Source organism: Pelmatolapia mariae, linkage group LG2 (genome assembly GCF_036321145.2).
Source record: "Pelmatolapia mariae isolate MD_Pm_ZW linkage group LG2, Pm_UMD_F_2, whole genome shotgun sequence".
Taxonomy (NCBI): domain Eukaryota; kingdom Metazoa; phylum Chordata; class Actinopteri; order Cichliformes; family Cichlidae; genus Pelmatolapia; species Pelmatolapia mariae.
In genome coordinates, this window is record NC_086228.1 from 3,219,908 (window position 1) to 3,364,086 (window position 144,179).

At 40.8% G+C, this 144,179-nt stretch overlaps 1 protein-coding gene across 2 annotated transcripts; it reads right to left on the reverse strand.

Moving 5' to 3' along the window:
• Nucleotides 1–31,950: 31,950 nt before the first annotated feature.
• Nucleotides 31,951–105,115, reverse strand: gria1a (glutamate receptor, ionotropic, AMPA 1a). 2 transcript variants are annotated; one of them, XM_063490357.1, is made up of 16 exons: nt 104,819–105,115; nt 104,551–104,685; nt 87,970–88,209; nt 82,649–82,833; nt 78,182–78,235; nt 74,724–74,882; nt 74,259–74,426; nt 73,235–73,339; nt 72,366–72,473; nt 66,843–67,049; nt 65,705–66,150; nt 49,452–49,650; nt 48,412–48,659; nt 45,406–45,520; nt 38,237–38,371; nt 31,951–36,364 (listed from the first exon to the last, which is right to left on the reverse strand). In XM_063490357.1, exons 1-16 carry the CDS (start codon nt 104,904–104,906, stop codon nt 36,197–36,199), a joined length of 2,760 nt encoding a protein of 919 aa, XP_063346427.1. In that variant the 5' UTR covers nt 104,907–105,115; the 3' UTR covers nt 31,951–36,196. The 2 variants fall into 2 exon arrangements, with proteins under 2 accessions (XP_063346427.1, XP_063346434.1); XM_063490364.1 differs by having other exon boundaries at nt 36,254–36,364; nt 38,082–38,371.
• Between the last annotated feature and the right edge of the window lie 39,064 nt (nt 105,116–144,179).

Consider the following 144,179-nt stretch of genomic DNA (forward strand, 5'->3'; position numbering starts at 1 on the left):
TACACCAGGTGCTGATAATCAGGTGCCCAATTGGTATCTGATTAGCTGCACCTGTGAGCATGGACCCTGCTGCAGCGGTCAGCCGGTGTCTGCTCCAAGCATGACACGTTTGATTGATCTGGATAGTGCCCATGCCATAGGGCAACTTCAAGCTGGTGTTCCACAAAACCAAGTTGCAGACTTATTTGGGGTGAGGCCTAGTACAGTCTCCAAGTTGGAGTGCCAAGTTCCATATAACGGTGCAAATCAGAAACAGGCTACGAAGTGGGCATCTCAAGAAGATGACACCACCAAAAGACTGTTTCCTTACCCTACCAGCACTCGTAAAGCGTAGGTAGTCTTCTACAGATTTCTAAGTCAAAGTTTGCAGCATGATATGGTCGACGGCTCTCTACACAGACAATCCAGATTGACTGCTCACAGCGAATCTCTGGTTTCATATGACTGCCAAGAGGCCTGCCATGACTTCCTTTATCATCAGGCCTGATTGTGCTACATGCACACTGGAATCTGAATGTGTGGGGTAACTTTATGTTCATAAAGTAGTCCTGATTTTGCCTACAGCAATACGAGTGTAGGGTCAAAGTGTGGAGAAGACGCGGAGAACACTATGCTGATTGCTGTACTGATAGGGTAATAGCCTTTGTTGGAGGCAGTATGATGGTGTGGGATGGCATAGCTCTCACTGGAAAAACAAGACTTGTCATCACTGGAGGCAATCTCAGTGCTGGCAGATATTGAGCTGAGATTCTGCAACCAATCCCATATCTTCACAGTGAGGGGAAAAAACACTCAGAGACTACTTCCAGAATTTGGGACTTGAGAGGAAGGAATGGCCTACCTGCAGTCCTGAACTAAACCCCACTGAACACTTGTGAGATCAGCCTGGCCGTGCTGTTCATTCCAGAGTGACCAACATAACCACACTTGCTGTCTTGCGACAAACGCTGGTTCAAGAATGGGATGCCATCGCCCAGCAGTGTGTGACCAATGTGGTGACCAGCATGAGGAGGAGATGCCAGGCTGTTGTGAATGTGTATGGTTCTTCCACATGTTACTGAGATCCCAGTTTGTTACATTAATAAATTGTTAAATTGCCAGTATATCTGTATATTGTTTCTTCAGACTTCAATGATTCAATCCAATACATGACAACAAACAAGAGTCAATAGCAAAATAAGCTGTTTGGCATTGGGAGAGAAGATTTGGCAAGTTTTTCTTGGGTACAACTCACATACTAAACTCTGCTGCCCAACTGATAAATGTATTTCCCTTTAAATGTGACATCATTTAAGGGGAAATAAACAGACTTTCCAACAGTATAAGATTTACTGAACCAAGAACAACAAAGACAGAATCAACCAAACACAAATTTCTTTAATTTCTGTTCTAAATTTATTTGTGAAATTTCATTTCATTCTGTTTATATTTTATTCTATTCTATTTAACATTTGTGTGAGGTTTTTTTTTCATAATTATGATATGAGCTCAGGTGACAGCTAAATATTAGTACTGGGTTTTAAGCTATTGGAAACTTAAGCTAAATTATCCAGTTTTCCAGCTTAGTTAAAGCAGTCCAGTTGGCTACACCGCTGCCTTTTATTCATATATCGGCTCTCATATTACATTACACTATAATTAACATTCAGCTGTCCTTCTTTGCTGCTAACCTAGTGCTAACAACTGACCTAAAAGCTTTATGTAACATCTCACATTCTGGTAAATGAGGGAGTTATTATTCATCTTTGATGGATTCAGCTTTATGTGGAGCGTTCACCGTTTGAATCCATATCCTCCATCTCATCTGTTTGGATTTTGACTTCAGAGAAGTGAAATATGACACCTACTATGAGGATATCTGCTGTCAGACTTGCATGTTCCAGACAGCAATATTTTCTCCTGTCCTGAAAGCTCGACGGGTGTTCTGGTTGTTCTGGTTGCTAATGTAGGATTAGGAGAAGCTTAGGTTCATTGCTCTCCAGCCCTTCCTTAAACAGTTAGGTCTGAATATATTTCTTTTTGTCCATGTACACCACTGTGGTGGATTTTAAATCAAACAGACTTTAATTTCAACTTTAATTTAAGAGTTTTGTCAAAACTATGTTGTTAACATTAGGCCTTTTGTACTACATTTTCAAAGGCGCAACAGGTGATATCTGTTCTTATTGTTTCATGACAAATTAAGCGAATAAAAGGTAAGAAGTCGATTCCCAGTGTTGAGCTTGTATTTCACATCTGTTTATGGAAACTCTCAATATGAGGTCCATGCAAGTGAGGCAGGTTGTGGCAAAAACGTAAATACTGACCAAATTACCAATTTATTATATTCTTAAAATGAGTCACCTGATCTCAAACCAATAGATCTTCTCAGTTAATGAAGACAAAGCTGAATGCAGACAGACCCACAAACAACAAACTGTTCAAGGAGATAATGTGGCATTTGGGGTCCATGGATTCTAGACTTCAAGCGACCTTTGATCGCAAAGAATTTTCCATGTATCTGTATGTTAAAAATAATGTTTATATTTAAAATGATATTAGTTAATCCAATTACTTTTGAGCCTCAGAAAATGGATAACTCTATCTAAAACTGTCCTAAACTGTTAATGCCATACTTTTGTGAAACCCATGGAATAAAATCCGAAAGTCTGCACTTCAATGACTTGTTGACTTTAAAATGCACTGTGGTGGTGTACAGAGGTAAGATCACAGAAGTATAATACCTAAAGTTAAAGGAATGGGATGATATCAACTAAAACCTGCATGCCCAGGAGCAAATGGCAAATAGTTGATTAAGAAAAATACACTCGGCAGCTAATAAGCAATAAGCTTTTTCTTAGGATTTAGTGAAAATGAAAACAGAAGAGAAAGCAGAGTGAATATCATATATCCAACAGGTCACTGGAAACCAACCACAAATCAGTACATATTTGCCTACATATAGCAAGTTAGAAAAATTGTTAATACCTTAACTATATAAACATTAGACGCTTATAAACTGATAACTGATGATTGTTGACCAAAATGGGCAACATGTGGACTAATGGGAAAATGGTGTTTAAAGAAACAAATATCTGCCAACAGTAAGAACCTGCCCATGTCACGGTCCGGGTGAGTGGCTGTGTTTCTCCGCCTACGGGTGGAGCCTCAGCAACCCCTCGACACACCTGTCGCTAATTCCGTGGTTGTAAATACGGAATTGTCCAGCGTTGTAAATAAATCGTCGCCAGATTATCTGCTAACACTCGTTAGTACCAGGCCACCAAATTCAGGTTCTTGTAAAGTTATAAGATTCTAGTGAATTAACTGTTATTTAACTTATTGAACTGTTAATTAACTGTCCTGTGCTTTAGCTTTCCTCGGATCATCCTTCCACGTCTGACCGTTGGTAACGCTCACCTGGACGCTGGACTTGCAATCCACCACAGCCACTGTCCTTGCTAATCTGGCTCGCTGTTTCACCTGCCTGCCTCCCTGCCTCCATCTCTCAGATCCACCGGACTCTCAGGATTAACAAACACTCACCCGGACCTTGCCATCAGCTTCTCCCCCATGCCATGACTGGACTGTGGACAAATAAGGCAAAAGTCTTACTCATATATCGGATCTCTCACCAGCGAACTGCCTGACTCCTCTTTCCCTCTGTTTCAGTGACTCTGTTCCACGGCCCGGAACCACGACCTGTTTATCTGTTCTTAGTTACAAGCACCGGATTCCAATCACGGCTTTCTCGTCATATTTAGTATCACTGAGTATTGAGTTTTGTGTAATAAAGTTTTCATGTCCAAGCCACGTTAACTCTGCAATTTGGGTCTACCCTCTCCCTCCAGCGTCTCCGCCACAACAGCCCATGCATTAACAGCACTTAAACCGTATTTAAAAAACAATCCTTGGAGAAACAAGTTCCAAAGGCACTATGAAGCAGAACAAAAGTCAGACTGGGATCACAAGGCTTAGCTTTCAGTGAAGGCAAAAGACAGATATTTCTGCTTAAAGAAGTGTCAGGATGGTAAGAGACTTATGGGAGAGATAACGTTTGACTAACGACCATCTGAATAATGAAAAACAGTGTGACAGATCATATCTACAACAAGGTCCAAGACAGTGGAGGGGATAATGATCACCATAAAGATGAGGAAAGGAAGAAAGAAGTTGCTATACTTCTGACTTAGAAAAGACAGACGTGGGGGAAAAAAGTGATTTGGCGACCACTTTGATATGACAGATACAGACATTGGTTTATATTATCAAAAAATACACTCATGATCAATTTGATTATTCTATTTGATCCCATCACCTCGTGGTCATAATTTAACCAGCTACAAGATGCCATGACGTGATCACAGGAAAGCATTCCCAACCCCCGCAGAATTTGGAAGTTAAGCTTGTTGTAAAGGAGAGATGTCTCTGGGAGATAAAGGAACGTCTAAACAGGAATGGCAAAAGGCAAAGCCCTCAGTCGATGTGAACGTATTTACTGTTGAGCCTTCAGGTCTTATCTTATCATTGCAGTAAGTCCCGTAATAAGTCCTGTGATAATATGCAACAGCACAATGAGGTGAAACGTCAGATGTGATGAAATGGAAATGAAGGGGAAAAACAGTAGTGTTTTAGTAAAGAGTTGGCACCTACAGGTTACCATGAAACAATGGCTAACTGCTCAGAGAGTTAGGCAGGGAGTTTCTGAGAATTTTATGTTTAGTTGCCATGGAGGTAAAGCTGTCAACCATGGTTTGTGTTACACTGATAATATTCTCAGTGAGTATTTCTTAATTAGAAATCACTGCTGGAAGCAGACATCCTGTGTATTCAGGCACAATATTTAAAGTGTGTTCATACAAATATATTAGTGTCTCTAACTCTGCATAGATCCTTCTATTAGTCTGTTTATTCAGCTGCTTATATCATCTCTGAGGCTTCTGCCAAAACACGGTGTAAGAACACAGAAGCAGTTTCTTTAATAGAATATGAAAGAAAAAGGTCCACTGTGACACCAAGACTGCTTTAAAAACCAAAGTGTCAACAGTCTAAGTAGTAATGCCTTAAAGATGAGACATGATCCATCTTAATGCTGAGTGACAGTAGCCTGGACCACTACGATCTACAGCCGCGTCTGTCTTGGTTTTAACAGTGTGGGCCACACTGTTAAAACCAAGACAGATTAAAAAAACTGGCAAAACGTTAAAGCTGTATTTCATTTGCTCACAAGATCATACAATTTAAAGAGAAAACTGCAGTGCAGTGTGAAAAATCATTCAAGGCTCATCATTGGTGCATCCTGCACCCTTTGTTTTTGATATTAAGACTTTTACCATGTTGGGGATGCTTGTGTTTCCACAATATACTCTTTGCAAGATCTGAGGGATGTTTGTCTTTTTTTTCCTTAGTCTCCCACAAAGAGATGTAAAAGTGCTGCAGAGCTACTTCTCACCAAGATGGGAAAGAACAAAGGAGCTCCTTCTTCATATGTGTTTGTGACGCTTGCATGTGCACATTTGTGCCCGGATTCATATTCCACAGTGCGTTTTGCATCTAATATGCATAATGCATCATTACAGAGACATAAGGCAACATTCACAAAGAGTGCAAAGATGAAAAATGATTCTAAAGTTACTGAAATTCTCAAGAGGAGACACCCAAGCACACATGTAGCCATATTTATCAGTACCAAGTGGGAGCACACTAATATCTACGTGTGCACATGCACCCTCATCAAAACTCGCAGACGCGCATACACACGAAAGCATGTGCTGAAGTTTTGCGAGTGTGGATGTCTACGGTGAGGGATTTGCAGAAGATAGCAGTGAACATAGCGCAGAATTTCTGTCATCATTGAACACATGGGGAGAGGAGTCTGCCTAGACAGCAGCATTGACAGATTGCATGAATAATTTAGGAGCAAAGTGAGAGGCCTCATAGACCTCTGAATCACTACCAATGACAGCTGCCTGCTCTGACTTTAGCTCCTCTCTCATCTTTTTTAATGCATATTATTTCCATAAATTCTTCCCCTTACATCTCTAAGCTGTGTCCAGATGCAAAGGACATAATGCCGAATCTGACATGCAAGCAGGGGCTATGGCCTGAGGGACAAGTCAGCAAAGCACTTGGAATTCGACCGAAGCAGTGGCCTTAAGATTTCTTGAAGCACTTAAACTCCATAGCGGTTTACCTTTTGTCAAAATGTATCAGGAAGACGTGGGAGGGAGGTGGACTGGAAATAAATATCATAGCAGTGTTCGTGTAGATGAAAGTGGAACATTACAGAAGAATCTGACTTAGATCACTAATATTCTGTTGAGAGTGGCAGACAGTCTTTTTCTGTTTTCCACTCAGATATAGCTAGTGGTGATCAGAATGTTTCAGAGGGAAGGTTTAGCGGAAAGGGTTGGAGGGGAGAAGGAAGGAAACAGAAACAAAAAGGTGGTGCATTGCAGAGGTCCAGGACGAGTCAGATAGGAGCAGCTGTGCATATAACCTTTAATAGAGAAGATATTATCCCAGCTACTGTGGCGTCTTCCTTTTCACAGTCATTGAGAAAAAAATATCTTTTTTTCTGTTCTCATGCTGGATCATTATTTCCATTTGCATAATCATCACTAGTGGGAAACAATGCCTATTCTTTTCTTCATCCTGTCATCATTAAGCCAGCAGCAGTCCTTTACAAGGAGATGCTAAGCTAAGCAAAAGTTTTTCTATCCTTTCATGTACCTCATTTTTTCCAGGGTTTACATTGTTGCAATTACAACAGTGCACAGTAAAGATAAAATGAGACCACTTCTCAATATAATGCCAAGAACTAGCCTTTGTTTGCCAGGTAATGCCTCCCTCTCTGACGGCAATAGAGCCAAATATCTAAAGTTCCTGAAAGCTTTGCACAGTTTATAGAGTTACACAAATGAAATATGGCTTACTTTTGTTTATCTGAATGTGTTTGCTATATTGCCAGTTAAAAGCCTTTAGTTTTACTGAAAACTGTAAACGTACATTTAGATTGGTTATTATCCAGTCCTACACACACATATTTATATATATACTTAAATACTGAAGCCGTTAAGCAGCTGACAAAACTGGCCCACTTCACTGCATCATGTCTGAATTAAAGCCAAGCTGCAGAGGTTGATATATTCACTTGAGCTGATGATTAAAGAGGGTTTAAAACCCTGTCTGGAGTGTGTGTTTGTGTATGTGTGTTTGTCACAGAGAGAGAAAAAGAGAGAGAGAGTGAAAGGGGGGTATATGGTAGTCAAAATGGATTGTGGGCTGCAGCATCAATGCCTGGAAGTGTTTGGCTTGATTTAAACTTTGGACAACTCCAAGAACAGTGACTTGAAAAGTGTGCACCAAGTCACTTCTCTAAGGCAATCAAAAACAATCGAGGTACATGCCAGCCAAATCCCACTTGGCACTCCATAATCCTTATAGTCTTTATTAAAGAGTGACCTTTCTCATTGTGAATATTAAAAAAAAAATCACCAAATCCAATTATTTAAAAATTTTTTTTAAATAGCCTTTTTTGCACAAGAAGTGATTGGAAGCAGGATTCCTGTTCCACGTGTCACGTACAGAGGCGCTGGCAGACAGACCTACTGTAATCTGCACCCCCACCCCAGCCTTCCCTCTTTCAAAGAGGAAGTTGAAGGTTTATTAGAGTTGGTGGCCTGTGATTGTGTTTTAATGAGAGAATGACTGTGGAGGGCAGATAAGGCACCCAGTTCTGGCTGAGAGGTCCTCGGTGGGATTAGAATAATCATTAAAAAACCGCCATGTCTTTAAAAAACGCACAATAGAATGGGGCTGCTCCTGTCATCCTCCACTCCTCCGCCCATTCATCCAGCCGTCCCCCCACCACCGCTACCACCCCTTCCCCTCACCTCCAACACTACTTGGCCAATTGACATTCCAGTGTGATGGTCCACTGCTTTGCGCTGGAATGTGACATTTCCTCTCATCGCTCTCTGTACCGAGCCAAATGTGCGGTTTTACAGATTAGAGAGGGGCAGTGAGAAAATGTGACGATGGGGTCGGGGTGGGGGGGACTGTGTGGAGAGACGATGTGATAGATGCCAGAGAGAGAGTGAGAGGGCACAGGGAAGAGATGGATGGAGAGAGGCAGAGGGAGCAATGGAGAGAGATAAAGAGGCATTCAAGTACTGAATTCATGCTAATGAATGATAATGAGGCATTCAGATACAAGCAACATCATTAGCTATCATGATTTCACAATCCCTTTCTTCCCGTGTACACTTTATTTGCATGCTCCCTATTTAACATCGACAATCAGCTACTGGCCTTGAGTTTCATTATAGAAAACAGCAGTGTGGGTGGGGTAAATATCATAAAACCTTTGATTTAGGTTTCCTAAAAATTGCTGTATGTTAATGCGACATTTAGGTTTGTACATCCACTTGCTGAACAAGGCGACACAATCGCATTAAGTGGTTTGTTTTTCCAGCCACTTGGGCTAGAAGTGGCTGGATCGATCCAAGTATCCAGTATCGATACTAACGCTGGTATTAGTATTGGATCAATACTAGCCCGATAGAATCGATACTTTGTTTCTATTAACTTGAATATGTAGCCCACTGAATTGTGTTAAATATTGATTTAATTTTTTTGGAAATGAAAAAATAGACCGCAGACATGCACTATAAATGTGTTGACTGTCATGTCTATTTTTTTTTTTAAGCACATTTAACAAAATAAATTTGTCCTTTAAAGACAGGCACATTTACATTCCAGGTCGCCAAAACCCCCCAAACAAAAAGTTTCAAAATACATGAAAAGTTGAAAGGTGTGCTTTTATGTATTAACTAATTATTGCGCAATGTAAAAAAAATGACACTGATTTAGTGGTCATTAAAATTTGCTCAGAATTTCTTTTTTTTTTTTTTTTTGCCTGTCCCGTTTGGCTCTTTTGCCATCAGAATTATTGTCTAAAGGTGAAGAAAGATGCCCAACGGATTTACTTTACCAAATGGACCATCCCAGCCTTGCCGTAATGGTCTATTTGATTCACCTTTTATTGTTTATTTTATTTTATTTTATTTTCACTTGTTAAATACGGGACAGACTTGACTGGGGAAAAGAAAGGGGAGAAAGAAAGAGGGAAAGAAAAACAGCGGGGAAGAGCGACGAGGATAAAGGGCAAACAACAAAAACCAACAAAATAAGCAGACAAAAAATACATATATCAATCACCTGGATCACCTGTTGAGAAAGAAAAAAGAGAAAACAAGCAGAAGAAAAAAAAAAGAGCAACATAATAAACAACATCACGATGATCTATGGGAATATAACAGTAAATACTAAATATTAAACATTATTGTGCAGCACGTAAGATCGACAGCGCACAGTGTGCTTTGAGGTAGGAGCCAAAAAGGGTGTAGTTTGTGTGTGTGAGCACCCGTGTGTACACCTGTGAGCATGAATGCGCTTGTATTTAAAAGGCTCCTTCATGTAATGATCTGCTAGAGGGTGTGGGGAGCCACAGCCCCGTCCTCCAGGGCATGAAGCAGGTATGGAGGAGATCAAAACTCCAGACATCCAGAGGCCCTCAGAACACAAGAGACCAAGGAAGACCAACAACAGAGGGGCAGCTGCGCCACTATCCCAGAAAGAGCTGAGGAGAGCCCCAGATGAGGGGTCACTCAGCAGCTGTGGAGCAGAAGCCAAGGGGGGTTGCAGTGACGTGCCCGTGAGTTCCGCCGGCAGCCAGCTGTGCCAGAGTGACCGAGCCCCAGGCCGAGAGGCTGAGGGCACCCCACCCCCGAAGTGGCCCGAGCGAGCCCCAGGCTCCAGGCCCCGACAAGCAGCCACCAAGGAGTGAGCCGGTGGGTACCTGGACGCCCATCCCCGGACACAAAGAACCACCAACGCACCGATGTCTGAGGGCGTCCGCCACCGGCAGGGGAAGTGGTGGGGGGAGATAGGCCTCCAAACCTTGGAGGGCCTGAGATGTCCCCAGAGAGGTGGCGTCTGATACCCAACCTGACATATAGACACAAACAAACAGGCACACACAGATACAAACATCCATTCCCACCCTCATGCTCTCATATGCAATTACTCAACACTCACCCAACGTGGAGACGGACATAAATAGACACTGTACACACAATCACACTCCCCAAGCGTACTCTAAGCCCCAGGTCTAGGTACCCTTGCCCCTGGAGGGGGAAACTGCACCCAGACCCAGGTAGTGTTACCCCTTTCCCTGGGGTGGAGAGAAGCAGACTGCCCCGACTCGGCAGCAGCAGGGAGGCCCCACATTCCAGACCCCAATCGGATGGCCAACTCCTCCTCCTAGCCCCCCCGCTCCAACAGGCTGCAGAGAACAGGGGGGTGTGAATACTCCAAACCTCCCTCCGCCCGCTCATATGTAGTGTTGATGTATGTGTGTTCTAAGGTGCATTTAAAACCCAGGAGGGCATGGAGCTACCTGCCAGAGAGTAGCAGGTAAGCGCATAGCCCCTCCTGATAGCCCTCAATGTCTACGTGTATTTAAAATTGAGAGGTGGGCAACGATGCCAGGGGTGAGGTTGTACACCCTGATGGTCTTTTGGATTCCGTGTAGCGTGCCCACCCCCAAGATCCTATATGTGTCAGGCTCTGGAGAGACTCGGAGGCAGACCGTCACTTGAGTTCACAATTTATTTCCACAATACAGACACCAGGTGCGAATATATACAGGTGAGGAGGAGGGGGCACAGGAAGAGGGTCTCTGGAGAACACAGGCACGGAAGGGAAAGGGGCTATGTACAAGATCCTTGCAGCGGCTCAGGTTGGCTTAGACTCCGGCTAGCTCACCCAGTGGTGGTCCCAGGCCGGCGAGAATCTGGCACAGAGAGAAGAACAGGTAAGTCGCAGCACAAAAGAAACTCGAGACGAAGGCTTGATTTGCAGTGACACTGACGAGTGTTACTCAATAATCCAGCGAAGAAGCTTTCTCAGCCGCCGCCTTAAGTGAGCGTGGTGATGAGCTGATGAGTCGCAGGTGTTTGAGCCAGGGGCTGGAGTCGTCATGACTCCGCCCCGTAGAGCGCAGTGCACAGGAGGGGAGAGAGAGAGACGCAACATACTTGTAGCCATACAGGGACCGCCGAGGAGGCACAGGGTCATGACAGTACCCCCCCCTCAACGGGAGCCTCTCGGCGACCCACCAGGCTTACCCGGATGCCGCCGGTGAAACTCGCGGAGCAGACCAGGAGCCAGAACCGCCGACCGGGGCACCCAGGAACGTTCCTCTGGCCCGTAGCCCTCCCAGTCCACCAGGTACTGAACGCCCCTCCCCCGCCGCCGAGAGTCCATGACGCGGGTGATGTCAAACACTTCCTGCCCATCCACGAGCCGGGCGGGCGGAGGGGGCCCGGAAGGAGGGCACAATGGGCTGGAGAGCACGGGTTTGACCTGGGAGACATGAAAAACATTGTGGATACGCATGTTGCGAGGCAGCTTTAGACGAACTGACACAGGGTTGACCAGGGCCTCGATCTCGAATGGACCGATGAATGCTGGGGAAAGTTTCTTTGACTCAGCACGAATGGGAACAAAGCGCGAGGAGAGCCATACCTTCTGCCCAACCGTATAGGCCGGTGCAGGGATCCGGCGGCGGTCGGCGAGCACCTTGTTGCGTTCCGCCGTCCGTAGTAGAGCGGCTTGGGTGGACCGCCAGGCCCGGCGGCACCTGCGGAAATGATGTTGTACTGAAGGTACGGTATGCTCACCTTCCACGGCTGGGAACAGGGGTGGTTGGTAGCCTAGTGAAGCTTCGAACGGCGATAGTCCCGTGGCAGAAGAGGTCAGGCAGTTGTGGGCGTACTCGATCCAGGGCAGTTGCTCGCTCCAAGTGGTCTGGTTGTGAGAGACTACACAGCGGAGTGCTGCTTCGAGCTCTTGGTTGGTACGCTCAGTCTGTCCATTGCTCTGAGGGTGGAAGCCCGAAGAGAGACTGACCTTGGCGCCGATCTGTGTGCAGAAGTCCTTCCAAGCCCGAGAGGTGAATTGGGGCCCGCGGTCAGAGACGATGTCCATAGGGATGCCGTGAAGCCGGAAGACGTGGGTGGTGAGCAGCCGGGCGGTCTCCAGGGCCGTAGGAAGCTTCGGGAGGGCGATGAAATGAGCTGCCTTAGAAAAACGATCAACGATAGTTAGGATGGTGGTGTTACCTGATGACGGTGGAAGCCCCGTAATGAAGTCCAGGGCTATGTGGGACCAAGGCCGCCCTGGCGAGGGGAGCGGTTGGAGAAGCCCGGCGGGTGGTTGGCTGGAACGTTTGTTCCGGGCGCATGTGGCACATGCTCCAACGTACTCCCTGGCGTCCTTGTCCAAGGAGGGCCACCAGAAGAATCGCCGGAGGAAGGTGATGGTGCGGCGGGCTCCGGGATGACAAGTGAACCGGGCAGTGTGGCCCCAGTGCAGCACTTGGGCGCGGACGGCCGCAGGGACGAACAACCGACCAGGGGGCCCCGTGCCCGGGTCGGGATCAGTTTCCTGGGCCTCTCGCACGAGAGCTTCGATCTCCCACGTGACTGCTCCAATAACACAGGTAGCTGGTAGAATCGGTTCAGGATCAGGGTCCCCCTCCGTACTGGAGAACTGACGGGAGAGTGCATCGGGCTTCACGTTGCGGGACCCAGGCCTGTAGGTGATGGAAAAATTGAATCTTGTGAAGAAGAGGGCCCACCTGGCTTGCCGGGAGTTTAAGCGTTTGGCGGACCGGATGTACTCAAGGTTCTTGTGGTCGGTCCACACGATGAACGGGTGTTCTGCACCTTCGAGCCAGTGCCTCCACTCCTCCAGAGCCAGTTTGACCGCCAGCAACTCCCGATCACCGATGCCGTAGTTCTGTTCTGCAGGTGAGAGACGATGAGAGAAGAACGCACAGGGATGGAGTGTACCTTGGAATCGTTGTGACAGAACAGCTCCCACTCCAGTGTCTGAAGCATCTACCTCCACCACGAACGGTTGCCTGAGGTCGGGTTGACGGAGGATGGGGGCGGTAGCGAACCTCTCCTTTAGCAGGGAAAAGGCCTCCTGGGCCGAGGGATCCCACTGAAAAGGAACTTTGGGAGAGGTAAGTTTTGTGAGAGGTGAAGCGATCTTACTGTAGTCCTTTATGAAGCGTCGGTAGAAGTTGGCGAATCCTAGGAACCGTTGGAGTTGCTGGCGGTTCGGTGGTTGGGGCCAGTCCACCACAGCCCGGACCTTTTCAGGGTCAGGTTCGAGATCCCCACGAGAGATGATATAGCCAAGGAAGGCCACCGTGTCCACATGAAATTCACATTTCTCTGCCTTAACAAACAGTCGGTTCTCCAGGAGGCGCTGCAGGACCCTCCTCACGTGACTCTCGTGCTCAGCCTGAGACTTAGAAAAAATGAGAATATCATCAAGGTAAACAAAAGCACATCGATTAATAAAATCCCTCAAAACATCGTTAACTAGAGCCTGGAAGACCGCGGGCGCGTTGGTTAAGCCAAAGGGCATGACGAGATACTCGAAGTGTCCGATATGTGTGTTGAAGGCGGTCTTCCACTCATCTCCTTCACGGATTCTCACCAGGTGGTATGCGTTTCGCAGGTCTAGTTTGCTGAACACTGTGGCCCCCTGGAGCAGTTCGAACGCAGAGTTCAGGAGGGGAAGAGGGTATTTGTTTTTCACTGTGATCTTGTTGAGGCCGCGGTAATCAATACACGGCCGGAGTGTTTTGTCTTTCTTGTCAACAAAGAAGAAACCCGCCCCCACTGGAGAAGACGACGGGCGGATTATCCCAGCTGCCAGAGAGTCATTGATGTATCTTTCCATGGTTTCCCTTTCGGGCTGTGTGAGGCTGTAGAGACGGCCAGAGGGCAGGGGAGCCCCAGGGAGAAGATCGATGGCGCAGTCATAGGGCCGGTGTGGTGGAAGCGAGCCCGCCTGATCCTTACTAAAAACGGCTGCGAGGTCATGATAGACGGAAGGAACTGCAGATAACTCTGGCGCCTTTGAAGATCTCACGGGGATGGAAGAAGGGACAGACGGCGAGGCGGCCCGCAGGCAGGTCATGTGGCAGTCTGTACTCCACCCCATGATTTGCTCCTTCTTCCAGTCAATGTGGGGGTTGTGTAGTGAAAGCCAAGGATAACCTAGTATGAGCGGGGTCACAGGTGCTCTAAACACACAGAAGCAAATGTTCTCAACGTGGTTACCGGACAGAGTGAGTGTGACAGGTAAGGTGATGTGTGTGATGTCTGGCAGCCGGTGGCCGGACAGGGCGGACACGCGTAGAGGATGAGGCAGTGGCCGTGTGTCAATGCAGAACTTGGAGACCAGCGACGCATCAATGAAATTCTGTTCGGCACCGGAGTCAATTAACACAGAGAGGGAATGGGACATCGACCGGAGGGTGAGTTTCGCAGACAGCAAGAGACGGGGAAGAGGTTTGTTGCCGGACAGGTCGCCCACCAGTACCCCCTCCATTACTGGCGGGCGCCTCCTTTTGCCAGCGCCGGGCAGGCAGAGATGTAATGCCCCTTGCGGCCGCAATACAAACACTCACCCGCGGAGAACCGGCGTTGACGTTCCGCAGGAGTGAGTCGAGAGCGTCCCAGCTGCATGGGCACCTCCTCCTCGGTTCCGGAGGCTCTAGCCTCCCGTGCGTCGGGCTGGGGGTCCCGAGAAGCCAGCGGCTCGCGAAACGGCTGTCTTCGTGAGCTCTGGCGCGCCCGCAGGCGATCATCCACCTGAATACACAGGGACATTAAAGCGTTGAGAGAAGCAGGTAGCTCACGCAACATTATCTCATCCTTGAGTTCTTCGCGGATATTATTTAACAGAGTGGTCTTCAGAGCCTCAGGTCCCCACTTGGTCTGTGCCGCCAGGGTCCAGAAATCAACAGAAAAGTCAGCCATGCTTCGCTTACCTTGCTTCAGATTAATTAAACGATAGCCGGCAGCCTCCGTACTCGAGCCTTTGTCAAACACCGACTTGAAACGAGACAGGAAGTCATCGTAAGACATTCCGGGGCAAGCCTGCAGCTGGGCCTGGGCCCAGGCCAGGGCCCGATCTCGTAGTAGCTGGGTGATGTAAGCAATCTTAACTCCGTCAGTAACAAACACATGCGGTAATAGTTGGAACTGCATGGAACACTGCAACAGAAATCCCGCACATTTTCCCATCTCCCCAGAAAAGGCCTCAGGTGAAGGCAAAAGCTTATCCAGCGACACCGCGGAAGCTACTGGAGCTAACGCGCTAGCAGCCGGAGTAGCAGTGGCTGCAGTAGTGACGGCAGGAGCGTGTGTTACCTGGGGAGGGGCTGCAGGAAGCGGGTTGTCGGCCAGAGGAATCCGCTGGGCGAAAGCCTGAGTCAGCGACGCCACTTCTCCACTAAGCCTTACTAGCATTTGTTCGTGTCGGTGCAGAAGCTCCTCCAGGGACATGGGGGCTGTCGCGGCCGAGGCTGGGTCTGCCGAGTCCATAACGATGGCTGGATTATTCTGTCAGGCTCTGGAGAGACTCGGAGGCAGACCGTCACTTGAGTTCACAATTTATTTCCACAATACAGACACCAGGTGCGAATATATACAGGTGAGGAGGAGGGGGCACAGGAAGAGGGTCTCTGGAGAACACAGGCACGGAAGGGAAAGGGGCTATGTACAAGATCCTTGCAGCGGCTCAGGTTGGCTTAGACTCCGGCTAGCTCACCCAGTGGTGGTCCCAGGCCGGCGAGAATCTGGCACAGAGAGAAGAACAGGTAAGTCGCAGCACAAAAGAAACTCGAGACGAAGGCTTGATTTGCAGTGACACTGACGAGTGTTACTCAATAATCCAGCGAAGAAGCTTTCTCAGCCGCCGCCTTAAGTGAGCGTGGTGATGAGCTGATGAGTCGCAGGTGTTTGAGCCAGGGGCTGGAGTCGTCATGACTCCGCCCCGTAGAGCGCAGTGCACAGGAGGGGAGAGAGAGAGACGCAACATACTTGTAGCCATACAGGGACCGCCGAGGAGGCACAGGGTCATGACAATATGTATGTGTTATGAGAGTGTGAGTAATGTGAATGTCTAAGTTTTGGGATAAAATTGAGGCACAGGCAGCCAGAAGGGGACAGAGGAGGGGGATGCCTCCCCTGCACCCTGGTGACACACCTTTACCCCAAGGCCCTGCATGTGTGGGTGATTGTGGTGGAGCGGGAAGAGGGAGGCAGCTGGAGATGGGGAGGGAAGGAAGGGAGGGGCAAGTGACCCCTCCCTGGGGCCAGCTCCCCCGCTGACCCCAGTAGGCACCCCCACACTCTGCAACCTGCCAGGGAAAGGGGGCCCAGGCCCATCCGGACCGGGGCCCAGTTCAGCAGCGCCGCCTGGCCCCACAGAGCCCGGGACAGCCCACCCGACCCCACCACAGAGAAAACTGCACCCACCCCATCATCCATTCATCTTCCAGACTACACAAGACAATAGACGCCCAGGCTGAGATCTTCCTCCACCTCTCCTATATCTCCCCCTCCTGCAGAGTGAGTTCCTGAAGAGAGGAGACCTCCTGCAAGATGTAACAGCCTCCCCCACCAGTTGAAGAGCCCCCCAGGTGGCTCGATGCACTGGCGGAACCCTGCGCCAGGGCTGAGCCCCCAGACACCCACCCGCCCACAACCCCGGCAACACACCAACCAGGACCCAAGCCCCCAAGGCCCTGCCAGGGCCCCAGCCCAGAGACGGAGCACCCCCCAGAACCCCACGCCCTTCCCGGACCCACCCAGGGGCAGCCAGGCTACCAGGTCAGTAACCCACATCCGTCAGCACAGACCCTCCCCTAGCCCCGCTGCACACAGCCACGAGGAAACTGTCACCTAAGAGCCAACAGAGCCCTTAATAGGCCATGACCGCAACCCCGGGTTGAGCCCTCCAAGGAAGACGCTCCTGGGGAATCCCCCAACGCCCCAAGCCTGTCCCTACCCCCACACCAATCACAACAGCGAAGGTGGGACCAAACTATGACCCCCCACCCCCACTAGGTGATGGAGCTGATCAAAGGAGCCCAGAGTTGATCTGATGTGGTGGCAGAGGCTGTATCAAGACTAATGTAATCTAATAGATAATTTCTATATTGGTTAGAATTAAGGTTATTTTTATTTTTCCAGTTCATGAGGACTGTTTTCTTGGCTATGCATAGGGCAGTGAAAACCATATGGGCTATATTCTTTTCTGTAGTGACATAATCTAAGCTGCCCAACGAACACACTAAAGGGGAAGTTGGAATGTTACATTTCAGACACTTCGATAAGTCTTCACATATCTCGCGCCAAAACTTCTGAACTGGTGGACAGAACCAAAGAGCGTGGATATAAGTGTCTGGTGAATTGGTTTGGCAGTGTGAGCAGTTGTTAGTAGATGTAAAGCCCATCTTGAACATCCAATGACGTGTATAGTGCACTCTATGTAGTATTTTGTATTGAATTAATTGAAGACTGGGATTTCTAATTAAATGAAAGGTTTTTAAGCATATCTGAGACCAGAAGTTTTGGTCTAAGTTAACTGATAAATCCGCTTCCCATTTTGCAATAGGAAGTGATATTGATTCATCTGTTTTAGAAAGCATTCTGTATATTTTGGAAAGTAATTTTGGGGTTTTAAGAGTAAGAAATTGTACCACACTTGGTGGTGTTTGTAGTTCAACTTGACCCGGTTTAAATTTCTTTTTTACTATGGATTTAATTTGTTGATATTCTAAAAATCTTTTCTTGTTGATCCCATATTGTGTAACTAGTTTGTCAAATGGAATAAATTCTGTTCCTTCTAATATATGTTCTAAATATTTGATTCCTTTACCACTCCAATCTGGAAAGTTTATCATATTATTGTTTTGTAATATGTCAGGGTTGTTCCAGATAGGTGTACGTTTGCATGGGATTAATGAAGACTCTGTCAACTTCAGAAACTCCCACCATGCTGTCAGAGAAGAGCTAATGTTGACGCTTTTGAAGCATTCATGTCGTTGGATGTTTGAGCTGATAAATGGTAGGTCTGAAATCTCTAGATTATTGCAAAGTGCTTGTTCTACATCTAGCCAAGGTTCATCTAAGAGGGTATGTTTTAGCCATCCTGAGATAAACTGAAGCCTGTTGGCTAAGAAGTAGTGCTGAAAGTTAGGTAGTTCTAATCCTCCTTTATCCTTGGTCTTTTGTAGTGTTTTTAAGCTTATACGTGGGGGTTTATTTTTCCAAAGGAATTTGGACATATATGAATCTAGAGATCTGAACCAATCTTGTGGCGGTTTAGTTGGGATCATTGAGAATAAATAATTTATTTTTGGTAAGACCATCATTTTTATAGCGGCAACCCTTCCCATGATTGATATGGGTAAACATTTCCATCTAGCCAGATCACCTTCTACTTTCTTTAGAAGTGGGATATGGTTTAATTTAGTTAGATCTGCAAGCTTGGGAGAAACATTAATACCTAAATATTTTATATTTCCCGATTGCAGTGGTGTAGAAGAAGAATTATGGAAGGAGCAATTAATCGGAAGGACTGTAGATTTTGACCAGTTAATTGAGTAATCTGATATTCTTGCAAAAGAGTTTATCAATTCAATCACCCCAGAGATATTGGTTTGTGAGTTTTGGAGAAAAAGTAACACATCATCTGCATAAAGGCTGATTTTATGTTCCACGTTCTTGCATTTTATGCCCTTAATTACTGAATTCTGTCTAATTGCTGCTGCTAGTGGTTCGATAAAAATTGCAAACAGTGAAGGGGAGAGTGGGCATCCCTGCCTGGTGCCCCTCAGGAGACAGAAGCTGGAGGATGTTTGGTCATTTGTTCTGACACAAGCTGTTGGGGAATTGTATAATATTTTTAACCAGTTAATGAAAGAGGTTCCAAAACCAAATTTGTGTAAAGTTGCAAATAGAAATTTCCAGTTAACTCTGTCAAATGCTTTTTCTGCATCTAAAGAAAATATTGTAGTTTCAAGGTTTTTACTGTATGAGTAGTCTATCAAATTAAGTAATCTACGTGTATTTGTTGATGAGTGCCTACCTTTTATGAAACCAGTTTGGTCAGGATGAATTAAGAGGGGGGTTATTTTCTCTAATCTCTTTGAGAGAGCTTTGCAGACTATTTTAAGGTCTACATTTATAAGGGATATTGGACGATAGATTGAGGGATATACAGGGTCTTTGCCTGGTTTTAGCAGGAGATTAATGTTTGCAGAATTCATATTTGATGGAAGTCTGCCCTTTTCTTTGATTTCCAACAACGTTCTGTAAAAAACTGGTGCTAGAATCGTCCAGAATTCTTTGTAGAATTCTGCAGGAAAGCCGTCTGGACCTGGAGCCTTATTATTAGGCATGCTTATCAGGGCTTCCTGGAGTTCACCTGGCGTCAGTGGTGAATCCAGTGCCATTGCTTGAGTGTCTAATAATTTTGGAAGAGTTATGTTGTCCAAAAACTGATCAATTTCCTTTTTAGATGGGTTTATTTGTGGTGAATACAACGTTTTATAGAAATCCCTGAAAATGTTGTTTACTTGTTTCGGGTCATATATTGTGCTCCCAGATGAATCTTGAACAGCACATATAGTTGTTTTTTCTTTATTTATTTTTAGCTGGTTTGCTAGAAATTGACCGGATTTATTACTATGTTCATAATTTTGTAAGCGTAGTCTTTGTACTAAGAATTTTGTTTTTTTTTTATCAATTATCTAATTTAATTCTAGTTTTGTTTTGCGTATTTTGTTCAGTGTTTCCTGATCTTGGTGGGACACGTAGGCTTCTTCTAGGGATTTGATGGTTTTTTCTAATTCCTGAATATTTTTGTTTTCTTCTTTCTTTTTATGTGATGAGAAAGAAATTATTTTACCTCTCATCACAGCTTTCCCTGCTTCCCATAGAACAGATGCTGAAGCTCCGGGGGCGTCATTATAGTCTAAATATAGAGTCCATTCTTTTTTAAAATATTTAATAAAGTCTTCATCTTTAAGCAGTGATGTATTAAATCTCCAGTTTTTACTTGGCGTAGTATTATTCTTGTGCATTAGTGTTGTGCAGAATTTGTTCAGAATTTCAAAATTGATGATGCTTCAACTCATAAAACATGACACACCGCTGTCCTCTACATAACCTGACTTTATAGGTTAAAAGTATCGGCATTGGATTGATACCAAAATTTACAGTATCGCACAGCACTAACTTGGGCCAGTGGAAATGGAACTGGAAGCACATCATTATCCTATAGACTTCAAGTCAAGCACACTTAAGGAAATAGATGCTTATTTACACATCCAGCAGACAGAGCAGCATTATCATTCATTAGGTATTGTGTTTCTGGCCAGCTGATAAGCCTAAAGCCCTTTTCTTTTCGCTTAACTTGAGATCTTAATGAAAATCTGAGAAGCATTTCAAAGTGTCACCCACTGTATCAACAAGTGGTGATTTCACAGCAGAAAAGCCCCGCAAACAGAATGGGTCACATGAGCTGGAAACAGAAAAGAAGCCACGCGGGGCACTGTGTAACTTTAATTCTAATGATCAAACAGAGAGAACCTGAGTGTGATAAGGTGACAGAACCCTGCGGGGATGAGGATATGTGAACTCTGGTGAACTGGAACTCTCCCCTTATTTACTTCTCTTTAAATGCTGTTTAAATCACACCAGCTAATCTGAAAAGGCTTTACCAACGTTGGTGTGTGTGCGGTGTGTGACAGAAAGAGAGAGAGAGAGAGAGAGAGAGTAGGGAAGGGGATAGAAAGAGAGAGAGAGAGGTAGAGTTCGTTTGGGCCTCTCTCTACAGGGAGAGGGGATTATGTTTCTCTCCTGTCATGTGTTCTGACATTCAGAATGTTATTAAACTTCAATAGGCTGAGCTCAGGGTTCACTGATTACTCTTACCGTGGCTGAATCCATTATTCAGGCTTTACTTCACACCATGTGTTTACCAAAATTACAATCCCACCTGCTTCACACGCCAATGTGCGCTAACCTGCGCACGCAGTCGCATGTGTGGGCTATACGTGCATACACGCATGCTCTCTGCAGTTGTTTCATATAAGCAGTTATTTAAATAAGTGCATGAGAAGAAATTTGCCATTACCACAGTAATGCTTTTTAGATAATGTGACTGTTATGGTAAAATTTCATTTGTGCGCCTGCTAAATATGCATTGGGCTTGGAGGACGGGGGTGGGGGAGACTGTAATTTAGAGTTAGCAATGTTTATAAGAGTGTCTTTAGAGTGAACTTTAACACTGAGAATGAAAAGAGAAAGAGATTGCCCACTTGCAACTCGAAGCAAGCAGCTACACCATGCACTGACTGGGAGAATGAAAAATACCTGGTATTTCAGGAGAGCAGTTCTTTTGCAAATAATGGAAACAGCAATCGAAGTATTGCTTTGCAGTGCAGGGACTTAAGCAGGGAATTTTGCACTATGGAGTGAAATATTACATTGAAATGGGAGGGTTATTTCCTGCTTCTCTGTTTTTTGACCCTATCCACCAAAGCGATTGGCTCGGACTATACCTGGTTGTAAAGGGAGGCCACCTAACTTTGATCACTGTGGAAAGTAGCCATGCTCCATAATCCTATCATCTGTCATTCTGTCTGAGGCGATGTGGGCTACCATACATCTCTCCCTCAGTCCCTCCCCTTTGCACTCCTGTTCCTTCCATCTCCAGTGCCTGTTTACTACCGCCATCCATCTTCCCCACAAGGCCAGCGTCTACTTTTGTCCGTTAAAGATGGACAGTTGGGAAAGGCAGTACAAGAAACAAGGTCCAGGGTGTCAGTTTCCTCCTAACTTCAGTGGGTCTGGCAGCAGAGCAACTTTCCTGTTCCCACAACAATGAGAGACGACTCGAACAGGGACAGTTAATCTTAAGAGCATCAGACTAACAGGCTCTGTTGTGATTGACTGTCCCTTGCAGCCAGTCCCTGAGTGACCCTCAACACCACAGAGATGTGAGAGGACCAATAAAACTCCAACTGGATAATAACTCATCATAACCTCATACGTTTTCATTTGCAGAGCAATATAACCACATTACCAGTAATAAATCAAAGGCTAATGGGATAAGTGGAGCTTCAGACTGTGAGCCTTGATGTGCGTACTGACCACTGAAGTGCTTAAGTAATATTTAACGGTATCCTCCCTCAGGCCAGCATATTTGTTTGCTCATATGTTGCCATAAAAAAAAAAAAACACTCCTTTTGTTGTTGCTGTTTTCCTGGCTCTAAAGTTTTGGCCTTATTCTTTTACTTGGAGTCCTTTCTTTCTTTATTGTAGTTTTCTTATAAAGTAAGTGTGCACATCTTAAGTTAACACATCTTAAATATGTAAGACTCATATCTACATCATTGCCTTAAATCAGGTCATTACAACCCCTCTACATTCTTTTTGGAGATAAGTGCTAAATTTGGTCTGAATGTTTTTCCAATAAAACTGATGTGGAAAACCTTAATAACCAATAATTTGATTACTGAGCAAAACGCTGGTAGGAAATTAGGGCATCCAATCATAGCTGCAGAACTTAAAGCAGCAGCTTGATCTCAACAGAGTGTAAAAGGTTTGGCACCTTTAAGAAAAACGGTTTGTCTGTTATTGGCAGATGGATTTGTTCAAGCCTATGATTTTGGCCAAGATGTCCAATTCTTTGCTTTTGAAGAAAGGCAAAGATCCCCTGCTGTGTGGTTCATATCGTCCTATAATCCTCTCAAATGTTGATTTTAAATTATTGTTGAAGCTACTGGCCAAGAGTCCTGAAATCATCCTTCTATCTGTTATGTCCCTGGATCAAATGGGGTTTATTCATAGCAGGCACTTTTTTTAATCTCAGGCGAGTATTTAACATCATTTACAGCTCCCATCAACATTTCCTGAGGCTTTGATATCTTTAGACACTGAGGAAGCATTTGATAGAGTGGAAAATCTTTTCTTCACTCTAGAGAAATTTGGCTTTGGGGGAAAAATATTTCTTGGAATAAACGACTTTATTCCAAGAAATAATTAGCCTTTGTTAGGGCCAACAGCACACTTGTAGATCGTTTCCACTTTTATCATTCGGCTAGACAAGGATGTCCCGTGAGTCCAGGGTTATTTTATTCTGGCACAGTTGGTGTGGAGCACCTACATTTTCTTTGTATAATGACAATAAAGGGCTATTCTATTTGCCACTCTGATGGAACACCCATCTTTTTCTTTTGACTTTTTTTTGCAGTCCTTTTGTATGTGACCCTTCTTATCTCCAGCTCATCTCTTTCATGGAGTCTGTTGAATATTTCTGCAAGATTTCTGGATATGACTTGAATCTTAATAAGAGTGAAATTATTGCTATCAGTAAGTCTGCCAAAGAATACCCACTGTATGATTTATCATCGTAAACTGCTGGTTCAGACTTTCTTCATCATATAGTAGTGTGTGTGAGAGTTTGTGTGTATAAGGTATGCTAGATAATTAAAAAAAGACCTCTCTCTATATAAAATTATATGTATATATATATATATATATATATATATATATATATATATATATATATATATATATATATATGTACATATATGTACATATATGTACATATATATGTATAGGCTTCTGCTAGAGGACCTGAGCTTGAAGGATAGACCACCCGCAGGGGTGAGAGGGAAATTTTTATACACATATACAGAGCTATCTATCTGTATCTATTTTTTCTTTTTTTTCCTGCTTCCTTAAATTGAGATTGCTGAAACTGTATCTAATGAATGCAGCAAGAATCTTACTGCGGACCTAAATCAACTATTTCCTTACTTAATGTTCCATGCTTTTTGATTAATCTGTCTTCCTCCACAAAAGATATAAAAACATTCACCACTTTGGTGGCTGCAGAAATTGTAACGATCAATCAATCAATTACTGGCATAGTCTTTGATTTTGAGACATTATCTCAGGTAGGCATGCAGATAATGGTCTTCCAAATCTGTGCACTAGCTGAAATCCTTTAAATTTTGCAGCTTCTTCTGATGCAAGTGAAAAATAAAGTGTACCTAACCACTGAAGGATTTAATCAGAAAAAGGATCCAAAATGGCTAAAATATTGCATGTGTGATTGCAACGATAAAAAGAAAGCATGCACGTTTTTATGCGTTATACGTTCGTGTTAATCAAGGGAGAACTAAGTCCGCCCAAGGGCTGTTTCGTTGTATTGTCAACGTGTCATTAGATGTTTTCTTCAGATTTCCTTCAGTTTCCGTCGTGGTGTAAGTGTCAGTCACTCAAATGAAAGAAAGGGCCGGAGGGCTAGATGGATGAAAGACGAGAGGTGCTACATGCTATAACAGGGCTTCAGTCTTGCAGCATCTTTGTGGGTGTAGCGTGTGTGCATGTGCGCTTGCTCGGGTTTATATGCACCCGTGTCCATGTCTGTGTGTCTTTGCTCATGGATAAAAGCAGAGAGAGAGAACTCCCACACAGAAATGTGTGCAGTCACTGCCTGCAGCTGCTTGTGGGTGTAAAAACAGCACACATGAAGAAACAATGGACAGGTCCAAGAGGGGCAAAAAGAGAAACAGGTGAATTACAAGTGACATGAAAGGTAAAGATAATGAGGAAGAGGCAACAGGCGTGAAGCTGTGTGTGACGGTGCCCTTTTATTAGAGACAGAGTCAGTTTATTCAAGCTGCGCCAATGAGGAACAAGCGTTGCCTCCTTGATGGCTGCGAGACTTTACTCCGTCCCTCCAACATGGGCTGACAGCATCGTCTTCACCGCTATTGATTTCCTTTCTTTTTCTATTTGGAAAAACATGGCTCACACGCCAGGAGAAGACGCTCGAACAAAACCTGATTTAAAAAACAAAACACACACAGTATCAACATTACACACAAATGCAACGTATTCAACCAACATAAGTTATGATTGAATTAAAAATATTCTCATGAGCAGAAGAACAGGTAGCATCTACTAGGAGTATAGAGGGTGGTTATTGAAATGTTGATGCCTTTACAGTCATTGTAGCTGTACAGTCTATTATTTTTAGGCCATATACAAGACACAAGCCCACCTGTGTATTTTTAACCAAATCCCCCAAATGATTTTGACAAATAAAACAGAAAATATTTGATTGGCCCTTTGCTAAATCCTTACCCCAAACAGTTATTTTACAGCCATTTTGATGTGTCTATATCCTGGAAGAATGGAACGGCACAATTCCAAAAACCATAAATCTAAGAGCAAAAGTCAGTGGATTTGATATTTACTATCACAGGTATTGAACTCATGAACCCACCTATATTCCAATCTTCACTTATAGTCTGAAGTCTGGATAATTAGCAAAAAAGTAAGGTCGCAAATAGAAGCAGCTAAAAGGAGTTTTAGAGAGTTTTGGAGTTCTTAGACTAGACCTGCTGCTCTTTTATATCAAAAGGAGCCAATTGAGGTGTTTCAGGCATCTGGTTAGAATTCCTTCTGGGCACTTCTCTTTGGAGGTTTTCCAAGAACAAGTACTTGATAGTATTGATACCAACGCTGGTATTGGACTGATACTTTGTTTCTATCCTCCAAGTTTACTATGTAGACCACAGAACTGTGGTAAATACATTATTTATTTTAGAGATGAAAAAAATATGTCATGATTACGAATGCTGGACTCAAACGCAGGAATCACTCTGAATGAAAAGTCAAAAGGTGGTTTATTTACACAAGTATCACAAGGTGACAAGGGAAGGTCCAAACTCCTCTTCACACAGTTTGTGACTCACGACAATCCGCACACTAATCCAGTCCAAACTCGCTCTCACACGTGCTCATGCACTCGGGATCCACGGGGAAGGGAAATAGGCCAGGGTCCAGGGAAATCTATACACAAGAAGAGATGCTGACGTTAGTGAGGAGCAATGTTCCCTCTAATTTTTCATGTGTCTGAGCAAACACACAAACTCCCTGAGCGGTCCCTTGGACCCCTGTGAGCAACATTAGACATGTGCACCGTGGTCACGCCAGCATCGAATCCATCCAAGTTACATGGTTTATGAAAATAATCAAATTACAGCATTTATGTTAGACTACTTTTAATTAAGTGCTTTAGCCCACTTACAAGGGAAATTTAAAAAAATCTTGTAAAAGTAAAAATAACTTGAACTCCAATTTTGAAAACACAACTTCTTTTCTTTTTTTTTTAATAAAGCTCTGACTTGTATTATGAGTCTGTGGGCTGGGAGAGAGTCCTGTAACTCTCTGTCTGCAAAATACAGTATATAATGACCAATGTTGGGCAATTAATTATATAGTTACTTCTTTAAAAAAGTAACTGAGTTTTGCAAACAACAAAGTTTTTTGCAACTGTTTACCTAAAAATGCAGTGTGGGCGTTTTTTTAAATAAACATTTCAAACTATTTACAGAACAATCAGCAGTTCTGCATCAAATTTGATGCCACACAAATTATTTGTGCCTCTCCAAAAAATAATTTCTGTCCACTATGAGATAAAGGAGAACAACAGCCTGATACCTGCAGGCCTGACAACAGGAGATGTATCACCCCTGTAACACCTGTAACATTCAGCAGTCGCCTCACTGTTCTGACACACACAACAAAATTATTGACTACATTACACACTAACTACACAAGACAACACACTAACTTTAGACTCCAAACACGCTAAACGTTGCAAATCTCTCACATCTCAAAACACCGCCGTCACTGCTAAAACTTCCCCCCTTCCTAAACAACTAAATGCCATGTTGCCATATCATTTTTTGATTGATTAACGTATTGATTTTAATTTCAATTCAGGTTAGATATTTTTTTTGTGCGCAACACAGATTTTCTGTGCGCAGAGACCGTGCCAGCAGTGCGCGATTGCGCACGCGCGCAGCTTAGAGGGAACATTGGTGAGGAGCACTAGGAGAACACAAGGAAATCGCTAGGTGATTTCCAGTGAGGAATCAGTCTCCACTGAGGCCTTAAGTAGCATGGGAGCAGTCATTGATGATGGATGGTGGGTAAGTAATAATTCGTGATAGGTGGCAGGTGAGTAGGGTGCACAGGTGAGGAGCGAAGGAGAAACAACGACAAACAATCCAGAAAAACCAGGAACCATGAGAATATACCTTAAACATGCACCATGTGTTGTGCTGACTATGAGGTCTATTTTATTTATGGCCAATAGCACAATTAAACAACAGAAGCGCCTTAGACAAAAACCTGGTCTCAAAATACAGAAGCTGAAATTTGTGCTTTGTTGTGTTCACTAATTATTGTGGAAAGCAAAACCCACAGTGATTTAGTTGGTCATTAAAATGCATTTAGATTTTGCAAATTGATGATGATTCATCTCATAAATCATGACACACTGAAGAAGAAAGAAAAACCTGCTGGAGAGATTACAGTATATATCTCATCTTGCCTGGCAGCATCTCAGGATTCCCCAAAAGGAACTAGAAAGTGTTGCTGGGAAGAAGGACATTTGGAATACACTGCTTAGTCTGCCGCCACCAAAACTGGACTTCAGGGAAGTGTAAGGTAAAGGACTGAAGGATGCAGTCCTAAAGCAGGGATGTCAAACTCATTTTACAACATGGGCCACATACAGGTTACTTTGAACTTAAGTTATAAAAAAATAAAATCCTTTTTCTGTAAACCCACAGTAAAAATCAAATGAATATAGTAGTGAAATAAACTGGAAATTCTGACATTTAATTGTTTATTACTTCATTACTTTGATCTAGTCTGAGCAGCTATTGAGGAGGGATTCTTTATCATCAGCTGTAAAACTAATGACTACACTGTTAAAAGTTCAAGACCTGGGCACTCTTTCACGTTTTCCAGAGCCGTCCAGAGGGCTGGATTGGAGTCTTTGCTGGCTCGAGCCTGGCCTCCCAGGCCTTATGTTTGACACACGTGCATTTAAAAAGCAGTAATGTGCAGGCTTACTACTCCCTTAACAAACCGGAACATCAGGCTGTTACTGGTACCTGAGGATCTTTGAAGCATCTGTTTCTCAAACTAGAGACTTTGTCCTCTGATCACTTGTGAACCACTTCTTTGTGCTTTTCCCACCTGCTCGTGCCTTTTATTTGAGAGTTGTACACCCTGCTGTACTATATCCTCAGTTTTTTTGGTCCTTTTTAACCTGGGACATTTCTTTAAAAAAGTAACCTCAGGCATTTTAGTGCTTCTGTAAATATTCTCTTACAAGGAAAAAAAATACTTTGAGTGACTTGTCAGACACATTCATCTACAAAGCTGAACTATTTCGCGAGCCTGTGTTTGTGTGTCCACATCTGTGTTTGCCTTGGTCTCTTGGCAAATGGCCCCACTGCTAATCAACCATCCCTATTAGAAAATCTGTGAATATGCTTATTAGTGTGAGTATGCGTGCGTGCGTGTGTCCACTTGTGTAGGTATGATTCAGCTGCCGCTCATCAACAGTTCTCTAATGAGGGATAGAAAGTGTGGGGAATCTGCACCTGGACACAATTAGCTAGCATTCACTTTCAATGACTCTCCAGGCTGGAACAAGATATTCTCCCTGCTCCCTACATTCGAATGCCTACTTCTTTCTTATCAAACTTTTTTCTTTACTCGTACATAATATGACTGCTTTCTTTTATCTGCAAGTTTTCTCTGAGAACTTCATTAATTTGATGTTGAAGGGCATTTTTTTTTATAGTGCACTCATGAAGAAAGTAAAGTAAAGCTTTACAGGACAGCCTAAATTATGTTATTTACCCATCCTCCAATATCCAGGACAGGTGGCACATCCAGATTTAATTTTAGATAAAGTCTGACTGTTTTGGGCTCTTGAAACCTAGGGATATGATTTCATTCTCCTTAGATAAAGTTCATTTGAGCTGTCAGACTCTTTATGTCTATTAGACATTAACAGTCACATATCAGACCTAGTGAATACAGGTGGTTAGTTCAGGCCCGTGGCGCAGGAAATCACACTGAGATGTCAGACAAGTTTCTTCAAGCAGCCCTATTTCAAAGTCACAACAAGAATTTAGAAAGTTACCAGGTCAGAGGAGGTAAACAAAACTGCAAAAATCCTGTGACTGCTGAAAACACCTCACTCAGAAAAAAAAGGAGACAGCGGCAGAAAGAGAGACAAAAGAGATGTTAATTATACAGTAGGCCGCTGGCTGTCAGAGTGAAAAAGAGTGGGGCCTCTCCAACGGTTGATGCCACTAATCATGGGGTGTGACACAGCATGACACCCTGCTATCTCTAATGTAACACATAAGTGCACACACACACAAACTCAAACACACACACACTCAAAGGCGCGTGTGCTCGGCGCAGCGCACGCTGGTACATTCTATATTTGTATCTTCATTATAATAATAATTTCTTCTTCCAGGCTGAACAGTGACATGAGAAGCGGGTGTTGCATGAAATGTTTATCCCAAGAAATGAAAACTATTTCTTCTTCTTTTTTTTGTTTTCACCCCTTATGCATCAAAAGGATGATGCATCAAGTCTAAATATATGCAACATACCCGGGGAAATAGATTAATTAGTGTGCTAAAAAGAATTTGAATCGTCAAGGGGTAAGATTTGTACCCAGCCATCAGCAGCTTCACTGACACAGCATGAGGTCTGGTGACTGTAGAGGCCATTGGGGTACGGAGGACTCACTGTGATGTTCAAGAAGCCCGTTTGAGATGATGTGAGTTTCGTGTCAATAAAATATAGGCAACACAGGATGTATTAGGGCGTTTTTCCTTTTGCACATTCAAAACTTTGCTAAAGTGTAGAAGTATTTGTTGTCAAGAGTACATACACTTTCAAAAATGACACTTCTCTGTAAGAATTATGTGTTCTAATTGAAAGATAGTTCTAGTTGAATGATGAAACCATGCATACTTGGTCACTTGCTGCTAATTATAAAAGCACATAAGCCTGACTTGGCAGTTATCTGTCAGTTATTTTAGGTAATTAGGTAAAGTAGGTTCACCATGCTAGTCCCTCACATAAACGCTGTCCCATCCCTCTCTACCAGCCTGAACTGTCGATACAAGGCAGGATGGAACCGTGCTTTTATCTGTTTTGGAATAAATTCTTGAGACTCTTGAGATCAAGCAACATTTTTCCAATCTTCTGTTGTCCAATTCTGGTGAGCCTGTGTGAACTGTAGCTTCAGTTTCCTGTTCTTAGCTGACAGGACTGGAGCCTGATGTGGTCTTCTGCTGCTGTGGCCCATCTGCTTCACGGTTTGACGTGTTATGGATTCAGAGATGCTCTTCTGCATACCACAGCATGTGGTTATTGTTTCCTTCCTATCAGCTTGAAGCGATTTGGCCATTGTCCTGTGACCTCTGACATAAACAAGGCATCTTCTTCTAGAGAACTGAATATTGAAAATACTGGATAGTTTCTCCTTTTCAGACAGAAAAACCCATTAGATCAACAATTTCTGAAATACTCTGACCAACAACCATGCTACGTTCTAAGTCACTTAAATCAACTTTTGCCTCTATTCTGGTTCAGTTTGAACTGAGTTGCTGCCATATGATTGGCTCATCAGATATTTGTATTAACAAGCAGAAGAACAGATGTACACAGTGAAGTGTCTGGTGAGTGTGATTTGTTTTTCATTTGTTTTAATCTTATTCTCTAAATGTGCACACAGGTATACAACACCCATGGAAGTCCTTGAAAAGCAGGTTTTTAGAAGATTTCTGGGCATTCAATAAAGTTGGCCCCTGGTAAAAATGAACAGTTTCTGCTTTTTAGAACTACTACTGCTTTTTATTATAAGACAAGCTTAGTACCTAATTTAGCAGAAGTGAAGTAATAAAATCTCCCACAAGCTTGGTGACAGGGATCTATTGTATTGCAAAGCGTCCCTTGGGCATATCATTCCAAGGTTGTTCAAAGTTGTTGAGCTCTCATTGACAGATTTTGGGATGCATTTTGAAGAGAAAATTTCAGAAAATAGGTTAAGGCTTTAGGGGCTAATCACTGTGGAGTATTAAAGCCGTCAGTGCTCTGCTGGATCTTTTACTGCTGCGCTGTCTCCTTCGAAAGCTATGGTAACACTTGTTATGACTGTTCATATAGAATTTCTCAAAAAGTGCTTCCAATCAGCATCCACCTGTACACTCTGGGTTTTCTTTCACCAGTGGGAAGGGGGAACGCTATTATCACGACTCCCCTGCTGTGCTGATCATGCTGTTTTTGTTGGGGAGTGATGAGGTGAGATGAGCCAAACATAGAACATAGACCGCTTTCACACAATAGCTTCGTTCTAAGCGAGCTTCCTGACTGAATTGAATTAATTCACATAACAACAGCTGAACAGGTTGGAGTACTACCGTGTGGGGCAGGAATGATAACAGCATAACGCAGGTACTTCATGTAAAAAAAATAACAAAGGTGCATGGAACAGAAAAGAAACACTATCTGACTGCTGGCCTAATAAACTGGGTTAATAAAAAAAGAGCTGTTATAGATTAAATGTCTACAATGGGAAAAATGACTGCCATGTCAGTTTTCACACAGAATGAACAGAATGCCATCACCGTTTTACATCCACTGATATATATACACACACACACACACACACACATACATATATGTATATGTATAGATAGATAGATATATATATGTGTGCGTCTTTGCTCTTTGGTAATGCATATGCACTTGCCTGTTTTTATACAGCAAATGATGCATATTACAAAATCCCAATTAATTCAAGTGAGTTGCACACTGAGTTGCTGCTTGATTAAGTGTCTGTACTCACTAATCTCTGTGACCCTGATTGTTTCTGTTCAGTTGTCTAGCAGCTTATGTAACACCGTCTTCCTTCGTCCGCTTTCAAATAAAACAGACTACCTCAGATTATTATTATTTTTTTGGATCAGTGCACTCCTTTCAGACCCGGGCAGCGCTTTATCCTTCTCTGCTTGTAATATCTAAAGTCATATACCATTTGCCTAAGGCACGGAGTGAGATTTATGACTCCAGTGGAAATAAAACTGAACAAATATCCATAGTTTATTCCTTTATTCAGTTACAAAAGCATGATGACTTCTTTCCAGGACACTTTGGTTAGAAAAAAAGAAGATTTCTCAAAAGTCTGACTCCTAACAGTGTTCTGTATTCTTTTATATTTATTTAGTTTAAAACTTTGAACCCATTTATTGAACTTTGAACTTTAAAACTCAATTTTAACATTTGTAGAGTTAAAAAAAAACATGACAGTGTTTCTGGTGATTAGATTCCAGTAGTAAAAGTACCATGAAAAAAAAAATATTCACATGGTGGTAGATTTTAAGCACTTCAAAAAAACCAAAAAAAACCAACAGGAGATTAAATTAAAATCAACTCTAAACTGGCTTTGAACAACAAAAAGCGTCTGCAGATTATTTAACATCAGTGTGTGGTTTACTTTTTTTTATAGCCTTCAAAGTGCCACCTAATTCTCCTTTACAATACAAACACTGAATGTCCCCTTTTTTAAAAAAAAAAACAAAAACTTTTTCATTTTGTTTAATTTTTTTTTTTTTTTTACAAATCCTGTTATGCCATATAAAACATTTTCCCAAGATAAAGCCTCCACAGAAGAGTGCTGTGCTGTCATAGTAATTAATACATCATCAGAAAAAAGAAGACGCATATGAAGGAGGAAAGAAAAAAGTATTCACACGGCAGGTAACTAATTCTGGTACACTGAGGCTTGATTTAAAGGAGAACAAACATTTTCACTGGGGAAGAGAAAAATCCTTTTATATACATAACAATATGGAGATATGTATGATTTTTGCTTGCCCACTTGTTTTATGAAGATATGGCGGAAAGAGAGGCTCTACATTAGATTTGGTACCCTTGAAAAAGGAAAAAAAAGGATACAAACTCAGGAATAAAAATAAAAGCACATCCATTTGTGGAAGCAGAGGATGAGTGCTGCCTTTGTACAGGCGCTTGGCTGTAAAATAAGAGGTCAGCTAGATTCTGCAGTACATAATCTAAAGCTGACCTCTGGCATCCAACAGCAGTGAAAATCCCATTTCAAGCGCTTCAACCTTCCAGTCACCTTAGACTAAAATCACCCCCTTGGACACTGTTAAAGACACGCAGATATCAAGCCAGTGGTGATGGTTGATGCATTTTAGGACTTCTCTTTTCAATGACTATAATTTTGACCCACTTTTAAAAAAAACTTTAATTTTTACCCACATTTCCCTCAACTTGCTTCATCTGCTTAAACTTCGGCATTTCCTATATTTACTTGAAAGCCTTTTAACAATTTGGGTATGTGAAATTGCTGTACTCTGCAGTGGAATATTTGTGGAGGTGGACTGAGGTGGAGTGATAGCTATGTAAGAGGAAAAGATGTTCATGCTGGCTGAAGGCACATAATGCATCCTTTACATAGCTCCAGGCTCTGATGTGTTATGAAAAAAAAAAAAACAAACTGTTAGTGATTTCTCTCCTGGCACATTTTTCAGCTGTACGACTACTCCATTTAAACAATCAGCTTGGCAATAGTCTATATATTTTTTTTAATTATTGTTGACAAATCCAATGAAAAGAACAAAACCAGCTATGATTACCAATCTTTCAAAACAAAAATGAACTAGTCAAAGTCTGATACTGTAACTTATTGCTCTGATACTACCTAAAAAAATATCAGTGAGTCACCTGACCCTGCTGAAATTTCATTTCCATACAACAAACCAGAATACTGCATATTTCCTTCACTTTATCCTGCACCTTTGCTGCACTAATACTGTAACATTCAGAGAAACTGGGACTGAATGCTTCAGAGAGGCTGGCAAAACACAAAATTCCTAAGGATGATCAAGGCATTACGCATTGGTCGCAAAATGTGCAAGCCTGGGGAGGAAAAAAAGGAAAAAGCTAAAGCACTGGACCCTATCCACTTATATGCTTTTGTGCATTTACTATAAGTGTGCAACATCAAATACATTTCTTATCACCATGTGTATGTTCTCAGTTTTTCTAAAATAACAGGTTCTCCCGCTATTTGCAGTCAGCATAGATAGAAATGATTGGTAGCACTATTTCTCTGTAAAGAAAATGCAGAGAGGGCTATCATAGAAAAAGTATAAAAAAAAAACGGACACGTGATTCCCCGTAGTTACTGGATAAGTGGGAAAGCCACATTATTAATGAATGAACTGCTTTAAGGATTATTTCCTAATAAACCTTGAAAAAATACATATAAATTAGGTTTTAATATGTGATGCACTTTGTGAAAAAAATTACAGCTGACTGTCATTTGTTGGTACATGGTTGGAGGCAATTCATTGGTTTGCATATATGAAAACTATTTTCATACATGAAAACAAATGTGTGCTGTTATTATAATTACTACTGTCACGAGAATATTCATGAACATCTTACTTGTGTGTAAAATGTTGGTTTGAGGACAGATGGGATTTAAGCAAAAGCTGTTTCGGCCCGTTGTGATTTATTGATGAACAGAGCCTCGTGAGAGTGACGGGGGTCAACACTGTCATCACGTTTTGATTAAAACATCTTCATACTGAAATATGTGACAACACATTTCTCCTGGTTATATAAAACAAATAAACTAGTACAGACAGCAGCAAAACACTTAAATTGTTCTAATGAAAAAAAAACGAAAGTGAAAATTGTTGGTATCCTCGCATCTCTGGAATTATTGTCAATAAACGAAAAAAATAAATTATAGAATCATGCCAGTGTTTCTCCTTTTCCCTCCTGTTACATCATCTTTCCGTTTTAAATCACAGAATTAGCTAAAGGTTTGTTTTCTGCCGTTGGCCACTTATTCATAGGAATATAAATTACCATAGTGTGTGACAAAATGGGCCCAAGAAATGCAAAGTGCATCACCGACGGTCGTTTTATGTTAAATGTACTGAAATGCTCTGGTATGGAATCTTACTTTAGGGCCTAAATGCCAAACCTAGGATGTCTGCCCTTTGTCACATCTGCCCTCTAATGTCCCAGGCCTGTCACTCTGATTCCTCGATACTTGATGTGATCTGAAAGGGAGAACTCGGGAGAGCCAAGCAGCGCAGTGATCATCATAACCTTGACTTCCAATAGCAATACTGACTCCAAATCTGTCAGTCACATCGAGTGTATCAATCGCACCCCCTCCTTGCTGTGCTGTGTGGGCTTTTTCGCTCAGTATTGAACAAAACACATCAATGCTGCGACAACTGTAGATAAACTCTAAATGTGTCTTCAAACAGACTGTCCAGTGTATCAGTGATTATGCTATGAATGTCACAACAGCAGAATACAGTGTAAGGTCACTCAGTATTGTACATACAGGATAATGTGTCATTGTGTCATCTCCATTCTCTTTTTCACGTAGGTTGAGGTGAGCATTTATGAATGTGCCCAATGATGATCAATGTAAGTACTCAAACTCAATCTGTGTACAATGTTCCGCATTTGAATGGTCATGTGGCACTAAGACAAGGCATGATGTGTTCAATGAGGTCTAGCAGCAATGCTTGTTTGTTGTAGCCTGGACAGTTTCTGATTTGAACATCATTAACCGTCATTGAAACACAAGTCAAATCAAAAATACGTGAGACGAACTAATCTGCGCTATCAATCTAGCGTAAACCACTATCTCACAAAAATTGGCTATGCTACTCTGAGCACTTAGTCCTTCAAAAATGGAGTATAAATGTAAGAGTGAAGGAAGGTGGGGACGTCCCGAAAACAACATCATATCATCGTAGCAGTCACAAGTGTCTGTCCTCCTCTACCACATCTGTGCAAAGACATGATCCATCAGCCATCGGAAAGCATCTAGGTAGTACAAGGTCAGCAGTGGAGGTGAAGATATTGCACAAGCAGACTAACGTCAACAGCTCCATCGAAATGGCACAGCGCAGGCGTCACACTGAAGAATAAAATTCTTTTTTTTTCCACATAAATGAACACGGTAAAAAAAAAAGTCCAAAAACACGCCCAGTTGACGACTTCTTTATTGCAGCACGTTTCCCTTCTTTTTTTCGATATCTATTTTTCAAACACCCACTTACTAAAAAAAAAGGAAAAAAAAGTTGCAATTCTCTGTTCATCATTTGCGAGGAGCGGTTTTTAAGAGTCCGTTTTGGCAGTAAGTTTTTGTTCAAGTTGGGAAAGCCGGGAGAATAGATGGGTCAAACCGGACAGCCATGGGTTTTGTTATGGTTTTTTTGAGGTTATTAGAGTCCTGTGCTCTTCTTCTTCTGCCCCACCCTGCCTATCCCCTCGCCGCCAGCACAGTAATATGATGTTCACATGCCGGAGGCACCCAGTCCCATGCTGGCGGTGTGGCTCATGCAGGGCAGTGTCTGAACGGTCTTGGGGAAGTCATGGGTGAGGATTCGTCCGTTCTCTCCGCCGCTCCCGTTGCCACTCATCCTGGTCAGGGTGGAGCAGCGCATGGCGTCGTTGATGGATTGCTGTTGGAAGCAAAAACATCGCAATTAGCCCACAGATCAGATTTTGGTGTATTTGTGCACACATGCGATATCTTGTAATCAAAACGGTGAATGCAACAGTTTGAGCTAGCAGCACACAGATAATGTCTGCAGAGAAGTTCGACTTTTTTCTAGTCTTTTTTTTACGTTAATACACGCACAAAAGAGTCTGCTGCATGTACGCATGTTCCTTTTTGAATGTTGTGTGGGCACGCCCAAAAAATCTGGAGCAAGTAAACTGTTAAACATTCCTTATCAGTTATATTTGCTGGTGTTAAAATTGGGGTACCAGACATTGTGCATCAAATGTCCCAATTTGTAGCAGGAGGAGCCGAGTGAAGGGTGGGCAGAGAGAAGGGAGCTGAGGCTTCACTCATTGGTTTAATAGCTTCATTCTCCAGTCTAGCGCAATAAAAGCCACTGGGCTCGAATGCTGACTTAATGATGTGTGATGCTTGTGTGTGTGCGTGCACGTGCCCACGCGTGCCACTTCGCTATCTGTCCGCATTCTATAGCTGATTAAATCGGGCAAAGCAAGTGCGATCTGGAGCGACCAGTAAGTGCTGGTAATTGGAGAATTACACCGGCCTCTAATTGGAACGGTGTTGTTGTTTCTTTCAAGTCAAACAGCATAAAGGCACCGCTGGACTAATAGGCTCCTCGCCATTCTCTTCAGCATACTGATCAGGTGGCCCCTTTGTGGGCTGATTAAAACATAAGAGATTTCATGTAGACGATCACTCCTCGCATTCGGCCTGCCTTTTTTTTTTTTGTTTACATGAAAACGATATCAGTGCGCCCCGGGGGGGCTTTGAAGCTGGAAGAATAAATCAGAGGCTGTTTGTTGTAAATTGATCCACGAAGCTGATAACTAACAGCTACTGAAGACGAAACCTCACATCTACCAGTAAAGTATAAAGCAACAAGTCCTGCATTTTAGATCTGTGAACATAACAGCAGTTTGAGTTAAGACTTTTCGAGGTCAAAGCAGTGATGGAAGACATGCGAGCCGCACCACGTCTGCCTTATGGTATACATATAAACGATGTTCACCACAATGGGGCCTGCGTTAGCGAGACAGTCAGCAAAAAGAGAAGAAGGAGTAGGGCAGAGAATTGCTCAGAGGGACAGAAGTAGATAGATGTACCACTGTGATTCAAATTGCCTTTATACCTGTGCTGTGGTAGATTTTTGTAATGGGTTAAGTAAGGGGTTTTAACAAAAGGCCTGTGAGGAACATTGTGCAGTGTGACATCGAAAAGCAACATGTGTACTTAACCACACAGTCAAGAAGGAAATATAAGTTAGAGAACAACATATAGTGACAAATAATCCATCTACATGTGACTTCAAAGGCAAAAACTAACTACATAAAAAAAATGCTACATGCTAACAATCCTGCCACATTAACACATGAAACTCTAAGCAACTGCTCTGAAAACTTACTTCTCGAACGTGACGAAACAGGCATAAGGGCAATTTTGGAATCAAGTGATTGAACAACACTGCAGGAGATCAGTGACATAAAGACTGAGCGAGGGAGCGGCAGAGGTAGAGAGAAGTACAGGAGAGCGTTTGCACTGGAAGCCGTGGGAGGCCCTACTGTGATCACGGTTAGATGGGCGGGGAGGGGGTGTGGAGGCAGATGTCATCATCATCATCATCATCATCATCATGGCTTGATCACAGCGTTTCCTACCCCGTGGCTGTGCTCTGCCCTTATATCTTAACAGTGTTGTTGGCGTACAGGCCGTAGCTCTGCAGCTCTGTGTAGGGGGCGCTAGCACCACTGTCTAAGGCTGAGCAGTGAAAGGCCTGAGCGGCTGAGGCAGCAGCAGCTCGCGCGGTGGACACCTTCATTCGGCGCGACTCGGTCCTGGACTTGTAGCAGAACTCCACCAGTGCCACCAGCATGGCCAGGCCTAGGCCTCCAATCAGGATGTAGAAGACTCCCGCCACATTGCTGAGGCTCAGAGCGCTGGTCTTGTCCTGGGGGAAGGAGGGCGGAGCCAAGTCATGAGGAGGCAATAGCGGCAGTAGTATATGACATATAATTGGACTCTTTCTCTCTCTCTCATTCTCTCTCTCTCTCTCTCACACACACACAGACAAATTTAGCTATAAACTAGTTTCACAGACAGAAATCATAAGTGAAACGACTCAAATGGAGTACATGTACAGCAAAATGACAAATATAGACAAAAATATTGAGCCACCGCTGACTTCTTTACAATATTCTTAGTAAAACTGGACAAATTGTGCAATAATTTATTGAAACTTGTGCAACCACACGTTGAAATACTATATATAAGATTTGCAGTGTGTTTGGTATCATTATCATGCTAAAAGAAAAAAAAGATGACATTGCACAGTGGAATATAATCTACTTTTCTTTTCTGCATGTCAAGATATTCCAAGGTTTTGAGAATCACTTTGCTGATTATTATAAATTAAAATTTTGTGCCTGTCAAACTGTGTTATATTTGACATTTTTTGTAGATTCGGGTAAAGAATTGGAAAGAAATTATGTGTTTTGGCTAAAGTAGTTCTTTGATAAGCTGACCGTTATATGTAGACAAAACATTGGTTCAACCCTGGACTTTGGTGTCTTTTTATGCTTGAATCATTCATAGATCACTGTTCAGCAGCTTCAGGAACTAGGAATAGATTGAAAATGAGTGAAAGAAAGGAACAAAAAAGCCTGAAGAACCACTGACCAGGAAATCTGAACAATAATCTTGTTGTTCTTGGAAATAAAATGTTAAGAAATGAGGGTGGCTCAATATTTTTTGCACAGTACTGTTTAACCCACACTAATCCAAACCAGTAGAAACCCACATTGTAAAGAAAATGCCTCAACTATTAAGGCACATGAAGACAAGGTAACATAAAAGTCAACAAGCTAAGACACACATAACCACACAACAAGAAAATAGCAGGGATAACAATATATTTCAGAGGCCTGGCTCACAAAGCAGTTTTTAACTTTGGATCTAACTTTGGCTTTCTTATCTTGGTGAACTTGGTGAGGAGACCTAAGAGGGGAGGGGGGAATCTTCTTATAAGATCCAAGCAGCAGCAGTAAATACTGCAAGTGTTAAAACGATAAGTGCAAAGGGCACAGAGTTATTCTGTGAAACTGGTTCAGTGACTTTGCCTTTCTGAGAAAGTTAACTCATAAATATTTGAAAGATCTTTGTGTGCGCGGTTACAAAACAGAGGCCCTTACAAAACGGGAGGTACTACAAAAAAAAAATGTTCGGCATGCGAAGGTAGGACTCAAAAGGCAGTTTGAAGGTACGATGAGTCAAAGTTAGAGAATGGTGTTCCAGTCAAAAGGCCCGAGTGAATTTATGTTGGCACAGACTGATACCCACTGCAGGCTCCAATGATTCATCAAAACATCCTTAAGCATGAATCGGGCTTAGGAACGCTCCCTCAACATTTGGCTCATTTTATCACCTGTCCCTATAAAAAGGATATCATGAATAATTTGTAGTGCAGCTAGTCTTCTCACAAAGCCAGTACTTCCGAAAGCCACAAACAAAATCTGCCGTTGCAAGTTAACTACAATGAAGAGCTTTTAGTGACTGCTTACATTTACATAACTTACTTCTTCTGTCGCGACAGGAACAGAAAATTTGAGGCTGAACTGTAACATCTGATGACACTATCATATACAGCAGACAAACTGAAAAAAGCCTTAATTTAAAAAAAAGAAATCAGACTTTACAGAGACATCATAATAAAACACTTTGAGATTATGCTCTGTCTTACACTAAGTTGGGATTTATTGTTGTCTTCATGAGAGAGGAAGGCAAAATTATTATTTCCCACAACAGACTTACATAGCACATTAAAATGTCAGCGATGATATTGAACCCTGTTTAATAACCCTACGCAAGTGTATATTCTTTTTTATAGTATTTCATACTCTACCTGCCTTCAAGTACCGTGTATCTCTAATTCACTTCCTGCCACTTTGTGTGAATGTCAAGCCAAATTTCACACTTTTATTAAATTGTAAGTGGCTGTTTGTGTGAAATCCTACCTCTTGCATGTGCTCTGTAACAAAGCTTTGCTGTTTATCCACTGTTTACTGGACTGAATTTAACTTTTAATTAATGTTAACCATATTAGAGGCTTTCTTTATATGGAGGCTAATATTCTGATTCTATTAAGGAAAAATCCAAATAAAGAAAAAGCTCAGAATAAGCAGGTGGAACTGATTACGCCTCTTCACAAACCAATCAGAAAGAAGAATTTCATCACGTAAAGTGTTCACTCTCAGTACTTTCTCGTTTTCTTTTCCTGCACACGTCCTCTGTTATGACATAAATGCACGAGAACCAAGAGTGGGGACGCAGCGGGTAGCTGATCAATCGTGTGCTACAATAAGATAGCCACTGAGGCATGTGTGACATTTTCATTTCTTCTGCATGTCACTCCGCTCTGATTAAGTGCACGTGCATCCTCGCGTAAACACCAGACCGTATTAAGTCACGTTCCGTTCCAGCATCTGACCCCAAATTTTCAATCAGAATAAAGATAGTGCGTGCATGACTACGTGCGACTCACTTTGTGTGGCAGGCCTCAGATAGCGTTTAACACTGACTTACATTTTACACAATGTGAAGTCAAAAACATACAAATGGCAGTTTTCTTTTTAAATGATTACTTTTTGTTGTGAGGAAATGGGTACAGGTAAACACACAAACACGCCCCATAACACATGCATTCATGCAACAACAGCACAAACAAGTTTTTAGTTTGACATTATTTCATATTATGGTTTGTTTATCTCTGCTGCAAGGGCCCCTAACGTTACATCTGTGTCTGCTGATAATATACAGAGGGTATTAATTATTAAGGCTTGAATCAGTGAACCTACCAAACTGATATTTTCTGTATATTAAATATTCTTTTTCATGAAATTATGTGGGGAATGTTTTTTGTCATTCAAATAGACACATGGAAAGTTGAGTGGTTTTTAGCAACTAAATAAAACTGAGGAATTCATTTGTTTGCTCAGATAAATTGACTTTAAACCAAAGTGCAAAACTGAGTATATAGTCTGTCCAAATATGTAGATATACTCTATAACAGGTGACGTGTGCCAAACTATGTGCTACGGAGGACTGAGTCTGCTGTTTTTTTCCCCAAACACACTAGACTAAATCTTGAATTTGTGTTCAGTCAGCTGAATTTGAAAGTCTTCCAAGTTATTAGTTTTGTTATATTAAAACTGGAAGAAAATTTTACCACTTACTCACTTACAGTAATACATACATACATAAAAAAAACCCTAATGACTAGCTAAAACCCCAATGACTCCACACAGTAAAAATCTGCTCGCAGACAGGAGTTAAAGTCTGAGTTTTTCAAGCAGACATTAAAGTGTAGTGAAATAAAAAGCTGAATAAGTACTACAAGTATGCTGTATAGAGATAATGCTAAATAATTAACACTGGACCATTCCAGGTTATTTTGTGGCCACAGAAAACAAATAAAGTGTGATGTGGTTAGTTAGAAATCCCTCTGGGTGCTACTTTGGAAAGAGCATGCTAGCTTAATTGCTGTTAGCTCTCGCTACATTGTTAGCATACAGATCTGAGAGCAGCATCAAACTAATTACTGAATTCAATCAACCAAAAAAAACTTGATCACTTAATTTAAGTACATATGTGCATATATTACAATAAAGGCTTTTAATTAGTCTGTTATATGTATGGTGGCAAGGTGGTGCAGTGGCTAACCTCAAATGTAACTCCTTGTAACTATTGTGATTTTGTTTGTAACATGCTCCTTGTAGACTGAGCTCTTCATGGCACATAGTTTGACACTTCTGCATAAACTACCAATAGAACTGTCGGTACAAGCAATGGGAGAGTTCAGTGGGCCACATAGAGGCACATAAAGAGGTATCTGAAGTAATGCGCTAAAGCTTTTCTGTTGGGAGAAACTCCTTTTTTTTCTTTTTCTTTTTTTTTTACAGTAGATAACAAAATTCTAATGCATGCAAGTGCAGTGGGCAGACTTGATACAACTCCGGGTTAATATGAATTGACATGGCATCCATATATGCATACCTTGCATTAAAAGCGTTATGCCAGGATTATTATAAAGGCTAATATATAAAGGCAAAGGCCAATAGCTCATGTTTCATCTTTCTCACTTCATGCCCTTTTGTGTTTCTCATTCCTTTCGACAGAAAAGATTTATGTTCAAAAAGCCTGCTTGAGTAATTCATATTTGATCTACTGCACAAATATAGTGTTATCCTAACACTTTGTGTGTGTAGATTTGTTTGCAGGATTGGACAAACCGTTTTATAAGGATTCCTTCTACCCAGATCCAAATGTTTAACAATTAATTTTAACAGTCCTTGCTAATCCACCACACATTGTTTATTTACACACTGGGAATGAACAATAAATCTCTGACAACACAATCTCATCAGAGGGAAGAAATAAACAGCAGAGTACCACCAGAGTACTGGCCCAATTATAAGACAGTGTTTCTGGTAAGTACATTTTTCAAAGTGGTGGTGGTGGGGGGGTCATTTCACATTTGATGATTTACTTTTTGTAATCAAAACAGCAGATGTTTTTTTTCTTTGAATAATGGAAGTGTCGATGCACTTGCACAGTAAGCTGTATTGAGTTCATTTGCTTTGGTGCTGCTGAGAAAGCGAGATTGAAATTATCCCTCGGCATATATCTGCTAGTATTGATCAACACCCCAGCCGGCCTGTTTCAAAGTGAAAATATGTACATTTTGAAACAAACAAAAATAAACTCATTTCTCCCTTGGTAATCAAATGCGTTTTTATGCAATAAACAAAACTTTTGATCAATTCAGTAAACTTAGTAGCAAGACCACAAGGTGGTCTCTGATGGCAGTCTGGGGATCCTATAAGAGCTGTCAGTTTAATTATCATAAAATGATGACTGTTGTAAAACTAGTCCAAACAGGAATTCATAAAATATTTATAAAAGTATTGGGCCACACCTCTTAATCTTTGAAATCACCTGTTCTCAGTACCTTTGCAACAGGTGTATAAAATCAAGTACCTAGCCATGCAGTGTGGTACTGTAATAGGAGACCACTGTTGCAATAAGTCCATTCATGAAATCTTATCCCTCCTAGATCCACAACTGTAATGTAACTGTAATTAACATCAGCACAAACGCTGTGTGCCAGGAGCTTCATGGTATGGGTTTCCAGCTCATGGAGGCCCAGTACTTTTGTCTGTATAGTGTAGCTAATGAATTTTCATATGGTCTAAAAAAGATCTGATCAGTTAATGCACATAAAATGAAGTCATCTTGTCCTCCTGGACACACCTTTACATTAACATTTACATCATGTTTTTTTTTAAATGGAGCAAAAGTCTAATAGATAATGCTGTGAACCAATGTTAATGACTCACACTGCAGACTTTATGACCCTTTTGTGACATTAAAATTACCATGCCATTTCCCTGCCATTCATATATGTGCACAGGCTTACTTTAAATAGTACAATCTTTCTTTGCTGGCAAAGGTTAATGTTAATGTTAGAGTAGAAGTGGATTGGACAGGCGGTCAAGTGGTGCCTCTTTTGATCACGGCCAGCCCATAAAGACATTGTTAGATATTATTAAACTACAAATGTAACAGTTTAGCTGGAAGAAAATGAATGGATGGACAGATGTAACAATCTCTTCGCTGTGTACTTACATAGTAGCAAAGTGTTTAGAATTCATTCTCCAGAGTGAAAGCTGAAGTAGTTAAACTTTAGAAAAAGTGGCTTTCATTCACTGTGATTTGTGCATTTTTATTGGTTTCCTATTAATTTAAAATTAAAGTAATTAAATCCAAATATTTTGTTTCTGTAGAGAGATTGCAATAACAATTCTTTCAGACTGAACTGAGATTTATTATATTCTTCTTTAAAGGTAATGATGCATGGAAAAACATTGATATGAAAATTTTGTTTGTCTATTTTAATGCATTTTTCAACCATAAACAGGTGAGAGTTATCCTTATTCTTATATTTGGGCCAATACAGTAGAGCTGCCAGAGCCACATGGGGAGTGCTGCTAAGTGCAGCGCACTTTGGGCTGGTCTAGTATTAAAAGGAGGGTTGTGCTGCGAGGTGCTGTGAGGTGCCAGGTTCAGGTTGGAGACTAACCTTTCTTCCGGAGTCCTTGCTGCCACACTCCCCTTTATCGTACCACCATTTGTTTTTCAGTTTGTCTAAGACGGCTTGCTCATTGAGCTTCAACACCGCTAGGTTTACTGGGATTCTTCCAACCATAAGGGAATAACATAAATAACATATTATACCATGTTATTTTATGTTATTAATTCAGAGACATAAAGAGCAGCAAATAGATACACATGCCTGGATTTGCTTGTTGGCAAAAAAAAAACAAAACAAAAGAAAAATGTCACAAAAACCACACCCACGTGCACACAAATATATTGCAGAAACATCATTAGAAACATCAGTCAAAGTGATATGAATTAATACTCCATCTAGCTCGGTTGGTTTGCTCCCTAAGGCAGTAGATGTGTATTACTATATCACTTTGGGTAACCGGCATACTGCTTGCACTCACTTATGCCACAAGGCTTTCTTAATTTGATCTTTTCCTATTTGAAGTCAACCATGTTGTACAGCTAAACCTATAGTCCCAGAATGGATGCGTGGGAGCCACAACACGAGGAACCTTGACGTTTTAATTAGCACTGATCAATTTTAAATCAGTGCTATTTTGTTTGAGCAGGGAGACATGATGCAAAAATTCCCCTCTCTATGGATTTCAAATTCATCCCCTGCCGGCCAAGCAATCACCCCCCTCAGTCCTTTCCCTTTGCTCTTCCCCACACCACACAGAGAGATTAAGTGTTGCTGGAGTGGTGGTGCAGCGCGGGCCTGCCGGTTACCCCCCTCTTCCCCTTCCCCCACTTCCCACCCCACCTCCCACTCTCAGTGGTGGTGGGTTTACCCGCAGGGTTTATCAAACTGGCTCTGACCTTGGAGTCCCCGCCCCCGCTGCCGCACTCTCCCTTGTCGTACCACCACTTGTTTTTCAATTTGTCCAAGAGGCCCTGCTCGTTCAGTTTTAACACTGCCAGGTTTACTGGGTTTCTTGAAAATAATATAAAACGATAACCATTAGGAGACACTCTATGGGACAGATATAAAGAGATCGTATGGTGGTGGTGGTAGTGATAATGACAATGCTGACTTAGAATTGGAAGCACTCCTGCGTTTGGCTACTGGTATGAAGCAGGAGCGCTGGCTTTAGGATGCATGTGTTAGTCGCATACCTGCAATGGAGCTTAAACACTGAGTGCCAATACAGTTGGGTTTCACCAAGGAGGGGCTTGCCTCAGAGAGAGGCAGAGCAAACACTATAAATGGAGATGCTTTTGGATGTGGAAGTCTGACTACAGATGGTAATTTCCTTTCAGCTGCACCAGCATACAAATTGCTATGGCAACTAACCTATCAATATTCAAGCCATAACAGCATTCTTGTGAATAGAAGCTGATGCTGATTAATTTATAAATAACAGCAGAAACGAATTCCAGCAGAGGCTTCGACGGTTTTAACTGCTACGATCACTTTCACGATAGCTTTATTTCTCTAACTGGCTGAAAAAGACGTTGCCTGACCAACTGCAGACACATCACCCAAAGCACCTCCCCATGGGTAGCTCTGTCTCTCTCTGGTCACTGTGTATTTCCTATAGCTGCAAGTTTGAGGACAAAGACTATCCATCCACAAATCACAAGAATGCCAGAATCTGCAATCAGAATTTGCATATAAAAGTAAAGATTACAGCCTTTACGTGATTGCCTTTTTTTTTCCCGCTCAAATCAGCACCAATTCTTCTGCACAGGAACAATTTAGTTTGGTGGCATCCTGCCTTTCTCATCACTGAACACAGAAGAGTCTCTACCCCCAACCTGGAGGACATCACACAGCTGTAGGGAAGACAGTTTTTTTTTGGAGCTGGTAAAACCTCTAAATTCTTTCTTAGCCCGGCAGACTCAGACAAAAAAAGAAAGAAGTCACGAGAAGAAGTACATGTGGACATGGATGTTGTGGAGAGCCATGGTTTGGTTGGTTCAGCGTGAGCAGATGTCAGGGAGGTTACTGAATGTTAGCGGGATGGTGCAGACTGTTGGGCTGACCCTGAAGATTGTATATGTCAGAAATGAAGATCAGAATTTACACAGAACGTCAGAGCAATCGACAAGAAAGTGATCTCCGAAGACATTCCTGCAAAATGAAGAGTTATTTTAGGTTTTTTTTTCAAAAGTTCTGTTTTCAATCAGGCCTGCAATGCAATATTAGCGCTATCAGCACTATTAGTCTCATTTACTGCGTAGAAAAGAAATCTTGACTTATGCAAAAATCTAAAAAGAATGACAGTATATAAATGTCTAATTAGGAACTTCTATTGGAACGGGTATCAGTTCTGTAGTTCTGTACAGATACTCTATCAAATTTAAACACGATGAGAAAAAAAGAGTCAGATTAATGCTTCTCTAATATCCAGTCGTCCGTGCAAACTGATTCATTATCAATATATTGCAGGTGCGATTGGACTCAGCTCCTTGAATTCATGGGTAACTCATTCATGTCCCATTCCGGATGAGCTGAATACATTTGAAATTTCCTCCTTAAAACCCCCCAAAAACCTGAGTCATTCTAATTGCCATGCTTTAATACCACTCATGCAATCGCCAATGTTTGTTATCTGTAAATGGAACTCCATATCAGATATCTGTGACCACAATGACAACTTGGGAATAAGGTACATCGCTTGGTTAATAATTAACACAAAGAGAGCGAGATCAAACGGGGGCCACCCTTAGCTGTTCACAGCTCTGTCCCACTGCTATGTTGTGTTCTGGGCCAATCCCGACTACGTGACTCTGAAGCAGATTTATATCAACCTCTTGTCTTATCGTTCATGCAGCATTAAACTTCATTTGCGGAATCTAATTTGTATGAAATTTTAAAAAGGAGCATCTGATCGAGGCTTTGGAAGCAGTTCTACTCAGCATTCTGACCTCTGGCTGTCAACCAAGGAGGAAACCCATATGAATCCGCAGCGAGTTTGAATAAAATCTTCCCATATGGCTCCTTTCATTAAAATGAATGAGGCCTATTAGAAATAGATTAAAAGCTTCAGATGCCACCAGCTTCTCCACTCTCTCTGTAGTTGCGGGAGAAATATAAATGGGAAGTTGGTTAAGGTGTTAATGTAATGTGAAATGACAGCTGTTGCTCTTGGACATCGATGGCAGGAGTAAATCCGGGATGAATTATCCTTCATTATGTCAATTATCACATTAAATGTTGCAAAATACAAATTCCACTCTGCTGACTTCACATTCAAGGTGTGAGCTCTGGCTTAAGTGGTAAAGCAGCTATACGGGATGTGATTCTTTAAGTTGTAAAATTGCTTTAGGGGCTCTGATTTTTATGATTGGCACGTTTTTTGCGTGTGTGCTTGTGTTTAAGGGGGATGATTTGAAGAATATAAAGTTTGAAATATAATTGGAAGGCAGCAAGGAAGCAAAGTGCTCCTTAAAGAGGATAAGAGATCTCATCGTCCTGCTTTATACTTCTGCTAGTGCTCACAAGTCAGCTGGGAATAATCTAGCTGTGTACGTAGATGTGCAGACACAAATAAAGATGATCAGAATTGAAAATGGGAGGGATCGAGCTGTAAATGCCAGTGCAATATGTGCAAAAAGTTGGATGATGACTGTGACAATAATGAGATGCCTTCTATATCTGATCAGAGCATTTAATATTTATAAGTTAATCTGGTAATGTGTGCACAAAGCATTCAGAATGCATGAAATGGCACCAAAAAAATCAACCTAAGCACATAAATATGTTCATAAATGAGCAAATACAGACCTCCAAATAAACAGGTGAGGGGTAACGCTCATGCACAGGCACCAATAAAAGCACATGAAGGCTTTTATCCAACCACTGCAGTGGCAAAGGTTTACCTGAGATGGGAGCCCTTTGGTGTGGCAATTCCATAACCTTTGGAGTCCAGGTTGCCTCCCACCTTCATAGTGTCACAGGGTTTCCTCTGCTCTATGTACTCATTCATAGTGGACTCCAGCAGGTAGGCATATTTGCCCTTGGACTTCCTGACTCTCATGACACCCTCGTCTGTCGTTTTGACAAACACAGACGGGTCGGCCGCCTTCATGTAAGACCACATCTTCTCAAACACGGCGATCTTAGACCTCTGACAGCCAGAAATGTTAATAAGAAAAGGGATGGAAGTACAGGGAAAGGGACTGTCAGTATATAAATACTTTATTATCTATCTTTAGAGTGTTAAAGGTAAATGTTAAAATCCCTGAAAATGTCAGGACTTTACTCCCAATTTAACTATTTATGCTCTTTTCATCCAACCCAATATCACGACAAAATGTGTAACAGACACGCAGGTCCACCGTGTCCATTTCACATTTTGCCTCTCCAAAACATGAAATGGACACACACGCAGACATTGCTGCACTACCAGCACAGGGAGATATTTAATTTCAAGCCAATGTGAAAATAATCACGGGAAAGCGTTTAAACAGACATTAGTAACACATTTACATGTATGTACACATTAGCTGCCTAGCTTAATCGTTTCCGGTGATTAAGGACTCTGGAATGCCCTTCATACAGTTTTTTTTCTCACTACCGACTTTGTGCCTTTAAATATATTATCCCCCTCTGCTGGTAAGGCGAATTCTGCATGCAGTAATGCAACTTGGGCATGCGTGTACATTTCACGTTTTAGTGAGGCAAAGCTTGAAATGGACACAGTGGACCGGCGTGTCTGTTACACGTTTTGCCGTGATACTGTGTTGTTTCGTCAGTAGTTACTCACCATTAGATTGCTGGCAGAGTCCACAGCTGTGTTTTTGTGATTCTACATTTACTGTGCTCTTATAACACTTTAAAATAACTTTATACTTCCCAAATGCCGCTAGCTCACAATGAAAATGTTTAAACCCAGGGTGTGCCAGGTTTTGTTCCTCACCCTGAAGAATTCTTTGGTGGAGCCAGCATCCAGCGTTCCATATGCAATCTCTGTCTGCTTGGCGAGATCCTCGGCACTCTCTATAGGAGACACCATCCTCTCCACAGTCAGGAAAGCAGCCAGATTCGCAGTATAGGATGAGATGATGATGAGAGTGAAGAACCACCAGACGCCTCCGACAATGCGGCCTGACAGAGAGCTAAAAAGAGAAGGACAGGATGTTGTTAGTCTGTCAAAAATAGGTATGCAAAAGATGCTGTTCACACATATCTTTCACAGACAGAGCCAATTCTGCATTAAGGTGGGGGAGAAATAAATAGGTGGCATCCATCTTTCTCTTTATGGAAAATTCTGCACGCAATCAAGAAGAGCTATCTAAAAGAACCCGGTGATGTTCGCACCATTCAAATGATCCACATTACATCACACTCACTGTATCATTCCTCTTTCCACTAGGCTTGGAGATCATACCCCGGTCTGCTAAGGAAAGATAACCAGCTCCACAAAGGCCCACTCAGCTTTCTCCCTGCCAAATTAATCTCACTTTAAGAAAGTCGCCAATATGGTTTATGCCATACACATTAATTGTTGGGGATTAAGAGGCAGACAAGAACACTTAGCCACTGCTCTAATTGCACTTCCAATAAAAAAAAGAAGAAGAAAGAAGCCAAATTCAAATGCCTGCACTGTGCAGTTCGTTTCCTTGTATCTCTTCACCTCAAGAGAACCCAGTTTGAACAGCAACAGCAAAAATCATGTTGCATTACATATCAGACCCCCTCCCAAAAAATCACTGAGGCACAGGGTGGCAGAGCTTACGCAGTGAAAATGACACAAATCTGAAACAAAAAATAAAAGGCTTTCGTGATTCACCTTTGTACCCACGACTCAAATGGAGCATGAACATGAAGGCAAGATTAAGTATGGAGGGAAAAAAGAGACAGAGAGAGAAGCCGAAACGTAATCATTTAAGATGCTTTTCAGATGACGGGCAGATGATGAAAGAGCAGCCATGGAGCGAGCCGAGAGCAAACAGAACGGTTGCAGAGCCTTTGAAAACTCAGTCGGGAGAATGCATGGCTGTCTCTCTCTCTCTCTGGGTGTGTGTTTTGACTTGTTCACTGCTCACTGCTCATATGGGTGTAGGTGAGGTTAAACTTTGACTGCACAGTGAAATCATGTGCACGCAGCATGTGTGTTGTGTGATGCAGGGTTTTATATATATATATATATATATATATACATACACACACACTTGTATCTAGGTGAGTTGGGGACAAGAATAACCCCCTCTCAACCTGAGGCAATGGTTCTCAGACAGAAAAGGGCGGATTGCTCGCTCAGGGTTGCTGCCTTCAAGTGAAAGGGTTCAAGTATGCCAGGGTCTTATTCATGAGGTAAAGAGTGGCGTGGAAGACTGACAGATTGCTGCAGTGTCTGCAGCGATGCAGATGTGATGCTATCCCGGTCTGTCCTGATGGGGAGAAAGCTGAGCATGAAGGCAAAGCTGTCCATTTACCGGCTGATCTATTTTCCTACCCTCACTTGTGGCCACAGGGTGTGGGTAGTGACCCAAAGAATTATGGATACAAGAAAGCAATGAGCTTCCTCTGAAGGGTATCTGGGCTTATCCTTCGAGAAAAGGTGAGGAATGTGGTCATTCATGAGGGGCTCAAAATAGAGAGCTGCAGTTCCTCCACATTGAAAGCAGCTGGCTGATGTGCTTGCATGGAGCTGTTTTAGACATGTCCGACTGTGAGGAAATTTTGGGATATATCTAGGTACAGCTTACGGATGCCTCAGTGTCACCCTAGAAGAGCTAATGGAGGTGGAAGAGAGAGGTCTGGGTATTTATGCTCAAACTGCTGCTACCAAATAAGCAGGAGAAAATGGAAGTGATGATGGATTCCTATTTTTATGATTTACAGATATGTCAACACACTCATATATTTAACATACACAATACACACAAATATTGAGATGCAGATATATAACTTTCTGCACATCTGCAAATAATTCTCCTACAATAATATGCTAAGGTTCTTCAGGTGATATTCATAGAAGTGAACAACCCTTTTGTCATTTATACATTAGTCAAGAAGCAAGCCAGCCAGCATCCATACATCACATTATGGTTACTGAAGTGTCTGTATGATTCCTATAAGATCTTTTTGAATTTTCACAAGAAATGTTTACTTAATTTTTTTTTATTAAGCCTTCTAGAAAGCTCAAATGTTGCCATTGTATGAAATATATTGCTTAGAAAAAAGAGAAGCAGGGGTGTCAAACAGAAGCCAGAATCAGTAGAAGTCTGTTTCTGATTGTTTGGTCAGAGACATTCACAGCAGTGGCCTACTGGAGGTCATTTTGTGGCTCCAGTAGTGCTCATCCTGTTCCTCCTTGCATGAAGGAGCAGATACCAGTTCTTGCTGATTTATTAATAACCATCTACAGCCCAGTCCAGCTCTCATGGATTAACTTGATGTCTCCTGGAATCTGGCAATGCCATGTATTGATTGTGCCATCCTGGAAGCATTTGACTACCTATGCTACCTCTGTGGGCTTCAGGTATCACCTCAGTAGTGACACTGACACTAGCCAAATGCAAAACTAGTGAAAAAACAGTGAGAAAAGATGAGGAGGGGGAAAAATGTCAGTGTCCTCCACCTGTAAATCATTCCTGTTTTGGGGGTTGTCTCATTGTTGCCCCTCTAGTGCACCTGTTGTTAATTTCATCAACACCAAAGCAGCTTAAACTGATTAACAGCCCCCTCTGATACTTAACTGACCAGATCAATATCCCTGAAGTCTAACTAAATAGGGGTTTTATCTCGAGCAATGTATTACTATTTATTATTTGTATAGGTTAAAAAGACAGATCAGTACAGTCTAAAAAATTAATTGATAAAACAAGAAAGTACAAATCTCAAATAAGCCCGCTAACAAATATATTCAAGATCTAATATTCCACCAATATGTTCCCAATCAGCCGTTTTCTTTAAAATAAATGAAAGCTCTAGATTATGGTTTGCCGGGATCCACCGTATACCTATAAAACTGGCCATCTGCTATTATTCGTGACAACATAGAGATAACGAGCATAAAGAGCAGAAATGATGAGAATAATGTTCAAGAATTTCAGAGTCCTTGTAGAAATAAGTTATTTTCAATACTTTATGTTAGCGTTCAAACTACATGGCACACATTTTATGGTGAAAAGAAGAAGTTAAGTCTGTTATTTTAGGCTGAAACAAGTGAAACGAAGGAGGAAGGTACGTGTGTGTGGGGGGGGGGGTGGGGGAGGGGGGGGGGGGTGGGACAAATGGCATAGAAGATGAAAAGTAAACTGGATAGTACCACCAGAGGCAGACAAACTCCTTAGCTTTGACTGCTGCTGGCCTCCAGAGATGGCAGTAAACAGCTGTCTAATCCTTCCCCTTCAGTTGCCCTTTTTTTTCTCCTTTCGTTTTTCTTTCTCTCGCCTCCTCTCTTCCTCTCCATTCTTTTCCCTTTCCTCTCCGTTCACCCTCCATCTCCGCTGTGCACGCCTGCCTGTCTCTTCATGTGCTGAGAGGGATGCGATGGGGGGGAGGGGTGGTGACAGGGGTTTGGCCCGAGACAACAATACCCTACACCTTGGCACTGATGCTGACAAATTCAAGTATGCACGAAAACACACAGAAGTGCGTGCACACACAACACACATATGACCCACATGTACATTTGCTGCCTTCCCGGGCATGGTTTACTGGCATGAGTGTGTGTGTGTCTGAGCAAGGGAACAAAGGGGTCACCATTTGGACGAAGAGAAAAGGGCTGTGTGTGTGCATGCGTGGATGTGAGGGTCGTTTGTGCACCTCAGTGTGTGTGTGTGAGAGTGTGAGTGGGTGTGTGTTGGGCCTCTTGCAGCAGTCCTCCCCATTTGAGCAAAGTGACTGGCAAACACAGACCTGTTTGTCTCTGTTTGTTTCCTTTTGAACTGCTTTCCTTTGAGCCTCCTTTCCGCCCCTCATACATTATTGCACAGCAGCCAACCTTAGCGCCTCAGTAAAAGATTAACTAAGCTGTCCTATTACAGTAAAGGAAATCTTCCGAGCAGCACTGTAATTTCATAGTCATGTTAAGGCAACGATTAATCAATTATTCACTCCGCCTTTAATTTTTTTTATTGTATTGAGAAGAAAATGAATGTTAATGGAAGCAGCAGCAGAAGCACAGGCTCAACCGCAGCGGCACAGGCAGAAATACAATACTTCTGTGTATGCACATCGTTAGTGCTGAAATGATTAAACGATCAATCAAAGTGTCCAGCCACTGACATGTGATCGAGCAAATATAGCGCACACTTACCTACCAAACTCTCTTAGCCTTAAAGATTGATTTACTTTCTTTGGCTTCTCTCACCATTACTTTAAATATTAAATTTAAATAAATAAAAAAATACAGTAATCAAATAATATAATAAGTATTTTAGAAGCAGAAAAAGGAAACAGGTCTCATTTGTGTTGTTAAATTCAGTATCAAATCCAAATGAGCCTTTCGTTCTGTTTGTGTATTTTTCTAAAGTCTTTCCTGGAGCTTCATAGTGATGGAGAGAAAGGATGTCATGCAATCAAGAACTGCACCAGGTCTGCGGGAACACTGATTACACAGCTTCTTAAAGCCCCCTCGGCCACCAGGACTCACCACCCGACACCTACCCAAGTTTAGCATTCCCTAAATCAGCTTCTTGCTTACAGTGATGGGGTCCCTCAGGTTTGGCTTGCAGTGGTTGGAGGAGGACCGGGCTGTGACCTCACGTACAGTATTTACCTTTAGAAAGCAGATGTTAAACTCTCTTGTTAGAAAAAAAAATCATCTTAAAAAGCTACACACGGCAGACCATCCCGGATCTCCGGCTTTGACGTTTCCTACGCGATCTCCACCCACAGTTCCCTGGGAATCTGCTGTAGCGCTAAACTCTCATTAGAATTCCCCTGGCTGGCCTCCTCTTTTCGATATGGTAATTAGCAATGACTAATGACTTTAGCAAGTGTAAAAAATGAGCCAGTAATGGCCACATTACAATGGATTAGGAATTACAGAGGTTTAAATGAGAAAGAAAATGGTCTCTAATTATGGTGTGATTCTAAGACAAATCAGGGATGGTACAGGAGTTTTCTGATACGCAGCTTTTTTTTCTTGTTTCCTTCTTATAAATTAGTAGCCGTATGTTCTCAATGACTGGGAACGGCCACTCCCAGTGTGTTTCCACAGGCGAGCCTTCTTACATGCAACTCGACAGAAACAGCAAAAAGGGAGTGAGAGAGTAGCAAAGTGGAACTGGTGAGGTTATTGTGCCACTAAGCAGAAATATATATCTATAGATATAATACGAGATACAGTGATTATATCTGAGCTAATCAGCCCCTGCTCTGGTGAACTGCGAAAAACATCCTTAGCAAAAACAACTCATTAGACGTGGAAATGAAGAAAGCAGTATAAAGAAGAAAGGACCACTATTCAATCAACACAATGAGACTGCAGAAGATAAAGTGGCCGTGCGTGTGTGTGTGTGTCTGTGTGTGTGTGTGGTGCAACAACCAAGTCAAGGGTTACTCCATTAGTTATTCTAGCATAATATAGCACACAGGGCTCTACAGTTATATTTCCGAGTTGTGTGTAAACATTATTTGTATTCTGTTTTGAAGGAGCTGAAGGTTTGAACAGGCCGTGAGAACTGAGGTGAATCATTTTTAATACCTTACTTGATGCGTTTGTCACACAGTGCTGGCACAGGATGATGGCCTGCATTACATTTGAATGAAATTAGAGAAGAAGAAGAAGAAAAATAACAACTCCATAATTTATTCTTTTATTTGGAGGATTAAATGATTCTACTTATATTTCCTTTAAGAGTCCTTCTACTCACTTACTGTATATCACTGGGCTTTTGTTAACGAGCCTTTTCCCCAACTATGCCTCCACTGCTTGTAAATGTTATGGGTTGATAAAATTTTATTTAACCTTTCTCCACAGTCTCCTTAGCAAATTAAAAAAAACAAAACAAAACAGGCGGCTCAAATCATGCCTAATTGCACAGGTATGCTGGGATAATTAACCAGAATAGTATATTTATGAGTGATTAACTTTTTTATGTGAAGCTGCCTCAATATAGGTCGCTGCAATTGCAGAAAGCACATGCACGACCCCGGTCACGGGTTCAGAGCTCAGAGCAGACGTGGCGACTTTGGCTTGATGTGCCACACATGATGCTTTTAGTGCACAGAAAGACAACAGACGCGCACTTGTCTGACGCTTTTAGTGTGTTCTTGATATTGCCAAAGGAGCCTCGGGGGAACAGCAACACACTACGGCCAATATTGTTGCAAAGCCGCAGGTTTTGCTTTTGTGTGCTTGCGCTTTTGTTGCAAAGACCTCCCAGTTGTTAAGTCTGTATTATTTGAGAGCGCTTTCATCTCCAAGGCCAAACTAACATGTGAGCTTTAAGCATGGAGCACAAAAAATAATGATTTATTAAAGCTTCTCTCTCCATCTAAAGGTCAGTATTACCATGCCATTGAGCTGAAAAGAGAATATTATGGTAATGTTACCAGCCTGAAGCAAACACACCACAAGCTTGTAATTATACTCATTCAAGTAGACGATGGGGAAAAAAACAAAACAACACTGACAAAAGCATTATGATTTCAAATGGTTCGTAATTATTTAATGCATGTTTCTTTCATTAAGAAGCAGCGAAGTTAACAGGCTGCTTTGCAACATATGGCTCATTTTGGAGCGGTCGTGCGTGAACGCAAAACAAAAGAAAACTTCAGCTTGCAGCCACCTCACGCTGCCGGTGCAAGGGAATCGATATAATTGAGATGCAACTCTAATCGTTATATCTGTGTCCGCACACTTGTTTGCTGAATGATGCTGCGGATTGCTGTCTTAGCCTCAAGTAACCTGAGAAAAGACAGTTCTGGCAATCTGTGAGAGCGCTCAGCTCCGCGCCCACACACATACGCAAAGCCTCTTAGTCACTCCAGCTAGAAAAACAGGCAAATACATCACAACTGTTTCCCGCAAATCAATGCCATCAACACGCGTGTAAGCAGACTGACAGTGCGTTCAGGCTTTCTGAGCATTAATACAAAAAAGAAAAAAGAAAAGGAGATGCTATATGTGTGCATTTGAGTGAAGTTCTGCACATCAGAGAGACTTGAAGGGAAACTGCTATGATTTTTAAAAAAAATCTCTTTACGGTTGCCATGGTGACACACTCTGCACTCCAAACAGTACAGCTGAGCTGAGAGAGATTTTAGTCATCTCACTCCTCCTCCTCTCACTGTTTTTCCTCTCACTACATATATAAGGGCATCCACCCCTATAGTAGAGTGGGCCTGCCATCATAAAGAGAAAACTCTCATTAGGGCTCTTTTCAACTCGCAGGCCCTCTCATAAGCCTCGCATGTTTCCAGTCAAATAACTGGCAGTGTTTACACTGGCCCAGGTAGATTTCCCATGTGGCCTCGAGCTTGGTGTATTATTCATGGTTGCAAGAAGAAATATCCGTATACTGTCACAGCTTGATTACAGCAAAAAGAAAAAAAAGCCCTCTCTGCATGTGGAAATTTATGTGTGACTGATGTGACAGAGTAAACGCCTCAGAGGGGATGGTGCCTTTGTCTGTGGTACAAAGTGTGATACGCCAGTGGGGAGTGTGTATGGGCTCGTGCGTGCTTGTGCCTCGGTGGTTTCTGTTGGCGAGTGTGCATGCATGTAAGATCAAAAAGTTGCCTTCATGCGATCTCCGAATAAATAAAACATAAGTTGTGCCGTGAACTAAACCGAGCCGTATCTTTATGAATAAATCATCCCTTCCTGAACCCCCCCCCCCCCCCCCCCCCACTCTCTCCAAAAAACTGCTTTATAGCAGCTAACTTATTCTACAATTATGTAACTCAGTGGCGTGTAACACAGTCTATTTTCTCAGTGCTCGCGACATTAATAACAACAATAAACACAGTGTGACATCCCGCTTCATCCCTGTGCAAGATCAATAATTTCCTTGATCACAAGAGTTCACCTGGTTCCTCACTGAGGGTTTGGTTAGCAGCCGAACAATAGCTTTCATGTCAGAAATAATGGGTGTGCCTGCATTATGTAGGAAACCTTTAATTTCAAGTGCAGTGTGCTACGGGTGAGTCTGTGTTTGGGTTGAAAGGAAGAGGAAAGGAACAATATTCAGTTTGAAGCATGAGCCATTTTGAAAGCTCTTCTCAAAATGAAATGAAGACAAACCAATAGGGTATCTTTATCTAAACAAATAAAGTGATCACATCATAAATGTTCTGAGAAAAAATGACCCAATGCTAAATAAATGTTGAGTCAATGATACAATAATGTTAAAACCTGACGATGTAATAGTAATGACATTAAAAGAATACAATAATATAATTGATCGATGATGATCTTTCTATAGTTGATCAGGTGACAATGAGGTTGAAAAGTCATGGATTTATAGCTGACCAGGAAATTATATTGAAATGTGGTGGATTTTATAGTTTAAATACCACAGAAGTTCAGTTGATTAGAAGTCATAAATTCAACAATGTGTCAATATTAAACTGCAAAAATGATCAAGACTCAAAGGTAGAATTCAGGTTGACACTAAAACTTTGATTTAACATATTTTCAATTATTGTTTGCGATCTGGGTCGGGTTTAAATGAGACTCTGATAAAAGTTGTCTGTGCTTACATAAGTCGACAAATAAATAAGTAATGGAGGCTTAAGTTGACACATTGCCGGCAGAAAGTCAACATCTCAACAGATGATCCAGATAATCCACGGAAAGCAGGGAAATCATGAACACTATGCTTGTGTTACACATAGTACTAGATCTGAAAATTTTACTGTTATTTTTTTGCTTTACGTAATCCTGGAGAAGTGCAGAATGGAGAAATCAAAAATTCCTGAGAAAACTGAGTGTTTAAACTCTCCTTTTTAGTACTGTAGCACAAAAAATAAATACTGACCCTGCTGGGGTTACATTATACGCCTCGTATACAATCCATTATTGAATGATTCTGACCACCAGCCTGAGACATTGCTGCTGGCAGGAAGGGTGTGAGTGACAGGGCTGATTTATTTCAGTCTACAGTCATATAACGGAGGGAACGCAGACACCTGAGGACTGGAGAGAACTCTGCGGGGCCATGCATTTCAGGCAAACGCGTACCTATGAGGAGACACGGACAACATATCCAAACACATTCACCTGTAGAACACTGCGCTCTTTTACTCAAATCCACTGAAAATTTCCCTCATTGCATCTTCCCTGCTGCGCTTAAAATGTAGTACAAGGAAAAAACTAGCTCTTCACTGTAACACAAGTATAGTGTTCATTATTTCCATGCCTTCCATGGATTATTTGGATCATCTGTTGAGATTTTGACTTTCTGCCTGCGATGTGTTAACTTAAGCCTCCATTACTTTGGCAGGGTTCACATGAAGAGCGAGGGCCAAGCCTTGCAACAATACTACAGCTGAATGTGGTTGCGATTAGCTAGTTTGAGTCTGTTCGCAGAAGGCAGACAACTACAGGGTTAATCAAAGCCCTGTGTTTTATTCACATTTTATGGATTGTTTAGGATGGGAGAGGTGAGGGTTTTTCACCTCTGAAGAACGGAGAACAGAGTTGATTAGCGAATGCGAAGGACTGAGAAGAAGTAAAGAACGAGGAAGTTAATGGGTGAACAAATGAATGGAGAATATTTTGGGTGTTTATGTTTGTGTGTGTGTTTGTGTGTGGTGGGGGTGAGGGTCACTCTTGGAATCCACCTGTCTGCAGAGATAAACACAAGGAGGGCCCAACAGCACAGACTGGGGCTTATGGGAGGGCCTGACTGACAGTGCTGACATTTAGAAAGAGCACAGTAAACACGGCCTTGCACAGAATAAATAGCAGGGGGAGCAGTTTGGCCAATAAACACACACAATCACGTACTGTATGCATTAATGCATCGCATCAGTTTGAAGCATAAATGAATACAAGCATGTGAGTCTATGCATGCGCACAGAGAAACAGAGCTGCATGTACACCTTGATGCACAGGTACACCGTAGACTGTTCCAGTCCGATAGCCTACTATTAGAGCGCTGACAAAGAAAATGGCAATAAGTGTTTGCTTTTAATAGAACCAGGCTACACACACACACACACACACACACACACACACACACACACACACACACACACACACACACACACACAGGCTGACGAGAAAATTAAACACGCCTACTGATTAATCCAGGACAGAGTGGATCATCAGTGTTGTTCCTTGGCCTTTTGTCTCTGATTAAATGGAGAAGTATGAAGAGAGAAGTGCTTCAGGCTGCCTACCACAGAGCTGAATGCACCTCTAGAACAATCTGTTCTCACCTATTAGTAATAAAGGCACAGCGATGACAGGTTTACAGGCACTGACTGGGAAATGTCAGCAAATTCAGAAACATAATGTCTTTTACATAGTTTTATTCTGAAATGTATTAATTAACCATCTATCTATCTATCTATCTATCTATCTATCTATCTATCTATCTATCTATCTATCTATCTATCTATCTATCTATCTATCTATCTATCTATCTATCTATCTATCTATCTATCTTCAACCCTACATTTAGGCATGTAGAAGTGGTCAAGACAATGGGCTCGTCTGAGTATTTCAAAAGCTACTGTAATTTTCTCATAACCACATCTAGGGTTTACAGAGCATGGTCTAAAAAAAGAGAAAATATCCAGTGAGTGGCAGTTCTCTGGGTGAAAATACCTTGTTGATGTCAGAGGTTAGAAGAGAATATCCAGACGGCTTTGAGCTGATAGAACGGGAACAGCAACTCTGTTATTAAACTTGTTACAACCAAGCCATGCAGGAGAGGATCTAGGTACCCCTCCTGTCAGCTACGAACAGGAAACTGAGGCTACAGCCAAACTGAGTATTGTTGGTGATGATGCCCATCGCTTTATGACCACAGCCCATCTTCTGATGGCTGCTTGCAGCAAGATAACGCACCGTGTCGAAAAGCTCAAATCATAACTAACATTACAATGTGTTCCTTGTGCTCACATGGCCTCCATAGTCATACAAATCATATCCGTTCAACAGATCACCTTTGGAACGTGGTTAAACAGCACACTTATATCATGGATGTACAACCAACACAGCTGCAGCAACTCTGTGATGTAATATGTCAATACGGACCCTAATCTGCTTTGTGTCAAATATTATTTCACATAGTCACTTTGTATATCAGCTGCTACCAAATTAACAAGTTCTTAATTAACTAGTTAGAGCTACAACATCAGACAAATCAATATTAGTTGATGCTTTAAAAAAACTAACCTAAGATCAGCCAATCAGCAAGGATAGCTCATGTGCTTACATAATAACCAACAAGTGACTATCTAGGATTTCATAAGCGGTATTTGCTAAGACATCAATAACATTGCTCCAAAAAATACAGTACACAATTCTGAGTGAGAAGTGTTATTTTGTACTTTAGCAAAGTTTTGAATATACAAAATGTTAAAAAAGTGACTTGTGCCTGACAAGCAATGTTCCCTCTAAGCTGCGCACGTGCGCAATTGTGCACTGCTGGCACGGTCTCTGCGCACAGAAAATCTGCGTTGCGCACAAAAAAAAATCTAACCTGAATTGAAATTAAAATTAAAACTTTAACAATTCTGTTTTGCAGTGTTAGGCTACGTTCACACTGCAGGTCTTAATGCTTAATTCCGATTTTTTGATCAAATCCGATTTTTTTGTCTGCTTGTTCACACTACAAATAAAATGCGACAGCAAACGCGCTCTAGTGTGAACCCTCAAACCGGCCCGCATGCGCAAAAGAAGATGTCACACACAACGCGCTCTGTTTAGACCCAGAGCAAACAATATTGTTTGACTGATGGCCCTTAATATAAAGACTTCGGACTTTACGTTTCCCAATTTTTGCTTTAAGTTATTTTGTTATTTACATAATAATGTAGATAACCTAATAATTATCCTTATTGCTGTTTTAGAGAGGAGCGGTGCTTCAAAGAATAGTTGCAGATTTCTGTCAAAATCTGCAGATTATACAGTACAAATAAAATGTTCACATTGTGTTCCCAACAGTTTCACTAACATCTACACTGGATGGCCAGGAAGCGTTCGCGATGTCTTCTCGGGCGCTTCTCCGGCGCTGATAATTGGCGTCTGTCTTGTGTCAGTGACGTAAAAGACGGATTTAATGCGACATGACCGTTCAAACAGCAGTCGCTTTCTAAAACATCGGATATGTATCGGATTCAGTACCACATACGAAAGTGACTCAGATCGGATTTGAAAATATCGGATTTGTGCCGTTCACACTGTCATACCATGATCGGATACGGGTCGCATAGGGTCAAAAAAATCGGATTTGATGCGCTTTCGCCTGCACTGTGAACGTAGACTGGCTGCTCCCGTATGGGATTAGAACGATACCACCTTATCCCATAGTCCAGCCAATGATGCGATTCACATTCGTATACGCAGCCAATCAACGTCGTTGACAGGCTATGACAGCGTCCTTATGTGCCGACACCGGTGTTTTAGCGAGCAAAGCGGCGTGGATGATGAGGAGTGAAGCCACGTTAATGACAACGTGTACAACCATTGGAGATGTGAGCAGGACAGACGGAACAATTAACGGAAAAAGTATGGACTTTATACCAGTTTTTAAATTGTGTTGATAGGCCACGTAAAACCAGAGTTGTGATAAAAAAATATGCAATGTTTGGTGTTCTTCCTGAATACTATCGTTGTTTATATTTACTGCGGGAATAAACGGTAAAAACGGCGTTTTATAAAGAAAAAGGCTCGAAAGCCTGTGAGTAAAAACAAACCCCCACAACCCTCTCTCTTTCCTATTCGTCCACAAAAAGTACCATGTCGACCAATCAAAAAATGATATGGCAACGTGGCATCTAGTTGTTAAGAAACGGGGGGAGGTTTTAGGAGTGACGGCGGTGTTTGAGATGTGAGAGATTTGAGACGTTTAGCGCAAATCTTGTGTAGTTAGTGTGTAGTGTAGTCAATAGTTTTGTTGTGTGTGTCAGAACAATGAGGCGACTGCTGAATGTTACAGGTGTTACAGGAGTGATACATCTCCTGTTGTCCGGCCTGCAGGTATCAGGCTGTTGTTCTCCTTTATCTCATAGTGGACAGAAATTATTTTTTGGAGTGGCACAAATAATTTGTGTGGCATAAAGTTTGATGCAGAACACCTGGTTGTTCTGTAAATAGTTTAAAATGTTTATTTAAAAATGCATTGGCTGCATTTAAAAAAAAAATAGCTGCAAAAAACTTTGTTGTTTCCCAAACTGAGTAACTTTTTTGAAGAACTATATAATTAATTGCCCAACATTGGTCATTATTTACTGTATTTTGCAGACAGAGTTACAGGACTCTCTCCCAGACCACAGACTCATAATACAAGTCAGAGCTTTATAAAAAAAAAAAGAAAAAAAAAAGAAAGTTGTGTTTTCAAAATTGGAGTTCAAGTTATTTTTACTTCCAATAGTGTTAACATACTACACAGGTCATGAACAAGATTTTTTTTTTTTTTTACATTTTCATTGTAAATGGGCTAAAGCAGTTTAAAAGTAGTCTAACATAAATGTAAATGCCGTAATTTGATTATTTTAATAAACCATGTAACTTGGATGGACTAGATGCTGGCGTGACCACAGTGCACACATCTGATGTCGCTCACAGTGGTCCAAGGGACCGCTCAGGGAGTTTGTGTGTTCGCTCAGACACATGAAAAATTAGAGGGAACATTGCTGACAAGGTATCCTCACTCTAAAGTATTCTATTAGTATTCTATTTTATTGTCTCTTTCACTCTAAATGGGACCATAACATACAAAATGAACATAACGACGTATTGAAAAAGACCTGAAGGTAGTGCCTGAGAATATAAACTGTTAAGAGAGTTTTTACTGAGGACATCCCTGTAATACACCTTCTTTTTGCAATCCAGAGAGAGAAGTATGGAGATTTAAGGCACAGCCGCACTAGCTTCCCTTTTCACACCGACAGGACATATTCAGTCTATGAATAAAGTGGAAAAAGAAAGACAGGCTGCAGCCAGACAAGAAAAGAAAAAAAATTTAAGAAGATGGTCAAACACTACCTTACATACAAGAACAAAATCTTCTCACGAAAGCATTTTTTTTTTGATAATAGTAAAATTGCGTACGCTGTGTAATACTCTGTTCTTGTGAATTTGTGATGTTACAAGCACTGTTGCTTTCATCTGACAAACCGTAGCTGCAACAGTATGTCCTTTAACTCTAGCAGAGGAACTCATAATGCTTTAGGAGACACATCAGCATGCACCAGTGTGTGTGAATATGCGCTATGCTAACTAGAGCAACTAGGTCACCCAAATTTTCAAGGGGAAGATGTTTCCTTCAGGCCAGTATTCAGCGGGGTGAAACATTCACTGTGTTGGTTTTTCAAGACACCAAGCAGGCCGTGCTGATCGCTACAGCATGTCCTGCTGCACACGCTGTGACATGTGCAGTTTTTTCTCTTTAGAAAAAAAAAGTCTGTGAATTCCCCTGACGCCCCCCCCCCCCAAAAAAAAAAAAAAAAAAATTTTTTTTTACCAAGAACCAAAAATGAACACTCAGACTCACCTTGAAAGGACACTCCAAGACAAAGAGAGGTATTTGACTGAAGTCCTTAGAGGACAAGCGCCCTTAAAGCCCAACCTCACTAATGACACTAATGAAATTCGGTTCCACCTCAAACCTATTTTACAGAGAACATAAGAAAGTAGAGAGGAATGGACTGTTTTGTCCTTTTAGCCGAAGTCAATGAAAGGTCTTGCATCGGCAGAGGTCGTCCCCCTCGCTCCTCGAGCAAAAGAAATGCAAATACTCTTAATTTTGATTTTTTAAATTGCAAAGTACACACCATTCCACACACACAGCACAAAGATGGCTGTGCATACAGAAGGAAGGGACAATTTTAAGGAAGCACCGTGACATTCCCTGGCCCTCTCTCTTTGTGTGGCATACAAGAAAATCAATAGTTATTCCAAATGCATTTTCTGCCTGTAAGAGAAGAGCATTTGGACAATAGGCTTCATCTCGCATGAAGCACAGCACAGTCTGCAGGCAGAAAACAGTAAATGTCAGATGAAGGCCTGTGGGAGGAGGAATTCACTACCTACATTATGTACTGCTGAGCACCTATGTGCCGCATGCAGGCCCGTGGGTTGCAAAGTTGTTTTGTTTTTTTCCCTTCTGTTATTTGTGCAGGGTGAGGCCAAAGTGAAAATACACCCTTTAATTTGCCACAAGAAGGAAGTCGAGATGGAACGCAGCGATGCTTACGATTACCCTTTCAAGACAGAGCGCCGGGATCTCCAACTTCACGGTAGCTGCTACATAATGTATATGCAGCTTAATGTTTAAAGAGACAAGAAGCTCTGTCTACGAGTGACCTAACCTGTCTCTGCTAGTTCAGAGCTTACAGTGATAACACTGACATTATCTTCTCATCTCCTCCTGTTAGCGCCTCTGGAGAGCTCAGAAAGTCGACCTCAGTGTCTCTAATTTCAGACACTTAATGAGATTTTTAATTGGTGACCTTTTGAGAACGGTTTCATACCACAGCTCATGAGAGCACTTGAGGGAAGCCAACATATACCACTCAATACTCACACCAGGATCCTTCATAGCAGCTTCTTAAGGCTCTGATATTCGCACAACCGACTGGCTAATCACTTGTGAGATGCAGAATGGCAGGCCGGCAGACTGACAGTTGGATTTGAATTTTTAATTTTATAAAATACTAAAGCTTTCTACTGACTACAAGTTTTGACTGTCCTAGATTTGTGCCATGTTTTTAGCACTATGGGAATTATCTGGAGACAGAATGAGACCACAACAGTCTGCAACATGACCACATCATAAACTGGCTCTTCTGCTCTTCATCAAAGTTTTATCACTTCTTTGTACGACAAGTGGCTAAGAAAAACACAACAAAATCTCAATAAACAAAACTCAAGTGAGCTGAAAAAGAAAGCAAGTCAGCATGCTGAGGCGTTGGTGTGGCAGATAGATATGTACTACACGTAGGTGGTACTGAATGTCTCTTTGTGTACCAACAAATAAAAGCAGAGACTCAGAGGACTATAAAGCTTCAAAATTTGTGGCCTCAGCTTCTTACCGTGGTGAAATATCACAGCCCTGCTGCATGAAGGCGCCAAGTGAAAACCAAAGGGAATTGAAGATGCCAAATTCATTGGTTTGCTCTGGACTCTGCTGGGTGGTGTTCTGCTGCGTCGGTGTCTGGCCCTGCTGCACCCCGTTGGAAGCCGCTGCTTGGGTGGGAGTCTGTGGCTCGGCTCCCTCCTCGTAGTCTTCGGCGTGCCACTCGTACGGGCTGAATCGACTGACCAGGAAGAGGACAACGCTGACGCCAATGTAGGCAAACACAATGCACATCCAGATCTCGTAAGCCAGCGGGTCCAGGAAGGAAAACACGCCAGGCTTGGATTTGGTTGGTTTCTTGATCATTATAGAGATACCCAGAGACATGAAGGGCTTGGAGAAGTCAATCACCTCTTCACGGACCAGGGTGATAGTGAGCGGAGCCACAGCCACGTCTGCTTTCTGAGGAAAGAGCACAAAGACAGGTGTAAACAGTGCTGGATAAAGTAGCATTTCATTGAAATTCTGGGGTGGAATGATACTTGTGTTTCCTTGTTTGCAACAGAGGTTTGAGAGGATCACTGCAACCAACCAAAGTGCACTACACTGTGTCTAGATATAAACGTATTCTTGATCATTATCCAAGTGTATTGCACAACGAGAAAGCAAATGAAAGACCAGTTCTTTCAGTTTTAAGATGGTGTCTCTATCTTCCTCCCCCTTATCACAGCACAGTTGGTACACACAGCAAAAGTTAGTTGGTAACGATCCAGGTCAAATTAAAAACACAGCACAATTTCAGACTTCTGAAGAACAAAGTAGTTAGACTGTCAAAATTGCAATTCAGAGGAAGCTTTAGTAATCATATAATCACAAATTATTCTAGCAGCAAACTGTAAGGATTTGTTTCTTGCAAAGTGAACCCTGCCCAAAGTCTAACATATTAAAATTATAATTAAATAAGCAGCGCAGAATACTAATAAAAAGAAAGCAAAATAGGTAATCATCCTTAACAGGCTTGGGGCCAGTGAGGTTTTCAATGTGTTAAGACCTTCAATAATCAGTATTCACAAAAGACATTTAAAAGTTAATTTTCCAGCTTTGACTGTGGGGAAAACAAAAAGAAAATCTTAGAAGAAGCTCCACCGACTCACCCCATACACCAGCTCTCCGACCATGCCATTCCACATCTTGGTTTCGGGATCTCGGGCTCCGTACTTGCCATCTGAGACGATCTTCAGTTTGTACTGGTAGCCCACATGCTTTGCTATCTCTGCAGCCAGCTCCACGATGTAGCCCTCGTACTTATCATTCCCCACAAGCTGTTCGTGGTTCTTCTTCAGCATCACGTATGGAGACTCCTGTTGGATGTGGGGCAGCCATGAGTAAAAACTGATTTTTTATTTGTTTCTTTTTATTTTCCTAAAGTTTTAAAAATCTTTTACAGGAACTCACTCAAGAGCTTCTGAAATGATTTCTCTGAAATTAGTGTGCATTTTGAAAATGAAGTGCTATCTCTTGTTCTAAACCGAGGCTTAGGGAAAAAAAAAGGAAAAAAAAGTACTGGCCCCCGGATATAATTGTAGGTTTAAAGGTTGAGAAGAAAAGAAAATTAAATGGAACTACAAGGCATTATTTTGGCTTTGTTCCCTGAAGGTAGGTATGTAATTCATCCACAAAGACCCTCTAAGTAGGATGATTGTGACTGGATCGTGCACTGAAAAGCACATAGCATGCAGCAAGAAAACAGGAATTGGGCAGCATAGTTAGAGCCGAAGAGACATGAGGTATGATTCAAACGAGCACCTGTGTGAGTGTGTGCATGAAGACAATGAAGCTGACAGCTCTCTGAAACCAGGATAACCTCTGCTCCGGGGCCACACTGTTCTTCTTGTTACATCGACTACTGCACATCTCACACTGATTGACTTGCCTGAGAAACTGCAGCTGACACGACACCTGGGGCTCCACTTTCAGAAATATGTATTTCATACAGAATTAAAGTCGCCTCAGTATAAATTGTCCAGCAGCACTTAGAAGGCCTCAATTCCCACAAGTTGTTATGTGTTCCTGTTTTAAGCGAGAGTTTTCTGCTGAGCTTAGCAAATCCTTCCATCGTGTTCACCACGGTCTAGATAAGGAGGTGGGGTGTAGGGAGGAGAGGGTTCCCTATATGTGTTACAGCTATCTGTGTTCTCCCGCTCTTTATGGTCTAGGTGAAGGTAATCATTGTTGCACATAACTTGAGGCTGGTAGACAAATGGCACCCTGGGGAGGCAGTGAAGAGAAAGGACTGGCGTGCAGCGCTTTCACAGTGTACGCACTGGCGCACGCAGTCATAGACAAAGACAGGGCACACGCAACTGTGACCATGCCCGCCACACACACACACAGAAAAACACACACACATGTACAAATGTGCACATGGAGATGTGGCAAGGCATACAAAAGGTCCTCCAGGACTGAATCACATTGACCTCGAACAGCTCCACTGAGATCTGCTGTCACTCAACCACATTAAATACAATACTCAGACACATTCGCTGCACATTTATACACACAAGAACACTTGTGCATCTGAACAAATGCGACTACACATGTAGGAGTTCATATTTTGAATACGTTTTAAAAATTCAATCATTTTCTCTCATGTGCTGACATTACCCAATATATTTTAAGAGTTATACACACTAAAGGTGACAATAACACAAAAATCAGGCATGCTAAGATTAGACACATTTCACTCTTTGTCTGGTTTCAGTGCAAAGCCGCAGTCATCAGCAAAGGAAGCTTTGATGCCCCATTAAACCAGTTGTGCCTCATTTCTCCACATCTCCAGGCCTAGTCTGTGGGCACAGGCTTGGACAGCAGGGACTACAGTGAAGAACTATGTGATATCAACACAGCAGCAAAACAACACCCACCCTTAGGCAACGAATCAGAGAGCACAGAAGTTAGAAGGTGTAAAAACTCCTGCGCCTGTGCTCCTCACACCTTATCTCTTCTCTTAGCTTCCAAGACAGAAAACTAATTTATCTTCCCGGAGAAAAGGACACTGATAGGAGATTATGTCAGAGAGAGTTATTTTGGGAGCTTACTCCGGAGACTCCAACTCTTGGGTTTAAATAAGGATTTTAGGCATACTTTCGAAAGTAGATGTCAATAGACTACATGTCAGGATTTGCATTTGCAGCTACATTAGTGGCTACTTTCTTATATTTAACTCAGTAATCTTGTTATAGTAATACTACAAGAACCACTTGATTGGCTTTTCAGTGAAAATGATTCTAACAGGATCTCTGGTCTTCCAGTTGTACTGCAGACAGCTGAAGTGGCAGAAGCTACATGCATGCGGAATGTATTCCCGGCACTTCACATGTTCCACGTTGTGTTATGTTACGGCCTCATTCCACAAAGGATTCAATTCATTTTTACCTCAAATTATAAACATATTACCCCATAAAGACAAAGTTTTCTTGAAATTCTTGTAAATGTAGTAAAAATTTTTAAACTAAAATATAACAACTACATAAGTATTCACAGCCCTGGCTCAATATTTCAATCTTCTCTCAAGCTATGTCAGGTTGGATAGGGAGCGTCTGTGCACAGCCATTTTCAGATCTCAAGTCTGGGCTCTGGCTGTGACACTCTAGGACATTCACAGAGTCATCCTGATGCCACTCCTTTGTTACTTTGGCTGTGTGCTTAGGGTCGTTGTCCTGCTGGAAAACTGGGGCTGAACCAGAACATTCTGGAGCTTGTTATAATAAAGGATACGTTGCTGCATTCATCTTTCCCTCGACCCTGACTAGACTCCCTGTTCTTACTGCCAAAAAACATCTCCAGAACATGATGCTGCCGATGACGCACTGCATTCAGGCCACAGAATTCAATCTTTATTTCATCAGAACAGAGAATTATTTCTCGATATTTGAGAGTCTTTTAGGTGCCTTTTGGCAAACTCCAAGTGGCTTCCCTCTGGCCTCTCTCTCCTGGAGTGTTGGAGAGTTACTTTCAAACAAAGAATGTGTTTAGTTAACTATGTCTAATCTCTGAGATTATGCACTCTGTTTTTCTGAAAAATAGCCTAAAGGCTTGAAAACTGGGTACAAAAAAACCATGTAAGCTATCAATCTCCTTTTCTCGCAGCTGAATGGATTGCATTAGGGTTCACTTTGAGCTTTATTTAAGCTGAACTGACTACTGCAGCCATTTTGCACCAGTTTGTTTAAACATAATTATATCTGCTAAGTGGCAGAGATAGTTGGCTTCTGAAAATTTCTTTATCTTAATTACAACTTGGAGGCTGACTGGAAGAGTTTTTCTCCTCTCACTGGCAATGATGTCTATATATGCAGCCAATGCCTCTAAAAAAAGTGCACAGGTTGATGTATACTCATGTTTTTTCTGTTATTCTCCATTGTTTCTTGCCTTCATCAGCTCCACTAAGAATCTTGTATCTGGTGAGCACTGACGCCATCTGAAGGAAGGCGCACACAGTAGAATTCATGTGTCCCACAAAATTCCCACAGTCCTGCAAAAAAGAAAGCTTTCACAGGATTCTATACAGTCCTGTGAAAAATGAGGCTCATCTCATGTTTCAGTAGCTGGTAGCACCACCATAATTTTAAATGACTATTTTTCTCTATGACTTTATCAGTCTCTCACATCATTGTGAAGGAATTTTCACCCACTCTTATTTATGAATTTGCTTTAGTTCATAAAGACTTGTGAGCATTTGTTTAAGCACAGCTCTCTTAGGTCTCACCACAATATTTAAATCAGGTTGACGTGTGGACTTTGACTGGGTCATTGGAACTACTTGATTCTTCTTCTGTTGCACATTTGCTGCTGTGCATGGGAACAATGTCCTGCTGAATGACCCAATTTCGCCGAAGCTTTAACTGTCAGAGAGGTGACCTCACATTTGATTCTAGAATGCTTTGCTATAAAGAGCATGCAAGGCTCCTAGGTCCTGTCTCTGTGAAACAGGCACAAATCATCACTCCTTTCACCACACTGCTTGACTGTAGGTATGATGTGTTTGTGCCTATATGCTGTGTTCAGTTTGTAACAAACATAGTGCTGTGCATTATGGTCAAACATCTCCACTATTGTCACATCTGTGACAGGAAATAATTGCAGAAACCTTGTGGTTTGTTTAAATGGATCTTTACCAATCTAAGACATGCTGCCATGTCCTTTTTAGAGAGAAGAGTCTTTCTCCTGTCAACTCTTCAAAACAAGACATACTTGTTCAGCCTTCCTCTAGTTGTACTGTCACGAACTGCTAACTAAAATGCTAACTGAAGCCTGCAGAGTCTGAGATGTTGCTCTGGAATTTTTTGCAGTTTCTCAGTTTCGCGTTGCACTTTCTGACCTTGAGGTGAGTTTGTTGCGATGTCTACTCCTGGGAGGATTGGTAATCTGTCCTGAATGCCAACTTGTCAATATTTTTTTTCACTGTTGAATGATTGACTTCAAACTGTGTGCAAATGGTCTTATAAACCTCCACAGATTGATAGGCAGCAACAATTGTTTCTAGATATTGCTGGTGTCTTCCCTCCTCACAACTGTGTTAACATACACCTGAAAGCTCCAGAGCAGCAAACTGCAAAAATGTCTTCTTTCATAGAGATGCTCACACTTGCTGATGTAGGTTGTAATTTTTCACAAGACTGCAGAAAGTCATGTGAAAACTTTCTTTTTCACATCACTGTAGACTATAGATGGTGAGATATAAATTAAGCTGCTTAATTTCTAATTCCATCCGGTGTGCATATACCTTTCACACATACATTAGATAAAGCCACTTTTCACTGCAAAAAAACATTTTCACTTTAAAAATATACCACAAGTAAAAAAAGGGAACCAGTTCATAGACATAGACAAGCTACTGAGAACATCCTGTACCTGCAGGGACATATTGTACTAACTAACTTTAATATCCTCTACTATACTGTAGTCAGATATTATCAGCTATGATTACAAAATATAATGATAAGTGTCATAAGAATGGATCAGGTCGAATCTGACCTCACTTGCAGACCATCTGTGTTACTGCCAATAAATACAACCTAAGACATGTTGGATGACCTAATGATGACATTTATAGTAAAAAAAAAATTGAAAGAAATTTAAAGGATCCACTGACATACCACAGCCTCATATATAACAGTTACTTTGACTATTTCATGACAAGTTGTAATGCTGCACAGACACTTCTGCTGGTTCCTTCTAGTCTTGTTTTTTTTATGTGTGTTGACATTACCACAGAGATTATGTTGACCTTTTGTGAGCTTTTAAAAGTGCAATAAATGTGTACTATACTAACTCTAACAGTCATCAACACTGTATGTCAGGCATAAGATTCTGCACTTCAGATGTACACGGAGCAATGAAGTTATACTGATACTCATTCTTATTCTGAGCAGGCTTCAGTCAGAATGAGAGCAGTTAGAAAATGTAGCTGGGAAAAGAAACAAGAGAGCAAGATACAATCGCGGACGCCTGCTGAATTCTTTCAGGGGAGTGAAATTTAAGGAACTCTACCATGATAGAAAATATGTTACTATTACTTTATCTGTTTCATTCTCTCAAATTAAACACCCTCGTCCCCTAAAAAAAGCCCTTAACCTCTGTTTGTTTGAGTTTTTTTGTTTTTAACTCATACTTACCAAGATAGTGGTGACTATGTAAGTTCTGTTCAGCAGTGGGTAAGTCTCGTTGCTCCCTCTCAGGCTGGCTGTAGTCACGTACTTCTCATCTTCATTCCAGTAGCCGACCTAAGGCAAGGAGAATGTGTCACAAAGTAGGGCCCGTGTTTAATTAACTGCCTAAAGTGAAACTCTGACTATATGAGAGAAAAATAACTTTTACTCCCACTCAAAGACTCGAGCTTAAAGGCAGTTTATCATATTTCAGCTTATATTTAAGTCCAGCCCAATGACCTATCAAGCTGATTTAGCAGCTCTTACTGTGAATGACTGAAATCCCAAAAGAGACATGTATGTGGAGTGCACAAAATTTAATTGAAATGATGAGCTGTATTTAATAAAAATGTATAATTTATCAGGTATTTCAGATAAATTCAAGTACTTAAGTCTCCTCACTGGATAGCTTCTCCAGCGCAAGAGGAAAATATGAATTTCCTGCTATTTCAAATAAACATTCAGTTGCATTTGCAAGACTGAAAACATACCAAGAAGTAAGGTAAATCCATGTCTCTAATTTACCTTTCATCCTTAAGGTATTTGCAGCAGTAATGATGTACTCATTTGGGAGCTGCTCAGTGAGGTGTGAGAGTAAAAAGCTACTCATACACTTCACTGAAGGTAGTAGGAGATTTCTTGTTAAATGTGAATCTTAACTTTTTAAATTAGAAACTGGCTCTTTGGAGCATTCACTCATTTGACTACAGTACAAGGTTTTAAAATAAGCTACAGGGTTAGTCAGACACATGTAATAAGACTGCATGCATATTTTCTTTTTAGAAAGGGGGCCCTTGGGCAAGAATGAACATCTTAAATCGGACCCTCAGGCTCACCTTCTTGGGTCCAGAGGGGGCCAGTTCCATGACACTAACAGTGTAGTTGGTTCTGCGGCCTTTCTCATTAAACTGAATGTGACCAGTCAATCCATCTATACGGACCTGTAATGGAGTCAAAGATATCGAATAAGTAATTCAGATCCTCTCACTTGCCTGGCTGGTACGGCTGCCACGTAGCGTGATATTCAACCAGCGTTTCAGTGCTAGGAGCAAGCACTCGCACATCATGCTAACATGACATGCATTCTAAGCGCAACTCGCATGTTTTGTGTCGTTTTCATTTGTGAGTGTCCGCGCGTCCCTGTGGACATAAATGACAGACGGTGTGCACGTATGTGTGCAGAGTGCACCGTGTTTGTCTTGGCTATGTGATGGAATTAATTGAGCGAACACGAACGGCTTCAATCTCCAGTCTATCTGCAGGCAGATGGCGAGACTGATTCGGAACAGGCCTCTGCGCAGCCACTCTGCAGACAGAGCCTTGGGCAGCACACTCACACACGCACTTGTACTGTACGTAAATCCTCATGAACACAAAAGCAGTTTTTATGTTTCCATACTTTGCGTGAATGGTGTTGAATGGCTTGAACTTAAATTTTCTTTTTTTTTTATTAGCGTTCTAAATTTAATCCAAATAACTGTCCGTGTTCCTCGATGCACATGCGGGTCGGCGTTCGTGTGTCTCTGTGACATTAAGGAGTCTCACAGCCAGTCCAGCATTTTCATCGCCAAATATTACATTTCTAAACTCAATTGCTGATGTCATATTTCATGATAATCACAGTCGAGTGTTATTGCCTGCAGGTTGTGTTTACTAGCTATGATGTCACATTTGATACTGGAGAGCTCTCCAACGACTTAATGTGAACTTTACACGACAGAATGAGACCTAATTTGTTCAGCCAGCCCAAACTCAGGAGCTGTTAGCCAATGTGCCACTCAAGAAATTGTGTGAGTGTGCACGAGGATCTATGTATTTATGCGTGTGTGCATTAGCGTGTTCCTCTCCACGTGTGCAGACCTGCTGCAGGGCTCTCTGGATGTCTATGCCCTGTCCCCAGGGAGCTGGTGGGTTGGCTAGGCATTCTCCAGCGTTGCCCCTGCGAGATATGTCTATCCTCTGTCTCCTTAAATTCTGAAAGGCTGTAGACATGACTTTCACCCCGTCATATGTTAGAGCACCTGTGTACTGCAGAGAGCAAGTTTAATTCAATTACATTTCATGTCACAAACACTAGAAGCACTTTGCTTAAACATCAGAGACTTCATTTCTATAACGTAAACTTTAGGTTACTTTCTTATGCCTGTAAATACACAAATACCTTAATATGGTATCACTCTCAGCTTGGTATAGATAAATAATTGCTATAGCAGAAATCCAAAATCCAAAAAGCATATTCAGATAAGAGTTACCTATTATATAGACACTAGGCTTAGAGACTTATGGAAGAAGAAGAAAGTAACTCAGAAATTTAAGGGGTAGTACTTTGAGTCCAGGCTTGGGCACTTTGGAGTCCTTATTATCAAACTCCATCCACTGCTGGACGATGCGGCTCACACTCGGCTCTGAGTTGTTGACGAGCTGAAAGCCGGTTATGTTTGCCCCGCCTTTCCTCAGATCTGTCAGATCGATGTCCAGAAAACCCTGAGAGGAAACCAGACAGAAACAGATTACACACACATACTCACACAGGTACAGAGGATATGTTAGCTCCCTGTGAAATCCAGCTGATATGTTCTTCTACAGCAGTGGATTGCAAACAGGGGTTCTGGTTATCCAGGGGTCACAAGAAAAAAACCCACATGTAAAATGGATCTTGCCTCTACTTTTGAGCTTCATAAGCAGTTTAGCTTATAAGCAGATGGATGAATGGATGGATCAATTATCATAACTTGTTAAAAACTGCATCAAAGGGTTTCAAGCAGGTGAGCATTTGGTAAGATCACTGTCCAAAAAGGTTTTGGAACCAGCAGCAGGGCACCTAACATTAGGTGCCGCTGGCTGGGTAATTTAGCCAACTTTATTACATTTTAAGTACTGCTTTAACTGTGCCATCACAAGTTCAGGTTTTAATTTCTTAATAAAGAAAAAAAATCTTTCTTTTTTACATAGGGTGATCATCCCATTGAGCAGACTTCATTTAGGTCTTTCCTGAGGGACAGAAGTAGTGAGAAAGAAAATAGAAAACCTCATTTCATGGAAGGAGCAGTCCGGCACTAATCTGTGATAGACGGAGTCCTCATAGGCTACTGTTAACAACAGCAGGATCAAAACCTTATAGGCTACTGTGAACAATGCAAGGCGAGCCTCAGGCAAAGAAGAATGGAGGAAGAAGCGATTTACTGTAATGGTATTTCCTTCTTGTATCCCCCCCCCCCCCCCCCCCCACTATTATATGGAGAGGGCTGTTTTTCAGAGAGGTAGAAAGTAGGAAAGACAGTTTCAGTCTCTCAGCAGGCTGCCTGTCAGCGTGGGGAGAGGAGGAGGTAGACAAGAGGGACCGGGTGGGAGTGGAGACAGAGGAGGAGAAAAGATTTGTCTGTGATTTGTCTGAGGTTTAAAAGCAAAGTTTTGACTGATGAGGAGAAAAGGTGCCTCTCTCTGGATTGTCTCCAGCGTACCATCCGTTTTCTTTCTTCTCTGCTCTGATGTTGTTGTTGTTTTTTATCGTGCCATTTGAAGCCTTGGCTCTTTTTATCACAACCGTTCCGAATTTGCGCTTGTTTACTGTGTTTTGATTTTCATACAGTCAAAAGAACTGAAGAAAAACAAAGAGGACTTGCTGTTCCCTAGCCTAAAGTTATCTAGAATTGTTTTTTTTGCCCTTTTTTATTTAAGAGAAGAAGAAAAATACCCCAAACATATGTGGGCAACCAAGAGGGGCAGCATTCAGTCTGCCTTAACAGCCGCATTTCCCTTAATGTACCTGTATGTGTTGCCAGGTGTCCATATTTCTCAGCTCAACAGACAGACTTATGTCTTTTTTCTGCTCCATGAATGAGCTAATGCTGTGCAGTCAGCTGAGGAGGTTACTATAGAAACTAGCCTTTGCTAACACAGGACGTAGATGGGGGGTGTTCCCGACAGAATTGTAACCACAATTTAAGTACTTACTGAAACTCAGTCTGTGCTCAGAATCAACGCACACAAGCACACATGTGCACTGAGGTAAGTAAATTAACTAAAAGGTCCAAGGACGTATAAAGTCATTTTCTTTCTTTCTTTTTTCTTTTTTTTGGTCCAACATTTTAACGGGCCCATTATAAATGACTGTGGCCACTTTGCATATCACCTGTTATTACCGTCTAAGCTTTATCATTTAAAATTAAATCTGGCAAACCGGTCGGACAAGGGAGATTGAGTCAATCTAAAACACCGGCAGTGAGAAACTGTTCAAGCCAGCAGCTGCATATTAATGTTGTTATTACCACAGCTTCTGTTGATGCCAGTTTTCTTTTCATTTGGCCGCATTTATCGAGTGTTGTCGGGGTCTGCATAACATGTGTGTGGCGAGGAAAAGGCCGCAGACAAAGAGAGCTAATGGATGTATGCTTTCATACACTGGCTGCCTGACCTTTCTCTGTTGCTGTGAGTCTGCACAGCTTTCTGTCACTGTCACAGGTCTCCCACTTGTGTTGCTGTGATTTCTATAGCTGTGGCAGTGAAAGGATATTTGACTTAGCTGGGCTGCAGATGGAATGAGGGTAAAACCAGATAATTCTATTGGGTAAACACAACTACTGAATTGGCAATAAAATACTGAAAGTTTGGAATCCAGTTATGAAATGAAGTATAAGACAAAAGATACAATTTACATAAATGTATATAAATTCAAATAAACTGTGAATGCAGAGAAGAATAGTGCCGTGCAAAAAGTCCTGAGCCACCCCTGATTTCTCTATTTCTCTTAGAAAATGAGAAATAGGTACAGTGAGTTACTGAAATCTGCCAACATATATGAACCTTTATTCTTCAACACAACCTGAACTCTTTAACACAAGCTTTCTTGTAACTTCATTTTAAGTGGTCTTCATGCCTGATTGTATTCCATTCTGTATTTTTCTATCCAAGTATGATTTACTGCATTGGCAGCATGTTTGGGATCATTGTCGCGCTGAAATGTTACCTTGTTTCCAGTCAGATGGTTTCCAAATAATATTACATCAAAATCTGACAGTACTTTTCTGCATTTATAATTCTGCCAGTTTAACAAGATCCTCAACAACACTGGCTGCAATGGAGCCCCAAATCATGATAGAACTTCCACTGTGTTTTACGGATGGTTGTTAACCTGTCTACTTAAATAATTTCCAATCAATCTCCATTGAACAGTAAATGGACCAACTAAGGCATCTCTCAGGTCCTGTGTCAGGTCTTTGTTGGTTTTGTTCCCCTGTCTTTTAAGGACATGGATACCGCTCATTTGCTATAGATAGTATTTTTTAAAACCTGCCACTTCTTCTGTTGTCCTCAACTTTTTAAAGTAAACAGTGCACACCATGCCCAGATAGTTTTCAGTTAGTAAGTCTTTAAGAACCAACATGTTGGAGGAAAAATACTATTTTATGCTTGTCAAAGTGTTTTATCTTAGGCATTTTTGTATTTACATGTTTTTGTGACAGACTGCTAGTAATAAAATGTTGAAAGACTTGATTTAAAATAGATTTTTTGCTAAAGTGTCTGCTATGTGTCGGCACATATGATTAGATGATTCATAGGTAAGCGCTAAGTGTGGCTTAAAAAAAATATTTGGAAATGGTCAGGTACAGGAAGTGGACTGAAAATGGGTGAAAAAGCAACCAAAGAACTTCGGAAATGCTAGAGAACTATTGCTCAAGACGTCTTAAAAAATTACAAGAACATCTGGCTTCTTGGAAGCAAAAGATAATTGGTTATTGGTGGTTATTAAGAAATTTAAAAAAAATGAAAATAGTCTTTCTTACCAGGTTAGCCAGAATATAGTGGTAGCTCTTTGCATTCTTTCCTTGATCTACAATCTGAAAGATAAGAACAAAAGAGACATAAAATAAAATGCGTGCCACACACGAGCACACAAGGTTGTTTCGAATATATTCATGTGTGAGAAAGTGAGGGGAAGGATATGACACTCTCTCGGCATCACACCACAGACAGGACAGTGTAAAGCATTTGATCTTGTGCAGGACAGGCAGAAAGTAGGTTAACAGGAAATCAGAGCAAAGGGACTGGCCTTTGAACATGTTGGCTTTGAGAAAATGACAGTTCTGGAGTCAAAGAATGTCCTTTCCTCCCTTTCCTTCCAGTGATGAATGGTTCTGCTGTGGAAGAAGTGTTCTTACAGCACTGCTGTCTTTATGCAGATATTTGTTCCAAAGAAAATGGCACAATATCTACCAAGCAAAATGTATCAACAGAAAATTTTGATACATAACCCGAAGAGGGAACAAGTTAAAAATTAAATATATAAAAAAAGAAGCAAAGACTGAGAAATATACACAGTTTAAGACATGAGGCAGACTCTTCCTAATCCTACTAGTCTTCTCTCTGCTCTCAGTATTGTTCCCTTGTGAGCTCTGGTTTGATCTTTGATCTGATATTTAAATATTTTACAGAGTTCTACTTCCCTGGAACTCCATCAAGGTCTAACAATACCATGAAATAATGCAGGCTGTTAGTGATGAACTGTGCCAGCCCTTCTCCCACGCTTACACTCTGCATCTCTGTCCTGCCTGCGCTGTCATAATTCTTTCACTGCAGGCGTCGCAGGTCGGCCAATCACAAAGGGCCAGGACACTTTAAGAGATGGTTTATTTATATTATGAGTGGAGCAGGTAAACCGAGCGTCACTTTTACTTAAATCTAAATGTCGATTAAGTATATGATTAAAAAGAAAAAAATGTCATGCTTAGCTGGTGGCTAAATTCTTTTTTTTTTCTTGGCTAAATAACGAGCCTGCTGTTGTGTATAGCTACAGCAAATTTGGTTGTGTGTGTGTGTGTCCTGACAGCAGTCGCATAAAATAAGGTCAAGTGAGCAGCATTAATATAAAGCTTAATAACAGCCTTAACCCGGTGGATATGAAGTTTGCTTCATGCTCTCCATGCAGGCAGTGTGGTAAACATGTTTTTTCCTTTCTCTTTCTCTTTGCAAGCATTTTGCTTTGTGTATACAGTGCAAAGTGCACTCATTTGTTTGTGTGGTGTTTGCGTGTGCGTCTAATGATGCCGTAGGTCATGACAGAAGGTGGCATTTGTTATTAATGATGACCTCAACACGAGGGGAGCCCTGCGGCCAAGCCTCAGGCAAGGAAAAACAAGAAGGAGGGAGGAGAGACACGAACCAGTACTGACACCAATACACCGTGCAACAGGGGGAAACACACAGCCACACTGGACTGTCAAATGGAAAAGTTTTGGCTTTGAGTAGCTTTTTTTAAATTATGCATGCAGATTTTAAGAGTCATTCAGAGTTCAGCCCAAAAAGAGCAGGTCACCCTTTTTGTCTCTCTGTTGGCAAACCCACCGAAACATCTCTGCGGTGGCTTTTCTATGAAACTGCCTCTACACTCGGTTTATGTGATATACTGTCAGTGGCTGTATTGTAAGACAATATCTGTACAGTATGAGATGAATTAGATGGGATCAGTTGTGAGTTTAAAGGGCAAACCAAGCAGAGGTGTTGTGTATATATGTGTTTCTCGCTGGATGGGTGCACAGGCAGGGCAGCGTGGAGGCTGGGAGCAGATGTCGGTGATTGATGGTGGCTGTCTGAATGGAGAACTTCTCGGGCTCAGCTTCTGTAAACTGGTGAGAACTGATGCAATAACCTTAACTGTAGACACCAGGCCATCAATAACATTCACACAGAGCAGTGATAGCCTACAAATACAGATGGGGATGTGTGTGCACTTTTTTTTCTTCTCTGGAACAAACATTAAGAACTATGACAGTCAGACTGAAAATCATAACATGCATGGAATCAACAAGCAAAACAAATTACACCTTGGTGCCTTCATATTATGCCAGAATGCCTGCTTGTAAAAGGCAGTAAAAAAACCCCCACAAAAAACAACAAAGTGAAAAAAAGTTTTTGAAATAATGGGTTCTTGGTTTCAGACAGCGGTTGAATAAAATCAGCTCATTTTGAGTCAGCAACCACTGATTTTGCTGATTGAAAGACAGCTGTCCTTAGCAGCCTGGTAATTAAACTCGGGTACTGTACATGAGTTAGATGAAAAATATATTTTAATGTTTCCAGTTTGCTCATTTTAAACTGAGAACCCTGTGAAAAGGGTCTCTTGAACCTAAGTACTTCATTCATGATAATGTGCATGATAAAAGACTGTCCATGGCAGGGCATCCACAGAGGTGATGTTTAATGTGAAAGACTAATAAATAGAAGAAATGTAACAGTTTAGTAATAAAGTGTAGCTGTTGTATCCTAAATTATTGGTTTAATGTATCTACTGCTTCTTATTAACAACACTTAATAATCTGCCCTTACAACCTTAAGAGTTAAACTGTCACCTGAGGCTGTCTCCAAAAGCAACTAATCCCCTTAAGTATTAAAATTTGAAACTTTACAGCATAAAAATGTTCATATCCTTTTACAAAAAGTTTCTGGTCTTTTTAGCAGACTTTAACAATGCTGAATGTAAAACACTGTACACTATAACAGCACCTTCACAGCACCACTGATTTGGCGTTATAAAGCTAAAACTACATTGAGTTGAATTAACATTGTTATGGAAGCCTGTTCACAGTCTGCTAGGCTGCATTTGAGCTAATTCCAATAACCAAATGGGACCTCGGGAAGAGGGATGAGCCTGACTAGTCAGCTAGATGTTTGAATGTTTGCCAACTTTGCTAGTCTGTGTCAGAAATAATAGTCGGTTAAATGTATTATTTTTCTTTAATTAATGCAGAAAGGCAGTTACTGGCTCAAAGATGGTTCAAAGATGACACCACTGGCGACTACCTGGGGCTACAGCCCTGACACACAGCCAGCACCCTACTCACGTTCTTTCTACCAGTGGAAACAAGCTGGGGAAAAATAAACTGATGACAGCTGTCCTAACTAGCACTGGTGTATAAAACCTGGAGAATAACAGGAACATAACCAAGCATCCAAAGCCAGGTGTAATCATGTTCTGGATGTGAATGCTAGCAAGCGTAAACCAAGGCGGCTGCTGTTAGTATCACAAAGGTTAGACATACTCTGCCATCTAATCTGATGCTGTGTGTTTGCAACTTTATAAAGGACAAAAAATGGCCCACATTTCAGCGGCCTCCAAATAATATTGAACAAGGAACACGATTGACAGTTTCATATTGCTCCTGTAACACACATAACATATTTGTTGTAATGTGCACTCAGTTTAAATGTTTTCTTAGGATCTTTTACACTAGTCTAACTTTTTCTCTTGGTTAAACGACTAACAAATTAGTGATTTAAACAAGACAAAAACAAACTGTAGCTACTGTCGGTGAAATGCACCCATACAGCTGTCTGTGAACTTTGCTAATAAAGCTAGCTAGCATTAGCCCATAATGTAGCGCTGTTCCCTCTCATCCAGCTATATTCATTTATGGCTCCAAACAACCTAATTGCCAAAAACGCCATTTCAAAAACCAGTGGGTGATAACACAGTGTCTGTGTCCATCACAATATTCTTACAAGTGTATAAACATTCACTTTTCATATTTTTAAACGCTATTTTTAGCAGTTGCTAAGGAAACTGCCAACATAACATCCTAGTAGTGCATCATGTGTAAACTGCGGTGGTTACTGTGATATCTTCCTTTAGCCAAACTACTGTTTGTGAATAATTAGTCAGAAGCATTTTCTTCATATTATCTCCCTGTTGTGTTTTTAATAATCCTTTATAAAGGTAACAACAAAGAGACACCGCCTTCATGATATAATCTGGAGTTCAAGGGGCCTGCTGTGCCTAGTTACAGTTGCTAAGCTATGATTGGACAGTCTGTGTTTGATGGAAGGGGCTGGTGAACAGTCAATTGTGATGATAGGATCCTTTTCCTTTTAACAATGCGGAGGTGAGAAAGTGATGATCCTATCATGGGAGAACTGCTGGCTTCAAATGCCAAAGCTGTGTTATTTATCTTTTACTGTCCTTGATGCTCCAGCAGACGAGACATCACAATAGACCAACAGCCAACCACCACATTAAATTTATATCCCCTCCTTTCTTTATCTGATAAAAATGTGTGTAGATTTGTCCTGAAATGTTTGTGGCTTTTTTGTATGTCTGACAAATTCTTTTAAACTTAAGCCACATACATAACTAATACTTAGCTTGACATGCGTCTAAAAGAACAGCTGTATGCTTTTGTTGTGCTATGAGGCCACGTTTTTATGCTAAAATGAGATTATACATTGTGAAAACATAAAAAAAGAGTGAATGTTTTTACCATTTGCAGTATGTTGTTGAGTCTCTCAGTCTCACAGTCAATGATAATCTGGCCCTCCTTTCGCTTGTCCAAATCCTGGAACACCTTCGCAAAGGCATTACTCGATATGGTCTCCACATTGACTGAGGTCACCAGCCAATTCCTCTCTGCTGCCGTGTCAAGAACCTTCTGCAGCACAGACAGACCTGGAAGACAAGCAAATGAGAACATGTGTTTTTGCCAAGTGTACGGAATAACTCAAATGCGCAAAGAAAGCTCTGGAGGTAACTGTGTGGGCACCTGTAACAGAACTTCTGCAAAGATGATGAATGACTAGTTGGTATTCATCTACTGGGAGCAATCCAACAGTGTCTACATCTTATTAGACAGCATGCAAAATAAATTACATGCGGGGTAATCTCATGCTTTGTGTAGTTATATTATGAACTGCAAGATAAATTAAGACAACTTGTGAGCCAAACAGAAGCTGCGCAGAAACCCAAACTGCCCCTGATAAGCTTATCCATCAGAATCTCCCCTGTAGCTCTGGTGATAAAGTGTAACGAATGCGATAGTCCATTAAGCACACTGACATATACAGGTGCACATTTCCAACTCGCACACCACCGGCCTAAATAATCACCATTTTCATGGTAACAAACAATCAGCTAGACGACACACTCACAGTAAGCTTTAAGTCCTCCAAGCCCCAATTACAGGTGGCTCTACTCAATTACACTGTCACCAATACCCTGCTGACTCATTCGAGCATCACAGAGAAGCAGGTAGAGCAGCCAAAAAGCTAAAGGCTCATGCTAAGACAGGCTATAAAAGGTGATTATGGAACACATTGATCTTGAGCTCTGATTTACAATCTGAGTCACTGTTGTACTTCTTTGCTGCTGGCAGCAGACCAATCAGATTCCTCTCAAGCTGGCAGCCGCAGTTGTTCCACAGAGTAAATAAAGTAATTTCACCCACGGCAGACTGGCAGCCATTACCCAAATGAATTATAGCAATCACAAAATTTAGAATTGCAAACTGATACACGACGTAGTTGTGTTTGCTTCTATGTTACTTAGCTGGCAAGCACTGTTAAAGACTCCTTCTTTCCGCACATCACGCGGTTTACATATATTCTACGACAAATGCACGCAAATACTGGCTTTCCCACAACAACAGCAACAGCAGCAACAACACAGACCCTGTCAAAAGAAGAATGAGAAATGAAGTCACAGCGTCTGAAAGATGATTGCTTGGTCTTATTAGAATGCACACCAGCTGCTCTCCAGGCAATTCACGCTGCTTTTTTTGACAACAGGTCATTAAGAAATAAAAAGATGGATGGTGTTTCACCTCTATATATGACCACAATATAGCACATGTAAATAAATTAGGCAACCAGACAAATGTGAGGATGCTGAATGGAGGTGATACAGAGGGGTTGGTACATGGCTATTCCTTTTTACCTCATGGTGCCGACACATTTAACAGAAGAAATGAACGATAGAGTGATGAGCACGGGGAGACAGGAGATAGTGAGCTGTAAATAAAGTCACGAGGCCGGCTGTACTTTAATGGAGTCGAGCTGTGGCACTAGTAAGTGTTTCAGCACCATGGACAGCACCACTCATTGTAACCAGGACCTGTGTTCACAAATATGATAATCCTCCCAGAGAGCTCATCAAAAACTATAAAGAAAACTGTAAATAAAACTATAAGCAAAGAGTTCCAGCTTAAGACTGATTCAGCTCAAAAGACAGAAAGGCGGTGACCCTGTCGCCAGGTAGAACTCATTCTCTCAAAAGGTGTGCTTGGTTCAGTGAAAATGATGGGCAAAATCAGCAGATCTAATCATATAATTTACTCTGGAAATGGTTTAAACATGAATATGAAATTGTAATAAATAAGTTAGTTGCATAAATCTGAAGCCATACTTTAGTCTACGAAATATTTGAAAACACGGACCTACCAGTTTATTATGTTGGCATACTTTGCGCTTAATTATTAACAGTGAAAATTATTCAGCTTTTACAAATTACACCTACAACGCTGGGAAGTTCGCCATGTCTGTGAATGCTTTTGCAAGTCTGAGATGTGAAAAATAAAATGAACTGAATCATAATACGAGACCGTTGGAAGAGCTGTAATTGTTTGTGTGATCACTCGGCTGATGAAAGCTGGACCGACCAAACTCATCACTGCTGCACTGCTGCACTCTTTTTCTTTTTCGTTTTTTTCCAGTTCAGTGTTATTGCGTTGGCTGGAAGATGTGAGTGAATTTTAAATGAGATCGACCACAAACATTATCTTAGCTCAGCATTTGGAGTTGACACACATGCAAATGCACAATTTATTATTATTATGCAATCACTGTTATTATGGTGGGAAATTTAAATACTTAGCTACACTAGCTCCAAAAGTCACACCATTTCCAGCTTTACCTATTTCCATCAGCCACTGTGTAAAACCTTTGTATAATCCTGACTTTAAGAGAAACTCTGTGAATTTACTCATTATTTTCACTAGCAGCTACTTTTAGTACTGGGACGCGTTGTGAACACGGACCCAGAAGTTCATTAATTTTCATCTTTTCATTCTCTTGCTATTTATTTTAAATTCTTCTATTTCTTTTAAAAACCTAATATACGTATTTAGTTCTTAATCTGATTTTACATTGGAATACAGCTGGTTAGCAGTTAAGGTGTGCTAAAATTAGTATATGAATCTCATTAATGGATTCTAATGTTGTCTTTATTTTTCATTTGTTTTGTTACAGAAGTATTGATTGCTTGCCTCACTGACCGACTGATTTACTTCAAATATCCTCTCGCATTTTTAAATGTGCTTGATGCACTCCTCTAAATCAAAGTCAGTCTGACAGGAGAACTCACAAAAATGTTCCCTCAAAGGCATCCTGAGAGAGAATGATATCATAATGGAATCTGGCTGTCATAAGCACCCTTTTGGCCAGAGGCAGTACATGGGCGACCAGGGCAACAGACAATCAAGAACAGAGAAAATAACACTTTAGCAAACTATTTCCTGAATATTGTTTATGATAGGTTTAATGGGCTATCAAATTTGTTTTCCCATTCTTGGCTTCTGAAAATAAAAATGAGAGGCACATTTATTAGGGGATGCTGTAAGAGAGCAAGACAAATGGTAATAGAAAAGGGGGGAAATACTAAAGCCTCTGAGGTGGCAGGAGGGTGATAATGCATGTGATATATTTGTATGTTCTTGACTGCTTTGGATAATGGATTAAACACTGGAAAAATGCTAACATAGATAGACATTGGATATGAATATATTAGACTAGAAATTAGAGAGCTTTTGGTCTTTTAAATCAGAAAAATGCAGGTTTACACAGTAACAGTCTGGTCTGAAAGTACATCTACTAAGTGAGCAACACAACAATTTTACAGTAAAATACTGTATTTTTTAAAATTCTCAATTTAATATTGTTAAAATGTTAAATTTAGCTATACTGTGTTTAAACTTTGATTCCTGGCCAATAACTGAACTTTTTTAAACCAGGAAGTGAAACTTCACATTAAAAATTTGTTTTTGTGTCCTGGGTCACTGTAGGCAGCAATAATCTAGCATTTTTGTTTGTTTGTTTGTTTTTTGGCATAAGAAAAAGGAGAAAATCACAGAAAAAAATTACACTGTGGCTCCTCCTCACAGAAAGTTCACACACAGTGCTGACCGCTACAGCCTATGCTATGATGGCTAGCTCTGTTAAGCTATGTTAATCTTTAGCTAGAAGTGGCCAAAGCTCCTGAAACAAAGTAAAGGTTCTGGCCAGTGTTCATACTCAGTGTTGTTTCATGTAGAGGACATTCTTACAAAAGCTGAGATCTTGTTATAGTTCCAAAAAAAAGGACACAGAGTTTAGGATCGATAGACTATCGACATATGGTTGCACTTTGTTCCTCATAATGAAGTTCAAGACAGAGTACAGACAAATGATGACAAATAGTTTTGTATGGTTATGGTAAACCTTATATTTTAAATTGTACTGTACCATAATATGTTGTTACAAGAGATACACTGTAGAGTGTACAAGAGTTTCATGCTAGCAAATTCAATTCAGTTCAATTCAATTCAATATAGTTTTATTTATATAGTGCCAATTCACAACAGTCTCCTGAAGGCACTGTCAACTTAACTGATGCAGTGTACCTAATAAAAGATAGTTTGATGAAACATTTAGAAGAGGCAAACACAGCCGCTCTATACCGTACTACACAAACTGATCAAACTAAATATGATTTCTTTTAAAGGCTTTAAATAACCATGTAGGAAGAGTGACTGCAGTGTAGTATCCAAGCAACAGAGACGACTGATATGGATTCTGCTGGCTCCATCCCACTACTCACAGGGGTGACCCTCTCAGACACAAATACACACACACACACAGGCATACGCAGAATTCGTGAGTAGTTAATAAATGGATCACAGAAGATAAAAAAAAATAAATCTGAGGGGCATGTGTGGCCGCTACGGTCATCATGCATTGACAGGCCAAAGACTGCTGTGAAATCTCTACTGTCACTGCTTGATTGTGTGCTGTGTGGAATGACATAATGGCATCTGTCTTTTAAAGCTGACTTAAATCTGCTATTTGTCACACACAAGTCAAACACATAAGCAGATACAAGCTGCAATAAGCTGTCATACAGCCTAAATGTATTGAAGTGCGGCTGCTTTTGGGCATACACAAAAAATACACAAATCATGGTCATGCTCCAAAACCCACAACACCTGGGACAGATGGCCTGGCATTATGGGGAAAGCTATAGCTGTTTGGCTCTGGGGGAGATGGAGAGGAAGAAGCAGGAGGCTGACAGGTGTGCTACTTTATTTTTGTCTGACTATGCAGGAGTGTCATTAAAATGTTCAATTTAAATGCTACAGCACTCGTTTTTTCTTTCATGGGACGGACAAAGGAACTGCAGCAACCCTGGTCTCTGTTGAGGAGCGCTCAATAAAAAGCTTAATCTTTTGTACCATTGTGCAATTTATCTGATAGTCAGTGCAGGTCAATATTTCTTTTCTGTGTCCCCTGTCTGTAAAAAAGTGGTGGTCTAAAATAAGCGTTCTGATGACTGCTCGTTGCTGCACAATGACTAAAATTGACCCTACTGCTGTCGCCATGGCAATATAAAGATGACAACTGGTGGCTGGTCTAACGACTGGTACTGGCTGTCTTCGTCTGCACGCATGCTCGTTTTCATGAGAGAAATTCCACCATCAGATGCTGACATCCTTCTTTTTTGTAACGATGGAGGCAAGCCTAAACATTAAGTTAAACAGAGAGCCAGCAGCTTTCCTACCTGAGTTGGAGCTGTACATGTAGACAAACTTGGACCATCCATAGTGTTCGATAACTCCCACCAGCGCATCCTGGAGCTCGGGCCTCAGCTGGATCACAAATTGGTTGGCTGTTTCAATGGGGAAGGATGGTGTCACAAAGCAGACGTGCAGCGCTCCACAGAAGGACATCAGCATGTTGACTGTCTTCCTGTCATACAGGCCAATGATGGCATACACACCTTTGGAGAACTGGGAGCAAACTGCAAGGGACAGAACAGAAAAACAAGCAGATATACAGGGTGTTAGTCTTTGAACTTTTGAACGTCTATTAAGCGTCAAATTAAACTTTGTCGCCATCCTGCCTACATCCGCTAGTAGGATGAGAGTGATATGGTCCAATAAGCAATTATCGTAATTAGCCTGTAGAGCTATCGTGTGCAGATCTGCAGCTTTTCTGAGTCTAAGGTTATTGTTAGATGAATATCCAGGAAACTGAGAAAAGATCAGGCTAATCGAAAAAATAATCATTTCATTGGATGTGGTTAGTCAAACTGAACTAACCACATCTCACAACAGAATTTTGTCTGAATTAAAATCAATTTAATCCACGGTTTGGATTTAATTTCGGTTTTTAAAGTGGGAGGATAGAGAGAAAGAGGAAATAAGTATCTGTGGCATGCTGGGAACTGTGAAGTCTTTAGAGCCTGAGCTATTAACTAGTACTCAATAGCATGTTTATGCAGGGCTCATCTGTTGGTCCAGCTGCATAGCATTAATCTGTGTGTTTTGCCTTCAGTGCAAGGTGGAGGTGGTGGAGGCAGATTAGGAGTAGAGAGGTTAATCAATGCATCCCCAGGGTTCCACTGACATTTTACTAGCAGCAGGAGGTGGTTTCCAGCTCTCATTTGCCTTTCTCCCTCAGTCCCTTCATTTCTCTCTCTCTCATTGTCTGTCTGTCACTCTGATCTCTTTCACACCCCCTAAATTCTTAAAATAGCTAATTTATGTTCGTGATCTTCTCTCGGCACTTTATATCCTCACCGTGCTCTCAGTAGAGCATGGTATCTTTGCACTTCCAGGTCTGGTCTGGGCTATTTTCTGCTATGGCGATGGGTGGGCCTTACTTATCTCAGTATTTACCAAACAGATTGAAGACGGTGCCTGTACCCACACGGGGGCCAGCTTGCAGCTAGGAGCTGAGGGAAAGACAGAGAGCGAGGATGGCCCATACCCAAAACGCCTAACCTGTCACAGACCTGCACCCTCCGGTCAGGCACGTGTGTGTGACGGAGATAGAGGGAGAGTGAGGAACCGAGAGTGGGAGAAAAAACAGGGATATCACAGAAAAATACACGCGCGTACACGCCATGAACACGCACACACATATGCAGCCTCTAGTGCTCCAAAGCCTGGTGAGTCACCCTACTTAAAGCAAGCCCTGAAATAGACATTTTGCGCCTCGCCACACTGACTCAGTAACAGAACTATCTTTTCTTCATGCTCTTGCTAATAAATGGACACTCTCTCAGCTACTGCTTTCCACTAGCACACATTATATATATCCCCTTACAATTTTCTAGGACCAATTTGATGTGGTGTCCTCCATGTTCTGCTTGAATAAAAGGTAACGGGAGCTTGTTTGACTTTTTGTGCAGTGCCCCATTACTCTGCCCTACAGCAGGTTACAATGTTTCACAGAATATGAGTCATTTCTCATCACTTCAGTGTGTGCGTTTGGAAAAAAAACCCCAAAAACCATGTGACAGAGACCTCCTGCTCCGAGTTGGCAAGACAACCATGCGCCTGTCTAATTCGACATAAGCATTAGCGTAGCTCAGCCGTCCGAGTCTTGATGGCAGTACACAGCGGTAGCATGTTGAGTCTGTTTGTGTGTGAGCAGCTTGTTAGTGTTGCTCCACATGTGTAACGGCACTGGACGCAGGGCTGAGAGACCTAAACTGATCTCAAAGACCCCGGCAACACCTGTCCACTCTGGCACTCCGTATCTCCTCGCCACAGTTACAGCTGCCATGGTGGCAGGACTGGGGTTGCCCTGGCAACAGTCTGTTTCTCTGGCAGGGATTACAGTAGCTCAGAGCTGCTAAAGGACTTTCGTAAGATGGAGTGGGAATTGTGGAGTGTTTGGACATTTTGTCATAATTAGGTTTTTCACCTCGAGGAATTAGCAAATTTGCAAAAGTGACTTGGTTTTGCAAAATCCTTAGATAATTTCTGAAATAATGAAAGACAGTAGGGCTTCACTGCATCCCATTTTTATTATCACTCAAAACGAGAAAGGGATAATGCCCAACAAATTCTAACTTGCTATAACTGCGAGGCAAAGCTCTGCTGATTCTCATTTAGAAGCTATTTATCCTTTTTTGAGGTTGTTATTATTGGTTATATAAATAACCCCAGTTCCAACATCTCCAGCTTAGCTCAGCTCAGGCTCTCTATACATACAAATTAATGCCGGGGGGGGGAAGCAATTTAGAAACACCAGCACCCAGAAATCCAGGTTCTACTTGTTACACTTCCTAATAATAATGTTACTTTTAGAAGTGTTTTGTGACATTATAACATTAAAAAACATCCAAAATTCCAAATTACTGCCATTAAAAGGGAATTTGTAACATTAAAACATTTATGCCATTAAAAATAAACATGAAACAAGAAAAGTTTACTGTTATTGAAATGCACCTTGTTACGTTATGAGGTCCATTAAAAATGAACTTGTAACAATAAAAAATTATTGTCATTAAAATGGAACTTGTTACATTACAAGTTTACTGCCATTAAAAATCAACTGCAAATGATAATAAACATTACAGCCTTACCTTACTCATAAACATATTTTTGCCTTATCAACAATGAACACTGTTTACATCAGGTTTTTGTAGTTTCAGTCAGAGTATTGAATATCCTATCATCTATGCCATGTATTAACTTTAACTCGTTTCATATCAAGCTGACACTGGTAGCATTTCCTCCACCACATCACCAATAAGAGACTGACATCTTTAACCACACTAAAAGCTAGCCATTGCTTTTTCTGAGCTGTCAGTGGCCACTGGTGTGTGAGTTTAGCTAGCAGATATCACAGTGATTTGTGTTTACTACTGCTACTTTACTACAATGTAAAGGCTGTTCTCTCTGAATCTCCCTGGCTAAGCTACACAGTCATCTTGACACTGGGGCTGATATGGTAAAGATTTTTACTGTGAGGGATGGTACATCTGAAAAAGTAACTAAACTACAAAAAACAAAAAAACTAAAGGATACTTTTCTCTCTGCTCCATCTTTCCTTTTCATCCATTTTGGCCTTGTCTGGACATTGTCTGCATAAAAGCAGTTAGACAGTGAGCTCCTGTGTGCCAGGGATCATACTATGCGAGTGAGAAATATTTGTGACTTTTTGCTCGTGTAGTTAACTTTTCAAAAGAATTTAAGGCTCTGTGCTCCTGATCGGCTGCCCACCACTACTAACGCTAAAATTATAATATTTCAACAGCCATGTATAAGCCGAGCATCCATGTAACAAATGATTTAACTGTAAAACTGCGACAAATTACCTGTGGTGTATGATATCAGTCTTTGTGATTTCTTTATACTTTCTCTTTTTGTGGAATAAATAATTATGAATAACTGATAAAGCCCCCATTGATTTTGCAGCTGTAGCTGAGTTAGCACATATTTGATAAACTCATACACACAGCGGATTGCAATCAGTCTCTGAGAGTTTCATTACTAACCTCTTAACTTTTACAGTTAGGCCTGTGTGTGTATACTATCGAAATCTTAACATTGTCTAATGGTGCCTATCTGTAACTGTGCTTCATTTTAAATGAATGTAATTCATCAACCTGATTATTATGAGTGACTATCATTTGCCTGTTTTGGTGGCTCCTCCCTAAGATGGCAGCACTGTAAAAAAATATGTGAGAACTCCACAAAGTTACGTTTAAATGCATTACCACCAATTAACCATAATAATGTCCAAAAAGTCAGCAACTAATTGTTTACTGCATACAGCTGCAGGAAAGCTCATTGGAACAGAGCTGACATTTTTATCCATACCAGGCTTTTCCTATGAATGAACAAGATGTTGATTTGCATTTGTTGTGGCCAAAGAGCTTTGGGCGGCAGAAAAAAGGAGAGAGAGAAAGAGAGAGAGAGAAACTCAATTCCTAAAGGGGCTGATACTCACGCAACAGGAGGAACTGTCAGAAACAACTCACGCACTCGCGTCTTCCCTGTTCTCTGTTTCCTATGCCCTGCAGCTGTTCCTCTGCTTAGCATGAGCCAAATTTTAAATGACAGACGTGTCTGTGCTGGCTGCATGAAAGAGGGATGTTTGTGACAGTTGCTCCTGCATCTGAAGGGCTATTGGGCGGGTGTTTGGAAAAGGTGCCTCCTTAATAGTGACCATAACGGTTTACGATAGAAATATGGATAGACGACTTGATGGCTAAAAAAAGTACACTTTAAGTATTAAAACAGCATCGCGTTAGTTTTGATGGATAGGAAAAAAATATATTCGACAGATTTTTGGGAAAACAAAAAAAATTCATTTAAGGATATGTCAGTATTCGCCGGAAATATAGGGAAATAGATATATAAGTCAGAGGTGTCAAGGTGCCCTTGCGCATGGCTGCCTCCCAGCAGCTCCACATCAGCTGTTCCCTAACCTGTGTACAGAAACGCGGTATTAAAAAATTGCTTCTTTGTGTGGGTGTATGTGATTCTTTTTTTCAATAGTCCTGGTTTGCTTGACATGCCAAAAATAAATAAATAAGAAAAAAAAATCAATGCAGCTGAATTGAATTGTACCAAGAGCCCTCACAAATGTATTTTTAGGGCTTCACACAAACAGGTTTGGAAGAATCAATACTGTATAACAAATGTCATTTGAGTGCTGTGCCTAATGCTAAATCAGTAATTGATGTAATCTGGACTCACAGGTTTACGGAGACCATAGACAAACCACAAATTCTGATTTGTGTATCAGAATCACAAACACACACAGACACACACAGAAGGGACACACGTATCTACTATTTTCCTCCCTTGGGTTATATATGCTATTATAATGTGCAACATTAAGGTCAGCGGTAGAGAGGAAATTTTACAGCAGCAGGAAGCTGGGTTTAGCTGGAGGGAGCATACTGATTGGAGAGTTCTTGTTCAGTCATCCATAAAGATCTTTTTTTTTGATAGAGCCTCACTACTGAGGAGTGACATGCCAGGTGACTCCATAAAATAGGACATCCGATTTGGTTGCTCATCTTATCCTCTGATCGACCGTATACCGTTCTCAGTTCGGTGCATCATTTACTGTGAAACTTCAAAGAAATCTGTTTCAAATGCTATGAAATCATGAATTTTTCCTGCGGGCATCACTAGACTAAGACTGAGCGCTGTGAGCTGCTAAATCCAGCTTTCTTCTAGCTCAGCATACTGTTGCTAGACTGATTCATAAAGTCATTTCACCCAATCCTACACCTTTGCGTCATCACGATTTTCCAACTAGTCCCTTTTCAGCCTATAGAACGAGGAAAACCAAACACATTATTCAATTATTCATGAATTCTTGAAAAAGGAAATTAAAAAAACAAGAAATTAGGAAACAAAAAATGCCCAGTGTGAGAAATTTAAAGGTCCTGTCTAAATTTTTTTACTCACAACTCTGGAGCAACATTATAAAATCAAGGGATGAACATCGAGATCTGTTACGAAAGAGCTCCGTAACTACTGCACGGGTATGGAACTGCAGATTTCCTGTAGTTCCAGTGAAGCTATTAAGCTTTGATTGATTAATCAGTACAGTTACATTTTATAAAGGAATGCACAGTGACCAGCGGCTGTGAACCTGTAGCACCATTTTATAGAAACGGTACGCAAAATTCAAGGTAAGTCAAGTTTTTTGTGGATCTTATGCTTCCAATCCTGCCCCCAAAAATGACAACTACGGGTAAGATTCCTACATGTGTCGTTCATATCAACACAAAATGAAATCCTCAGATCATTTATATTTAAATATATTTGCATTTAAAATGTCTTTATACATAAAATCCTGATGATGATAATGAGACGCTTTTATAATTAGGCCTGGGACACATTGCTTATTTGGCCTATTTTTCCAAGTGATACAAAGTGGTTCTCAACACTCGAGACAGTGGAATGATCTGTCAATAGTCCTATTTATGTCAGGTAAAAACAACATTACATAACTGAAAACCTCAAGTATAGTTTCAGTGTCTACAATAGGTTCTAATCCTGCCAAGCACCTGCACAATTTATCACTGTCCTGTGGACTTTTTGTTTAGTACGAAATACCAAATATCCCAGTTCTATCATTTCTAACAGCAGATGTTAGGCTGCGGTAAAACTAGTGTTGAGATATGTACAGCATGGCACAGTCACTACCCAAAAGATTCTAGCAGTTTGATGTCTTTCTTATCTTTCTTACACTGTTTATTGCTGGAAGTGAAGATACTTTTTTGATTCTTGAACTGTCATGTAATAGATTTTATAGGCCTTCATCTAAAATTTAGGGGGGACAAAATCAGCAGCAATCCACTACACTGTCAAACATTTCTTTTTACAAGTGAATGTATTGATTGCAGTGTAGGTATAAACCTAGTAGCTAAAGCAACAGAGAAGCTAGTTGGATACCATTTCCTGTCATTTTTCTGCTCCTGGTTCTGTAATGAAAGGCTTAAATTCCTCACAAAATAATGAAAAATCTATATAAAAAACATTTCACATTTTTTGTTTTCAGAAATTTACACTTCCTTTACTTGGCTGGCTTACACTGATAATCCTAAGGTTTGGTACTTTTCTGCACTAGGTTTAAAGTATCCTTTGGAAACATGAGTGGAATGACACCAGCAGGAAGGCAGCTGTCACATGAGGCAGCAAAATACACCACCTTCACAAGGGTGAAGGGTCACTCAATCAACCACAGAGCACTTTGAGGGGAGATAAACACATCTGACACCAGACACTGCTAGGTGCACAGTTATCCTCCACTCAGCCACCCATGGCTAATAACTGCCAGATAATGCATGTAATAAAAACAGAGAGCATGTTGTGGTCCCTCTGGTCTCATCCATCTTCAGGAGAGCTAATCAGCTATGTTAATGAAAGGACGAGCAAAAGAAGTCAATAACCGATTCAATCAGACCGCACATTTGTATGCAAGCATTCAGACCTCATTTTTCTTTTAAGGGTAAAAAACAATACCCCTTCATAAACGTTAAGCTCTAGCTCAAAAATATTTCAATAAAAAAAATAAAAAATAACAACAATGTCTCACTGGGTTTGACAAGACAGCGTATCACACACAGATCGTGCTTGTAAAGAACCCCTCAGGTGATGGGGTGGAGGTGGCCTACTCTGCGAGCCCTCCAACACAGCATGACTCACACAGTGCAATCAATCTCCTTCTGCGCAGAGGACAGGGACCCAGGGGACCAAAACACAGCACCAACCCGGATCTGCATGAAAGTCTCCAGACATGACTGCGTAGGAGGGTTTCGCTGTCAAAGCAGTTTTCAGTTGCATCGCCTTAAAAATCCTGAAAAATCTGCCAACGAGTATTTTTAGTCATAGCGCATTGTAGTGGTAATTCTTTGATCCATGTATGTTCCAGAAAATCTATACTTAAGAGTTAAGGGAGTCAAAACTGGTTCAAGAGGTTTTGAAAAGGGCGTTGGTTTTTTGACAGACGGCGATTTGTTGCTCCAGAGATTTGTTGTTTCCCAGGTTAAACAGCGTTACCTTCCCAAGCTCAAAAGAGATGTACTTCCTCAACAAAAGCAATAAAATTGTGTTTTGCAACAAAGAAAAAGGGGAAATTGAGACAGAGGATAAAAAAAGAGTGGCTGAAGCAGTAAGAAAGGGGGCAAAATAAGGAAAATATCGACTAAATCCAGAGAGGAAGACACTGAACTCTGGGGGAGATGTGGGACCAACAGCTGACCAACCAAACAGGACTTAGATTGTAAGTCAGGGCGCACTGGATTCTCATGAGAGTTTATATTAGTTGAAAACGGGGCCACGGAAGGTTAATAAGGATGAGCAAAAAATGAAGTGAGTCTTGAAAATGTAGGTGACAGCAGACAGAAGGCAAAGAAAGAGAAGCACGGGTGCCTGTGAGAGGAAATGATAAGGAGAATGCTGCGAACAAAGAGAACAGATGCCAGCCTAGCAGTGGGAAATAAAGGGACCACACAGTGAAATCTAGATCTCTCCTATTTCCTCTAAGTAATAAAACAATGGCACCGCATCGCCTCATTAAATGGGTAATCGAGGGTGTGAGAGCACTCCCCTCCGCTCCGAACATCTCTCTCTCTTCTGGTGTCTCACTCTCTAACCCTTTCACGCCAAGCTATTGTCTCTCCTTCTTACTGTTTCTCACCACGTCTCCAATCTGGTTTGCTGCGGAGCCCTGCCGCCTGCTGAACAAATGCTTACCTGGGCAACGGGTCAGAAACATAGCCCAGACCAGCTCCTGTCAGGGGGTATGGAAACTCCAATTATCTCCTTAACAATTATCCCTTCGCAATTATCTCCCCATCTGCGTATCAGTGTCGACAGGTGCAGAGGGACGGTCCCGCTCACACGCTTTCATTTCTCTGACAGGGGAAGTGATGGAAGTGGATATGAGGGGCAAGAAGAGCCAAACTCGCAACCTGCAAGCTAATTCATTAGGAACCTCTGTATGAATTATAAACCTTCTTCAACAGATTCCAGCCGAGCTCGTGGGAAATGATTGTGGTCACCGCAAACCTGAGCAGAATTTATGAGCACTGCAAAAAATCATTTCTATCTAGAGCTGCAAAAGCAGAAAATGTATTTATTTGAAAAAAAAAACACACACCCAGCAAACATTTGACTGTTAGTGCTTGATAAATGAATAATGTTATAGCCAGTTTTTTCTCAGTTAACTAATTGAGCCATTGACTCCAACTTGCAGATACTAGAGACAATCAATAACAGTACAGGACAAGGCACCTATGGATAATTCATGGATTAAATCCGCTACCCTGATGTATTTAAATCTTGATATCGATAACTCCGTAGAGTGGATTAGTCTCAGGCGTTTGAGAAACTGTGTACACATGCAGTTACACTACAGAATGTATGCAGCTCACAGGGTTGACAGATGAGTTCTATTATTAACACAAGAATACAAAAGCAAAAGCGCAAGGAATTAATTTGAAAGTGTAAAAAGGAATCAGCTGAACATGAGCCATATAAGGAGATCTTTTGCATTTGAGTGTGTGTGTGGGGGTTGAGGACTAGTAACAGGCATCCAAAAGCAATTCTGAAAGGGGTGTCAAGAAGAATTTTGAACACCTCAAACTCATTCCATCATCTCAAACGGAGGCATTGCAGAGTTACACAGAGTAAGGTGTTGTGTTGGTTATTACTTTTAAAATGTCACTGAATGTTTTTTTCAGAAATTGTGCTGGCTGTGTCTGATGTTACCATGTGAACCATGTGAATCTTGTGTAAAATGGCAATTTGAGCTTGTATAGGCTAGACAGCTCATGCGCGAGTATTTAGAGATACTCCAGTGCTTAACAAAAATAAAGTAACGTCATTACTGAGGAAATATAAAGTTGTGGTTGTGTGTGTTAGTCACAATATTGGAATTTTAAACTTGCTACAGATACTCAGGAAAATACTTCATATTTGATACCATGTGGAAAATGTTAAGAGCCATTTTTATAATGATAAACATAATGAATAACATTATTTTTATTTTGCACTATTGCACCTTTCCCTGTGGAATTTCCATTGATGGATAGATGGGTGATATACATATAAATCTCCCTTTCAATGCATTTATCTGTCTGATTTGTAACACTTCAGCCACACAAGTTAATGCACCTACACATAAGGAAATATACACCACAGTCTAAGCTGGGAGGCAAAATATGAGATGATGCATGATTTTCAGTTTCATTTCTTGCCTTTTCTGCTTCTGCAACTTTTAACAACTGTTGCAGTTCTTGTGTCACTTTTGTGTAATTTAGTACCACGAGCATCTGCGCAACTGTGCCAACGACAACAGCAGTTGTAGTGTGTGACACTGCTTAATATGCTTGTAGGCTTTGTTCCTCATTACAGTACACAGAGGCTCCTATAATGCACTGTATGACAAAAGAGGGACTCCGCTTCTGTCTTTGCTGCAAAAACATGACAGCTGCCATCATCAGGCGCTCGTCCCTCCACCCCGCAACACAAATCCTGGTCCTCATCCGCGAACACATTGTTTTCTAATTGCCAGCCCCAGACGTCTCAGCTCAGACCTCCACGTCCCAGCTCCCATTACCTCCAGAGGCGACAGATTTGTTTTAAATACTTGGTGAGCTTGCATGAATACAGAGGAGGATCTGGAGTTGGTTTAGAAAGACAATGAGGGGGACAAATTGAAACAGAGTGGACACAGTCATCAGTAACGTGTGCGTGTTTATGGGCTAAATAAGATGTGTGATAAAGGCTGTGGTCTTGTCTTCACAACACAATTTGGATTGCCGCAACTGGCTGGTCAGTTCACTTTCATGTGGCAAGTCTTTCTTAGAAAAAGTCACATGAGGGTGAAGATATTAAATGACAGGTTGCTTATTTTCTGTTTCGCAGCCATTACTCTCTTCTTGCCTCCCTCCCCCATGTGTACATTCCCTCTGTCTTTCTTGTACAAAGCAACACAAGCGCACACGCACACACGCACAGAACATGGGGAAAAAAATCTACCCCCCTCCTGCTCTGCATCCTATCACTCTGCTGCTCTGGGAGAGGTTTTGGCTGATCTGCATTGATTGCTATGGGCCTTTCTCTATCCTCGGTGCTCTGAAGCAAGAGAAGAAAAAAAAACAGAGTCTTCTCATTCATCAAACCAGCACCTGCCAGACTCTAGCCCAAGAGAACTGCCACAAGTTTTTTTTTCTTGTTTTTTTCCTTTTGTTTTCTTCTTGACAAATAACTGTGATGTCCCAAACAGTCAGAAGGGAGCAGTGATCTGCTTTTTGTCTGCCATTTTCAATAGCAAATTGAATACTCTGTAATCCCTCTGAACATGCATGCACTGTGGAAGTCAGTCACCACAGATGGACCTCAACTACTGATACAATTGCTACAACAGGAAAAAAAAACCCAAATACAACATGCCAGAGCTTCACTGACACCAGCCACCGGGCTTGAAATTGCAGCTTAACCCCCTACACCCCCACCACCACCCTCTTCCACTCATTGCTTTCACCCCAACTGAGACATGTCGGTTTGCACCTAGAAATGGAAAAGAGTTAAGGATGCCATCTTTTTCTTTTTTGAAGTTTCTCCTATGGAAAGCTGAACATTTCTAAGCATTATAGTGTTTAACAGAGTCGGTTCAATTCTCTTTTTTCTGTCGGCTTATTATTACATATTTATGCTTATAACTCCACGGAGTGATAGCTTTGGATGTGCTGCATTGAATAATACATTAAATGCATCTGCTCAAGCTCTGTCTCTTGTTAGCTATTGTGTGTGTGCGCAAGGGTGTGAACAGAGGATTTCACAAAGCAGTCTCACATGCTCACACACATTTCTTTTTTATAGTCAGACTATGGTACTACACTGATGGGGAAAACTTGAGCCATGTAAATGTGGCAGCGGGGAAAACACAACATGATGGCAAAAGTTATCTCAAGGTAAAGAATTTTTGTCCACCAGTTTGGTTATTGGAACGTAACTCTTATTGATATAAGCGGTTTGACATGGGATTGTAGCCCCAGTGTTCTGGATCACAAGTTAGACTTCAATTCTTTTAATTTGCTTTTTTAGTTAAGGGGTCACACGCCAAAATGTTTGGGAGATATTGATCTACATTTCCATATTTTGCATTTTGCACTGAGGCAAAAAATGTTTACCCACACAACAGTGAAAACACACACTAAATTTCAATCAGTGAGTAGATGTGGTTACTACACTCAGAGTTTTCCTTTTTGTTTTACTTGACGTGCTTTCTTTATGGCTGACAGACACCCCATATTTCCTCCCATGCCAGACTTCTCAGTCTCACTTCCATTAAAGCTCCTATAGTGACAAATTCAAGAAGCTATTTCACAAGCTTTCACTTCTTATGGTATATGAAAAGAAATTATCCACACGAGCCTTCTGAAAAAAAAAAGAGTCAAAAACAGCGCTCCTTTTTGTTTTAGTCCACTTTAGTTCAATTTTATTGATATAGTGCCAAGTCACAGCAACAGCTATAAACAGTTGTGCGACTATATCGTAAGGCAACAATACAGAGAAACCCTAACAATCAGATGACCCCCCCTCTAAGCCAGCAAATGGTAAAAGTGGAAAGGAAAAACTCCCTTTTAACGGGAAGAAACATCCAGCAAACCATGCTCAGGGAGGTGCAGTCACCTACCATGACCAGTTTGGGGTGATAGGAGAGAGACAGGGCAAAGACATGGTGTGGAAGAGCCAGTGATTAAGGATAAACTAATAATAGTCAATAAAAGAAATAATAAATCACCAATTTTTGATGTTTTTTCTGAGGAGTGGTTGCTACAATTAATTAAAACTTGCTTGTTTGGTAAGTCCTTATTATGTACATGTCAGACTGTTACTCCACGACCCATGTAGGTATAGTACCTGTTTAGTTTCTTCCCATAACTCATATCCTCACTGATACTGTCTATGTGATACTATTTGATTTACAAGCAGCACATGACCAGTCCCAGTTTTGACCAGTGCCCCCCCAACCACCACCACCCCGAACCCACACCCCCATCTACGCTCTATTGATCAGCTAGGCAGGCTTCCACAGAGCGCTCACTTCATTGATCATTGCCGCCTCACACTCACTCTCTTTAGGTTTTTAACTGACCCTCAGAGAGCTGGGGAAAATACTGCTATCTACATCACACTGACAACGCATATCGTGTTTTCCATGAACACTAATTAGTCCTAAAGAAAGGTTTATTGTCAAGATGGCTGAACGTGACACAAAATCAAATGTAAGTTAGGTGCTGGTGAAGCAAAACATATATTATTGGAAATTCCACATTCTAGCTTTGCTGCTAAGTGCAATGTTTTTAATTCATTTATTCTTTATTTGATTTTTTGCCCTCTTTTTTCTTTTTACATTTTTAACCAAATATAGCCAAAGATTAGTTGTAAGTCTTACCGCACATCAAAGTGAAAAACAGAGCGGGAGCCTGCAGAGACTTTGACATGAAGCTAGTGAATCAGTGACATCTGCATTATAAACCAGTAGCAGATTATGGTAATGTGATATCTAACTGATGGGTGACTAACATTCTCTATCTATGCTGAGCATCCCTGGCAGCTATTTTAAACGACGCAAACGTATACAAGGAAACAGTCCAGCAAGCACTTTTACTGGAAATGTGAAAACACTGCAGTAAAAAGGCAATATTGCTAATTCTGTTACTTTTTGACTCGCTTTTGCCTGTCAACGTATGATGGAAGAGGAGAGAAATGCAAATTAGCCTCACATTATGCAGACAGAGATGCCATCGTTATTATTACTACCCCGATGACTCCACATGCGGGAAATAAAATGAACCACTTTGCCCATAACATTCAGCGTTTTATGGCTTTCTTTATCTCTTCTCATTTTCTCTGTCACCTTTGCCCTACTTCCAGCCACCCGCCCCTATTCCTTTGCTCTTTAGGCAGGTGCCAGCGAGTGTGTGTGTGTGTGTGTGTGTGTGTGTGTGTGAGAGAGAGAGAGCATGTGTTTGTGGATGCTGTGTAGACTTGCTTCTGGAGGAAGTGGCTGGTCATAAGAGCCAGCTGATGAGCATCACCCTCATCCGGAGCTCCATTCATCCCGGTGCACAAGGGCCCATTCACCCTTCTGCTTTTCACACTCACGGACCCCAAGAGCCCCGGGCACATTCCCACAGTCACACACTTACAGAGGTGAACTGTCAGTCACTCGAGACATCCTAAATAGAAAGGGCACCCAGATGTAGATTCACGCAAACCAAAATTCCTCCACGTTGGCACACAAAATGGAAATCCAGGAATAGGCTGCGTTTCTCATCTGACTCATTATAAACAAGCCCCGGAGCCTTTCCTTTTTCTTCTCAAACATGTCTCTATAGCCTCCACATCCAAATACTTTTGAGAGCAAGTGACACACAGCAGGAAGAGGTGTCATTTTCATTTTTGTCATCTCCTTCCACTGCGAATCTTTCTGACACGCTTGTACCGTAGCCCATCATCATACCCATGGACTGCAATGATGTGCATGACATGGGAGGTGGGAGGGGGGGTCAAATTTAAACATCAAAGACAGGAAAGGATGGGTAGATAGAAAAGAAAAGGAAAGTCTGTGTGCATCATCTGCAGCTAAAAGAGAATAGATCTAATCAACTTCTGGTAAAAGTTGGATAATAGCAATGACCCTTGACTGAATTATTAGCACCAAATTACCAAAAACGTTAAGCTATGGGTATTTGTGTTGTTTGGCAGGATGTCTGTGGATATCTAAGATTTATATTTTTAAGAAAATATGTACAATTTAATGGTTTCTGGAAGCAATTCTGGCAAAAATAGTGAAAAAAAAGACTAAGAAAATCTAAGAAAAAAGGCAGACGAGAGCCATCTTATTGTCCATCTGAGTTGTTCTTTGTGCTGATGTCTTGCCACTGGCTGCACGCTGTGACAAAGACGTTAATGTACCACACCACCACCACCAGCAGCAGCCTCCCTACTGCGATAGGATCCATGTTTGATCCACTGGAGAAATCCCTGCAAACATTCAACAGCAGCCTGCCTCCTATATTTTACATCACGCTCCCTTCTGAGCAGAGGACAGTCTCTTTAATGAGGGCATCTTGGGTGTGTTTACATTTCATTACACAGCGCTCCCTGGCTCTGTGGCCTAAATGGCTGAAGGGTGGGGGGAGTTCAGGGGGATGATGGGTGAAATATCTGCTGTGGACTTTGCAGGTTTTGCAGTATTTCCCACAGGACACGCTGCAGATGGATGTCTCTGTATAGGTTGTGATTCATAAAGCGTGTGGTCTTGAGAACAGGTCATAGCATGAAGCTTAATGATATATTTTGTTAGACTCTGACAGATGAGGGTAAATTTCCTTTCAGTGGTCGTGTTCAGCTTTCAGCAGCAGCCAGCACCTGATGTCTATAAATCTACATGAGTGCCGCTGCACGTAATGCTTTATTTCCAATCCAATTTTAAGCTCATAACCGAATCTCATAAGAACGACTACAACCACATTACATTAAAACTCTGAGTCAGAATACCATTACACTTGCATTTCGTGTCTTTATAAATCAACATTAATTTCTCTTCATTTATATCATTGCTGCATACATTCCGGCAGGGAAGTCATAAAGACCGGTTTTTGAATTGCGGGGAGGGTTCAGAGTGAAAATGCAACGACTCAAAGTGGGAGCAGGAGTAAATGTCTGTGGATGAAGCAGTGTCACACACCTGCCAGACAGACAGACAGGGTTGTCAAAGGGTATCTCCTGGAAGTGTACGACTTCACTACAGAGAGCGCGAGTGAGCCACGGGCAAATTCAGAGGAGTCGAGGATGAAATGAGAAAAACACAGCTGAAGAGCCTCAAGGGCGACAAAATCTTGTCAGAATACAAAGGAAAGATGAGAGCAGGGCTAACAAAGATGAAACAATTTAGACTGACATTTCTTTTGCACAGCTCAGACACGGAGCTATTGTTGGTGTTGGCATAATGACACACATTATCACCAACAGGAGAATGGCATTCACACTGCTCTGACTATTGGGTTTCACCAGCAGGACTTTTAAACTTCCTTGATGACCATAAATCCTGCATCCCATTGTCAGAGAATCTGGCACACTGTTTCTCACTTGAGTTAACCGAGGATACGTCTGCCTGTTCCAGATCCATATTAATACAAAGAAGGAGGAGGGTGAAGTCCCAAAAGTTAAAACGTTTATTTTGTGTGCTGGTGTTTGTGAAGCTTTCAGGGTGGGAGGGTTTAATAGTCTGTGTTCTGCCAGGAAAAGATAATCGGATTGTGATCCGTGGCTAATTAGAAATGCATTTGGAGTATTTTCTTTTTTTTTTTTTCTTTTTACCCTCCTCATTGTTTGGAGAGCCATGATCTGCGCTCTGACTCCTTGTTTTCTTTATCGGTGTAAAGAAGGCGCACTGGGATCATTGGCAGCCGTTTTAAAAATCATATACGAGGAGCCATAAAAACGAAAAACCTGTTGTTACATGACTGAAGGAAAGCTGTCGCTGTCGCAGAGGTTGCTTTCAAATCCCCGCGGCTTCCCCAGAGCGCAAACCACGCTGCAATCATGTAGAGGAAAACAAGTCCTTCGCGGTCCCACGCAACAGTTAATAAGATAACCTACGAACACACGCTTTGCAGTAGGCCTGTATTAAATGCAATTACAGCCTACACAGGCTTTTTTCCCCCTCTTCTTCTTCTCTTCTCTTACAAATGGAGTTGCAAGCGCTCTTTACAAAGTAAATAAACGGATTTAAAGATTAGGTTCAATAGGTGGACTACATGGACGCGTATGTAATCAGTTTCCACCGAGATACTTACAGGCATATGTCATAGAGAAGCTATTCCCCATCATGACCATATCCACCTGCGGCACCAGTTTGGGGATGTCCTGGTGGTGAGAGAGGGCGAACCGAAAAACCTCATATTCGTGGGATCCGCTTGGGAACAATCCTCCTGTTGAGAAGCAAAGAATGAGGAGTTAATGTAGTACACAGCGGACACGAAGAGGAAAAAAATTTAAAAAGAGACACCGACTTAAGTTGAATCAGAGGTTGTTTTTTTCTCTCAGACAAAAGGCCATTCTCACCTATATTGATGTTACTTGGAAAACTTGAGCTTGAACCCAAGCACATCCCCAGTAAACTGGTGTAGAGGATGGTGAAGCTTCGCTGCATATTTCCTTTTGCATTGGCGAAGGGAAAAAGAGCCGAAATCCAAGCATAGGTTTTGTCCGTGTGTGAAGTTAAATCCCCCCGCTTCTCCTCCACTCCTATCGCCTCCCCTTAGAGCAGCATTTGCACCGACATCGATTCAACAGCGAGACAATTATCGCAATGGCGAGAGGAGGCACCTTTCTCTCTCTTCTTTTTCCTCTCACTGCTGATGCTCTCTTGTCCTTGGTTGCTGCTGTATGAGACGGAGAATGACTTCAGCATTAGCCGCACTGCAAAAAATAAACCCGTTTTGAAAAAAACAAAACAAAAAAAAAACCCAAAACCCTAAAAAACTGTTGAACCTAAAGACAATTTTAATGTATTGCCTTTTACCCTAAACACGGATTTCCCCCCTCCACGATATAGCGAGATAACTTCAGTTATTTGATATATAGAGCAAATTTTGGCTTTTCAAAGAAATATTTCGAGAGCAAGTGTCACTGCAACAAGTCTGGGCAGCGCGCAATAGTAAAGGAAATGACACAAGGACAGAAGCGAGCATTACTTAAAAAAGGCTGCTTTGGACAGGAAACAAGTAGCAATGTGTCACTCGATAGGAGGATGTTACAGCTGGAAAAGAAAATGGAAATTTTCACACTCATTATTTGACTAATGACCTGCGGGTAAATATTTTTTGCAGTGTGCGCCTTTGGAGCGCACGCACAGGTCCCCCAAGAGACGCACGGGGTTTAGATATTCGTTCGCTTCGTTGTGGAGCAAATATATCAACACTGACAAGACAGTGTTTTTGTAATGTCACTTGTATTTTGTAATAATTTTTGTGCCTGCAGATTTGCATTAAAAAGTAAATGTATAACCCATATACCATCTAAAAACAAACGTATTTCAAAGACGTAAAAAATGAAGTTTAAACTGGATGAATGCGAATAAGAATTAAGTTTATTTGATATCTGTCTGCTTTTTAAAGAATATAATCTAACAAGGAAAGGAAGCCCAAAATAACATGACTGGTTAGTCCTTAAGTCCCTAAATTTCAGCATGTAACAAAAACAGTGTTAAGTCCTTGCACTGATCAAGCTCATGTGGCATGGTAAAGAAGTCCTGCTGCTAATAGGCACTTTGGTGAGGCTGTTTTCTCATCTTCTTCGCCATATAGTAACTCTATAAGATACTCTGTAAATGATATTCCGTAAAACCACAAAGGACATTTTCAGCATTGTTTGCACTTCATTTTATTTTGACAGCCTTACTTTGTTAAAGAAGTCGTGTTAAATCACTTCATGCCTGCTCTACAGTATGTACAGTTATGAATACAAGATGACACTGTATTAGTGTATGACGTGTTTTGATGGGGTACTAAGACAATGCAGCTAACAAGTGTTTTTTCAGCTGGAGCAATATTGTCTGTAGGCTATAGTTATAATTACAGAAACATATTACAGTCTCTGATGTTTGCTGTCATTGATTACCATGTTACTGTAAACCATTATAATAAAACGCTGACATTTGGAAGAGGAACAATTAGAGGTTTTAAAGTGAGGTGAGTCAACTTTGCTTGGTTGGTAATTTAAGATTAATTAACTTTTCACATATACAATACACACTTCTTTTTTTTTTTAGCATCACTTCCCTATCCAGGACCATACAATAGACAATGACAACTTGCAAAGGAACCAGCTGAGAGATAAGTGAATCATTAGGTAACCTAATGGTTAGTTCATAATTATCCATAAATTATTCATACTGCAACTTTCTTTGTGAGTCATTCCTAGTTAAGGTGATCCAAACACAGAGCAGCACAAAGCAGTAATTACACATTCATTATTGATTATTTCAACATTAGTTCTTTTTTGTGTGTTTGTGTGTGTAATAAAACCCAGTTTAGTTCATGTATGAATAGTTAATATTATAATATGTTATATTATATTATAACCAAAATATAATACTTTTAAACAAATAAAATCCAAATTCAAACAATATTATGATGGAACGATCAAACATCAAATCTTTTAGCTTAAGATATGCGCATTGCATCACAAGCCACCTGCATCCCAAATGTTAAACAATGAATGCAAACATTTATGGGTAGTACTTTCTATTACAGCCAGGTAATACTGTGATAATAGTGGGGTAATAAGCTGGAGACAAGGGGGGAATGATAATATAATTATATGGAAAGTTATATGGCTAGTTATTATTACTTAATTACCAAGATAATGTACAAGTAATCATCTTGTGTTATCATTAGTTATAATTGAGTAATATTACACTAAAAGTCATGTAACTGGGTAAAATCAGACTACAGACTAGGGGTACAAATGTGAAAACAAACATATACCTATCAGGCAAAACAATTAGTAACAGCAGAGTATTATTTTGGTAACAAATTGATGACCTGCACATTGTGCTAGCGATAAAATGGCATTAGAATTTTTATACACTGACTGGCTGATGTTTTAGTATATTAGGATATTATTACTGTATTGCAATGTTAATGTTTTTATGTATATTATGTATATTTTATTGATGATTATCCATTCTCCAGTCTCCAATCTATCTTCTTAACCACTAGATTCCTTGCTAGCTGTCATAGCATAGCCGTCAATGCTTCTCACATTTATGATAATGCAAATGTTTGTGACATTTATGAAGAATAATTGTCTCACTTTACTTCAGGACATAAAGAACAAAAATGAAAGGTAAAGTAATCCAGAAGAAATGAAGAATTACATATTGGGCACTTTGTATAATACTTTCTTTACTACACGGAGCAAAAAAGTGAAACTAATGTTCAAGTATTCGATAATGAACGAGTAGTTAGTAGGATGTGCTGCTTATTATCAATAACAAATAAATGATAAAGAATGTTGGAGTGTGAAATATTCACTAGTACACTCACACACACAGAGTGCAGGACTGGTACAACAGTGGTTATGACTTTAACCATGCATTGTTAAAGTCAGAGGTATGTCAGGTATTGTTTTGTACACACTGAAAAATTAACCAACACTGGGCATGTTCTCATGAGATGGATTGTAAATCACATTATGCTGTGATGCCCTGGCGGTTGTTTAGAAAATGAAGTGTTTTTTCTTGGCTTTGACACCATGCAAATTAGGTATCCATTTATCACACTAAGTACAGCTACTTTCTTAAGTTAAAATCAGTTTTGCTACTTATTGTTTCCATAACACAAAAGCAGGCATATCGCTCCCAGAAAATTATATTTAGAAGATTAGAAGCTTGCTTGAATTAGATTTCCAGTGTTTCCATTTGAGGGGAAACATTTTCTATTTAAGACTGTGGCTGACTACCTCTGGCTGTGCTTGAAACACTTGAGAAATAGAATTGCAGGAAGTGAAAGGTTATCTAATTTCTGAGTGATGAATTTTATATAGATACAGGCAGAATGGCTGATTTTCCTTGTCTTTGATCAAAATGATAAGGGGTTACCTCAAACATAGATGGTTGTGCAGGCATCCATTCCACTACTTTTTTTTTTACTCTGGGTATGACCAAGAAGATGCCTGATTTATGCACAATATCCATCTTGCATCACAGTGTTCATGTCAGTGTTTCTGTTCTCTTTGTGTGAATGTGTTTGCCTGCAGTGCCCCGAGTGTGATCAGTGCCAGGCAGTCTTTTTTTAAGTAATGCAAAGAGATCTTAGAAAAGCATTATAAGCAATGGCTAAATATTCTATGGTGCTAAGTAGAGGAGTAACTATCACAGATGGAATCACTTGTTGTTCGAGGTTAAAAAGATTACCATCTGACAGTCTGTGTAACAGAACAAAGGAAATACACTGTCTTTTTTGTTCCTAAGGACGTCTTCACCATAGATCATAATGTGAGCGTCTGTCTGGAGGGTTTTAATAGAAATCTATGTGAAGAGTATAATGGGCCTAATCTGTCAAAATCTGCTGGTTCCACTCCAGTTTGAGTGTGGAGGGAGAGAGAGAAAAAAGGAAAAATTCCCTGCATGTTATTCCTATAATTGAGCTACCACTCTTGTGCTGTTGAGAACTTGTGTGCGTCACACGGCTGCTGGCAAAACTATAAAAAGTAATGTTGCAGAAAAGATAAGGGAACAAATATATCAAATGAGCTGAAGAGTAGTTGTTAGCAATCAAAATGCCAACCTGCCGCTGACCTTCTCTCCTGGTACCACAGAACCTAATGATAGTGAGGGCAAAAACACCGGTAAGGTATGAGAAAGTAAATGGCCAGACTATTATATTCCTATAACAATTTTATCACTGGCTGTATAAATGCCAGTGATTAAATGCCTACTCAACTCAAATCAATATTTGTATTTTTCTAAGCCTTGTTAAAGTGCTTGAAAAAACATTCGTTTTATTTTGGGTGACTTTTCTTGGCCTAAGCTTTTTCACATTTTCGCGATGATTAAAGTTTTCACCGCTCTCCAAAGGCAGTTCTCATCAGCAAACCCAAGGTAAAGCATTGCATGCTACCTACCTTCAGATTAGTGTTAGCAGTTATTAGCACATTGGTTAGTCTGCTCAGCCTAGATTCCTGAGATCCTCTAACTTTGTTTTTTTTAAATATTAAATAAAGAGTAGAACGAAGACATTTGGAGATACTGACTCTGTATTATTGGCGTCTCTAACAGCTATCCAAATGAGATTATTACACTAGATATAATAAATAACTTTAAATGAAATCTCCAAACCTATTATGCTATTATGTGCAAAAACCTTGAGTTACCTCTCATTTCTTTATATTGTATTAGGAAAATGGAGAAATGACTGCAGTGAATTACTGAAATATGCAACCATAAATGGTAATGCAGTACAAAAAGGCAAAAACAGAGTCTTTACAATTCTAACAAGCTTAAAAGTCAATATTTGGTGTGACCACCATTATTCTTCAACACAGCCTGAACTTTCTAATGCAAGCTTGTCATTTGTTTAAGTAGTCTTCAGGAATAGTTCTCCAGGCTTCTTGAAGGTAATTCAAAGCTCTTCTTTGGATGTCAGCTGCCCTTTGCTCTGGATTTTGTCAAGATGATCTCACACTGCTTTAATAATTTTGAGGTCTGGTGATATTATATGTTTGATTTTACTGCACTGGCAGTGTGTTTGGGATCATTGTCATGGTGAAAAATTAAGCGACTGCCAATCAAGAGGTTTCCAGATGATGTTGTATGATGGATTAATAATAAAGTTCATAAGTTCATCAGTTCTGACAGGATCCACAAGACCACTGGCTGCAATGCAGCAGCTATAGTCACCTCTCTCCTGACATCCTCTGTACACTTTGACAATTTGAACCAAAAATTTCAAATTTGGACTCATCACTCCATAAGACCTGTTGCAACTGAGTTTCAGCCCAGTTCTTGTGTAATGTGGCATACCTCATCCTTTTCTCCCTGTTTTTCTTCCTTAACAATGGCTTCTTGACAGCCACCCTTCCACTGAGGCCCTCCTTGGCTTCAGGGAACAGTATGTGGATCACCTAAAGGGCCACATGCATCTCTCAAGTCATATGTCAGGTCTTTGCTGGATTTTTTTTTTTCATTTCTTAAGGGTATGACTTTCAGATGCTGTTCATTTGCTGTAGATAGTTTGTGTGTGTGTCTGTATAAATACTGTTTTATTCCTGTCAAACTCTGTGATCTTCAAATTTTTTTTGTAGATTACACTAAAGAAGGAATAAATGATGGATTTTGGCAACAGGCAGCTAGTAACCAAGTCCCTAAAAATATCATTTAAAATGACTTCTTTGCTAAGTTGTCTGTTGGGTTAGGTACCAATTTTATGCTTGAATGATTCATAGGTCAGTTCTAAGTGGCTTAAAAAAGAAAGAAAGAAAGAAAGAAAGCTCTCTAAAAATGGTCAGGTGTGTATTGAAAAGAGTGAAAAAGCAGTTACTGTGCAAAGAAAAACTTTGAAAGACCTTCAGAAGGCCTAATACTGTCTGACTCCTTGGACACAAAATACAAAGAAAGCTCAGGACTATTGTCCTGCATCGGACTTTGTTGATATCAAACCTATTTATCACTTTATCTTGTTATTTATAGACTTATATACAAATGACATTGTCCTCATTTGATTCTTGATTCATGCCCACATTTTTGATGTTTCTTCAATGATTCTTAAGCACTTTGAGTTGCTATTGTTATTTGAATTAAACAAAAGTTTTCATTTCTTAATCAAAAGAAAAAACATCTAATATATAAAAACAGTTGTGCTGTGTTTCTGTACCACAGCATTTGCCTTGCTGACAAATGATGAGACACATGGGTTTTTCAATTTCTTCATTTTTATTGGTCTAACAATTATGGCTTAATGTTGAAAAACAGTGTTTTTTAAACATTGTGGGATTTTCTAAGTAACATAACATATTTTACATTTCCATAAGGCAAAAACTGTAGAATATTTTCTTTCTGTAAATAAACAAAATAAAGATTTAACAGTTAATCCAGGCATCTGGTCTCATCTGTATGCAAAGACAGGAAGATGAATTTAGGCACATCTAGATTATCATAAGAAATTTATGAATCCCACAAGATTTTTCATCCTATTTGCCTTTGAAAACATTAAACAGATCCGTAATAGGCAAACAAATAAAGCGTGTGATTGTTTCCTTTTAAAAAAAGCACAGTAGAACAGAATTCATAAAGTGCTAATGTGAAATTGTCTCTCCCAATGAGTTCTACCAGTTGTGAAACACTGATTGGACCTCACGTCACACGCAGAACACAGTAATGCATTCCAATGGTTTTTGCTTGGCACTCGATTAATTTGGAGACTTGATTGCAGGACTTGTTGACTGACAGACACTGTGGAACTACACCAGCCTTGGACGACTGCCTGGCATCAGTACAGAATCAATAGGAAGAAAACTGTCCTGGACTCAGTGCATACCTGATTTCTGCTCTGTACTTTAATTGGAATGAGTTATTGACATGTAGCTTAATTACTTGCCCTGGTAATTGATTTACCAGGGATGCCAAAGACGAAGCATACCTTTTCTAACAGGAGAAGAATGATGAAAATGTTTACACTCCATACATTATTTTCTCAGAACTTACACATTTTACCTAAGATCAAGGTTACCTGTCATATTTAAAGACACACTTTTTCATTCATTTTCATGATATTAACCTTTCTAAGATACATTCTCATAACAGCTGACATCATTAAACAGCAATTAAGGAAATAAAATAAAAGCATTAGGTATCACACTGATACCTAATGGCTGCACTAAGACAACATAAACACACAGGAATGGTGTATTGTGGTCAGTGAGCTGCACCACGGAGAAAGTAGTGTGCTGCTTTAATACCTTCCCCAGTGCAGTTTTCAGTTACCAAACTATGGAAAGGAACTGCAGATGGCCACGCTTAATATTGGAAACATTCAGCCTCGTATACCCAGAGAGGCTGTTTATGCAAAAAGAACACAGTCAATCAGATAATGTCAATTATCAATCAGGCATACAGTGCAAAGAGAAAAAACATTAAGTGGTGTGGGAAATAAACATGCGCTCCTGTTTTGCTGTTTATTGCTATTCAGGTGCTCTCTTGCTCTCTCTCACTAACTTTGTCTCTAGCTCCCTCGCTCTCATATGGTACCTGCATAATTGCCTTTCCCCTCCACTGGCCGCAGGGGAAGTGGAGCTCTCACAACGTTACCGTGGTAATACTGATTGATGGAGTCGATACTTGTGTGGTTCCAGAACATCGAGCATCGCCACACACAGACATGACAAATTTCGAGGAACAAATTATAATAGCCCGCATCATGATTAATCCCCTCTGGGGAAATGGAAATATTGTGAATACCTACGAACTCATAGAGGACATAGAGCTCTACAATAAGACCACACTCCGGGTGCTTTTGTAACCATTGTCTAGCTGTACAGACAGGAGGAAGGATGGCGACGAGGAAATTCATGGTTGGGGCTGCCGAACAATGCTCGAAGGAGTATCAGATGATTAATCAGACAGATTTTAAATTCAGATTTTTTGCATTATGATTAGCTAAGAAATCATTTTCACTCTCTGCGTTCTCGTCATGATTTACAGGAGCTCAGTGTGAGCTTTGAGGAAAAAGAATAGTTATGGATTGTTATCACGGTCACGGAAGTAATTCAGCATAAAAATGGTGTGTCCATGTTATCTCTACTACATCCATTTACAGCTTGCTCACTTACATCACACTACCCACAAAGTAGATTAAAGAGAGTAATGTGTAGTAAATAAAGAACACTGCAGAATCACCTAAATACAAGTTTGTTTACATTTGAAGAAACTTAAATAAGATATTAAAGCATGACTAATGTTGGATTGTTGCATAAGATTCCAATATCAAGTTATTAATATTATTGTAGGGCAATGGTGGATAACGGGAATTATGGGACTGTCTTGTGGTTTCTGGCAACAGGATGTTGGAATCACATCAGTTTTGAGTTTTGTGAGTGGTGGCAAAGTTCATGACGATGAGCAACCATCTTGATAACTTCTATGGCTAGTTATTTACCAAGGAGGATTAGCAGAATCTTGAAAGGTTGGTCACTTTGTCTCCGAGTAAGGCTTACAAAAAATTGCACGGCATTACTTCTGTTTGTCTGTGAAGGTTCTCAGTCATCCAGGTCATCTTAGTCTAAGGAGCTTGGAAAGAAAAGCGTCTGGACTTCTATAAGTTGCTTGAAGACGTTTCACCTCTCATCCAAAATGCTTCTTCTGTTTGTTTTTAATGTTTTTTTTACAGCTCATTCAACAGAGTACTGAACAAGAACTGTGCTAACTTAAATTATGAATAAGAAAAGCAAGAAATAAATAAATTCTCTTCCCACTCCCAACTAGAGGAGCTTACAGCCATGCTTCAAAAGAAGATAACATCCTCTTTCAATTTCGACATTTTTGCATATCAGGACAATATAAAAAAAATCAACCAGTATTTACCTGGTTCTAAAATGAGGTAAATTCACACTCACACATGACACATTAAATAGTGTCATAATTTATTTAACAAAAACTAAACAAAAATACAGAAGCTGTGTGTGAAAAACTGAGTGCACCCCATGATTCAGTAGCTTATAGAACCAGTTTTAGCAGCAATAACTTGAAGTAATCATTTTCCATGTGATTTAATAGTTTTTGACATAGTGTTGCTTGAGTTCATTGATGCTTGTGAGTCTCAATGTCCTGCCACAGTGCTGATGTTTGGACTTGCATTTACCTCAGTTTAAAACCTGCCAAGGACAGAGACAGAGCTTAGAAATGAGTGAGAACCAGAATGTTTTCTCTTAAGATATGATATTTAATATGCAGCAAGTGTGTTGAGTGGCCACTAAAAAAGGTTATACTTCTCTACAAACTATGTTCTAGAGTTGAAAAACCATCAAAGCCAAAAATCTGTTTTTATTTTTTTAGCTTTCTTCTTTTGCAGAAGCAACTCTATATAAAGAAATATGGATGATGAGTGCTGTGTGTACAAAACAAGGAAATAAAGCGAAATAACAAACACAGGTTTTTCATTAATTTAACTGGAGACCAAACGAATTTTGGATTTTTAACACTGATACATTTTAAACCCTGACACATCGGCCAGTATCTTTTTTTCTTTTAGACATTTGATGCATAAACAGATTTTTAAAATATCTTTTATGCTGAGTTATTTATGAGTACTTGATGAGATCAAATGACAATACATTTTAAATAGTAATTTATTTTACTTAACAAGTTGTGGATTACTTGTTTATGCTATGCTTGTATCAGCTGACTGTGTGTTGCCAACACAACAGAGTGCTGTCTGGTAGACAAACTAAATGGCACTGACACTCATAACATGGTTAATGGGTGTTTCTCCTGTCATTCTAAATGCAGATATCAATATATCAGCAAACAGCTAATATTGGCTAATATATCTGCCGTGCTGGTATATCAGTCACACTCTAGTCTAAACCAGCTATTTATCATTCCTCATGAGGCGTACATTAACCTCACTGCCAAAACACATACTTTATATTCCACATGACTGTATATGTTTCCTGGTTCAGTTAGTTGACTGGCTTTTTGGTTGGAGACACAGAACAACAGCTCTATGTTTGATTCCATGTTTCCCCCTTATAATGTCTCCAGTTGGGATTAAGCCTGAGTAGATTGGGCACAATATCAGGAACATGAATGTCGGGTTTACACATTGTATGTGCAGGGTATGTCAGAGTTATACTGACAAGAAAGAAAGAAGGCTCATTATTTATTCTCCAAACATGTATATCACAAACTAGTTAGGAACTTGACACAAAGACACTGCTTAACTGCGCATTACCTGAAGAAACTAATACCTTTTACTCCACCATCTGCTGGTACACTAATTAGTGAAATAAATCAATAAACAGAGCTGTTTACTGCACATTATTTTAATGACGGCAGATGATATGTTTCAGGTGAATGTCTACGAACAGCAGTAAATTTGTACAGCGCAAATTGATATGTTACCTAACTACCTCACTACCTAATAATTTTGAATATCAAGGCTGCTGTCTCTGTGTGAATATTCTGCCTTTGCTAATAAGCATTTAGGATCAATCAAAACAAATTAATGTTCTGAGCAGCTACCAGGGTCAGCTCAAATGAGATTGGACACACTCAAAGGCACAGTTAGAGAAAAATGAATGCTTAACGGGCCTTGAGTAGTCAATCTTAAGCTTAGTAGCTTGTGTTTCATAGTGAACTCCTTTAATAGGATAGCCATTTCAGGCTAAAACGAGTGCATGCGTTAATTTTAGTGGTCACTTAGCCAGTGGGAGAATATAGTCTTGAAAATGTTAAATTATTTTTTTTGACAGTTGACCGTTATTATTACATGCTGCCGAATCAGCGGTCTGAATGCTAAGTAGTTGCATTCACCAAGGCCCTCAAAAATCTTCAATAAAAAAAATGGGAAGAATTTGAATGCAGTTAAATTAATTTTCTAATCATGAAATCCCCTTGAAACCTTTGAGGTTTATTTGAATAAGCACTCTGCTCCCTTCTTTCTCTCTGTCTCATACGCACATGGTTACAGACACAAAGTTTAATATAATGACTCACGTGTTTCAGTATACATTGCAGCCAACAGAGATGGCATCGCCTTCCTGTGAACATGCATTGCATATTTGTCCAGGGAAATCAGTGCCAGTCTAATCAGTGTGAACATTTGTTAGTGTGTGTAGGTTAGTAACGTAACCTTTCATGGTACCTCTGCATAGGTTGCTGCGAGATGTTAAATCAGCAGCTCTAATGATCTCCAAGGCAACCTGATGCAGTCTGACTGACATTATTATCGCAGAGGAAACTGGAAAGAGGAGCAAAGGTGGAAAGGGCAGATCTGATGTCATGGATGAGACTAAAGGAGATTTAGCACAGTAAATAAAACAGAAGAACTAAAGGAATTTCATGAAATCTGAACTCTGGCGCATACCTTTAGCACTCCTATTCTCAGCTGAAAACTTTATGAAGCAGTGTAAACACAACATTCTCCACAACCTGACTCTTAGTGAAATCATATGGAGAAAAATCACATTTGCTTGTTGCCTGTTAAACACTGAAACCACTCTCCAGCAGTGCGCATCGCTCTGCTTTGATCACATTGCAGAACTGTTGACAGCAATAGTCAAAGAGCATTTACTCCCAGGTGTCCTGCAGCTTGGATGCAGAGTTATGATTCAGTAGTGAGCCTGATAGCTAGCCGCCTGGTGTTGGGCAGCGCGAGACGTGGAAATCAGAGAAGTGTGAGTAATACAGGTGAATGTGCCCACAGTTACTGGGTCAGCAAACCAGGTCACACACATTGACGCACCTAGTGCATTTACAAACACAAGCGCACTGGGATGTCCTCTTTCTTGTGACTGTCAAAGCTAAGAATAACCTGTACTGTAGCTCACTAATCATTTTCTTTATTATAAACTCAGGCGAGCTATTTGTCGTCCCTTTCAAAGATTAAACGTTATATTGAAAGATCTGGGTAAAACAGCGTTAATAATGGAGGTTGTAGGTACGCTTAGTGAGTATATTTACCTTTTCTTGACCTGCCCCAGCCAGTCATGGCAAACGACTGCCTTTCTCTGAGCCTGGTTCTGCTGGAGGACTCTTCCTGTTAAAAAGGAGTTTTTCCTTTCCACTGTTGCCAATTGCTTGCTCACACAATATTCAACTTCATCTTTGAGATCACAAGACATTGCTCCTCTAAGCTAATCTGCATTTAATTTGGGTGTATGAGATATGTAGAGTGTACTTGATGTGACAATGGATGCTCTACATAGTTAAACATATCATGATTAACTATGTGGGGTCTTTGTCTTTGCATTAATATTAGAGATATGCAATACGGTCCCTTTTCTGTGAAGATCATGCTATAAGGTAACATAACACATTGTTAACATGGTGTAATGCACTTGCATGGTGTAAATGCTTATATTCCACAACAGAATGAAAAATGCTGTATTTTTTTTAATATTCTACTGTAAATTAAAAGTTTCCAAAACTGATTAATGTCTTGCAAACAAAAAAACAAAACAAACACTGCAGCATGACTTTTTGAGTGCCAACTAAGGTGACAGCACTGGATATGATGTAAACATAGTATAAAATATAGCAATTATAATCATTTAGAGTATTTGTTGACTATAAGGCTGAAAAAAAAGAAGATTTTAGGAGCCATGTTCAAATCTTTATTTTCCAAACTTCATATTTTAATTAAAACTAACACCATCGCAACAAACACTGTGACCAACGGTACACAGCTGGCATAGTATCGGGCCATCCCCCAGGCCAATGGTAAATGTACAACAAGAAGGGTGTTACTGTAAGACAGCATGTGAGCTTAGCCCGTGAGCACGGTACAAATTACAAAGCTTTACAGTGATTATTATAGAGCATGTTTCCTGATGTCATGCAGTAAACTATGAGTAACATAAAAAAATCTGCTTACTGTCCAGCCTATGTGTTCCCACCTCAGCAGATGTCTGCTTGTGCCTGACTATTTTCACCTGTTCTTGACCATGCTTCCATTGTTAATTCACATTGTTTCCGCTTGTGTCTTTTCAGTTCACCTTTCTTGCTTGTATCATGCTTCCAGTGTTCTCAGTTTGCTTAGATCTGTTCCTATATTTTTGTTCTATCATTTGGATATTGTGCAACCTGCCTCCTGTGTCCTGCGTTAAGCTGTTGAAACATAACATTCATTTCAAATCATGAATATATTTTCGACATAAAAATTCTAACTGAAATCTTTTGAATTATTAATGATCATGGGTTTCTTACTAGTTGGTTACTGTAAGTAAATCAAGTCCATGAATATCTGGCTACCCACACAAATGCCATGTTTTTAACTTCAGTCGAAACAATTTTAGCTCCTCAATAAGGTTATGAGTCCAGAATATTGATGTAATGTACTCTGAAATGCTGATGGAGCCACGGCTGCAGCAGTCAGACCTGTTTGAAACAAACAAGGACAAAATGAAGCTCAGTCCTCATAAAGTCATGAGAAAAAGGTTTGTGAAGGTCACAGCACATTCTGACCGCTGAGAAATCAATTTCCTTTTCAGCTAAAACGTCCCTTGTGTTTTATTGACCCATATCTTTCAAGTCGCCAACCCTATTCTCTGGTCACCCCCAAGTGTCTCAGGGCCAGAAATGGACCACTGAATGGCAGTATGCAGCCTCCACATCCGTACCTATCCATAAGAGTGGAATTCGATCATTTTCTCTTACTATTTGCATCTCTGTAAATTTTGCATCCACACATTCACAGCATGAGCTGCATGCTTGAGTGTTCACCATGTGGAGTTCTTTCCTTTTGTGCGTGGTTTCCCATGAGCGTGTATTTGTGTGTATGCACGCGCACGTGTGTATGTGTGTATATCAGACTGCAGAATTTGTGCTTTGCTTTGAAGGACAAGGAAGGAGGCACGGGAAGCCAATCTGTTCCTCTGCAGATTAACTCTCTCATTCCAGGCTCCGTCTTTTCACCAAAACACCCACTATCTCCAGCGTCTGCCTCTCTCTCCCTCCTCTCCGCAGCTTCATCACTCTCTCCAGTTCTGGCCTTATTGCTTCTGTATACTCTCGGTCTTTCTCTTGCTCTCTGTCAATCAGAGACCTACATGGGCTGCTGTGGATTTGTGTGGGAGAGTGATGAATCTGTAGCTGGAGGCGGTGTAGAGATGCACCCCCATTTTGAGTCCATAGCCTTGGTCTTTAAAACTTCTTTATTCAGGTAAGGCCAATGCAAGGAACACACTGAGGAGACAGACCAAGACTGAGACCAGAGGCTGAGAAAAGACAAAGCCAGGAGCTGCTTTTGGCCCTGAGAAAAAGGCGCCCACTTTTCACTTCATTCACTGAGTGGGAGTGAATGGATAAGGAGAATATTGCTCTCATTTATTAATATGTGTGTGGAAATGTTTTTACCCTATACAGAAAAATAAGTTTGAACATAAAATTACCATCAGATTTATGCAACACCGGCCTATTTTGTTCTTGCCACTGTAAATTAGAATCATTCTAATTGTGCAATATACAATATACAACATGCAGTATACAATCTGCATGTTGTCATGCCTTTATTTTTCTATACAAGGAAACATGTTTACTTCATGGTGCATGGAAAAAGTAGTGCCAGTGTTCCAAAAGAGAAGCTCGAACCTCTGAGACAAGAAAGCAGGAGAAATGTAATTGTTTCCAAAGAGGAAGCCAGAAAAGGGGTGCAGCTTTGTAAAGTGTTTCTGGTGGAGTAATAAAAAAAATCTAACTGTAGTAAAACAACAATCAAAGCTGATACAAAAGAAACAAACAGACTACAAGAAAAAGAAAAAAAGACAGGTGGAGACGTGTGCACGTGATCTGTCAGATGAGACGAAAAACTGAAAAATGAAAAAAAAGAACCCAGATTCTCCAACAGCTGTGGTGATGTTAAGAAATTAAACTGTAAGCGATATCCATCCAACAATAACAGAAGTCATTTTTAGAGAAAGATAACATAATCTAAGATGGAATAAATTTAAGGAACAATTTTCATTTATATTTTCATTTATATTTTGTTTTCTTTAAATGTAGTTTTTTTTTTTATTTAATTGTGATTCTGATCATTTTGTGCCATATTGTGTTTGGGGAAACTGTAAATAATAATACAAATAATAATTAGTAGCAGTAGTAATCATTTTAAAGACTCGTGTTTACATTTCAGACAGCCAGGTGTTCATTTCTTTATACGGATGATCAGCTGTAATATACAAATATGTTTTGGGACAAAAATATTGATAAATTGCTGATTTGAGAATGTTGTGCATGCGTGATTTACGCGGATAGGGCCACTGTTTTTTGATTTTTTTTGTCCAATTAGCCAAGTGACTTTTCACTTGCTGTCTTTTTTGTGAAAGTGTAGCAAGAAGATAAAAGAGAAAGAAAGAATTAGAAAAGAGACTGTGAGAATGAGGACATGTGAAAGAACACACATTCCTGACCCTTGAGAACTCCTTGCATCTCCTCCTCCCTCCACGTCAGGCCAGACAAGCACCAAAAGGAAAGAGGAGAGAAAGAGAAGGGTGAAATATGAATAGAGCAATGCTGAGTGGAAGTAGTGGTAGTGGGTGATGAAGGAAGAAAAACCCTGTGGGATTTTTCTACCTCTCCCACATCTTCTTTAAGTCTCCCACATCTTCAAGTCTGTCCCTTCTGTAATAGAATTTTGTGTTGAAAACAATGAAAAAGAGAGACATAGGGAGACAGAGGGGTCTTAGAAAGGTGCTGTGGGAGGGTGGCAATATGCAGAGGGTGGTGTATGGTTGGATAAAGAGAGCTGAGAATAAGTGCAGGGAAACAGCGAGGGTACTAGCACTCTGCATGCTTTCATTAGCACTCTAAATGCTAATGAATAAGTTCATAGCTTTGAAGATGCAGCTATGTTAAATATGCATGGATAATCCAACACCATATATAGAGTGGGGGAAAAGGGGTAGAAGAGGAAAGGAGTGACAGTGGGAAAAGGAGGAGAAGAGAACAAAGGAAGGTAAGGAAGGGAGACGATTGAAAAATCCTGTCTTTTCCTTTTCTCCCCTCTCATCGCCTTTCTGCTCTTCATCTCTCCTCTCATCCGGTTGGTCTGTTAAAGTTCTACAGCTGAAATTCCCACTTCCATTTCCCTACTTCCTTGTTCCTTTAATTCCTTCTCCCTTTTGTTTCCTCCACTTTCTTTTCCTCAGGTCTTCTCTCTTCCCCTCTAAGGGGGCATAATTTTTTTTCGTTATGAAAACCAAACTATCGTCATGGAAGCACTTTAAGAAAACTGATGAAATGTGAATTACTGCCTTAATTGTCACAAATAAGAGTTAGCATGACTTTTCATAGCGTTCCCGTCTCCCCTCCTACCCGCAGGGACAGATGCGGAGCCAGTCATTAGCGTTAAGTCAAAAGACATTAAGGCAAGCTACTTGTGGTGCAGTAATGACCCGGCAGTTTGAAGTGATGACAACAGCAACTAGGGCCAAATCTCCGAGGAGAACAGCTTCATTTTTTTCCTCCCTTCTAGAAAGAAAAGTGTAGTGTTTTGTCAAGACACACATCACACACCCACATACAGATGCATTCTCAGATTATACTTGTAACTCACAATAAATTACAAATAACAATATCAGCATTTTTGCAAATGAAAAGTCTCCCTTTTCATTTAAAAAAATGGTAATGCACCAACTCTCGAACACAGTTTGGGAAAAAAAAATGCAAATGATGAATACAGCGTGCTGGTCGTTAACAGGTTAATGGCTTCCATTAATACCTCTGCAAAAGTGACAGGGGGATCAGAGGAGCTTCTTCAATTTGATTTCCAATTAATATGTATGAGTCGACCTGAGATGATATGAAGACACATTAAAGGAGCTGAGCAGAGGTGACAAAGTTATCAGATGACTCGGTTTAAATGGGAAGTGACCATACTATTAATGGTTTCACCAGTGATACTGAAGATCAAGGACAAAGATGAGGTAAGTCAAGTTTATTTGTACAGTGCTCTTGAACAGCCTGATTTGGGTTGGGAATGACATAGAAAGTTGTATGTCCATTTAACTGTTATTTTATATGACAAAAGGGTTTTATGTCTGTGGCAGCTGGGTGGAAGAGCTCCATGTGAAAGGAGAGACGTTCTCATGGATGAACATTTACCGACCAAGACGCTAAGCAGTTTGCTAAATTAAAACCTGAAGCCTGTTAGAGTAGTCATTACTGCTGTCAGTGTAACGTTAATGGATTAAACATGAACTTCAAGTAAAGTTCAGAACTTAAATGCAGCATTTACAAGAATATTTAATATATTAATGATATACTTAAAAAAGTTATAAGATGCAGTATTCTAGGTTTCATGTTTTTCTCTTCAGACACAGGTGATGCAATGAAACGCAACAATATAAATGGTTTAATGCATCAGAATTAAATCCCCATTCCACTTAGTGTTATTTGGCCTGCTGTGCCGTTTAACTTCACACCACGTTTTCATTCCCAAAGCATAACATTTTATGCTAGGTGACAAATCATCAGTATATTACGCTTTCGGCCACCCAATACATCCCTATATTACGAGTTCGGAAAAATGAGGAAACATGGGAACCATCTGGAATTAATCTACACATGTGCATTTATTTTACTTAAATCGCTTTGGAAAATCTAACATGATTAAGGTGGTGGTTAAGATTAGGAATAAGGTTATGGTTAGGGTTAGGGATAAGGTTAAGGTTAGGGCTGGAATACACGGCTGGAATGTGTGTTACCGCGGGAGTGTCATTCTATTCAAATTCATCCACAATCCGGCGCATAGCATAGGAATGTGGAAGGTCACCTTTCGTGCTCCCATAGAACGCCTCGGGACGTGACAAATGAATTGAATATCTTTATTGTCATTGTTACTCGAACAACTAAATTAAAAAGTTGTCTTCGATCGGTGGTAAAAACTTTAAAATACAAATAAAACAACAGAACATTTACATTCATTCCAATACATATGCCTCAGTTAATTGCAACTTATTCCACAACATGGTACAGGGTACAGTTGCTGATGCTGATGTTCTAATACGATATTGCTGTTGGGTAGAAGCTGTGTTTAAGTCTGTTTGTTCTTGCTTTGATTGTCCCATACCGTCTGCCTGAGGGCAGCAGTTTCAACAGGGAATGGCCGGGGTGAGAAGTGTCTTTAATGATGTTCTGAATTTTTTTCAAGCAACAGCTTTCATGTAAATCCTTCAGCATAGGGAGAGGGCAGCCAGTGATCTTTTGGTCGGTGTTAATAACCCCTTGGAGTGCTTTCCTCTGAGCTGCCGCACAGCTAGTGTACCAAATGCCTATGCCATAAGTTAGTACACTCTCAATGGTAGCTCTGTAGAAGGACACCATCAGTCTCTGTGCGATATTATTCTTCCTGAGAATTCTCAGGAAGTACATTCTCTTTTGGGCCTTCTTCAGTAGCTCAGAGGTATTTATGCTCCAGGACAAGTTCTCCTCCATGTGGACTCCCAAAAAATGAAAGTCTGCCACCCTCTCCACACACTCTCCCTTTATAGTTAGGGGTATATTGTGTCGTCTGTATATTGCGGGAGTGAGAATGGGCTGAACTTCAGTAGTTAATACATAAGAAACTGCTGAGACTTTAGTGTCACTGTCATGTGGTAGTTAGTACTGTGAGTAATAAGGTTATGGTTTGAAATGCAGACTGGGGCCTTTGTATGGAGTTTAGATGTTCTCCCTGTATCTACACGGGCTCTTTCTAGGTACTCCATTTCATGGCCTTCAGGTCCTCCCACAGTCCAGGGACATGCATGGGTTCGGTTAATTGGTGATTATAAATGGGCCATAGGTATGAATATGAGCTTGAGTGATTCTTTGTCTCTATGTGTTTTCCCTGGGACAGATTGGTGATCCGTCCAAGCTTTACACTGCCCTCACCCTATAGGCCCCAGTGTCTCCATGACCCTTAATTGCATAAGCAGAGAAAATGGATGAATGGATACCCACATCAGCCTTACAGCAGACATTTGGAGTTGACAGTTGATAAATCATTGCGAAATTGACTAAATATGACAGTGTTAGAACCTCTAGGACCAAGTTCTAACTTGTGAATGATGCAGTGAATAATGGCCAGGTTAGGAAATATTGTTTTACACACAAGTGTGGCTGCTTCTTTCTATCATCCCAAAACAGCAGCTGCATCATTGCTTGCAAAGCCAACAAACCGTGCGTGTAATTTTTCAGAGACATCCTTCATAGGAAGAGTTTCTAAATGCAGCATGCCACAGACAGCCCTGGTGCATAACTGCAGTTCAACAGCTTGAAAGAAAAAGCTGCATAACTCACCTTTGTATAGAGTTCTCAACAATGAGGCAACTTGCTGAAACATTTGTATTATGGGTCTGCTACGAAAAAACTGTGATTTCTCCTTTATTTCGATAACAGTAGTTTTCAGTCTGGGACGGTGGCTTAATGAAAGTTGGAGCAGAACAGATCCTGATCAATCCTCCCTACACAGTGTCATCTCTATTGTCGTAGGATTGAAGCATTGAAAGTAAAAGCCATTTTATTATTTGATTGTTTTTGCACTGTAGACTCTTTCAAGATGCAGCACTAAAAATCAAAAGGGGTTTCTGGATCAAATGTTATCCCTACTGGGGATAAAAACAAGAGAATAAGATCAAGGAGGGAAATACAAATAACAGTTTACTCATGAAATGTGTGAAGGCATGAATGAATACTATTGATTTGATTTTTTACTGATTTGACTACAGTTAATCATAAAATGTGTTATTTGTTTCATCTTTGTTTAACTACAGATGCTGATGATAAATATAGTAAAATATTTAGCTGCTATACACAATCTAAGTCACTCGGAATGTGCAAATGTTAAACAGAAGAGGCCCAAAAACTGAGCCTTGGGGAATTCTGCATGCAACTTTTAAACGCTTGATTGCCATGAAAAGGTTCCTCTCCATCTAACACGATCACTGGGGTATGTAGTCTCACCCACTTTCCTTGTCTTTCTTTTAATATGGTGGAAGGAAGAACAAAAGGGAGGGGAAGGTGGAGAAATAATGGGGGTGAGTCTAGAAACAGGGATGCCGATTTCAGGACATATGGTGCACAAAGCTGGATAGGTGATTTGAGAAATATGCTGACAGCATGCATGAGAGCCAGAGAATCCAGGGAAGTTGGATAAAAGGTTTAAAAGTTGAGTAAAATTTGCATACGTAGGCAGTGGGTGCAAAATAAGACCCAACATTTCAGCACAAATCCAGTGAAATGTGTCATTTTGCTGGGGGAACACTTTGATGTCAGAAACACAGCGCTTATTGTAAAACATTATATGTAAATGATAACAATACTGAAGCATCTACTTTTTCCCCCGCTCGTGCACTGACATGGATGTTAACGACCAGCTATTTGTCGACTCACAGTTGACAGCATTAAAGCACATTACTCCTCCATCTGTACCACTGTTCTCTGTGTTATGAATTATGCTGTTTAAATGGGTTCCCCCCTTTAGAAGAGCTCTGGGCAGGGAGGCATCTAATGGCAGCTAAATGAATTCATGCCCAGATAAGGCGTAGGCTGCAAACACAGCAAAGCAACAACAGCTGTCACAGATAGAGAGGGAAGCAGAGAAAGAAGGGGAGGGGGCAACATAATTGGAGAGAGCAAAAAAAGGACCAGAGATGGGGAGAAGTACAAAGATGTAAAAACAAATGGAGTGTGTGAGCGGAAAATGAGAAAAAATCTGTGCTGCGCTTTCCAGCCTCAACAAGTGAGGAGGTGTGTGGGAGAGAACAGAACAGAGAGTGACATTAGTTGTGAGGAAATCTATTGATTGCCACAGCAGCCATTATTCTCTAAGTCAAGAGACTAAAGGAAATAAAGGAGAGGAGCGTGATGGTTGGTGTTTGATGCAATACAGATTTTCGCCGACTGGAGGCTGTTAATTTTTTTTGTTAATAATAATTTTTTAACAGAAAAAAATGAATTTTTTCAACCTGTTATCCATTTAGCGATGGCCTTTAATGCTGGTGCCAGAGCTGTTGTCGCTCTCCGTTAAGCCAATCAGGAAGAGCAATTGACATAGGCAAAAAATAGAGATGCAATCCATTTATTTCTTCCTGAAAAGATGTGTAGTTTTTTAAACTGTGGATGACATGAAGTCATGCTTTAGCCTGAAGCAGGCAGAGATATGCTGAAGGGGAGAGAAAGGGAGGCAGAACATGTACTAACAAATGAGGAGGGGGTGGCAGCTCGGTGGTGGAAAGGAGGGGAGGGAAGCATTTATGTATGATGGATGAGAGGTGCAGAGGACTGCAGACTGTCAGATGTTTCCTTTCTCTCTCTTATGCGTTTTTGATACGCAGATTGGAGGGAGGTCGGAGGGTGGGAGAGCCGAGGAGCGAAGATGGAAGGCAGCGGTGGAATAAGGTGAGAGGGTGAAGGAAAGGAGGAGGAGATTGTATCGCTTGTATTGCCTGGCAGAATGTTGCCAGCACCTCTACTCATCTTTAATGAGGCCAGGAGGAACATTATGGAGATGAGCTGCAATGGACCCAGGACTACAGCCCTAATAGGGTCACCGATCAACATATCTCCCCTCTTTCTCCTTTTTCCTCTTCCAGCGATCCCACTCTTTCTCTGTCCGCCTCATTGTCCAATTTGCTTGTGACCTTCCCTTCCCACTATCTCTTTCAATTTTCTCCTTTGCTTCCTAACCTCCACCTAAACACATCCTTGTGTTCGCCTCTCCAGCCCATCCTAATCTTCCCATTCTCCTTTTCGGAAAGCGAGATTGTGTCATCGATCTCTTCTTCAGGCAAACTGGCTGATCAAAAGATGAATAGGGCCTCTTATGATGTAAAGATGCGATTCATTGCAGAAAGCGTGCTTTAAACTATCATCTGTTGAAGAGAGGAAAGGAGGCACACGATTAGTGAAGAGGGGGAAATTGAAGGCGGGGAGTGATGCGTAGGATTTGGTGCATCTCAGATGGAATTTTGAGGGCCATTCCTAAATGATGGCTCATCAAGCTTCTTTTTTGCACATCATATCTAATTGCTTTTATAGCTGTTCCTATGGAAACGGCAGTTCTCTTTTAAGCTGCAGAGGGGGTTTGTTTCATCACCTTTTCTCTTGGGGGTTGGTGCTACCATTACATGTATAGTTTGGATAAAGAACACTATTGATGGATAATGTCACTGGGCCTCAGAGGAAAAGAATCACAAACCAGTGGAGGACGTATAAGCAGAATATGGGATAAAAAACACAGCATTTCATAGATAAGGAAATGCTGAATGTGTCCACACGTGTATATAAGATGAACCCACACATACAAAAATGGTCAGTTAAGGTATGTCCCCAATAGATGACATAAAGATAACTTAGTGTGCAACAACCATTTTCATCTAGAAATCTTTCATGGTTTGTGTCTTGAAGCTACAAAACACTGTTGCTTGAATAAAACTGATGGTCTCACAGTTATATGATAATAGTCAAGAGATGTTATTAGCGGGTTTGTAAGAACAAATGTTGTAGATTCCTGTGCCACTGTCTCTCTGCAAACTCATCATTTACACTTTTATTTCATTTGCCAACCACAAGCATTTTGTTGATACGCAACCACCTCCTAGAGTGATGGATGAATGTTTTCTGGTAATGTGGACATGATTTCAAGGGAAAGCAACAAGAAATGCGCATTTATTCTTAATTTAACTTCACAGTGCATCAGTTTAGTTTCTTCCTTTACTCCATGACTGTCAAATATTTTACACACTTGCACAAGCTGTATACTGGTTACATTTAGCCATGTGCATCTTCAGAACCTACACAGTCTCACAGAGTATTGGAGGTTTAATTCAAATTACCTACCAAAGCCCTGACGTATTTAGCAGATGAGGGAAATTGGAGTAATAGTTAAAAATTGATTTCCAATTCATTTCATTTGGTGTAGGATAACCTTTTAGTTTATTATGATATGACAATCATAGATTATTGCATTTTTTATAAGAGCTTATGATATTTGGTCAGTTGTAGTCTCAGCAGCGGTAAAGTGTTTAATATGATTGTATTGGTGTCCTGTCTGTGGAATGCTCCTGGCTTATGATGCCTACTAATATTGCACAATTCTCTAAATCATTGGTTGTAGAGTAATGATGCTGATACTTAGCTGTATGAAGGATTTCTTCATTCCCTATTTATACTGCTAAGTCAAGTTTAGTATAGTTTAACTATAAACCACCAGAAAGTGCCAGTACATTTAAATAATTCTCAGTACATCTATTTCTTTTAAATCTGAAGGTTCTTATGTCGAGTGTTCAGCCCTTGAGCGGATAAACAGTCCTGATATTCTGAACATTTAATTTACAGCTTGAATGAAAAAAAGCTACAGCTACAGCTTCTCTCCCTCCTATAGAGATCAATTTGTCCGCCAACAGCCCTCAGTCCACTCCTTTTTCAACAGTGCTACTAAAGCAGAAGGCCACTCAAGCTTGAAAGGGTCATTGGTCGCTTGTATAGGCGTATTACACTTCATTTAATTCTAGTCTCTTTTGTGCTTTCAGTGTCTAAGCCACTGGAATTGGTAATAAAGAAGGATATATAAGAGTTTTCAGTTCTAGATTCCTAGTCTTCTTGTATTCCCAGAAATTCTTATGTTGATAAATTAGGTGCCATTTTACTGGAAATTCAGCTACTACACACTGATGCTAATTAACATAATCCATCCATCCATCCATCCTTTTCAGCTCTTCCGCTTATCATTTTCAGGGTCGCGGGGGGCGCTGGAGCCTATCCCAGCTGTCATAGGGCGAGAGGCAGGGTACACCCTGGACAGGTCACCAGTCTGTCACAGGGCTAACACACAGAGACATTCACACCTATGGGCAATTTGGATTAATCAGTTAACCTATCCCCACAAACTGCATGTCTTTGGACGGTGGGAGGAAGCCAGAGTACCCGGAAGGAACCCACGCAAACACGGGGTGAACATGCAAACTCCACACAGAAAGACCCGGGCCTGATGTTGGAATTGAACTCAGGACCTTCTTGCATAATAATACATAATAACACAATCCAATAAATATATATTTTTCATACCTAAGAAAAAGAGCCATGAAAAAGTTTTCGACTTCAACCCAGAAAATGCCCATGCTGAATGCCTTAGGAAGACACTCCTGAAAATCACTTTCACACATACAGTGCTGTGCAATAGCCTTGAGCACCCCAAATTTTTATACTCTGCTAGAAAAATGAGACATACTTGCAGAAATTTATTGAAACGTGCAAACATATACAAACAAAAAACAAAATAAATAACTTCAAATGAACCCTCACAAACGATTATGTATTAATGCTATTACACAGGGTAGTGTGCAAACATGTTGAGTTACCCCACGTTTCTTTATACTGTGCTAAGAAAATGGGGAAAGGAGTGCAGTGATTTATTGAAATGTGCAAACATAAATGGAAAAACAGTAAATAAGGCATGAGGTGTAGTCTGTGGCTCCACTGCAGGGGAGGGGTGGTGCAGCAGGCTCGAGGGGCAGTGCCAGGGAGGGTGGTAGGACAGCTGCATTGCATCCAGTAATCACACTCTTAGCCCCTTCAGTGACACCGGGGCCTGGAGCAAGAGGTGTGTGTGGAGTCTGCTGGAAAGCTGCTCCACAGCAACGGTGAAGACAAAACTCTGTTCAGTATATATAAAAACAAATCTCAAGCACCACAAGTGTTACATGTCATGACTAGGATTACACAGAGTTTGTACAATTCTAACAATTCTAAGGACAGTTAAAGCTCTTTGTGGATGTTACATGCCTTTTATTCTGTTTTGTCAAGATTATCCCACCCTGTTTTAATAATGTTGAAATCTGGACTCTGGTGAGGCCAGTCCATAACTCATAATGTTCCATTGTGTGTTTTTCTATCCAGATATATGTATACTGCATTGGCAGAGTGTTGGTGATCATCAGATCAGATGTGGGTCAGTTGTATTTCATATGGTATTACATTCATCAATCTTTTGCAGCCCCCTACACATGACCGTAGATGCTCACTGTTGTACTTCTTTTCTGATTTGCTCTATACATATTGACATATATATTTTTTTATTCTAATTTGGATTGTCACTCCAGAAGAGCTGTTGCCATTGATTCTCGGTTTATTTTTTATGTGATTTGGCATACCTCAGTCTTTTCTCTTTATCTTCTATTTTTTCCCCAAATTTTGACATTGCACATTGCAAGTGTAATACGGTGCTAAGAAGCGTTTGCAGTGACACAGACTTTGTTTTTCCATTGTCTTTTTAAATGCACAGATGTGTTCTTTTTTTTTAAATTTTTTATGCTTCCTTTTACACTTTTTTGTTTATTTTTGCGTTCCTTTCTCTGTTTCCTCCTTTCTTAGCTCTGTGAAAACCATCAGTAGTGAGTTGTTGAGATAAGCTGATGTTTTAATCCCCTCTAGCCCCTCATCATGGCTCATTGCCTTATCAAGGTCAAGAGATTGCTTAGCAACACTTACACCATTTTATTGGCATATTATTCAAGTGCAGAGGAAAACAAGAAAACAAGCATTTAGGTCAAAAATTCACTGCCAAATATTATTAGGCCCTGTAGTGTTTTTGATGACGGGCCATAAATAAGTTTAATGTTGCTAGGGCTGAAACTCAACCTGATAATCATTAGAGTCTTATTTTTAGCTTCTAATTGCTCCCTTCTAATTTGAACTAGCCTTGGTTACTAACTTCATAGCTATGCTTGCTTTCAAGAAAATCCTCAATCTTGACTTGGCTTATCCCGAGGCTTAGCCTTGGCCTCAAACCTCAAAAGCAACATTGTTCCTCAAACCATTTTAAGAATAATTTCAAATATGCACACATTACAGATCTGAGACCTAAATTGTTTTACTTACCAACTGTATTCACAAATTCCTATTCCCTGTGGCTTAACCAAGTATGAAATAGTTAATAGTATTTGAAGCCATGGCTGTAATTGCTGGTTGTACAGGGCCAATCAAGAGGGTGTTTAATAGAATGGAAATTAAAAACAAAACTGTTACTTTGATGTCTGTCTTCTAAGGCTGACAACAGGGAGTGAAGGTTATAACCCAGTGAGTGTAGCGTTTTAACAAGGGGCTCTTTGAAAATCAAGTGCAGCCTAACTCAAGGAAATATAACACCAATCAGGGCAGAAAGGATAAATGCCTCATTACATTTTAAAAAGCCATGTAGACTTTAAGGTAACAGACACTCAAGGATACGTTCTGAGGTGGAGGCCAAAGGGATTTTACTAAAATAGTGTTACTTTGATATATGAAACCACTTACTTTTCTATTTTTATGGCGTTTAATAATCGATAATCACAAACATAAGTGCATACACTGTTACATGTATTAACTAACTATTAATCAATCAATCAATCCCCCTTAATTAGATGTAAATTTACTTACAACTGAGTTTATATTCTCTGTATCATGAAGCGCAGGACTCTCCACTGAACCATATCTGTAAAATGTAATGACTAAGTTAATCCACATTGCTTGCTACAGGCCAGTAACTCTGAGAAGTGAGAGCAGCAGGCAGTAGCACACCATTATCCAAAAAAATTAAGAGATGGAAACGCTGAACATGTAACATATAGTGTATTTAGCAGATCAACTGTGATGCTTTAGAGCTTAGTAAACACAAGTATACGAAACCTTTTGGATGGATATAAAGTAGATTTTAAAAAAATTAACTGAAGATTCGATATTGCTATTGAGATTATAGATGGTTCACCATCACAATTCTTGTGTTGACTCACCCCCAGTGTTGATATTGTTGGAATTTAGCACCTAAATCATTCAGTCCTGTCATTTCTAGGGAAATGGGAAATAGGTGCGGGGATTTATTGAAACATGTTCCAATTTACAACATATAGGGCAAAAACAGAGTTTCTCAAATTCTATTGAGCTTGAAAGGTAATATTTGGTATTACCAAAATTATTCTTCAACACAGTCAAAGCTTTCTTATAATTTCTTTAAGTAGTCCTCAGGAATAGTTGGATGGATGGATGTTGGCTTCCCACAATGCATCAATAATTTGGAGGTCCAGGTGCTGTGGAGGCCAATCCATGACCAATAATTCCATTGCGTGCTTTTCTATCCAGGTATGCTTTTATTCTACTTTTCTTCAGTTTTGTCTAGTTTCCTCAATTTTAAGGATACGCTGCACACCATCCCAAGATATGCCAAGTTTTTGGCTAATAGCTCTTTGGGAATCACTTTGTTGGTTGAAAATTATGTTTTATGTTTGTCAAACTGTGTTATCTTTGGCATTTTTCATGGATTCAGCTAAAGAAATGGGAACAAATTATATGTTTTTGTGACAGTCCACTTCTAACATAGTGCTGAAAGATACAATTTAAAATTAGTTCTTTGCTAAGTTGCCTGTTATGTGGTCCATCCCTTGAATTAGGTTTCTTTTTTATGCTTGGATGATTCATAGGTCAATGTTGAGTGCTTAAATAAAAAACAACCCCCCCCGCCCAAAAAAAAAAAACAAAACAAAAAAAAACAAAAAAACAAAAAAAACAAAACATTTCTCTGAAAATGGTCAGGTACAAGATTGAAAATGAGCTGCCAATGTCCAAAGACCTTCAAAAAGGCTTGAGAACCATTGCTCAAGACCTAAAAAATATAAGGAAGTCTCTCTCCTTTGAAGCAAACTATAAACGATTGATGTGTGCCTCAAGACTTTTGCACAATACTTATTTGTTGGCATGTTTTTATGGAGTAAAAAAATGTAAATTTCCATATAGCGTAATTAACATAAAGACAGTATAACTCACGTGTTAAATATGAGCATGTATGTATATATTTTGTTCAACATCATGTAATAACAGAATTTGCAGTTTAAACAGTTAAAACACAGACTCGCCTTTGATCCTTTTTATATAGGAGTATATATATTATACTCTTTTAGCAAACATATAATCTGTAAGCAGCCCCCTCAACTAAGTAGATATAAAGTACATGGCTTTTTCCAAGAGTAATAAAAACCCTTCAATTATCTTCAATTTTGCCACACAAAAATGCTTGGAGGCCTGATTCTGTCCTTGTGTCTGTATTTTTTAAATTCTCAGTGCATCCTAATATGCATTACCAATACGTTACAGTAATTCACTTTGACTTTAAATCACATTTTGCCCATTCACTTTTGTTGCATTATTATGAGGCAGCAGTGCTGAAGGTGGATACATCAATTAACATGGTAAGAACAGGTTCCAAGAGTTGCTGGTGAGTTCACAGGTTCATCCAAACAGTGCTTATCTCCAGCTGGCAGCTGGACGTGGTAGAAATAACTCAATTTAATACCCATGGCTGTTGCGTGATAATAGCCGCACTCTTGTCACAATGGGAGACTTCTCACCTCTTTAACCCTGTAGCTTCACTTCTCTTCTGCAAGCCACTGGCAGACTGAAGGAGATAAAATTTATATTGTCTGTCTTTCATCCTTTCTCTCATCAATCATCTCTTGCAAAATATTTCCAATTCTTGACTTTTGTATTTTTGTTTCTTTTTACACGTCTCCTCTTTTGTCTTGAGAAAATGAGTCTTCATTTCTTCCTTTTGAAAGCCAAAGTTACAAGTCTGCTGTATGCCAGGGTCACACACCTGTGACTCTATGGCATGCTGCTGCTCTAGACACCGAGTTCTGGAGAAGCTTTCATTAAGCAATGCAATCCAACCTCTCAGGAAGAAAGACAGCTTGGTGACTCACAGTCAATCTTATTCTGTCATACAATATTTGGCCAGACGAAAGGATTTCAATTCAGTCAATCTCAGACATGAGGGCTCACCCACAGTAATGCATGAGAACTTAAAAAAGATACAAATGACGAGACTGCCAACTCTGTGGCTAAACTTAGTCATTGTGCTTCCTTCTATACAACATTTGGTCCAAAGGAAAATATCAGCAAATAATTCCCCGAGTCCAATTAAAATTTGGTATTCAGAAAAACATCTAACATCTTCCCCCTTTATAATCTCTTCAGTATCACAACTGTCTAGTTCAAAGTTTCTCACTGACTAATGACTTTATCCATGTCCGTAGTTTATGGATGAATCATATGATCCAAGAATAGCAAAACTATTCTTGGGTCATATTCTTGGAGCTTTTTCCAGCTTTCATAGGGTGAGAGGCGGGTTATACCCAGTACAGATGGACAGGTCACCAATGTGTCGCAGGACTAACACACTGATACAGACAACCATTCATGATCACATTTACATCTACAGCCAATTTAAAATGACGAGTTAACTTAACCTCATGCACGTCTTTGGAGGAAGACAGAGAGAACACACAGACATGGGGAGTAACAAAACCTCAAGACACAAAGACCCCTTCCTAGAATTGAACCCAAGACCTTCTTGCTGCCTTTAATGTTCAGCAATAGCAAATTCTTCTGTCATCTTCCATGTCTTATTTCTGAATACCTAACATATTATTGAGATAATACAATTGACTTGCAACCATTCCTCAAGCAATGTATGAATCAGTGATCTAATGTAGCAGTCAAGATCACCAGAGAAGCATCATTTTTCTTTTCTTTCACTTGTAGCTCTACAGTATGTTCCTATGCTCATTTATCATTTACGGACCAGTGATTTAAACGAATAACTGACTGTGACAGCAATGTCATGAAAATGAATCTCTGCATAGATGTCAAAAAAGCACAATAAATAATTAATTAAGAGAAAACTTGATTAGCTCATTACTGTGTAATCCAAAGAGGTGCGGTTTACCTCTGTTGTTGTGCTTTGTGACTAAAAACAATGCCAAATTATTTGGATAGACTGGATGTGCTTCTCAGCCTTCAGTCTCTGCAGAACTTTATATGTCTATTTGACTCATCTACAGACACAAACACAGGTAATGAAAGCATGTTGTTGGTGAGCCAATTTATTGTCTATTACACCACATAATGTGCTGCTGCCTTGTGCTGTCCGTGTGCTCAACATAAACAACGGTGCTTGCTAATGTCTAAAAGTGGGAGGACAGATTCTCTTAGGTAATTCAGTTATGTCAAGCTATTCTGTGGAAGTAAATCGATAGAACTGTTCACTTGATGCCATTGGCTGTGAGTCACAATGAATTAACTCACTAAAGGAGCAAATAATGCAGAATACCCTATCGGTCCACTGACCTAGCTTCAAACAGCTTGTGGCGATCGTGGCTCAAGAGTTGGGAGTTCGCCTTGTAATCGGAAGGTTGCCGGTTCGAGCCCCGGCTTGGACAGTCTCGGTCGTTGTGTCCTTGGGCAAGACACTTCACCCATTGCCTACTGGTGGTGGTCAGAGGGCCCGGTGGCGCCAGTGTCCGGCAGCCTCGCCTCTGTCAGTGCGCCCCAGGGTGGCTGTGGCTACAACGTAGCTTGCCATCACCAGTGTGTGAATGGGTGGATGACTGGATATGTAAAGCGCTTTGGAGTCCTTAGGGACTAGTAAAGCGCTATATAAATACAGGCCATTTACTTTTGACTGATGACATTAACTCCAGGTGAGTCTACAGTAAGTTACTATAACTTAGCCACTGGTACATCTTATATAGACCAAATGTAAGATATATTATGACATTTGGATGTAGCCCAAAAATATACTACACTGGGTAACCTAGAACTTAATACAATAGAAATTATGTAACTAAATTAAATGGCTGCATGTTTTTATTTCCCTCATATATTTATATGGTGGGCTTGAGAACTGTTTCTTTTTGAAAAGGCATATAGGGTAGAGCAGTGTTTCCCAACCTTTTGGAGCCACAGCACATATTTCACATTAGAAAAATCACATGGCACACCACTAAACAAAACTGTCACAAAAAGCATATTGATAATTTTTTCCCGCCCACCAGATATAGTGGAATTGGCTCGGTTTGTCCCGAGTATACCTTTTTTGCTTTCTTCTGACCACTACTCATGCTAGGGCCTTCATCAGGGTCAGAATTTTCTCCAGAACCCAGGTCAGATTGACTAGTTTTTCTTTTCAAATATTTATCTATTGCTATTATGCACTGTGTCATCTCACAACATGACTATTATATAATTTGTTCTTCATCTTCTTTACTTGCATTGACAACTTATTTAATTAATGCAGGTAGTTGTACTGCCCCCTAGTGGAAGAGAATGTAATTGTTCTGCCCGTTACTCAAACCGATCACTTAAAGTACTAATCAGATGGAACCAGATAATCTTCCACGGCACACCCATGTGCTGCGGCACAGTGGTTGGGAAACAATGGGCTAAAGCGCTAATGTTGAGAGCAGGATTTAGATCGCTAAAGTTACCAAAAAAAATTCTTAAATTATACAAAAAAAAACTAAACCCTCCACTGGTAGCACTTAAAAGTACCAGATTTGAAATCATATAAAAGTCTGGCAGAGAAAATTATTTTGAATCAAGGATAAGCTGCTGAACCTGTGTACGAAGTAAAGCAAACTGGGTCATTAGGTCCCTTTGACACGGAACATTCCACATCCCAGATGTTGCACATAAAGATACATTGTACTGCTCTATGAACGATACAATCATCGTCCACTGACTTTTCAATCACTCTAAAAAATTATCCAAATATAAAGGACTTTTTTTTTTTTTATCATATTACACGGTGTCTCTGTCTGTGTCTTTATTTCTTTACCCACAAAAATGTCTCCTAGACCATCAGGACTTCAGTATCCAAACTTAGCGCATTTGTTCTTCAATCATTTGCATTGTTTTGTTTTTTTAAGATTTTACTCATTCTGCAGCACTTTGATCAAAGCCTGTTGTGTTTCAATGTGCTATATAAAAAGTGACTTGACTTGACTAGAAATGTACTAAAATGACCTGTTTTGTGCCTTTATTTATTTAGCAACTTATAAGAGAATCATATCGTTTAAATTTCAGAGCAACAGCATCTAATTTATATTCACAAAAGCTGGATAATACTTCCCAAGCAACTATCTAGCAACAGGCTAAAATGACCTGACTGATGATTTCTAGAGTATAAACAACATATATCAAGCATTGTTTCACACTTTTCTCATTGTGATTAAACGTCTGTAGCATAGGCATGTACTAGTAGAAAACAATGTAAACAATGTTTTATTTATTTGACTGCCCTCGAGTGTTTACAGTATTTCTCTATGATCATCATCCCTTGTAAGCCACATGTTTAGAGCCTGGCTAACCTGTATATACAGCTTAAATAAACCCTAAAGTTACTCTGCATAAAAGCTTCTATTTGATCTGGAGCTTGGCAGCAGCCAGGATGAAACAGCTAACACCTAATGTAATTTCATACACGACAGAGGTCTGTGTAAGTGACCTTTCATTTGCACAGACCTCTGTGCAACATTGTGTCCCAAATGTTAAACCCCAACAAGGTCTAGGGGTTGAGGGGAGTAAAATAAAACTGGAAAGAGAAATATAAGGAGGCTGTTTGGGCCTGTTTGAAAAGTTTTATCACCGAGATGTTATTAGAGGGAAGCATACTTAACTTTAGGGAGAGCCAAGGCCAACACAACAAACAAAACAGCTCTTACTTAAAACAAAACTCCATCAACTGATCAACTTAGCCAAAAAGAAGATTACAAACCTACATCTCAACTTCCTATTGGCCAAAGAAAAACTGGGGGAAAGGGTGGCTATCAAAAGAAAATGGCAGCTCTCCCCTACAAGTCTCCTCTGGACACTGTAACAGAGGGTAGAGAACAAATGACAAATCAAAGTGGGGTACAACTAAAATCAAGCTAGCCAGAAGCATAAGCCTAATGAAAAAAGACAGGCAAACAAAGCAAGGCTATCAGCGCCCCCAGAAACATGTGACATTCTGACAAACACAAAAATGGCCAAAGGCCCCAAAGTGTATCTTCAAGCAACTTATACAGGCCTTGGAGCGCAACCACTGGCTGCCACACTCAGACTTCAGCCAGTGACATGAAACACAGGGACACCAGCAACCATTAGGAGGGAGGGGTGGGACTCAGGTCAGGACCCGGAAGCAGCATGGTAAACATTAACCTCACGCATTTTCCTTAACATTCTTTTAAGGGAACATAACAACAGGAGAGAAAAAGACAGCAACCAGCAATGGAGTGCACCAACTGACAGAAGGGAAGGCTGAGCAGACAAAGATGTTTTACTGTGCCACATCAAATTATTGAGCTCCATTTGCAGTATTATCATTGTAGATTAACATTTTTATGAGAGTGTGAAATTACCCATGAACGTCTATTGCCATGCAATACAATGAGGCACACAAGTCCCATTCCATGAATGGAGAAGCTGATAATAAAGAGGCAGCATTTTCACATCATCTGGTTTTGAAGAGAAAGGTTTCATGCACCAGTTGCATGTTAAGGCATTAAAACTTTTGGAGCCCTTTAAAATACTCCAGTCACAATAGAGAATAATAGTCTCGCATCAAGGTCACCACTACAAATATAGCTCTGAGAGCTGTCACTCACACCACAAAAGCTCTTTGTGTGCTTTATATTATTGTTGCATAAAAACCTAGACCTGAACCTCAGCTAATAAGTTAAAGAGAACTGCATATTTAATTCACAGATGTCTTTTAGTTTCCTCAGCTCTCAGTCTTTGGAGAACATCGGTCAGACAACATGTAAAAATGTATCCTCCTGTGGCTCTGCTGGAGTGTTGCTGTGTAAAATTGCCAGACTTATCTTGATCACTGTTCCAGAGCACAGCTTTACAGGGGATGAGAGGATTGTGAGGTAGAATAGAGTTTGGTGAGTTTTTTTATCTTAAAGCACACGTGGAGGGATAGACCGCATTGGCAGCCTGAGCCACGAGTACGCTACAGCGCTTCTTGATAATCTTGTTGTTACATTAACAACAAGGATAAAAGTGTATCCTTCTCCCACACAGGAGACTCTATACACACAGAGAGAATTTCATCTGCCAGCCATCTGAGGTTTGTAAACATAAACAATAAGTACAAATATGTGCTTACTTAAATTGCCAGCCTCTTTGCCAAAGAGGAAAAAAACATCGGGATGAATCATCAATTTGAATCTGAATTGTGCTCTCTTCACGACGCCTTTCTCTTGTTGACACTAAAGAATACAGACTTTTGACATCAGAGCTACAAGACTTCTGGCTATCAGCACAAAAAAACAAGAACTGAGATTCCTGTTGATTGGTACCAAAAAGCTTCCATGGGTCACAGGATCAATTTTGCAATAAAGAGGGTAAACAGCACACTGCCCAACAGCATCTGAAGATATGAGATGCATTCATTCTTGTGTGTTTTTCAGCCATGCTCCATGACTACTGTCACATGTGATTGATGGGTTTTTCCATGCCTCAACACATCGCTATCAATAACTGTCAAAACGATTACCACAATAACTGGCCGTTACTTTGCATTGCATGTGGCCTATCCCTCGACAGGTTAAATACATGTTTGCTTTTCTTTTTCTTTTATACGCCATACAGTCCAATCCAAATCAACATGAAAACTCTGACATATATATTTGAAAAGCAGCAGCTCTCATATAAAAATGATATATTTCATTTGCATAGCAGGCTGGCAGTGTGTTCAGAAAGACTAGATAGTACCCTGTTGTTGTTCCTGCTGTCAGGAAGAGGCAAGGCTCCTTTGTTAAATGCCCCACTGTTGACAAGTATTATGACCGTGAGCAGAATTGAAAAGCCATGTAGACAGATTTCATTCAGCACACACTGATGACTCACTGGCTTACTGAAGTGAATTTTGATGCCACACATTTGAAACTGTTCAAAGCTGTGAGGGCAACTATAACCACAACACTGCCTCCATGTATACTTAAAAGGACCTTAGCAAGGCACAAGACAAAGCAACTGTCACCAGCGTTGCAAAGAACTATGGAGAGCAGTAAATAATCAAACATACATCAATAAAGATGAGACCCAAAAGCCAAGAAAGGCCTGAACATGGAATTAAAACTTGAAAGGAAAATACAGCATCTGTTATCTTGCTGACTAGGAAAAAGTAAAAAGGAACTATTAAATTTTTTATTTGCCCATGATGCTGACTTATGGAATGAGTATAGGTAAAGCCATAACTTTGCCTCCTTCTGCTTTTGATCTACAGATCAATATTTGATTATAAGAAGTCTAGCTGGATCAGTGGAGACACACAAATGCGCACGCACACACACACACACACACACTGTTTGTGGCAGTGTCGGGCAAACAACAGAAGAACTAGGAAGAGATAGATGAGCTGGCAGAGAGGGACTACTCTTAAGGTCCAGACTGCAGATAACTGAACATCTTTCACTATCTCTTCACACAATCCCTCTCTGCTTACAGTATTTTCTCCAGGATCATGCACCTCCTGTACACGAACCTAACAAGGTATTTTGATCTTATTAATGTGCGGGCATAATCAGCATGATATATTATACCTAATCAGCTATGGTAATAAGGTCATTCATTTAGCCATACAATGCATTAATTAAGAAATACTTTAATGACTTCATACAACTCATGGGATCTATAAATTAAAACTTTGTATTTTAAAGCGCTGAAAGTCATTTAAAAAAATAATTGTACCCCCATTAAAATGCAAATTCATTTATCTAGCTGCCCTGAAAACAGCTCATGCAATGGGTGGTTACGTTTTCTGCTCTAAAGCATGGCGTGTGCTTGTTGTTGTGTTGCCATAAGCACATGGACATCCTGCTTGGATTGCATCACACCTGAAAGTTACTAGGCTTGATTTAAATCAGGGGTGTCCAAGTCCAGGCCTCAAGGGCCGGTGTCCTGTAGGTTTTAGATCTCACCCTGGGTCAACACACCTGAATCAAATGATTAGTTCATTACCAGGCCTCTGGAGACCTTGGGCGTTTATCAATATGCGTACTTGCTTTCTCGTGTACTCGAGATACGTCATCAGTCGGAGACCAAGTACTGTTCCAATTCGAAGTACGCATCAAGCCGAGAACGCGAAAAAGTCCCGGATGTGTTCTCGATCCGCCCGTTTCATCGAGCATGGCCGTTTATCAATGCCCAAGTACGCGAGTACATACTCGCGTTCTCGGTGAGTACGTACCCGCCGAGAACGCACGGGAGTACGTACCCGCCGAGAACGCGAGCATGGACTCGCGATATGTACAATTGGAACACCTGCGTACTTGATGATGTCACAGGTCCGGAGTTTTTACTGCCGTCCCCTCCTAATTTAACTGTGAGTAACATGTTATGAAACTTAACTTTAATCACAGCCAAACCGGTTTACTCAGGAACAAATAAAACACTGAAATAAACCAAACATTAACATTTAGAAGTGATCTAAGTGACTTATATATCATTGTTAACCTCAGTAGTGAAACCTCTATTAATAAAAATAGTGTGCATGTACATACGTGTACATACCTTAATAAAAACAAGCAGGTGAGATGTTGGAACGCTTTTATTTCTATTCTAGTGGACACTCAATACTATAGACAGCTGCTGGGGTTTCTTTAACCTGAGTAGTAAAAAGACCGCGGGCGGGCGGGGTGGGGGGGGTGAAAACGATGTGCCGGGAGTCCGCTGTTGAGTTTTGGACGAAATGCATTCTGGGATATTTAGCTGTCCCAAGTCTGCCCCTGAGGCCTGGAGTTGCTCACCCTTGCTTTAAACTCTAACCCATCACTGGCGACGAGTTACGGTTTAAAGGGTTAAGGTACTGCTTAACCTAAAGGGAATATGAATATGCGACTAGATTCCTCATTTTAGATTATGAATGTTGGTATAAAATGTCATGATTCATCAGATCTGCATTTCCTTTCTAGAAAAAGATGGTGGCCTGTTTAAAAACTCACCTCTAAATGTGACCTATTGACAGAGTTAATTGCAAATTCCAGTTCTTTTCTTTTTTTGTGGGCGTTTGCTGCTTTCTTATTTCATTTTCAGTCCAGTCCTTTTACCATTTTCAGAGGAATGTCTTAATCCTAAGGGACAAACCAGTGTTGTGTCTACACATAAAAGTAAAGTTAGTGGAGAATCAATTTTAAACTGTATTTTAGGCAATTTGTTACTTGCAGTTTGTTTCGTAAACATACAATTTGCTCCCATTTCTCTATAGTTGAATCTATGAAAGATAACCAATGATAACAGAGTTATAAAAGAGCAGTTTTACACTAACAACGTGTTTCCTCAGGGAACTATTTTTCATAAATTTAAGGAAACCAAACAGGTGGAGGACAATAGAATTGCTAGATATCTACAGCAGATGAACAGTCGCCTCCAGAAGAAATTGGAAAAAAGACCTGGTACAGGACCTGAGAGAGGCCTCTGGCCCTTCCATTTCCCAAAGCCTCATCAGAAATGGTCTCAACGTAAGGGTTTCTGTCAAGAACCCATTCTTAAGGAAGGGAAAAGACTACGTAAGAAGTAGATTGAAAATCAGGCGTAAAAGGTGTTCTGTAGTGGTGAAAGCAAATTTGAAATCTTTGCTTCCTGCAGGTGCTGCGGAAAGAACTGCAACTGTCTACAGACATTTGTAAATCTCTGCTATGGTTTGTGCTGCATCTTAGTCAGTGTTGTTGACGATCTTGTCAAAATTGGTGGAATTATGAACGCAGCAAAGTACCATCAGATTTTGATCTACCACATAATACTGTCTGGAAAGCTTCTGGTTGGCAACAGTGTAATTTTTCAGGATGGCAATGATCCCAAACACACAGCCAATACAATAAAAGCATACTTGGATAGAAAAACCTGGAGAAATATTCAAAAAATGACATGAAAGCTTTCCTAAGAGAGTTCAAGCTGTGTTGAAGAATAAAGGTAGTCGTACCAAATATTGACTTCAAGCTCATTAGAACTGAACTGAACTCTGAACGATTTATTGTATTTCCATTAATGTTTGTACTTTTCAATAAATCTCTTATTTCCCCGTTTTCCTAGCAGAATATGCAGAAATGAGAGGTGGCTCGAGACTTTTGCACAGTATTGTAAGCTCCACAATAGCCACTTATAAACCACACTTACACACACGCACACAAATCATGGTACCATGTCTAAGTGATTCTCAACAAGGTGACATCCTATGCTGAGTCCTCCTTGCTAATGCATCACACGCTCTCCTCTGCGCCACTGATCACAGCCGACTGGACGCTTGGCTTACAGCTCAACACAAAGCCCCATGTTGGGATTAAACACAATGACTGGTATCACCACCCAAAGACATGGCCTTGCATCAGTGTGGCATTTGTGTACTAGCCTCAATTCTTCCTCCAAGTTCAGAAAGAGACTGAGGTCACGGTGGAGAGAAACAGTGTGGGCTGACAGAGTAAGGATAAAGGTAGGATGGATAGATGTTGCTGCCAGGACCTGTCAGCAGTGACAAATGGAAGTTGCAAAGATGAAGCAAGTAAGACATTAGAGAACAGTGATGTGGTGAATCACCAGTATGAGTGTGTGTGTGTGGCGTGTATGTGGATAGATAGGTACCTGTCTCTGTGCTTTAACAACCGTGTGGGTGAATGTGAATGAAATAGAAAGTGCGTGTCTGTGTAGGTGTATCGATATAGGTGTGTCTCAGCTGCAAGGTGCCATCCCTGACAGCGACCCTCCATGATGTGAGAGTGCTGGGAAAGTGATTTAGGTCGTGTCTGAGGATGACAGAGATGAATCTGTGTGTTTGATTACAGCAAAAAACCACACCAAATACCATGAGATTGAAATGGCAGAACAAAGAACACTATAAGGTGAAAGGTGAAGCAAAAGCTGAAAACAGAGAGAAAGAAATTGACATTTTTTCAGAACGTTGTTTTGTAGTGTTTACGAATATTACTGAGTATCATACTGCAATTTTATTTTCTGTCAGTAGCAACCAGTTAAAATTTTATGTGAAGCTGATATATTGTAATGATAGCTAATGTGGATTTTTTTTCAGGGTTAAGTGAGATAACCTCTTGAAGGGGTTTTAAATTGCATTATTGTCAATACAAGAGCCAGCAATGCAGTAAGTCAGAGATCAAGGTAAATAATTAGCCCTTTTTATGAGTCAGACTCATCAAGGGTGGGTGCACAAAAGTCTTTAACCAGATACTGTTGGAATGTGTGTGGCTGTGTAAGCATTATTAATTATTAATACGAGTTCATTATTTTGGCTTTTTGTGTATTTATTTAGTTTAGCGCTTATTAAATATGTTGCTTCTGGCAACTCACTTCAAAACACAGAGCTTTTACTCGGGCAAAATATTTCATTTTCTTTGTACAAGAGTAAATAATCAGTCAACCAGT

Coding starts and splice junctions, on each gene's coding strand:
- gria1a (XM_063490357.1), bottom strand. CDS start 104,906: ATGCAGCGAAGCTTCACCATCCTCTACACCAGTTTACTGGGGATGTGC. Junction 104,686..104,818: donor TCCAAGTAACATCAATATAG/GTGAGAATGGCC, acceptor GCTTCTCAACAG/GAGGATTGTTCCCAAGCGGA. Junction 38,372..45,405: donor GCGGGGGCGGGGACTCCAAG/GTCAGAGCCAGT, acceptor TCCTTCCCCCAG/GACAAGACCAGCGCTCTGAG.